Source organism: Macrotis lagotis, chromosome 3, assembly GCF_037893015.1.
Source record: "Macrotis lagotis isolate mMagLag1 chromosome 3, bilby.v1.9.chrom.fasta, whole genome shotgun sequence".
NCBI classification, from domain to species: domain Eukaryota; kingdom Metazoa; phylum Chordata; class Mammalia; order Peramelemorphia; family Peramelidae; genus Macrotis; species Macrotis lagotis.
Genome location: NC_133660.1, coordinates 165985491 through 166129669, shown reverse-complemented (window position 1 = coordinate 166129669; position 144179 = coordinate 165985491). Strand labels below are relative to the sequence as shown.

Genomic DNA, 144179 nt, shown 5'->3' with positions numbered 1-144179 from the left:
AGTGTCTTATCTTAACAAAATCTCTGGATACTAGGTGGAAAACAACTTAATTCCGTCAAAATGTCAAAACTGAATCCCCAAAATGCTTAATTGAAATGTTTCTAAAGCAAAATTAGATGCCACTAAAGTTTCTTTTGGATGGAAAACTCAGTCACCTTAGGTCCTCTATGAAAGCAGTTTGAACTTTAAGTCAAAAGCATTTTCAAGTAGAATCAATAAAAATGTGTTAAAATACAGACAAATCTAACTGCATATCAGTTAATTTCATGATACAAAGGGCCTAGATAATGTAAGGAATCCTTTTATTTCTTTTTAACTGTTAAGTACTGTCCATTTTGTAGAGAGTATACAATTTTGACTAGGAATTGAGTGAGAAACAGACAAGTCTGGGACCTCTAGTTTTGTTCCTTTTCCCCTTTGTTGACTTAAGAGAAAGGTAACCATCTGCTGGAAATCTTGTTTTCTGACACACTGCCAGGAGAAGGTCAAAACTGGCTACCAAGGAATCTAATGAGAGTAAGTTTAGATCACCAGTAGATTAGGATAAAAAAGAAAAAGTAAGGGAAGGGGTTAAGGGAGAAATAAGGAGAGCTCTTTAGTTTTGTCATCTCCCCTTATACAGAGAAGATAAAATCAATCTAAAGAGAATTCTGGAGGATTTTTATCTTTAGGAAGTTGTATGGAAAATATGAAGACTGGATGATATGGTTTCTACCTGAAACCATCAACAAGCATTATATACAATGGGGATAAGCTAGAGGCATTCCCAATAAGATCAGGGGTGAAACAAGGATGCCCATTATCACCACTATTATTCAATATTATGTTAGAAATGTTAGTTTCAGCAATAAGAAGAGAGAGAGAAATTGAAAGAATTATAACTGGGAAGGAAGAAACAAAATGCTCACTCTTTGAATATTACATGATGTTATACCTAGAGAATCTTAAAAAATCATCTAAAAAACTGCTAGAAACAATTAGCAACTTAAGCAAAGTCGCAGGATATAAAATGAACCCTCATAAATCCTCAGCTTTTCTATATATTAGTAGCAAGATACAACAGCAAGAGCTAGAAAGAGAAATCCCATTCAAAATAACTTCAGACAATATAAAATACCTAGAAGTTTCCCTGCCAAAGCAGACTCAGAAACTCTATGAAAACAACTACAGAACACTTCTCTCACAAATAAAATCAGATTTAAAAAACTGGGCAAATATCAACTACTCATGGATAGACTGAGCTAATATAATAAAAATTACAATTTGATCTAAATTAAACTATTTATTTAGTGCCCTACCAATCAAAAATCCCCAAAACTTTAATGAGTTAGAAAAAATTATAAGTAAATTCATATGGAGAAATAAAAAGTCAAGAATTTCCAGGGATTTAATGAAAAAAAGTGCAAAAGAAGGTGGCCTAGCCCTACCAGATCTAAAATAAGCATCAGTCATCTAAACTGTCTGGTATTGGCTAAAAAATAGAGTGATGGATCAGTAGAATAGATTAGGTGCAAAAGCAGGAAATGATTATAGTAATCTGCTGTTTGAGAAACCCAGAGAGTCCACTTTTGGGGATAAAAACTCTCTCTTTGATAAAAACTGTGGGGAAAATTAGAAGTTAGTATGGCAGAAATTCAGATTAGACCAACACCTCACACCTTATACATATCTTGTATATAAGATCAGAATGGATACAGGATTTAGACATAAAAGACACTATTATAATTGTCAGGGAATAGTTTTACCTATCAGATCTAAAGAAGGGGAAGCAGTTTATGACCAAGGAAGAGATGGAGAATCATTAAAAACAAACTAGATAATTTTGATTACATTAAATTAAAAATCTTTTACACAGACAAAACCACTGTAACCAAGATGAAAAGAAATGTAGTAAATTGGGAAACAATTTTTACAACTAGCATTTCTGACAAAGGACTCATTTCTAAAATATATAGAAAACTGAGCCAAATTATTAAAAAAAAAGCCATTCTCCAATTGACAAATGGTCAAAGGATATGTGGAAGTAATTTACAGATGAGAAAATCAAAACTATCAATAGTTATTCGAAAAATTGCTCTAAATTATTACTTATTAGAGAAATGCAAATTAAAGTATCTATGAGGTACCTTCTCATATTTCTCAGACTGGCCAATGTGACCAGAAAGGGCAATGATCAATGTTGGAATGGATGTGGGAAATCTGGGACACTAATACATTGGTGGTGGACTATGAACTCATCCAACATTTCTAGAGAGCAGTTTGGAATTATGCCCAAAGGGCAAAAAAAAATGTGCATACCCTTTGTTCCAGAAAAACCACAACTGGGTCTAGACCCTGAAGAAATCATGAAAAAGGGTAAAAAACATCACTTGAACAAAAATATTCATAGCAGCTCTATTTGTGGTAGCAAAAAATTGGAAATTGAGTGAATGTCCATCAATTGGGGAACAGCTGAACAAATTGTGGTATATGTACATTATGGAATATTATTGTTCTATTAGAAACCAGTAGGGATGGGAATTCAGAGAAGCCTGGAAGGATCTGCATGAATTGGTACTAAGCGAGATGAGAAGAACCAGAAGAAAATTGTGAACCATAGCAGCAACATGGGGTTGATAATCAACCTTAACAGACTTGCTCATTTCATAAGTGCAACAATCAAGGACAATTTTGGGGTATCTATGATGGAGAATACCATCTGTATCCAATGAAAGAATTGTGGAGTTTGAACAAAAACCAAAGCCTATTGCCTTTAACTTAAAAAAAAAAACCCACTGTTATCTTATTATGTAATCTTCTATGTCTTTTATTTTTTTTTCTTAAGGATATAATTTCTCTTTCAACACATTCAGTTTAGAACAATGTATAGCATGGAAACAATGTAAAGACTAACAGACTGCCTTCTGTGGGGGGTGGGGAGGGAAGTGAGATTTTGGGGAAAATTGTAAAATTCAAAAATAAATAAATTTAAAAAAAAAAGAAAATATGGAGTCTGGGAAAGTAATGCTATAAATTAGTGAGGAATTTAAAAAACCCTTTCAATTCTCTGCAAGGTGGTTGTTCCCCAATAGGAAGCTCTAACCCCAGTGGCATTTTATGGCTCCAAATAGTATAAATCAATTCAGTTTCAACTTCATATGAATCTTATCCCATGCTACTACGCTTTATATCGCATCAGGAGACAGCAATTGGTCTGGGAACTTCCCGGGAAAGAAAAAAGGAAGATTATAAACTACATGCATAAACTACAGTTAATTGGAAGAATTCTGTGTTGGTTTAAGACATATATTGTCCAAAAAAGACATATATTGTTGCTGACAAACTGATTTCGTGTCACATAAATAACTGTAAATGTTGCAATGTAAAAGTGATACAGTAATTGAACTGCCTAAGTTATCTTTTCCCCTTCCCTACATGCAGATAACTTCTTCCCTCCCATACAATGCAGTAAAAGATTGTATCCCAAATATATACTTCATATTTCTCCTTATAAATATGATCCAAGAAAAATAGATCCAAGCTAACTTCTTTTTTTCCTCCTGATTACGAGAAATCTGGTTTATTGAAAGGGGGGACCAATATATATCTTGGCTTGAGTCAGATTTTGAAATCTGCTCCATGTGAGATTCATAAGATAGTAAAATATCATTTGACACATATCAGTGTTATCTCTAAATCTGTTTTTAAAAAAAAGCTTCCCAGCAAATCTCATTTAATTCATTGGATTAACAATTATTGACTTTTCTTTCTCTTTCTTTCCTGAATACACAAAAGACTAGGTGGTAACAAGGTAGAAGGTGGGAGACAAGGGAGAGAAACACTATGTTGAATGAAGTCCCCTTGGATTTAGGCCATATACTATTTTGGGGTGAGTGCATGCACCAGCTGATTTAGAAGATGATTTTGAATAATTTTTGTACATGGTGTTCCTAGCAAAGTCATGAATGTCCTAGTGAAGTGAATAACTGGTGTATCAGTTATTGATTCTTCATAGTTCCTCTATTTGAGTGCTATGCAAATGGTTTCCAATTAATAATGAAATCATCCTTTGAGGAAATCCCTCTCCTGAATGCCCCAGTTACTGTCTATAATTACAGTGACTTCACCACTCATGCCCCATTCACCATCATATCCTATACTACTAGAAATATAGTTGCCATCCCTAGATTATATCAGTGAAAATGATGAAGCCTAATGCCACACAATACAACATAGACAGTGAGGTTACAGACAAGCAAGAGTTCATAGACTCTTTTGACAATCCAGTGAAACCTATTGATCCTTTTTCAGAATAATGTTTTTAAGTTAAGGAAATATTACATTTAAGTTAGAGGTTAGACGAGATGTAATTTTTTTCCTCATTCAAGTTCAAGGACCCACTGAAACCGATCCATAGACCCCAGCTTGGGACTGCAGATGAACCAAAGTTAAGAACTCCTGATTTAAAATCACATCATTGTAGAAGCAAATACTCTCATGTTGTTTTTAGATTTTTTGTTTGCTCACATACAAGTGCAAATGTAAAATGAGGAAGTTGCATAGCCAGGCAGAGATGATAGACTTAGCAGCAGAATGAACTATATTTTTTGGACCTAGACAATGTAGGAATTTGTTTTGTTTAACAATGCATATCTGATTCAAGAATTTTGTTTTTCTCCACTGTTGGGGGTGGGGTGGGATAAGAGAGAGAGCAAGAATATTTTTTATTCGTTAAAAATTTAAATTTAAAAATAAAATGGGGGACTTGATACCCTTTAAGGCTATTTACAGCTCTAAATCTATATTGCTATGAGTCTCTGATTAAACAGTATTGGGAAAAAATGGAAGTCTGAATGCTGATTCCAAGAACTAGTTCTTATATTTACTAGCTATGTAATCTTGAGCAAATAACCTGTCTGAAATTCATCTGTAAAATGGTGATAAATTATATAAACTATTTCACAGGGTGAGAGGAAGTGCTTTATCAACTTGAAGCATTATCATTTTCAATGGAATATGATTTTGTGATACTCAAAGATATAAAAATAGTAGCTTCATCTTAATGACTGCTCACTAAATCAACATTCTCATCATTTAAATTTTTTTAAAGTTGCACATCAAAATAAAAAAATAGCAGCTATAGTGAAAGAAGGCAAGATTTTACAGGCTGTTAGGTATACACATAACAATGGATTATTCCAAAACACTAAGCTGTATTATGCTTAGGAGGAAATGAAGTCAGATGGTAGGAGGATTACAGTTCAAAGCAATACAACTCCTGTTTCAACAAGTTTAAAGGTACTGGAACAGCAGAACAGTTCCCCTTCCCCCAATCCTCAACATTAATTCATGATAAAGAATGATGTTTCTATTGTTTCAAACAATGGTGGTTTTGTCTTTTTTTTTTTTAAAACTATGTCCTTTTAAAGGCATAACCACAATTCTTGGGCTGCTTTTGCTTTCCTCTAGAATTTGGAATGCCTGGATAGGTAGGCAATTACCCTGACTGAACATGCCTGAAGGTTTGTGGACAAGAAGCAACATTAGCTTCATAGGATACAGTTGATTAACGTTGGTAGTGAATTCTTAAGTATGTTGTTACTTCAGTGTATTTGAGTAAACAGTAGGGAGGGCCAAATTCTTAAATGAGGAAGAACATCTGAAGGCAGGAACCTAGCATGTTCAATTAGAAAGACTTGTCCCCTGACATTTTATGCTTAGTGTTTCCTGCACTGAGAACTTCACCTCTAAGTTCATTCCCAGTCATTACTCTCCTAAACCAACCTTCTCTCCAGTCTCCCAGTTTTTCACCTCTTTCCCCTCAAGTCCTTTCCCAAAGCCACTGCCAAAATCAACTACCGGTCCATTCTGACAGTCACTTCCTTCCTTAAATCTCCCTTAATGACCTTTATTGGACTTTCCTTGAAATTCGATTTTTTTCTCTTACCCTTTTTACTCTGCACTTTGCTCTTACCTATGTTTCAGTTTTTACTTCCTTATCATTCTTTATATTGTTCCCCATGTTAATTGTTTAGGCTAATTACCTGCCTATTTCTTGAATACTGTGCTTTCATTTTTTGCTCATAGTTTTCAATATTGCTCTAAAAAGATACTGTCCCACACTACCTTTCAAACTCTGTTAAATTCTTCCTGACATGTATGCCTTAGAAAATCAAAAGTTATCATTCATACTGAAATCTTCAATCCAATAAAAATCAAATTTTAAACATTATATTAAAACATTTCTAAAAGAATAAATAGCATTATATTGAAGAAATTTCTGCTGGGAATCAATGGTTTTTCTGGAAATCCCAGAGGAAAAAGATCTAAGCCTTTTTTTTTCAAAACAACCTCAAGAGTAAATATTCCAGAGTAACATAAAGTCCCCTTGCCTGTTCCAAAGCAACATAAAGTCTCCTTGTCCAGATATCTATATCTGTAAAAAAAAATTCTGCAATGCAGCACAGGCTCACCCCCTCATAGGTACCCTTGGTTGAATCTCCCAGATAGTGTCCAAAAGGTTTGTAAGCAATTTTAAGGTAGATTCCTTTTAAAGGAATTCATTCCATTTTAAGGAATCAAACTTACAAGTATATTTTTTGATCTGTGTATCTAATTATAATCACAAAATATGGGGGCGGCTAGGTGGTGCAGTAGATAGAGCACTGGCCTTGTAGTCAGGAGTACCTGGGTTCAAATTCGACCTCAGACACTTAATAATTACCTAGCCATCTGGCCTTGGGCAAGCCACTTAACCCTATTGCCTTGAAAAATCTTAAAAAAAAAATAATCACAAAATATGATGTATTAACTTGTCCTTTGCGTTCTTCAGTGATAATCATATTTTTAAATAATATTACTAACAAAAATAATAACAAAGTGCTCTTGAAAGCAACTCCAGGTTCAAGGCTCACTTTGGGTCAGTATTCATTCAAAAAAAACAGCAGCTGAAGAACTCCCACTGATATTACTTTTACCCAATCAACCAAAATACACATTACTTTAGTATGTCAGTCCACACACATTTATTAATTGCTTATTATTTACCAGACACTGTGCTTAGCACTGGGGAAATAAAGACAAAAACACTATTCCTCACCCTTCTAATGGGTGAGACAAAATGTTATAGATGAATCCATTTAAGATATATGGAGGAAAGGAAGAGGAATAAACTTTTATTTATTGGCAGACATTGTGCTGAGCTTTTTTTAATAAACAAATATTTTTTCATTTGATTCCAGCAGCAATCCTTTTAGATAGAGGCTATCATTATCCTTTTTTGGAGTTGAGGAAACTGAGACAGAGATTAAATGACTTACCTAGGTTCATATATCTCTTTGGTAGCTGATAAAAGATGAACTGAACTGGAAATAAATTAGTAGGCTATTGTAACAGTTCAGGTGAGGGGGTGATGAATGAGGGGCTTATCCTAGGATAGTGGCTCTGTGAGTGGAGAAACATATATGAAAGATGTTATGAAAGTAAGATAATTAAATCCACAGAGCAAAATTAATGATTAGGAAGATTGTGATTCCTCTCCACTCCACATCTCATAGGAATACAGTCACCCACACAATATCACATCAACAAGAAAAAAAAGAAGCATATAGGGAAACACACATGGCCAAAGAAGATATATGGTAGTAGGGATATGTGGAGAGAATATGGATAGAACACATATGTATGGCCAGAGCAACTCTTATTTACAGAGTGTCCTCCCCTTTGGCTGTTATGCAGCTTATTACCATAACAAAGATCAAGAAGACTACAAGTGGTTTGGAGATATTTCTGAGGCTGAAAGTTAGTCATCTTCTGCGGCTCTCTAGTGATCCTCCACCTCACTGTCCTCTGCTAATGTTTCAGTTGGGTTGTGCTCTACAAATCTTCTGCTGTCCTCTGTTACTTCCTGTTGGTTTTCTATTCAATTGTAGCTACTCTGCAGCTTCTTCCCCACATATAAAGGGAAGGTTCTATCAGCTCTATCAGATCAAAGTTCCAGGAATTATTTAAATTTATTTGTAATTAATATTCAGCCAGCCAGCCAGTCAGACCAAGAAGGTCCTAAGAATTGTCTGTATCCACTGCTTCTACTTGCCACTCCCTTGAGGTTAAAAAAAATTCCTTTCAACTCCGAACATGCCCTTTCTGGCTCATCAGAATCACTCAGGTAGTTTCACCCAGAAAAACTATAAGTCAAATTAAGTCTGGTGACCTTTATTCTACTTTCCTGCAAACAATGAAGTCCCTATGTTTCCTGAATAGTCTACAAAAAGTATTTTTGCACATATTATCTCATTTGTTCTTCACAAAATCATGTAGGATAAATAGGGTAGACATTATTGTCTGTATTTTAAAAATGAGGGAACTGAAGCTGAAAGAGATTAAGGTCACATAAATCAAATGATGGAATTGGGACACAAATCTAACTTTTGTGTTCCCCAAGTCCAATGCTATTTCTATTATACCACATTTGTTACAAAATAAGTGAGATCCATCATCCATATTATTACAACTAGTGCTACTATTACTTAAAATTTTGCCAGTTCCTACCCCTTCCTGGAGAGGTATTTTTATTTTGTAACTCAATTATTGTTCTGGAGTCTTTAATTTGATGAATTATAATGATCAACATTATTTTAAAAGTACACAGTAGACTTTGTGCAAATGAAAGCAATACTGTAGGGTTTCATAATCCAAAAGATCAAAGTTACTGGTGTATTTGACAAAAACCATTGGGAAAACTGGACAGCAGTATGGCAGAAATTAAGCATAGATCAAGTTCCCACACTTTATAGCAAAATGAATTCTACATGGATACATGACTTTGAAATAAAAGCTTGCATCAAAAGTAAATTGAAAGAGCAAGGAAAACATTATATTTATATTGTATGTATAAGTTGTATGGAAAAGTTCATGATCAAACAAGGGATAGACCAGATGACAGACACTAAAATGAACAATTTTCATTATATTGATTTAAAAAGGTTTTATACAAACAAAACCAATGCAGTTAAAATAAGAAGTCAGGTAAGTGGAGAGAGAAGGGGAATGTTTGTCACAAATTTCCCTGAAAAAAGTCTTGTATCCAAATCACTAAAAATCAGAGAAATGCGAATTAAAACAAATGATATTCTATCTCATACTGATCATATTGGTGATTTTTACCATAAAAGGAAAATAACAAATACTAGAGGGACTAGTGGAAAAAAGGTCCACTGGTACATTACTGGTGGACTATGAATTAGTTCAGTCATTATGGAAAGCAGTTTGGAACAATTATACTCAGAAAATACCAAACTGTGAATAACATTTGGCCCATCACTACTAGGCTTAAAACCCAAAGAGATGAAAGAGAGAGAAAAAAGATTCATGCATATGAAATTAATTAGAGAGGCTCTTTTTTTTTGCACTGGCAAAGAACTGAAAGTTAAGAAAGTGTCCATTTTAACTTTGAAAGAATTGAACAACTTATGGTATATGAATGTAGTGGAATGCTAAGTATGGAATACTAAGAAAAAGTGAAACGGATGATTTCGGAGAAACATGATAAAGCTTATATGACCTGATTCAAAGAAACATGTACAAAGTCAAACTAATAATTTATGTAACAACAAGAGCCATTTATATAACAAGAGCATAAAAAAGAATTTTTATAAATTTAAGAACTTTGATCAATATAACAAGTAGTCATCATTCCAAAGTACCAATGAAGTACTCATTTTCTGAAAGAGTGGTGACAGGGACATTAATACAATGTTTGTGGAACTGTGAACTGATTCAGCCATTCTAGACAACAATCTGTAATTATGCCAAAGAATTATAAAACTGTAGATACTCTTTGACCCAACAATTCCAGTATTATATCAGTTTCCCAAATTAAGAAAAAGGGGGAAAGAACCTAAATGTTTTAAAATATTGACAACAATTCTCCTTGTGGTAACAAAGAATTGGAAATTGAGGAAATGTCTATCAATTGGGGAATGACTAAACAAATTTTGGTATATGATAACGATGGAATACTATGCATTGTAAGAAATGAACTGGTTAGTTTTAAAAAACATGGAAAGATTTGTATAAAATAATAAGTGAAGTGAATAGAACCAAGAGAAAATTGTATATAATAATAGTAATATTGTACAAAGGATAATTGTAGACAACCAAGTTATTCTGAGTACTATAAATACTCAAATCAACTATAATGGATCTAAGAAGGAAAATGCTCTCTACAGAGAAAGAACTGATAAATAGATGTACACATAATATGGCATTATATATATATATATATACATATATTTATAAAACTGCATCAAATAATGACTTTAGGGCAGAGTGGTAATGGATGAAGGGGGACAGTTTAGAATTTAAAATGTCACAAAAATAATTAAAGAGAAAAAAGTGAAAAAAGAGAGAGAAGTGATGATCTCTGGGTACAGAATGAAGTAGCCATTTTTTTGGATATGGCTAACTTAGGAATTTGTTTTGCTTAATTATATACATTTGGTTTTTTAATTGTTTTAAATTTTTTTCAAGTAAAAATATTTTAAATCCCCCCCACTACCATTGAGCCAATTTTAAAATAATCTTTTGTTGCAATTTTTATTAATTTCTTTAACTTTAAGAATTTCTACTTTTATATTAAGCATGAATTTTTTATTTGTTGTTGTTCAACTTTTAAAAATCTTCATGTCCAGTTCATTGATTTGTTTTTTCTTTTGTTGATGAAAAACTTTAGAAATGCAAATTTTCTTTTCAGAACTATTTCAGTTGTACTCCATAAGTTTTAGCATATTTAATTATTATTATTATTGTTATTATCCATAATTAAATTTTCTACTCTTTCTATAATTTGATCTGCTAGATTGTTAGGATTGTGTTATTTAGTTCCCAATTTCTTTTTTATTTTATTTTACTTTTTCCCCTGGTTACACATAAAAACAAGTTTCAACATTCACTTCCAAACACTTTGAGTTCCTAACTCTCTCCCTTCTTCCTATCCTCTTCCCCCAAAACTTTACTGCAATAGAAATCTTGTAAAAGTAAACATAACCCACTTAAAAAAAGAGAGAAACCAACGAAAAGTAAAGGTAAAGGGGAGGAAAAAGTATGTTTCAATCTGTATTCAATCACCATCAGTTCCATCTTTAGGATTAGTAGTATTCTTTATCATTAAGTCCTTCAGGGTTCTCATGAGTTACAGCTTTGCTGAGAAAAGGTGGGTCATTCACAGCTGATCATCATGCAATATTGTTGTTACTTTGTATAGTGTACATTTCCTATTGCCTCTGCTCATGTTTTTTACTGAGAGCATCCTGTTTATCATTTCCCATAACAGAATAGCATTTCATCTCAATCCCTAACTAATGGGCATCCCCTCAATCTCCAACTCCCCACCACCAGGCAAGAGCTGCTATAAATATCCATACACATACAAGCTATTTTCTTCCCATGTTTCATCTCTTCTGGAATATAGATAGATCTAGCTGCGGCATGGTGAGGCCAAAGGGTAGGCATGGTTTTATAGCCCTTTGGGCATAGTTCCAAATTGCTCTACAGAATTATTGAATCATTTTACACCTCTGCCAATGCATAAATGTCTCACTTTTCCAAATCCCTTATAACATTTGTCATTTCTCCTTCTATCCGATTAGACAATCCAATAGGTATAAGGCAGTATTTCAGAATTGACCCAAACCCTCATTTCTCCTATCAGTAGTGAATTAGGACACTGTACAGTATTTTTGAAATATATAAACATGAAACTCTCTCTACAAAAGTCTTATTCTGATGCCTCAACATCGTGTTAAAGAGATCCTAGGTTCTTTAAGATTATGTTAATGGAGCAAAAGCTCTAGCAGGTTCTACAGCACTGGAAAGATTTTGAGTCTAGACTTAGAAACAGACTATTTCTATTTTTAGATGGTTGGCCTAGGTAAGTTAGGAGAGGTTTATTTCTAATCAATAGGATGGTCACAGGTCCATTCATTCCCTGGGGAAAATGGGATCTGTACACAATTAAGTAAATAATATTACTAATGGAATTAAATTATTGACCTTCTTGATATAAATTAAACCAGAAGATATAAAGAATTGGCTTTATCATAAATCCAAAGGAAAGTAAATGTATCATTTATTGAGACATAGAACTAAGAACTTCTAAGTTCTTCTAAGAACTGTTTTGGAGTGAAATAGGAAAAATTAGAGCAATTTAAATGAAAAATACAATAATGAAAAGGAAAACAATATAAATTATTTTAAAACTCTTGATATAGTGACAGATTATAACTTTAGAGGGATAAAGGTGTAACTACATGAAAGGTGGTAGATTCTATAGGTGGCAGACATGGTCAATGTGTTATTTGTTTTGTTTCTTTATTCTAAGGAAAATTCTATGCATGAGTATGGGGAGGGAGAATTCATCACAAGTGAACAAGATTTCATGAAGGAGGATGGTGGGAAAAGATTAGCAGTATTGCCTCATTAACAAGAAAAAAATTAAAAGTAAAAAAATAAACAGTTTAGAGAAAGATTGACTTGAGATTTAGTTAAGTCAAGTCTTTACAAAACTAAAAATGGAATTAAAATGAAGACAACAAACAGGTGGAAAATATGAAATATTTCTTCAAAATTTATAGAACAAACTTTTTTTCCATCAAGGAATTCTCAGAGTCCTGCAAGAGGATATAGAATTATCACTAAAAAATCCAAATTGGAAAGAGAAGTTGAACTACACCAAATATAAATAGAGAATAAGTCTATGTTGGAGATGATATAATTTTGAGAGCCTCAAAGGGTTTATTCTTAAGATTTCTGAAACAGGGAAAACAACTATTAGAAAAAACTTATAGCTGCTATTGCTACCATAAAAAAGAGATTGAGAACAAGCCAATAAAATCATATATATATATGTATATATATATATATATATATATATGAAGAGAGAAAAAGACATCAGGAGTAGGAAGAGGGAGAGAGCAGAGGGGGAGAGCAGAGAAAAGGGAGGAGGGGGGGGAGAGAGAGAGAGAGAGAGAGAGAGAGGCAGGCAGACAGTGCTAGGTGGCACAATGTACAGAGCACTATACCATATCTTTGCCCCAAAAAACCCAAATTGGGTCACAGAATCAAAAACCAACTGAAAAAAAGACTAAATAACAAATACACACACATATAATTGTATACTACAAAAAATGACTTTTTTATCAGAGGGAAATGTCAATTTTTTATCATACTTTTTTGATATTCTAATGATACTTATTTTTTTACTTCACTGTAACTTCCTGATAAACTGTCTTTCCATTCCCATCAATAAAGTCCTCCTTTGTAATAAAAAGGGGCAGGTAAGCAAGGCAAACTGACACAATGACTGTGCCAGATAGCATATACTTCATTATGCATCTGTAGTCTCTACCAAAAGGATGATGTATCTACTTTCTCATCACTATAAAATATTTATGAGAATAATTTATGCATGTATCAAGTATATCCATGATAAAAGTATGAGGGAAAAATGGGCGGGTTTTCACAAATTATAGGTAGACCACATCTTACAGCTGTCTGAAGTGTGTAGAAAGTAAAAGCATGCCTGTTGTTTGTGGAATATAAAAAGAAAACCAAAAAATTTTGTGCAATAGACTAAAATACTATTTTAAAGTCTCCTCCCCAATGATGTATTTAAGTGTGTTTATCAAAATATAAAATTCTTTTGTCAGGTTCAACAATAGATAACTTTAACATTCCTCTGAGGATTGCCAAAATAGGCAAAAATTAACATTCATGTTTGCCAAAGTTATCTGCCTCTTTCATGAAGGATAACCAGTACAGAGTGTAGACAGAAGGGGGATTCCCTACATAGAGGGAAGTCCTCCAGGTTCTCCTTTCTGTAGATTTCATTTTACTAATTAAATCAACCCATGGAACATTTCAGACTCTCCTAAATGAAAGCAATCATCAGCCATTCCAACAAACAGGCTATTTATCCACACAGGAAAGGCCTAGGGAATGAAGAATACCTTTTTTCAAGATTCTGGAAGGATGGACCAAAGAACTGGTCCATAAGTATATACACCTAGGAAAGTTACTGCAGATAGACAAGAAACTGGGTCAAGAATTGAATAGGAAGAGGAAGACATATTAGACTGCAGTTAGGATATTTCATAACATTTCTTCCTTTAAAAAAATTCTTTTTTTAACACCACTGTACTTCTGATGATGCTCTGTATTGAAAATTATGGCAAATGATAATCTCTAAGAAATCAAAATTCCCAGTCATTCATTAATGTACTATTGGTGAAAATTGTGAACTGATTCAACTATTCTGGAGATCAATTTGGAACTATATTCAAAGAGAAATCAAACTGTGCATACTCTTTGATCCAGCAATACCACTCACTGCTGTGTCTATATCCCAAAGACATCAAAAAAGGGAGAAAAGACCTATTTGGGTTTTGGTTTTTTGCAAGGCAAATGGGATTAAGTGGCTTGCCCAAGGCCACACAGCTAGGTAATTATTAAGTGTCTGAGACAGAAAGTCTGAGACTGGATTTGAACCCAGGTACTCCTGACTCCAAGGCCGGTGCTTTATCCACTACACCACCTAGCCACCCCGGAAGAGACCTATTTGGACAAAAATATTTATAGCCACTCTTTTTTGTGGTGGCTAAGAATTGGAAATAGAAGGGATGTCCATAAATTGGGGAATGGCTAAACAAACTGTGGTATATGATTATAAAGGAATCTTATTGTGCTGTAAGAAATGATAAGCAGGATAAGTCCAGAAAAATCTGGAAAGACTTACATGAACTGATGCAAAGTGAAATGAATAGAGTACATTATACACAGCAATTTTGTTCAATGCAGAATGGCAAATGACTGCTATTCTTGGCATGATCCAAGAAATTCCCATAGGACTAATGATAAGCATACTATAAACCTTCAAAGAAAGAACTGATAATTGAATATAGCCTGAAGAAAGCTATTTTTCATTTTCTTTCTTTCATTCTTTTTTCTTTTATTCAAGTCTTTCTATACAAAATTACTAATATGGAAATGTTTTTCATAACTGCACATGTATAATTTATGTCTGATTGCTTAATGTCTTAGGGAAGAGGAGGAGAGAAAGGAAGACAGGAATAGAATTTGGAACTCAAAACTTTTAAAAATAAGTTTTAAAATTATTTTAACATGTAATTGGGAAAAATAACATATGTTTTTAATTCCCAGTTATTCAAAGCATGATGTAGAGACTCATGAGTAGCACATATATAAGAGAAGCATTGTTCAAAAGAAGTTACATAAAAGATGTGTGGCACATTAGCAAGTGAAGAATAACTAGTGGACAGCTTTGGTGGTTCACCAGTTCCTATAAAATAACAAGAGACTTCAAGGAAGACTGCTGACTCATTGAAAGATCAGAAATAAGATTCACATGGGGTGAGGTGTGCTTGAGTTGTGAAGAAGTACTACATAAATAAGAGAAAAGATCCATCAAAATGCTGAAGTATAAAAGCTAAATAGGCACTGACAACATTTGAGGTCAGTTTAAAAAAATGTGCCTTTGTAAATGTGTGAAACTATTCATTTCCCCCAGAGTGACTCAGGGACATATTTGTTGTTTTGCCAATTTGAGGTCAATGGGGGGATATTGGCTTAGAGCCATAAGTAATTCGCATTGTTCTATTAATACAGGTTTCTAAACTTCTTTTGCAGACAACAAAACTCGTTTCTGCATCAGACAAAACACAACTGATATGATTTTCCTTATTTTTACATTGTTATGAGAAGGGAAGGGTCAAAATTCTAAACAGACATTTATAAAAAATGATGCTAATTTTTGAAGCCTTATGGATTGAAAAATCATGTCCATATTTGTATTGTTTTGTTCCCAAAGGGGAGGGAAAACTTGGTTAAGACCATAACAGTCATTCCAAGGATTCATTTTTTATTTTAAGGACTTGGACCTGAAAAAGCATGGGTTGTTGACATATAGGACAAAATTTCTAAAAACAGCTACACTTCAATTCCCATAATCCATTCTACCAACTTAAGTAGGTTTTGTAACTGATACTAGAAAAGGCACAGCTGATAGACAACATCTCATTTGATATCTAGAGGGGAGCAGATGGTTCTCTGGTTGACTGGCAGTAGGGGGGATTGGGAAACTAAAACAAGAGTCACCCCTTGTGGAATTATTTTTCGCCTCTGTTCTGAAAATTAAACTGATAGAAGGGGGAAAAGGCAGGAATTATTCAGAAATTCTCCCCATAAAATGTTCAGCGAAAGAGTTCTCAGGAAAATGAGGAAATCACCTAGAAATGAGGAAGAGATCATTCTGTACCTCTAAATCAAAGCAAGCATTTGGTTATGTTGTTCTGGAAGTAACCAAATTGATCCTAGACTGATTTAACAATCCACCATTTGGGAAGAGGAAATGGAGCGATTTTTCATGACACTTTTTAAAAAAATTACATAACTAAATTCATTAAGTACCAAATGGCAGGATTTATAACTAAATTTTTTATTCCCTGGAAATTCCCTAGAAATTCCTTAAAGAAGTCCCTTGGAAAGTAACCATTAAACTTCAGTTCTGAATGTTAACTAGGAATCTGGACAAGCTATTTGTTATGTGTGGCCAACACTAGTTCTAAATTGAAATTCCTGACCACATTATCTGCATGGCTACCTCTCCTTTTTTTCAAAGCTTTCCTCGGATGTCATTACCTCCAACAAGCTCCCCTAATTATAAATAGGGAAACCTCTTGAGCTAGTTCTCAAATTCATATAAATCCCAAACTGTGAGTTCCTTATTGTTTGGGAAGCTTCTCCTTAGAAAAAGAAAACAAACAAGTAAATATTGATCAACAAAAGTGAACCTGGAACTAAACCAACTCCTAAGGATGTGGTACTGGACAGATTCCTGCCAACTCATTTCTGAGTATTCCAACATTTTTACAACTCCCAGATCTTTATTGTGTGGCACTCTTATCCTTCTCTGTGTCATAGATCTTTTTGGCAGTATGGTGAATCCTATGAATCTCTTTTAAGAGAAAATTTTTTTTAAAATATATACAATAAAATACATTGGGCTACAATGAAAATTCATTATATTAAAATGTAGCCATCAAAATATTTTTCTCAAAGTAATTTATAGAACTCAAGTAAAGAACCCTTGTTGTGGGGAAATAACTGCAGAGGTTATATGAACAGCAGAGAAATGTGAGTTAGTGTTGGCTACAGGGCAGAGAGTAGTTTAGGGTTCCCCCTGCAAACATACATAATCTTCTTCTAGTTCCATATATTAAATATATATATATATATGTATACAGTATGAAGGACATTTGTATAATATCTAATAACACCATACTCTACTACATATGTAACCCTCCTTTGACCTCATTCCCTCAATTGGCCCTCACATTCATATATTGTTATCTCCAGAGGATTGTTTGACTATTCTTCATTTCAATGCTCTTTTTTTTTAAGTTTTTGCAAGGCAAATGGGGTTAAGTGGCTTGCCCAAGGGCACACGGCTAGGTAATTATTAAGTGTCTGAGACCGGATTTGAACCCAGGTACTCCTGACTCCAAGGCCTGTGCTTTATCCACTACGCCACCTAGCCACCCCCCATTTCAATGTTCTAAAGGTAATACAGAAGGACTTATCATGTGTCCTTAACCCATTAGCCTGCTCTCCATTAATAAACAATCAGATGAATTCCACTGATTTTTAGAAAAGGGATTAACTGAGAAGGCATAGCAAGGTAGAGGAGGAACCTAGGACTGGTAGTTAATACAGTGTATAGAGTGCCAGACCTGGAATCAGGAAGACTCATGTGACCCTGGGCAAGTTACTTATCCTTTTGTGCTTCAGTTTCTTCATCTGGAAAAGGAAATGGCAGACCAGTATCTTTCTCAAGAAAATCTCAAAGAGCATCACAAAGAGTCAGACACAACTGAAACAACTAAATAACAATTTAGTAAGAACAGTTGGTACAAAATTGGGGGTAAAACTTTCCTCTTGCATGCATAAGAGAGAATAGACACAAACTAAAATACAATGGTAGAGAGGCACATGCATAGAGAACCTATGTGACAAAAGGGCATCTCCTGACTCCTGGCCTTTTCTCCCCATTGAAGAGTCCTTATAAAGTATGTATTAGATATAGCTTTCTCCTGGGGTCCAAGAATTGATTTAGAGTTCATGTTCAGAATTTTTTCTTAAAAGGTCATGCTTCCTGAAGCAACCATCCTTAGGTGGCTAAATTTCCTCCTCTTTCTGCAGATACTTCCCTTGTTGTTTTCCATTTTCATTTCTGTGTAATATCTAATAAGACCATACTCTACTACACATGTAACTCTCCTTTGGCCCCATTCCCCCAATTGGCACTCATATTCACATAAGGATTAATTGGCTGTCACTTCTGATTAGCAGTGGGTAGGCATATGATTTCTGAATCTTCTCAATTCACCAAAATACCTATCTTGGAATAGTCATTTTTAAGCCTGAGAAAGAATGAACATGAGAAAAACAGAAACACTATGAGCTCACAGACATATGGTAGCCAGAAAAGGGAATACAATTGTTGCTATGTTATTTGATCACACCAAACATTTTTCCTAATTCAAATCATCAATGAAGAAGACTGAGAGACCGGTTGGACCCTCTTCTCTAGGTACATGTTGCCTAAGGCTCTCCTGAGCCACCAGTTCTTCCACAGGCTGGTGCTACATTGTGTCTGAGGACCATCTCGGCTGAGTTCATAGAATTTTTTTTTTTTTGAGTTCATAGAATTTAAGTATCAGGAGACTGGTTAAGAGGAAATGGTTTTTTGTTTTGTTTTTTTACTTACTAAAGAAACATTTAATCATTAGAAACAATAATCATTAGTGGACAACAATGACAACAATGTAAAGCTTGAGTGCTACACTGTGGAAAGAAGACCTACACAGATGAAATCACATATCCTTGAATTATGCTGGAAATCAGACTTGCAGAGAGCTTGCCAAAATTAAAATAGTTGGCACAGAACAGAAGCTAGGACTGAATAGGTTACAAGAAGGCTTACCCAAAATTAATTATGACATGGTAACATCAGAAGAAATTTTTTTAAATGGCTCCTCAGATGATAGTATTATGGTAAAATAAAACTGGTATGTAAAACTCTTCATGAACCATGTAGAACTTAGCTGGGATAATCTTTTTTTTTAAGGTTTTTGCAAGGCAAACGGGGTTAAGTGGCTTGCCCAAGGCCACACAGCTAGGTAATTATTAAGTGTCTGAGACCGGATTTGAACCCAGGTACTCCTGACTCCAGGGCTGATGCTTTATCCACTATGCCACCTAGCCGACCCCCTGGGATAATCTTTTGACACATTCTAGATCAATAAGTCAATGTTCAGGTTTAAGCCATTTAATGGAAACTTTCAAAGCGATAGCTTGAGAGAAACTAGATTATATTGTTTGCTTTTGACTAGTTTTATTTATCAATACTATTATTCTATGTGTTGAAAGATCAATGTGTGTCCTTTGGGATCTGACAGTCTTGACACCCTTATTGTAAAAAAAAAGCAGAAGGCAAAAGCAGTTAAATAAAAGGAAGGCTCATAGGTTTTTCCTTATAGTGGCAAAAGAAGAAGAAGTTGGGATAATTGGTTTATTTATGCTTTCAAGGATAACAATAAGAAAAAATTTCATGGGACATATTAGGTATTTTGTATTTCAATGTATTCCAATTTTGTATTTCAATGGGGAGAAGTAGGGGTAGGTGGGGATCAGTTTTCATAGAGGGAGAGCAGGTGGTTTCCTGTTACTTTACTCTCAAGAGATCTGAAGTCATGTTGCTTTGAACTCCTTTCTAATTGATTGGACAGTTCAGAATCATGAATGAATGACTGCCTTGGTTGGTCTATATAGCCATGGATATAATCTATTGAAGTTCATCAGGCATTTGATTAAAGGGATTGTTATATTTAAGAGCTATCACTATCTAAAAACCCTTTCAAAAGTGATGGTTAAATAAAAGTTTATAAAGGCTATTTTGTACTTACATTTGTAAAAGGTCACCATGAAAGTGTGGCTTATTTATTTTTTCAGCATCTGTTATAGGGAAGGAGAAGCTAGGAAAAATTCTATGAAGACTCAGTAAGATCCTCCAAATTAAATCTGAGTTCAGTTCAAAGATGGACAAAGAAAAGAATGATACATATATTAATAAGTGTTTGTTCTTTCTTGGAGAAAGAATAACAATAAGGAGATATGATGTATGAGTAAAAAAAATTCCAATCTGATATATTTAAACAAAATATTGAAACTGAAAATAAATGGAAATTGAATTTAAAAAATGTAGAGAACTGTGCCAATCACTAGGGGAGATATAAATATGAAAAAGACATGGTCCTTGCTTTCAATCATTTTACAATCAAACAGGCAAGATTAGAAATGTACAAAATAATTATAATATAAACTAAGCCCTTAAGAAGAGTACAAAGCATTTTAAGAACTCAGAAAGACTTCTGTAGTTTGGGAATGAAGCAGTTTCCTTGGGGAAAGACAGCATTTAAACAGTCTTTCAAGAAGAGATAAAATAATTTCAATGGGCAGAGATAATAATAGTAATAATAACATCAATAATAATGATGATAACAATAACTAGCATTTATTTGGCTCTTTAATGTTCACAAAGTGCTTTGCAAATAGTTGATCATTTTATCCTCATAACAGCCCTAGGAGGTAAGTACTATTTTGTAGCCATTTTACAGATGAGGAAACTGAAGTAGACAGAGGTTAAATTACTTGACCACAGTCATACAATAAGTAGGCACATAATAGTAATACTTTGAATTTGAGTCTTCCTGACTTCAGAGTCTCCCCTTGACTCTACTAATTGTGCCACTTGGTTATTTATAGACATATAAGAACTTTTCAAATGTAGGAAATGACATTAGCAAAAAGATAGAAAGCATAGTATATGTTATTGTCTGCCAAGAAATCCAGTTTATCTGAGTATATAGAATGTGAGGGGGAGGATTGTGAGATGTGACTAAAAATGCAGATGGAACAGACTAAGGAGTTTGGACTTTATTTTCTGGGTAATGATGTATCGCTCAGTGATATGATTTTAGTGGTGATAGGATATTGTTGTAGAGCCTGTCATACTGTATCTATTGTTTGACTTATGATTTCTATGATTCCACTTTACATATCTAAGTTTATGGTTTTACTTTTAATTATTTTGGAACAAGTGATTATCCTGATTCTGAGTTATGTAAATGAAGCAATTTTGCTTGCTAGAGTATATACACATGCATACACACATTTCAACATAATTATATTGATAAAGAGGGCAAATCTAAACCATAATGTTATATAAGCATTTGGGGATTGAAGTATGTTTGAATTAATTGGGGAATTAATTGAATTCAGCTGGGAAAATTGGAGGAATCATGGTTTTTTAAATGAGTGGTGGGGGCAGCTAGGTGGTGCAGTGGATAGAGCACCAGCTCTGGAGTCGGGAGTACCTGAGTTCAGATACGACCTCAGACATGTAATAATTAGCTGTGTGGCCTTGGGCAAGCCATTTAACCCCATTGCCTTGCAAAGAAAAAACAACAACAAAACAAAACCTAATAAGTGATGACTCACTGAGAATCAGCCAGTGTTCAAACCACTGAACACAGCTACAGTGGAAGGGGAAGAGGAACCTAAGATGAATACAATAAGGGGACTGCAAAGATTCTCTGTAGAAGCCCTGGCAGTTAGAAGTTGTCAGCTGAAGGAAGGATTCAACCATATTATTCCTGAATGGTTGGAGAGTAAATTGATTTCACTGGCCAATAGCTCCAAAGGCATCTATTGCCCTTCAGGGAGTCAGACTTGGGGAAAAGTGAGGCTTTTCATAAATTTTTCCCCTGGTTTAAAAATAAAAGGGAAAAGTACAAGGTGGGGAGAAGTAGGGGTTGGGGGGGTCAGTCTTAGAGGGAGAGCAGGTGGTTTCCTGTTACTTTACTCTCAAGTGTTCTGAAGTCATGTTGCTTTGGACTCCTCTCTAATTGATCAGACAGTTCAGAATCATGAACGAATGACTGCCTGGGTTGGTCTGTATAGCCATGGATATAATCCATTTCAGGAGATTCATCAGACACTTGCTTAAAGGGATTGTTATACTTAAGAGCTATCACTATCTAAAAACCCTTTGAAAAGTGATGGTTAAATAAAAGTTTATAAAGGTTATGTATGAGTATAGAAGAGAAAAGGATTTTCTCTTGTAGAATGACAAGGATCAACAATCAAACAGTGAATAGATAAGTCAGTTGGTGTGTAGATCAATATAACCCACAGTATAGAGTTATGAGTTTTATCTAAAACACATAAGTTTTCCTTCCTTATGTGTTTCCCTGCCAGGGTCCTATAAACTGTGTGACCACTCTTCAACACTGGGATCACAGGTAGAATACAATCTGGGTTTACATTTTATATTGGAATGTATTTTATCATTTATATATTTATATTAATACCTATAATAGCATTATGTCTTTTGTTTTATTAAATGATTATTTTTAAATCTAAAAGTATTGTAAGTATGAGTAGCTGATTGTACAGATAAAGAATATTGGATAAGGACTCAAGAACTAGATAGAGGAAGCATATTTCACATTAATTGGGTTGTCCCTAGGGCTCAAAAAAGGTGAAAGAAAACATGAGAGAATACTCAGTCTTTGAGAATTTAGACAGGATAGAATGTAATCAGGTTAGAGTGAATGACACAAACTCAGATAGAATGGGGCTGTCTTACATACCTAGGTGAGAGGTGAGAGGCTCTTTTACAATGTGGGGGTTTTGGTTTTGGAATTATATTTTTTTTCTATACTTCACTGAAGTGAGTAGACCCCATCTGTAGATCAAAGTTCTGGTGTTACAAAGAGAGAGTATGAAAATAGATTTGATAAAATTTGAGAGTCAGCATGGCACAGTGGAAAGGTTCTGGTGTTGGACTGAGAATAGACTAGAACCCTGGCCTCCTACTTGTGTTACTGTAGACAAGATATTTAGTGTCTCTGAGCCTCAGTTTCCTAATTGGCAGAACATGGATAAAATACCTTTAATATATAACTCACAAGCTTGTTGAAATGATTATATGAGATGATGCGCACAAAAATAGTGAAACTTTTTCACTATTCGAACCCTAGCTCATCACCTGTACCCACACTGCATTAATAGGGTTGCAATAGACCTTAATAGATCTTCTTAGTATTATGCAACAGTCAAAATAGTTAACGAGATATTTGAGATTTAAGTCTGAGATTAGAGGTGATAGCTTAAATATATTTTGCCTTTGTAAAATATATCTAAAATTCTGTGTACAATTCCGGCTAATACCCTTTAGGATTAATAAACTGGAAAGCATCTAGAGAGGAGGAGACTGGGGGCAGTACTATGAAGGAATCAGATGAAGAACTATGGGAGTAATCAAACAACTAAAGAAAAGACTAAGGAGTGAGTTGTGGGAGGGTACAGAATTATGTTGTAGCTAATTCAAATATCTTAAAAAGTTGAATGAAAAAAAAGAAGTTGGACTGTCTCAAGATTTGTTGAGTTCCTACCTGACTGTACTATGTAGCTACTGAAGTAGGTCCCTTACACTCCCAAATTCTATGATTCTGTGAAACATTTGAAAATGTAATGGGAATCTGGTGCATGTTCAGGACACCTGGACATATTCTTTCCATGAAATAAGAAGATGCTTCAAAGAGACTGAAAACTGGAGCATATGTCAATGTTCTGTAATGGAAATATGGTAGGGAATATTCATATTTCCATTGGCTACAGAGCCAAAATTGTTGATATTTTTAAAAAATGGCCTGCCTTCACACAGCTTCTGCTGTATTCCCTTTTTAGGGGAGAATTTACTCTTTCATTCATACCCCCCCACCTCATGGTTAAATGTCTTTGGTCATTTGTTGTTCTTCCATTCTAAGACAGGAAGTAAAATCTCCAATATGGTCCAAGATCTCTATTCCCATGGATCTCAGAGTCAAAGAATCTAAGCTAGATGCTACATCTAGCCTTGTCGTGAAGAGCAACACAGCTCTGGGACTCCAACCCAGCAGAAGTTGGTGATACCAGCTTTGGACATGAACTTGGCAGGGCCAGTACTTCTACCTTCTTCCCTTCAAGACCAGTGTAATTTAGGAGGGGATTATGTCACCCTCAAAAAACTCATGTCTATTAAATGTGTGATTCCAACTCCAACATAGTTTTCTGTCCCCTTCAAATCTACATTGTGTTTATCCAACTTTTAATAATTACATCTTTCTCCTTTCAGTTTGCTTTCCTTTCTTTGCAATCTCCCTGTTTACATATTAATAAATTGAATTGTCATAGCTGTCTGGTTTTAATACAGTTTTAAACACACAATAGGGAAACCCAAAAATATCCCATAAAGAGATTACAAGCCTAACAGTCTGCAGCTGGCAAGGGATTTCCTCTTCCATTCCTCCCATCCCCCATTCTCTATTAGGATAAGCAAAAGGCAAGAAGTAGATGAAGGGAGCGGCTATGTGGCGCAGTGGATAAAGCACCGGCCTTGGAGTCAGGAGTACCTGAGTTCAAATCCAGCTTTGTTCAAATCCAGCTTCAGACACTTAATAATTACTTAGCTGTGTGGCCTTGGGCAAGCCACTTAACCTCATTGCCTAGCAAAAACCTGAAAAAAAAAAGTAGATGGAGGCAGAAGGTTTCTGAGATAGTTCTACACTGCTGCCATTAACTGTTGTCTCCAGGTCAGTTCTTTCCTCTGGAAGGAGTCAAGGGGAGAAACTTTCATTTCTAAAAACCAGATGCCCCAGATGAAAGGGTTACTGGGATATCACACTCAGAAGAACTTCATAACAGCTGTCCAAAAGTGGAACAGGTTTCCTCAAGAGGTAATGGGTTCCTCTAACTCAAAGATTCTCAACTGAAGGTCCATGGATGGATTTCAGGATATCTATGAACATAAATGGAAAAAAATTTTTACAATTTTATTTCTACTAACCACTAAAAAAAATTAGAAATTCCTTAATTTCTTTTTATTTTATTTGTTTTTGTTATACAAATGATGTTTTGTACATTACTAAAATATCCTTGTTTAAGAGAAAACATAATACTCCCTCCCCCAAAAAATATAGACCCCCATGAGCAATAAAGTAAACAGAAAAAAATTAAAATTAAAAAATAATAATAGAGGCAGCTAGGTAGTGCAGTGAACAGAGCACCGGCCTTGGAGTCAGGAGCACCTGAGTTCAAATGCAGCCTCAGATACCCAACAATCACCCAACTGTGTGACCCTGGGCAAGCCACCCCAACCCCATTGCCCTGCAAAAATCAAAAAATAAATAAATAAAATATAATATAATAATAATAATAATAATAATAATAATAATAATAATAATAACAATAATAATAGGGGTGGCCAGGTGGCACAGCAGACAGAGCACCAGCCCTGGAGTCAGGAGCACCCAGGTTTAAATCCAGCCTCAGACACCCAACAATCACCGAGATGTGTGGCCCTGGGCAAGACACCCAACCCCATTTGCCCCACAAAAACCCATAAGAAATATTAATATAATAATAATAATAATAATAATAATAATAATAATAAATGTGATTCAGTATGTGTTCCAATACCACCAGCTCTGTCGCGGATGGATCACGTTCTTTATAAGTCCATCACAAAAGCTACTTCCATATTTTTCTACTGTTGTCATTGCTGATCGCAACTCCATTCATGAGGCACTAGCAATAGCTCATTGTAATTAAAAAAAATCTTATATGAAATATCTTAGCCTATTGACTCCATTTTTACAATAAAATTCAGCTCTCTCCTGTGCTTCATCTATAAAAGCTTCTTCTACTTGCTCTATTAAATGAAAAGTTTCTTATGAGTATTATCAGTGTCATTTTTCTATGCAGGAATGCATGCAGTTCATCATCATTAAGTCCCTCATATTTTACCCTTCTCCTTCACTCTCTATGCTTCACCTGAGTCCTGTATTTGAAGATCAAACTTTCTGTTCAGCTCTGGCCATTTTAACAGGAACATTTGAAATTCCCCTGGTTCATTGAAAGTCTATCTTTTTTCCTGGAAGAGGACATTCAGTTTTGCTGGGTAGCTGATTCTCAGTTACATTCCAAACCCTTCTGCCTTCTAGACTATTATATTCCAAACCCTATGATCCTTTAATGCAGTTGTTGCTAAGTCCTGTGTGTTCCTGACTGCAGCTCTGCAATATTTGAATTGTGTCCTTCTGGCTGCTTGTAATATTTTCTCTTTGACTTTGGAGTTCTGGATCTTGGCTATAATATTTCTGGGGGTTGTTTTTTTTCTTTTGGATCTCTTTCCATGGGGAGATTGGTGGATTCTCTCAATTTCTATTTTGCCCTCTGCTATCTGGGCAATTTTCCTGTAGGAATTCTTTAAAAATGATGTCAAGGCTCTTTTCCTGATCATGACTTTCAGGTATCCCAATAATTTTTAAATTATCTTTCCTAAATATGTTTTCCAGATCAGTTGTTTTTTCAATGAGATGTTTCACATTTTCTTCTAATTTTTCATTCTTTTGGTGCTGAAGTATTGTGTCTTGACTTCTTGTAAAGTCAGCAGCGTCCTTTAGCTCCATTCTACATCTTAAGGATTTGTTTTCCTCAGAGAGCTTTCTTATCTCTTTTTCCATCTGGCCAATTCTGCTTTTTAAAGCATTCATCCCTTTAATTACTTTTTGAACTGTTTTATCCATTTGACCTATGATGGTTTTTAACACGTTTTCTTCAGCATTTTTTGAATCTCCTTGACTAAGCTGCTGACTTCTTTTTCATGTTTTTCTTGCATCTGTCTCATTTCTTTTCCCGATTTTTCTTCTATCTCCCTCACGTGATTTTTCAAAATCTTTTTTGGGGGTGGCTAGATGACACAGTAGATAGAGCACCAGCCCTGGAGTCAGGAGTACCTGAATTCAAATCTGACCTCAGACACTTAATAATTAATTACCTAACTGTGTGGACTTGGGCAAGCCACTTAACTCCATTTGCCTTGCAAAACCCTAAAATAAATAAATAAAATGATTTAGTCCAATGTCTTTTTTGAGCTCTGTCATAGCCTGAGCCCAATTTCTGTTTTTCTTGCAGTCTTTAGATGCAGGAGCTTGTACTTCCTCATCTTCACATTGAGTATTTTGATCCTTCTTGGGATCATAGACAATGTATTTCTCAATGGTGTTCCTCTTTTTTTTCTCTGTTTACTCATTTCCCCAGCCTATGGCTGGTTTTGGGGTGTTACCTGGGCTTTTGAGTATTATTGGGAACCCCCCAAAAGGATCTGTGTGAGGCTCTGTCTTCCCTCCTGGTCTGTGAATGACCACAAGTGCACCCCTCTGCCACGGGGTTGAGGTGGGGGGGGCCCTGCTGCGCTATGGGGGGGGCTAAACTGCGATCAGGATCTCAATGTGGTCAGAGCCCCAGAGTCCTGTTCCAGGTACAGGGGACAGACCTCGGAAGTCTCTCTCTCTACTCCCCTACCTTTGGTAGGCTGAGCACTCAAGGCTTAGTTGTCAGGGGGCTCCTGCTTACCTGCATTCATACTTTCCAATGCTGTCTTTTCAGTTAGAATGTAAGCTCAGGTATGGGATTGCCTTTCTTTTTGCTTTTGTGTCTCCAGGGCTTAGCAATGTGTCTGATCCATAGAAAGCACTTATTAAATTTTTGCTGAATTGACTTGGAATTGTGAATTGGTTAGTCTTTCTGGAAAACAATCTGGAACTATACCCCCCAAACCACCAAACTATATACCTTTTGATCCAACTATACTAAGCAATACTTAGCAAAAGATATTAAAGAAATAGGAAGAGGATTCATTTGTACAAAAATACTTATAGCAGCTTTGTTTGTATCAACATTGGAAAGTATGAATGCATCAATCAACTAGGGAGTGACTGAACATATTGTAAAGTATGAATATAATGGAAATATTATTCCATCATAAGAAATTACAAAAGGAATCTCTTTTCAGCTATTTATAGGATTTATATTTTTGTGGGTTTTCTGGTTGTTTTTGTTTTTTGTTTTTTTCTTTTTGGTTTTGGTTTTTTGCAAGGCAGTGGGGTTAAGTGACTTGCCCAAGGTCACACAGCGAAGTAATTATTAAGTGTCTGAAGTCATATTTGAACTCAGGTCCTCCTAACTCTAGGGCAGGTCCTCTATCCACTATGCCACCTAGCTGCCCCTGATAGTATTTATATGAATGGATTCTTAGGAAAGTAGACATCAATAAGAACAATTTGTACAATGACAACAGCACTGTAAGGACAATTTTGAAAGACTCAAATATTTTGATGACTGCAATGCCAAACCACAATTCCAAAGGACAGATGCTGAAGCATACCCTCCATTTAAGATGAAAAAAAGACATATTTTTAGATATAGTCAATGTGGGAACTTTTAAAAATTATACAATTTTGTTCCCCCCCCCAATTTTTTCTTATTCTTCAATTTAGTGTGAAAGGGGTAAGGTAGGAAGGAGAGACCAAGGGATAGAGTTCCATTTATACCCTCACCCTCCCCCCCCACCCAAAAAAGAGAGAAGGGAACAAAAGGAAGACTATAGAAAAGTAGGACGGTTTTGAAAGTTACTAGGTTCATTTGTAAAATGAGCTGGGAAAGGAAATAGCAAGCTACTCTGTCAAGAAAACCCCAAATGGGGCAAAAGAGTAGGACACAGCTGAAAACAACAACTGAAAAGCAAACAAACTCTACATAATAGAGATTTAAAGTTGCATGTGGAGTCTTCTCCTACTCTACATTGATTATGGAAATGCCCATTGTATTTGTTATTTTTTAAGTTAAGAACAAACTAAAAATAAAAAAAATAAAAGAAAGCAAGCAACACTTCAGATAAAATTACTTATGGAGAAACAGACAGTTCTGAGAGGACTGGAGAGAAAGCAATCTTTAGGGGAAAGTACTTACTAAAGATAAATATGGCCAAAGTGTCTTATTTCTTAGAAACCAGTTTATATGTCACTATTAATGTAGATTTTGAACTTTAAAGTTGGAAAACTCTAATAACTAGAACTTTTTGGTAACTATGGGACAACCATATATTATATATTTGTAGTAGACCAATAGAGATGTGAACCTTAGTTTCTCACCATAAGGTAGAAATGACTTCATACAAGGAGTACCTGCTGTAAGGCAGGGCAGACAAAAGAAATCCAAGAGACTGAAGTAACTGAGTGAAGACAGAAGCAGAAGCAGAAGCAGAAGCAGAAGCAGAAGCAGGAGAGGATAGGAACAGAACTGAAACTGTCCCATGTCTGAATGAAAAGAGAGAGTAGCTCAGGTAAATCTAGTTGAGAAAAGTGATCAAAACTAAGACTACTCTGCTTCTAGAAAGGAGTCCAGTCAAACATAGCATTATATTCATATACCAAGAGCAGAGAGAAGAACTTTGAGACTGCATTGCCCTTCTACTGAACTAACTGGATGAAGATTTAGAACTTGTCCCTAAGAGAGGAATTGACTGGCAGAAAATGATTGATGCTAGCAGCTTAATAGAGAAAGAATTCTTTGCAGCTTATCCAGGGATGAGTGAGTAAATGATCAGCAATCTTCTCTAAAGAACATTATGCAAGATATATTTTTAAGCTTAATTTGCATTATAAACATTTTCTTAATCATCTTATTAATTCTAGACAATCAACAAGAAAATGAATCTAGTCCTGATTTCTAGGGTTTGCCATTTTTTCCAAGGTATCCTGAAAATTGAACAATCAGCTTTCACAAGCCAGTACCTGGTGCCAGGACATTCTTGTATTTCTAGCCAATGGGGAAAGATGAAGCTTGCCTACCTTGCCCTTTACTAACACCTGTGGCATGAGAAGAAGGAAACCCCCCTTCCCTCCCCCAGCCCAGCCAAAAATGCAGACCTGAATACTTGTAGAAATGCCAGGCTTATAGGAAATGATCCTAATAAAAAGAGTATAATGATGCCTTAGAGACCAGCCTTGGATCAGCGGGAAGCAGACCTGTTTAGCTAGTGCCTCACAGTGCAGACTATTTCCTAAGGAGCCAACAACATCAATTCCCGTAGTTCTCAGTTGTCCTTGCCACATGTTTCCTTACTAATGGACCTCTCAAATTCTGTTTAGTTTGTGCCCTTTATCTCCATGGAAACTACATGCATTAGTGTAGATGTTACTTGAATTTACAGATGGATGGCTATGTTATGGTTAATATTACTTGGTATTCTGCATTCTAATTGTTTCATGATTCAAGTTAGTACTATCATCTTGCCTTAGCTTAAATGGAGAGTACACTGGTGGGAACTCAGGAGGAAGGCATGTGAATACCTTGCCCCCACAAGAATTACCCCTAAGACTCTGAGACTGAGAAATGTGACAGTGTAGCTCCCCTTATTCTTGAATCCCTTGACTTGCCAGGGCAAGAGCCAGACAGATCAGATTGAGAAAAACAAAAGAGTTGCTTGTTTTCTTCAATTGTGCTGACTCTTTTTTTAGCCTATTTGGGGTTTCTTGGAAGAGATGCTGGAATGGTTTGCCATTTCCTTCTCCAGCTCATTTTACAAAGGAGGAAACTAAGGCCAACAAGGTTAAGAGACTTGCTCAGTGTCACACAACTAAGTGTCTGAGACTGGATTTGAACTCAGAGATGAGTTTTGCTTACTTTAGGCATGGTGCTCTCTATCTACCACACCACCTAGTTGCCCCACCACATTATATCAATATTATACTTCATAAATCCCCAATGGTATGCTAACCATCATCTAAAAAAAGTTTTAGAAAAGATATTTGATATGTTTATGATGTAAAACATTTCCCTTCTGATGGCATCACTATCTACTAGGGATCTCCCCTCTTTCCTCAATGTGGGTAAGACTAGTTTTTCCCTTAAAGATTTTAAAAGAAAGTTGTTAATGGGATCAAAGTTCTTGGTAACCCCTGCCAATTGATAGATTCCCGGTTACCTAAGGGTATAAAAGGCTCACCTACCCTGGAGTTAGGTTCCTTCAGATTTGGCAGATGTCCATAGACCATAGACCACACCCATCACTACCATCCTGTCCTGGTTACCAAATGCCTTTTCATATAAAGATAAGGGTGGCTATATCTACTCAAGCTAACTACTACAATATCCTTATTGAATATTCAGCTCTCTATGCTCTAGCTAAGTAAACCTCTTTTTGATAATTATAGACTGACCTTTGATTATCTCATTTCATTTCCTAGACTGCTCCTAACACCACCCTATAAATCCAGGGGGAGAGCAGGCTCATATTTAAAGTGCAAGATTAGTGAGGCATATGTGTAGAAAACAAAAAGGGCAAAAGGGTTCTTCTTATTCCTGAGCCAAGTAGTCCTTTTTTTTTCCTTTTAAGGGCTATGAAATTGTGAAATCCCCTTTAGGTGTAACTCTCTGCTGGGCTCCAAGAATGTATGTCTTTCTAGAGTCCACAACATCTAACCTTCTCTTCTGGTGCAAGGTTCATGTTATTTAAGGTGGCTGCCTTGCCACTTCAGAAGCTGTTGGCCTCCATTCGGCTATTACTGCCTACAAGTATTATGATGGAACCCCTGGATATCACAGAGATCAAAAGGTTGCATCCCAGGTAACACATGTCCACATGGTCACCATAGACTTGGGTAGAAGACTCATCAGCTTCTCCCTACTCAGCTTTCAGGAGGCAACTCAACAAAATCCTTCTGCTTCAAAACAAAAAAGGAGAGACAGTGAGAAAGAATGAAAGAAAGAAGAGAGAAAAAGAAAGAGAGATGGAAATATATGGGAAAGAAAGAAGAGAGGGAGAGACACACAGAGAGATATCAATCAATAAACATTAAATGCCTACTATATATCAGCCCCTGCCCTCAAGGAGTTCATAATCTAATGGGATGATAACATGCAAACAGATATATACAAAGCAAAATATAAAGAACAAATAGAAATAATTAACAGAGAGAAGGCACTTGAATTAAAAGGGATTAGGGAAGGCTTCCTATGGGAGATGGGATTTTAGTTGGGACTTTTAGGAAGTCAGAGAGATCAGTAGTCAGACTGAGAGCATTCCAGGGATGAGGGGACTTGGTGGGGGGTTGAGATAAGAGAGAGGAGTTCAAGATCTTTGCTAAGTTGCAAACCTAACAGAAACACAGAGAAAGAGAGACAAACAAACAGAGATAAGGAGAGAGACACAAAGACAGACAGATGGTCAGTTTTCCCTTTTGTATGCATACTCAGCATAAACTTCTGTAATCAATTCTTCCATCTTCAGACCACTTGGAGAATCTTTCCTTATTATATAGTACAAGCCTACCCTGACCTGAAGGAGTCTTATCCCAAGTTTCTACTTGGTCTTGGATTGGAAATTTCAACATATGCTCTAAGAAATGCCTCCCCTCTCCCCCCAACTTGAATATTTGCCCCACCCCCCACCCCATAGAAAAAAACAAATATTCTTTCCCAGTTCCAGGTTCCACATGACAGTCTGGAGAAAGCACCTAAAACTATCCAGTTGCAGGTAGATCCCAATGGGATCTGATCAATCCAGTATCCAGTATCCAATATCCCTCAGTATGATTCAACCAGACTCTACCCCCATAGCAGGTGGAAGTTTATGGATTTTCCAGGGCTAGAGATCTGGAACAGAAATAGTAGAATCAGAACTGGAGAGAGGGGTCCAGCAATTCCAGGACTTATCCTATGTCATTTAGAATAAAGGAAATAACTTCTAGAAGGAAGCCCAAATGAATAGTTTTGCATACAAAACAGATTATTTAGGATGTTAAAACAGCTAGAAATTCACCAAACTGAAAAAGGAAACTACAGCAAATCAAAGGGAAAGGGAAACTAATTCAACAAGGACACATCCACAGAAAAGAAACTGGTACAGAGATTGTGACATGGCCTGACTGAAGTCTGATAGATTTTCATAAAATTATTGAAGAGAATGATTATTTGATGCGTCAGGTCTTTTTGAGGGTTCAGAGTTGGTGAGAGTTTGGGATAGGAGAGATCCTTTGTCTTTAGCATCTGACTTCAAGAGAGGACACACACATGGAACACTACTGTTCTATTAGAAACCAGGAAGGATGGGAATTCAGGGAAACCTGGAGGAATTTGCATGAACTGATGCTGAACAAGATGAGCAGAACCAGAAAAACACTGTACATCCTAACAACAGCATGGCAGCCATGATCAGCCTTGATGGACTCACTCATTACATTTGGGGCTGTGTGCAATAGAGAATACCATCTGTATCCAGAGAAAGAACTGTGGAGTTTGAACAAAGACCAAGGACAAAAACCCTGATATTGTCTGATCTTGCTATCTCTTGTACTTTGTTTCTTCCTTAAGGATATGGTTTCTCTCTCATCACATTCAATTTGGATGGATGTATACCATGGAAACAATGTAAAGACTGGCAAATTGCCTTCATTGGGGGATGGGGGAAGGGAAGTGAGATTAGGGGGAAAATTGTAAAACTCAAAATAAAATCTTTAAAAAAAAAAAAAGAGAGGACACATACCATTCCAGGTTCTGTTCAGGGTAAGGCCCCCTAAAGGGAAAAGGTCAATATATAGAAAAGCCAATAACTCAACATATTTGTTGATTCCCAGCATCACCCAGGAGAGGCTTTGGTTTGTATTTCCTCTTGGGTGATATTGGAGACTCTTTTAGTTGAGCTAAGGTCTCTTGCTTCCAGTGGAAGAGCTCACTCATTCTGTTTTTTGTATGGTATAGTCTAATCTGTAAAATTTCTGTTTTATATTTCCTGTTGCCTTGGATAATTGTGTTTTATTCACATTTTGTTATAAATTTTTTGAAAACTATCTTCTGGTGAGAAAAGTTAAGCCTTTAGATAAAACTTAGAGAACTTGTCCTTGAACCTCCAAACTAGCAAAACTTGGGGGGGGGGATCAGATAGATACAATTTGAGTCTGTTATGATCTCTCCAATAGAACAAGAGACCTTGGTGGCTCCAATCTCCTGCTTCCCTCCATGTAGGAATCATAGTCTAGTTTGGAGAAAGTTGGGAGATATTTCAGAGAAATGTACTTTTTCTTCCTGGTAAACTATATATATATATATATGACAGTATAGGTTAGGTGGGTTGTGAAGATTGTGAGGAAATAAAGGTAGTAAAATTAATACAATGAAAAATGTCATGGAGCAATAATCTCAGGATTTCTTCCTTTTTTAAAATAAATTTATTTTCCCAACTACACACAAAGATAGCTTTCAACAGTCATTTTTTGGTAAGCTTTTGAATTCTACATTTTCCCCCCTCCCCTCTCTCACATAGTTAATAATCTAAGTTATACATATATATATAGCTATACTATATATATTAATCATGTTGTGAAAGAAAAATCAGAACAAAAAAGGGGGAAAAACCATAAAACAAATTAAAAAATTGAGGGGCAGCTAGGTGGTGCCGTAGATAGAGCACTGGTCCTGGAGTCAGGAGTCCCTGAGTTGAAATTTGACCTCAGACACTTAATAATTACCTAGCTGTGTGGCCTTGGGCAAGCCACTTAACCCATTTGCTTTGCAAAAAAAAAAAAAAATTAAAAAAAACAAACTTTGGTCTGCATTCAGACTCCATAGTTCCTTCTGCGGAAGTAGATGGTATTTTCCATCCCAAGTTCAAGACTTAAGTCTTCATCTGAGAGGGTGATGCAAGGTCCATGCTTTAGCTTCCCAGGGGATTATTTGATTTTTGTTTCTACAATAGTAGGGACTTCAATGCCCACTGAATGAAGAGGTGAACCTTATCATATAATTAAGAATTAAGGGGGGGGCAGCTAGGTGGCACAGTGGACAGAGCACTGGCCCTGGAGTCAGGAGGACCTGAGTTCAGATCCAGTCTCAGACACTTAATAATTACTTAGCTGTGTGGCCTTGGGCAAGCCGCTTAACCCCACTTACCTTGAAAAACTCTAAAAAAAAAAATAAGGGCAGCTAGGTGATGCAGTGGATAGCACACCTGCCCTGGAGCCAGGAAGAATAGAGTTCAAATCCAACCTCAGATACTTAATAATTGGCTAGTTGTGTGACCTTGGGCAAATCAGTTAACCCATTGCCTCGGGGGAAAAAAGCCAAAAAGAATTAGAAAAGACCATGAAGATCCCAGGGGTCGAATCCTAGAACTTAGGGCTAAGATATCTGACTCCCCAAAGCTGGTGACTGGCCTGATGTCATCGGATGCTTGGGAGCTTCGGAGTTCATGACCCCGACCCCAAATCCTATGTGTCGCTAGGGTCTATGGTGGTGAATGCAAAGGACCTACTGCTGAATAGAAGCTGGATTAGAGAGAAAAGGTAGGGATTTTAATATATACATATATATATATATATATACATGTTATATATATATATGTAAAAGGCAACAAAGGGATTCCTCTTAAGAGTCCCTTTTCTTCCTCCTCACCCTTTGAATTCGGTTGGTCCCCAGGTGACCCCACCGCAAGGTCACCGGGTGCAAATTGCTCAGAATACATCCGCTTTGCCAGCTCAGCCAGGTTTAAGAAAAGGCGGGTCACAGAGGGCACAAGGACGGTTCCAAAAGCTCCCTCGCCAACGCTTCGTCGTGCACATGCGCAATGAGGGGAGCTGGGGGTGGGGAGCCAAAGGTCAAAGAGGCGGGACTAAACCAGATTCCCAACCAAAGCCGGCCTGTGCTTGAGCGTTAAGCGGCAGAGGGCGGCGGCGGTTGGCGGAGAAGTCTTGAGGTCATTTCCGACCCCTGATCCCGTTAGCTTCCGGGTCATCGTCGCTCCCTTCCCCTGCGGCCCCGCCTCCCGCGTAGCGCCGGCCGCGCCCCCTCCCCCCTCCCTCCCGTACATTCGCGGGGCCGCCGCCGCCGGGAGGTGGGTGAAGGGCACCTCTGCCCCGGAGGGGTGGGCACAGCACTGCGGGGCCGCGCAGCCTCCCACTCCGCCCCTTATTCACCCGCCGGCCTGGGCCCTGTTTTCTGCCTGGGCGGGGTGTGGGGGTCCAGGGATGGGGGGGGGGGGGGGGCGGGGCGGGCCTCCCGCGTGGGTTTCCTCTTTGTGTTTTGGGAGGCGCCAGGTACCGGTTCACCTTCGTGGCCCCCCGCGTTTTAAGGATGAATGGTCGGCCCGGCTCGCTACGAATTGTCTTCCTTTTGTGGGGGGGAGAGGAGGGGGCCCTCGAGGCCCTTCACCTGATAACAAAACAAACCCCCCCAAATGCACCCAGACAGCGGGTTATCCCCCGACCCAGCCAGGGCTGCACCTTCGCTTCACCTCGGCTCCTACACGCTGATTATGGCGGGACTTGAAGTTAGGGCTTGGGGTTTTTTGTTTCTGGCTCCCAGGCCGGTCTTCTGTTTTCTATGCCATCTTGTTGCTAAATCCTTTTTTAATTTAATTTAAAAAAAAAAATTAGGTAATGGAAGAGGAGTCCTTCAACAACTTCCTCCTGAAAAGCAAGGCATTGGAGTTGAATTTGACGTTGCATTTTACCAGGATGATTTTTTTTTTGCCAAGAAGACTAGTATTTTATGATCACACCTGCTTTTTTTTTTTTGGTAGAGGAAAGAAAATAGATTTGGAAATAGAAGCCCTGGGAGTTGAGTCTAGGTCCTACCCATTAAATTTTAAGTAATATATCTTTTTTAAAATTTTTTTTTTGTTTTAGTTTTTGCAAGGCAATGGGCCCAAGGCCACGCGCCTAGGTAATTATTAAGTGTCTGAGGTCGGATTTGAACTCAGGTACCCCTGACTCCAGGGCTAGTGCTCTATCCACTGCACCACTCTAAGCAATATATCTTGGCATAACTTTAATAGAAGTCCCGTTTATCACACAATATTTAGTATTAAAAGTGATACTATATTTGCAAATTGATACTATATATGCAAAGCTTTTTTTTTTTGAAAAATTGATATCAGGTGTAAAATAATCTAGACCTAGACTCCTTTGCGTTTTTTTTTTCAGAAATGTCCTTTAGTTTATCAAATACTACTATTTTGGATAACTTCTGGCTCTTGATTATATAATTTATTCCATTTTTCTAATTGTTAACCAGTACTAAGTACTTTTGGTTATTACTTTATATTATTTTGCTTTTATATTACACATAATTTTTTCCTTTTTCCTTTGACTGTCTTTGAACAAGTTCCTTTGCACCTCCACCTCAATTTTTTCATCTGTAAAATGAAGGGGTTAGAGTACATGATGTCTAAGATTTCTTGTGACTCATCTTTGCCTTCTCTTCCATAATCCCTGGAAATAACTACAATACTGTCCAGGTTTGTTTGTTCTTTTTTTGGACAAAGATATGGAATGGTACACCAGAGATTAAATGATTCACCCAAGTGAATTAACACAGATAATTATCTGAGGATTTGAATTCTGGTTTTCTAGCTCTAGATTCAGCACTTTTTATCTACTGAGCCATCTAGCTGCCAATATTTTGTGAGTAGGGATAAAATTGAATTTTCTATTTTCTTGTCTCCTTCCATTAAAGAACTGATTTAGTCCTACTAGTTTAATAGTTTTTTTTTTTGCAAGGCAAATGGGGTTAAGTGGCTTGCTCAAGGCCATACAACTAGGTAATTATGAAGTGTCTGAGACTGGATTTGAACCCAGGTACTCCTGACTGCAGGGCCAGGTGTTCTATCCACTGTGCCACCTAGCCACCCCCTGCACTACTTTAATAAAAAAAATTAAATTGTGTGAAATAAATCAACTTTAGTAAGATAAACATTCTCTTTAATTTTTAAGAGATGGCATGGAACAGAAGACATGTATTTATTCATTTCTAAGACTTCATCCTTGGTGCCATTTTATAGCCATGGTATTTTAATAAAGAAAAAACTTCAGTCTATTCAGCAAAACTATAATTTTTTACCCATCCTGATAGTTGTTTTTGTGATATCCTATGTTCAAGAATCAATAATCATCTATTTTTAAATAGTTTTTATGATTTTCTTTATCTTTCACAACAGGAAAGATGGATGGAAGGACTGATTTTGGAACTGAGCAGAATGCAGAAGTCTCACCACCACTCCCTAGTAAATATTTATTAAACATTTGTAAATGCTGAAACCTTACATAGTTAACTTTTCTTTTGTCTTGAATAATACTAAGATCAAAATGAATGTTTATCTAAAGTTGAAGTAGTTCTTTGTACATTTCTATATTTTCATTTCATTGAAGAATGAATATTGTTAAAATTTAGAGCATTTTTCTTGTAGGTTTTTTTTGATGATTGCTTTTTTTTAAACTTTGATAAATAGACATAGGAATGGATTACATTCCAACAGAAGAGGAAAGAAGAGTCTTCACTGAATGTAATCAAGAGAGCTTCTGGTACAGATGTAAGTCAAATCATTTATTTCATTTTAAGTTTTTATAGTGACTGAAAAGATCACAGTATTTGTGCAGTTCTTGCTGAGAACTAGTGAAGAGGTAAATATTTTATAGTTTAGCATAATAATTTCCTGGTAATATTTCAGGATTTACTAATTTTGACTGTTATATTGATAAATGTAATAAAATTAATTATCTTAGACTTATACCATGCTAATAATAAATCTTTATAATTTTACAAGTTATTTTTCATTTAATAGGTAATATTTTAAATGATAGTGATGTTTATATGTGAAAACTTTTTTGGAGGGGAGGATGGGATTGCTACAGAGGTCCAACTTAATCTAAATCAAATTTTTGACCCACTATGTCCTGTTTTGGTTGTTATTTTTCCAGGAATAGAGTCTTTATTCATTTGTATCTTGGTTTATCACATACTATCCTACTATATTTGATGGTTTCTGAGCCTTGCTTATTTGGTTAGTTCTTTGATTATCTTATCTATTTAACCAGTCCCAAATAATTTTTTATCATAACTTTATATTACAGTTTAAGTACTCTTTCATTTTTCTTTTTCCAAATATTTATGTTGAAATTTTTGACCTTTTTGTTCTTCCAGAAAATTTCATTATTTTATCTAGATCTACAAGGTAGCTAGGTAGCACCTGGGATAGAAAGCTAGACCTGAAATCTGGAGGAAAGATTTCAGATTTGACCTCAGATAGTATTTGCATCAGTTTTCTCATCTGTAAAATGGGGATAATAATATCATCTGCCTTACAAGATTGTTTTGGGGATCAGATGAGATAATTTGGTAAAGTACTTTGCAAGCTTTAAAATACAATATAAATGCTAATTATTATTAGGCAGAGAATAAACATTAATATTGTCTTTTTTTGTTTGTTTTTTGTTTTATTTTTTTCAAGGCAGTGGGGTTAAGTGGCATGCCCAAGGTCACATAACTAGGTTTTTATTATCTGAAGCCAGATTTGAACTCAGGTCCTCCTGACTCCAGTAACTGTGCTCTGTCTGCTTCACCACCTAACTGTCCCAATAGTATCTTTATAATTGTTAAATCTTTATTTTTGTTGGATTTTTGGATAGTTCTATTCATATAAGTCCTGACTGTGTCCAGTTAAGACTCAGAACTGTTATAAAGGAATCTGGATACAGAGAGGGATAAAGTACTGGAAAGTGACAGCTGGGGGGAGCAAGCCAATACAAAAATCTCAAATTAAGAGGAAAAAAAATAAAAGGAAACATTTCAGAAGGAGAACCAGCAAATTTGTTACTAACCTGAATTCAAATGTGGCCTCAGACACTTACTTATTACCTAGCTGTGTGGCCTTAGGCAAGCCACTTAACCCCATTTGCCTTGCAAAACCTAAAAAGAAAAAAAATCTATGTGTTAGAAACTGCCAAACTCTTGGGATACAGTTATCAAAAAATACCAACCAACAAGATAGTCCCTGCCTTCAAGGAGCTTCACTTCTAAATAGGAACGACAACCTAAAGATAAAGTTGGAAGTGGAGGGGAGGTAAGAAAAAACAATGATAGTATCACAAAAAAAAAAATGACCAGACTAGACTGGCTAGCACAGAGACTATGCTGTGAGAATAATAGGAATGTTATTGCTCTGGAAATTAAGTAACCCTGGCAACAGACTTTCTGCTTTTGAAGGACTAGCATACCTAAACATAGAACCACTTAGAGATTGGTTGAAAAAAATGATAAAGAAAATAGTCTTCAGTCTTCTGTGTTTGCAAAATCTTGTTTGTACACTTTTAAGAAACTAATTAATAAATTTTATTGTGCATTTTGAGAAGTCTAATAGCATTTGCAAAAAAAAAAAATGATAGCTCCAGGATAGTACTAGATAGCACACCTGGGTCCTTGTATTATTCAGTTCCCAAGTTTTTCAAAGGAATATTATTTTTGTAGCTCAGTCTGTATTCAGACATCATCAGCTCTATATTTGGGATGGATAACATTCTTTATCATAAATCTGTCAGAGAAATTGCTTCAATATTTTTTCCCACAGTTGTTTGCTAGCTGTATTTCCCTCCATCCTATTCCCCCCACCCACATTTTTTCTATTCTCTCTTCTTTCACCTCGTCCCTCCTCAAAAGTGTGTTGTATCTGACCACCCTTACCCATGATTTTCCCTCTCTTTTATCACACCCTCCTCTACCCTGTCCCCCATCCCTTTCCTCTCCTATTTTCGTTTAGAATAAGATAGATTTCTAAACTCATTTGAATGTATGTTTTATTTCCTCTCTGAGTCACTTCCGATGAGAGTAAAGATTCACTCATTCATACCCCCTTACCTTCCTCCTCTTCCATTCCATTGCAAAAGCTTTTCCTTGCCTTTTTTATGTGAAATAACTTAGCCTATTCTACTTCTCCTTTCCCTATTTCCTAGTACATTCTTTTCTGACCCATTAACTCCATTTTTCAAATATATTATGCCTTTAAATTCAACTTCCTTCCCTGCCTTGTCTATATATATATATATATATATATGTGTATATATATATATATGTATATTATATATACTTCTTCTAACTGCTCTAATAAATAAGAAGGTTCATATGACAGTTCAACATCATTAAATCCCTCACCTCTTGTTAAATCCATCCACCCTCTTTATGCTTCGCCAGAGTTCTGTATTTGAAGATCAGATTTTCTTTTCAGCTTTGGTCCTTTCATCAGGAAAGATTGAAAGTCTCCTATTTCATTGAATGTTCATCTTTTCCCCTGAATGAGTATGTTCAGTTTTGCTGGATAGTTGATTTTCAGTTGTAAGAGCTCTTCAAACTCTTTTGCCTTCTGGAATATCAAATTCCAAACCCTACAAACCCTTAATGTAGAAGATGCTAAATCTTGAGTTATCCTGACTGTAGCTCCACAATATTCGAGTTTTTTTTTTCTGGCTGCTTGTAATATTTTTCTCATTGGCTGAGGAGTTCTGGAATATGACTATATCATTCCTGGGAGTTTTCATATTGTAATCGCTTTCAGGAGGTGATCAGTGGATTCCCTCAATTTCCCTTTACTTCTAGGATATCAGGGCAATTTTCCTAGATTATTTCTTGGAAAATGAAATCTAGGTTCTTTTCCTGGTCATGACTTTTAGGTAGTCTAATAATTTTTAAATTATCTCTTCTAGATCTGTTTTTCAGGTCTGTTGTCTTTCCGATGAGACATTTCACATTTTCTTCTAGTTTTTCATTCTTTTGGTTTTGTTTTGTTGTTTCTTGATTTTTCACGAAGTCATCAGCTTCCCTTAGCTCCATTTCACATTTGAAGGAATTATTTTCTTTAGAGTGTTTTTGTATCTCCTTCTGACCAATTCTGCTTTTTTTTTTAAGGCATTTTTCTACTCATTGGCCTTTTGACCTTCTTTTTCCATCTGACCTAAGCTGATTTTTAAGCTATTTTCTTCATTATTTTTTGGTAATTCCTTCATCAACTTGCTGACTTAGTTTTCATGATTTTTCCATATCACTCCCCATTTCTCTTCCCAATTTTTCCTCTGCTTCCTTTACCTGATTTTCAAAATCTTTTTTTGAGCTCTTCCATAACTTGAGACTAATTCATATTTTTCTTGGAGGCTTTGGATACAGAAGTTTGACTTTGTTATCTTTTGACTGTATTTTGATCCATAGAACCAAAGTAATTGTCTGTGGTTTTTTCCTTCTGATATTTGCTCATTTCCCCAGACTATGACTTGATTTTAACTCTTTGTTAAGGTGGGACTCTTCTTCCAGGGTGGAGGATGTACTGTCCCAAACTTTTGAGGCTTTTTTGGCAGCTGTTTTCAAGGATTGCTTCCCTCCCCCCAACTCTTCCAAGGTCTTATGAGAGCTCTAACTGCTCTCCTGGCCTGTGTTCTGGTCTGCACATGACCACAAGCTCCTTTCTGTCCTGGAGCTGTGAGGAGGGTCCCTGCTTCATTTTGGCAGTAAAGCTCCTTTTTCTGAGACTGGGCTTCAGACTGCTACCTGGATCTGAGTTTGGGCAAAGCCACAGAGTCCTGCCTCAGGGAAGGATAGGAAGGAGACCTCTGCAATCTTCCCTGACCTCTTTATTGTCTGTTCAAGAAAAATGGGAAAGGTGATATAAGATTGATGGAAACAAATGTCCTACTTTTCAAAAAAAGAAAAATTGTAGAACAAAAGTTGTTGACCTTGAATTTGATCTGTTATTAAAGAGTATTGATGAATATGTAGGAAGCTATAGATGATTATTAAAAGCCAACATGGCTTTATCAGAAATTGATCATTGCAGACTAACCTCATTTCTTTTTTTTTGACAGGACTACTAAATATATGCGAATTCAATTGATACTGAATCTAATAAGGCTTCTGATACAGTATGTCATACTGTTCTTGTGGAGAAGATAAAAGTTTCAAGTTAGAGAATTAGATGAACTGATTGAATGACTAGACTTAGAGTCGTTGTTAATGTTTTAATGTCAATGTGGCAAGAGGGTTTCAGTGGTATAGCCCAAGGATTTATGCTTACTTTTGAACTGTTTAACATTTTGATCAGTGATGTGGAGAAATGCACAGATGAAGACAGATTTCATTTAGAGACAGCAAGCAAAAAAAAGACGAGTTCAAATTTAGCCTCAAGCACTGAGTAACTTTGTGATTCTGGCTAAGTCACTTATCCTCTATCTTGCCTCAGTTTCCTCAAATGTAAAATGAGAATAATAATAGCATCTACCTTCCAGGGTTGTTGTGAGGATCAAGATGTGTTATGTGTAAATGTTTATCATAGGGCATGGCACATAATAAGCATTCTATAAATGCTTGCTATTATATTCACTGAATTTTCAGTTAACAAAAACTTTGAAAAATAACCAATACATTGCATCACAGAGTCAGTAACCAATAGGATCTTGACATACCAGAACATTAGACTGGATTTGACAAGATGAAATTCAGTAGAAATAAATGTGAAGTCTTCTACTTCAGTAGAAGAAAATGATCTTCCCTATTATAAACTGAGGAAAGAATGGTCAGACAGCAGTTTTAAAAAAGTTCTTGGACTTGAGTGCATTATAAGTTCAGTATGAGGCAACTAGAACAGTTAAAGAAATATTGGATTACATTAAGAGAACTTGAAGGTATGAAGAGATAGTTGTTTATACAGATAGATATGGAGATATTTGAAGGATTATTGTGTAGAAAAGAGGTTTGACTTGTTCTGTTCAGGCCCAGTAGGCTTAAAACCATATTGACAAATTTAGTTTGGAAAGCTACTTAAGCTGTCCAAAGAGGAATGGACTTACCTTAAAAGTATTATAGTTCACCTTTCTCTTATATATAGATTGCATTAAGTGGCCAGTGACATTACTTCCAGATCTTAAATTCTATGATTCTTTGACAGTGGAACCAACACCACATTTGTTTTTTTAACCTCACAAACCTGGAAGTGCTACTAGGGAAATTGGAGATAGCATTGGAGAAAACAAAGGTAAGAAAAGTAACTGGCTTGCATCAGATATACATGAGAAATCCATACTGGAGGCAGTATAGTTTTGTGTGGGTGTTACTAGGTGATTCTTAAATTTTCTGAGGAAGGGGAAAGATTCTAAAAGTGTAGAAATAATTTTGGACTTAATTATTTTAAAATAGAAATAGAAAATAACTACTGATCATATATTTATTTTACTAGCTAAAAATTTGTATTCATTTTGAATTTAAAAAGAACTAAAAGGGGCTGCTAGGTGGCGCAGTGGATAGAGTACCAGCCCTGGAGTCAGGAGTACCTGGGTTCAGATGTGACCTCAAACACTTCATAATTACCTAGCTGTGTGGCCTTGGGCAAGCCACTTAACCCCATTGCCTTGCAAAAAACAAAAAAAACCAAAAAAACCCTAAAAAAAAAACAGAAAAAAGGAACTTTTCCATACACACAGCACAACATAAAAAGAGGACTCAATATATAATCATGAATTTCCATTTTACACTGTTTACTTTTTTAAATTATATAGCAAATACTACACACATCATTTTTTTCTTTTTTTAGGTTTTTGCAAGGCAAATGGGGTTAAGTGGCTTGCCCAGGGCCACACAGCTAGGTAATTATGAAGTGTTTGAGACTGGATTTGAACCCAGGTACTCCTGACTCCAGGGCCAGTGCTTTATCCACTGTGCCACCTAGCCGCCCTTCACATCATTTTCAAAAATGATTTTTTTTTATTTTCTGTGCTTCCAAATTTTCTCTGCTGTGTACTTTTTTTCTCCCTCCCCACCCTGTCCTAGAGAAGAATACTATTTGAGGGCAGCTAGGTGGCGCAGTGGATAGAGCACTGGCCTTGGAGTCAGGAGTACCTGGGTTCAAATCCGACCTCAGACACTTACCTAGCCTTGTGGCCTTGGGCAAGCCACTTAACCCCATTGCCTTGAAAAATCTTAAAAAAAAAACTATTTGAACAAAAAGATATATATGTATTGAAGGAGAAATATTAGGGAAATATTTGTCTAGCATTTCCTGTAATATTAAAGAAAACATATCTATGCTTGTCTGGCATTTCTGTGGGCTGCTGACTTCCTCCCTATTGTTCAGCCTAACTCTCTTCGGAAATGTAAATTCACTGAGATAATAGAAGCAACCTCAACTCCTTTCACCTAGCCCTCCTTCACCCATATAACCTGCCAGCAAGTATGCCTGGCTCTAATCATAGCTAGGTGAGTCACTCCTCCAGCCCTCCCCTGGCTCCTCTCAGTATATGAGGAGGGCCAGTCTCAGCCTCTCCTCCACACTGGTCTTAGCCCAGCCACTGTCTTATGGTTGTTCCTATCTTTTCTTCTTCTGTCCTCCCCTTCCTCCTTTTTTTTCCTGTTTTCTTAAAAAATCTGTTTCTTTACTTAACTGCCTCTCTAATGTGAATTAACTTGTAACTTTTTGTAGTAACCTGTAAATTAAAATTTATGGCTTTTCATACCTTTGAATCAGAAAGCCCTGTGTTGTGTTCACTGACCCTTCCCTTGAGTAATACATTCCACCCCTGTGTCATATGTAAGACCGAACTACATATGCTTCTATTTGTTGTGTCTTTCTTTGGATTTGAGTCATATTTTCTTTCAAATGGTAATTTTGTACTTGATTTGAGTATTTCTGATACTATTCAAATGACTTAGTTCAGAGTTGATCTTAGAAGAGTATTGCTGTTACTGTGTGCATTGTTCTCTTGGTTCTGCTCATTTCACTCTTCATTATTTCATACATGTCTTTTCCATCTTTTTCTAAAATCAATCAACTCATCAGTCTTGAAACTTCATCACATTTCAAAAGTGTTTTTAAAAGCATAAAATAAAATGCATAGAATTATGAAAGAAACCTCTTATGAAGTGCTATCATCACAATATTTTAAAAGAACCAAAACAAATTCATAGACCCAAGGTCAGAACTCCTGCTTTTAAGAACATAATGTAATTATCCATACAGCAAAAGCCAAATGGATAAAGAATGCCTGACATCCTCATGCATTTGGATCTCATCTTGAACTCATCTAAAAATGCTGGGTAATGGGATGAACTGCTAGGTGGTGCAGTGGATAGAGCATCAACACTGGAATCCGGTAGACCTGAGTTCACATCCAGCCTTAGATACTTAACACTTACTGAATGACCCCAGGCAAGTCACTTAACCCAGATTCCTCAAATTCAGAGCCATCTCCAGCCTTCCTATTTTCATATCTGACCAGTGAACCCAGATGGCTATGGAGGAGAAAGCGAGACTGGTGACTTAGCACAGCACCCCCTCACTCAAATCCAGTTCACTTGCTTGACATCACCTTCCTGATGTATGGTCTTTGAGAATGAAGGGTGAACATCACCTTTTCCTTACCTCTCTCCTCCCTGCCTCACTACTCTTGATACATCTGATAATTCACTTTTGATAAGTAGACACAAAGAATGCCACTATCAAAGAATCCTATCCCTTTACTGAGGAGCTCGATTGATCCCATGATCATTTAAATAAGATGGATGTCAACTCATTGAGATGAACCACTAGGCTTTGCTAATTGCCCTCCCACTGTTTCCTAAGATTCTCCAGGCCTTCCCTTTCCTCCAACCTCTCTTTCTCATTGTTGTGTTAGTTACTTAAGTAAACTAAAGTCCTCTGATCCTTGCCATCAGCCCTTTCCATAGAACTCAGCTGAAATTTCTTTTACATATTACTTTTCTGTTTTTTTCATAGCTTATTTTCACCAATTAGAATATAACTCCTTGGGATCAGGGATTATTCAATATTTTTTATTTGTATCAACATCACAAGAGCTGCTTGGTACATAATAAGTGCTTAAAAATTTCTTTTTTTCTATCCAGTATGTTTATTTTGGATAAACAGTGCAAATGGACACTGAGTTTGGTTTGTTCAGAATTGGACAGAATGAGAACAGTGACTTGGATTATTTCTAGAAATTTGCCAAATTCGTTTAATGATCTTTCTTCTCCCTAAAACAAGAGTCCATCTTTTTATTTTTTAAAAATCATTGATAATTGCTTGTTTTTTTGACCTTTTCTTTACTATTGTATTTATTGCAAATTCATTTTCCAATACATACCTTTTTTTAAATCTGGTTTTCATTTTTTCTGCTTTTTGCTTATCTGCATCAGTTCATGTATTTTCATTTTTCTGTATTTTTTATATTCACTGTATCTTACATAACAAAATTTTTCATTATGTTTATATACCATGGTTTTTTTAGATGTTGCCCTGTATCTGGAACTTTTTTTTTTAATTATTGGTCCTTAGAGGTAAAGACCTAACTAGCAATGGGATCCTGCATTATATGGAATGGACATTTTTGTCACTTTTTCCACAAAACATACCAAATTTTTTTCTTGAATGGTTAGACCAGTTCATAATTCTGCCAGCAGTGTGTAAAATGCCCCATTTTCTCACAACACTCCCAATACTATTCCCATCTTTTATCATCTTTGCCAAATTGCTTATTATGAGATAAAAATCTGAAATATATTTTGATTTACATTTCACCTATTAGTGCTTTAGAGAATTTTTTTCATAGAGTTATGAATTTTTTGTTTTTAAATTTACTAGCAATTCTTTTGGGAATTGTTTGGTCATATCTTCTGACTTCTTTTCAGTTGGGGAGAATGTTAAATATTTGTGTTATTCCCTTTATAACTTGGCTTATAGATCTTAATCAGAGGTACTGAGAGAAGAGATTTTCTGCCCCCCCATTCTTCCTTTCTTTTATACTAGTTGGTATTCTTTTATATCTGCAAAAGATTTTCAGTTTTGTTAAAACTATCTGTTTCTCTTTTGATGATCTTTGTCTTTTGTTTGGTTATCTAGATATTCCTTTAACTATAGCTGTAAAAAATCTGATCTAGTTCTATGACTTTTTTTCTACATGTACTCTTTTTAATATTCAGGTCTTTGTCCATTTTGAGTTTATGATGATATATATGTATAAAATCTTGATCTAATCCTGATTTCTGCCAAATTGCTTTCCAGTTTTTCCAGGAAGTCTTGTCAAATAGGGAATTCTTCCACAGGTAATTTACATTCTTGGACTCTGAACACAGTCACTAATGTTTCATTGTTTCTGTCTTGTCTAATCTCTTTTGCTAATCTAATTTGGTTTTGGAATTTTTTTAAGCAGTAAAGTACTTTTAAAGTTAAAAAACCAAGGAGTTTTGATTATAACTTTCTTTAATTTGAGCTAGATATGCTATTCTCTGTTCATTTCTACAACTTTTCCCTTCATAATTTCTCTTTAAGTTATAGATCTTCTGACTTTCTAGTAAAATTTGCTGTTTTATCTAGCTTAATGAAATATCCCCTTGATAGTTTGGTATAGCCCTTAATCTATAATCTAATTTATGTAGAATCATATTTATTGGAATATTCTTTTTTGTAATTTATCATCCTTTATTATTCAGACAATAATTTATAGTACTATGTATATTGATCTTGACAGTGCCTTGGTGGATTAACTCTTAGATATTTTATGCATTTTTTATTTATTTTGACTGAAACTTCCCTTTTTCAGTATTATTTCCTCCTGTATTTTGTTACTGTTATATAGAAATGTTGATTTGGGGGGGGGGGGGAAGACTTATTTTTGTATCCTATTGCATTACTGAAGCTATTGAAAACTTTCCATTAGTTTCTTTGTTTCTCTTGGATTTTCTAAGTAATCTTTCATGTCAGCAAATAAAAATAGTTTTGTATCCTTTCTACCCATCTTGCCTTAGTTTTTCTCTTCCATGCCTAGCTTATTTCTTGAACTATGTCAGATAGTTTAGCATCTAAAAGGTAGACCTTCCTTTACTATTGTATTGATTGCAAATTCTTTTAGTGTTCCCCCATTGTATTTAGTAGTAGTTTTTTATTGTAGATACATAAATCATATTTTAAAATATCCTTTTACTAAAAGCCCATTTTTAAAATCCCGAGTCATGGAACAAAATCTCAGAATTTAAATTGTGGATCAGTCTCAATGGAGAGTGATAGGAGAAGGCTATATCATTTTACAAACAAGGACCATAAGGAGAAGTGGTATAAAGCATATCATCAAAGTAATGTAAGGGGAAATCATTTCTTTATAATTTATACCCTGCCTACTTTTCCAGTCATTTTACACATTATTGCATTCTGTGCCCTGTGCATTCTGACTTATTTGGTCTTCCGCCCATGCTCCTCCATGCCTCTAAATTAGTCTCCCCCATTCCTAGAATGCATCCCCTTACCTATGTCTCAAAATCCCCAGTTTCCTTCAAGATTGAACACCACCAACTTCTTCATGAAACTTTGCTGATAAAAAAAAGAAACTTGGCTGATGTCTCCATTTCTTTTTATACCTCCTTCCTTGTATACACCCCTAAATGATAATACATCCTCTCTTCATTATGTATACTGTGTTATGTGTATAGATTTACATGTCCTCTTTTCTGAAGAGAAGTTTCTTGAGAGCAGGGACTCTCACTTTTGTCTTTGTATCCTCAATGCCTAATAGTAAGTGCTTAATAAATGCTTGATTGATAAAGCATTATTGATAACTTGCACATTAGATGGTAATAGTGGGTCTTTTTTTTTTAGGTTTTTACAAGGCAAATGGGGTTAAGTGGCTTGCCCAAGGCCACACAGCTAGGTAATTATTAAATGTCTGAGACCGGATTTGAACCCAGGTACTCCTTACTCCAGGGCCAGTGCTTTATCCACTGCACCACCTAGCTGCCCCATAGTGGGTCATTTTTAACATTTAAAAAGAGCCTTATGCATAAAGATTGAGAAGGGGGCTCCCAATTATACATTAACCTACATGTCTTAGCTAGTAGAATCTTGATATAAGGATAAGGATCATTTATGTATACATATAGAAATAGGAGTTGTTTATGTGAGAGAGTGTGTGTGTATGCACATATGCACATATATATATACATATATACATATATATATATATATAATTTATTTTGAAGGCATAGACTTGTTATTTCACAGATGTGAGGAACTTTGAGAAACCTCCCTTAAATAATGCAGATCATCTACTGCTTTGCAACTTGAATTCTACAATTGCTTGAGGGCAAAGTATGTCAGAAATGGAATTTGAACCCAGGTCTTGTCTATGAGGCCAACTCACTGTCCATCATGAGGCACTTCTACCTCTGCACAGGTATATCCTAACCCTCCTTATCTGTATAATGGTGTGGGAGGAACCAGACATCCTCTAGGGTTCTTTCTAATTATGAATCTGTAATCACACACATATAAACACACACACACACACACACACACACACACACACACACACACACGGTGTGTATATACTAACTTTAAGATCTATACTGGGGAAATTACAGTTTAAATCCATAAAATGATTTTTTTTGGAGAATGTAAACAAAGTAAAGTAAGCCAAGAGAAATATTTAAATATAAAAAAATACATATATAGTATTACTGAATTATAAAAATTTTCCTCAAGCTGAAAATCAGTAAGGAACTGAGGCTATTTAGCATAGAGAACACAAGATATGCCATCGTAAAGTAGTTATGGATTATCATGTGGAAGTTATTAGACTTATTTCTGCCTGATTCCAAAGTATTTCTCTGGCCACCAGATAGTTACTATAGAGGATTAAGTTTTTGCTTTGTATAGTGAAAAACTAATTTAAAATTGGGGATGTCCTCAACTCCAGTGAGTATCCCAGAAGTTAATGCATTCAGTCATGATTCTAGAGGATTAATGATGACAGAAACAAGATCTCGACCAACATCTCACACTGTATACCAAAATAGGATCCAAATGGGGACATGGTTTAATCATAAAAGGATGATACCAAATGCCAATTAAGAGAGCAAGGCAGTAAGAACCTGTCAGATCTATGAAGATGGGAAGAATTTATGACTAAATGAGATAGAGAACAATATGAAATACAAAAAAGGATAATTTTGATTATATTAAATTAGTTTTTATTTTTGGAGACAAAACTAGTACAACCAAGATTTAGAAGCAAAATGGAAAACTGGAAAACAATTTTATAACCAGTATTTCTGATAAAGGCCACATTTCTCAAATATATTGAGAATCAAATTTATAAGAATGCAAGTCATTCCCCAATTGATAAAGGGTCAAAAAATGAACAGGTAGTTTTCAGATGAAGAAATTGAATCTATCTGTAATCAGATGTAAAAATGTTCTAAGTCATTTTTAAGACAAAAATTTATGAATAATTTATATTGAAGATTTTAATCACCTTTGAACATAAAAGAAAATGCTGATGTATAGTGACTCAGTGGGGGTATGTCAGAGGTGGGATTATCACAAAGGTACTGTCTTTTCTCCTTTTAGTAAAGAATTTCCTTTTCCTATTTGTATGTATTTTAAAATCAGCCTATCTTTATACTTTATACAGCATGTTCTGCTTGTGAGATTTCAATTTTATTGTCAGTTATAAATAGTGATTACTTTTGCCTATTGTAATATTAGTTTGCAGTGAGACTTTGAGCCCAGAATTAAAGAATCACATATTTAGGAATGTGTACATTGTATGCATTTATTGGACAGAATTAAATATGCTGTATCAGTTCCTAAAAGTTTGGGATATCTAAATCACTATTGATTAGAAAAATGCAAAGTAATACAAATTTGAGGTACAACTTCATATCTATCAGATTGGAATAAAAATACATTGTTGATGAAGTAGTGAACTATCCAACCATCCTGGTAAGCAATTTGGAACTTACCAAAAAAGGACTACAAAACTGCTTACCTTTTGATCTAGCAATACCACTGCTTAGGTCTATATCCTAAAGAGATCATAAAAAAAGGAAGAACACCCGCATATACAAAAATAATTATAGCTACTCTTGTGTTGGTGACAAAGAATTGGAAATTGAGGGGGGGGATGCCCATTAATTGAGGAATGGCTTAACAAGTTGTGGTATAGGGATGTAATGTATTACTAATGGGCTATAAGAAATAATAAGCAGGGGCGACTAGGTGCACTGGCCCTGGAGTCAGAAGTACCTGAATTCAAATCCGGCCTCAGACACTTAATAATTACCTAGCCGTGTGGCCTTGGGCAAGCCACTTAACCCCAGTTGCCTTGCAAAAACTAAAAAGAAAAAAAAAGAAATAATAAGCAGGCAGATTTTAGAAAAATTGGACAGATGTACATGAACTGATACTGAGTGAAGTCAGTAGAACCAGGAGAGAACATTATATTCTCAGTAACAACAACATTGGGTGATGATAATAGATTTACTCTTCTCAGCAATACAAAGGTCCATAACAATTCCAAAAGACACATGATGGAAAATGCTATCTGTAAACAGAGAAAGAACTGTGGAGTCTGAATGCAGATTATAGCATATATTTTCAATTTTCTTTTTTTCTTTCTCATCATTTTTCCATTTTGTTTTGATTCTTTCACAACATGACTGATGTGGTTAAAAAAAAACATGACTAATGTGGAAATATATTTAACATGATTGTACATATTTAACCTATAGCAAATTGCTTGCTGTCTTGAGGAGAGAAGGAAAAGGTGAGGAGAGTAAAATTCAGAACTCAAAACCTATAAAAATGAATGTTGCAATGTAGAAAAAATATGGTCCTACTATGGGGGATGTTTGTAAAGTCTTTTATAATTTTGTCTTTATTTTGTTGTTATTGAATTCTATTTCTGTTCACTTCATTCTTTTCAAAAAGGTTCAAAAATTAATCATTTTAACTCTTAATAATGTTTTAAACTAACCTTGCTAAGATTAAAAACTTTTGCAATTTCTTTTTCTTTGACAAATTATTCTTTCCTCCTACAGCTGTTCCCTTTTCTGCAACAAGTATGTTGGTTACCCAGGGATTAATTACAAAAGGTAAATATTGAATAGTTGAATTTATTCCTAATTTTATTTTTTTCATTTTTTTATTTTTTTTAGGTTTTTGCAAGGCAAATGGGGTTAAGTGGCTTGCCCAAGGCCACACAGCTAGGAAATTATTAAGTGTCTGAGACTGGATTTGAACCCAAGTACTCCTGACTCCAGGGCCGGTGCTTTATCCACTGCACCACCTAGCCTTCCCTATTCCTAATTTTAAAAAAAATGTATTGATGCCTTTCTGTATCATTCATTTCTGTAAATATCTTTCTTCCCCTTTCCCTTCCTTTTATTAGTTTGAACATTCAATACAGCTTTAATTTATTTCTATTAAAATTAATGTAAGTCAATACTAAGATGATTTTAATTTTAAATTATATATTATTTGCCTTCTCACCCCACCAGAAATGAATGTAATTTACTAGAAGCCACTTTTCTTTTTTAGGAATTCTTTCCAGTCACCCCAAATATGGTTCTGTCCCTAAACTTATATGTAAGTATAAAATTGTCTTTGATAGTAATTTTGTTCAGGTTTCATTCTCTAGGAATAATCAATATTTTCTTTTTATTGAAATTTTAAACATTGTCAAATTTGTTATTTAATTCATAAAAAATTCTCTTCATTAAATGTTCTTTTAGGTGAAAATTTGGTCCACTTAAATAGCTTGAACCAAAACTATTCGATTAGTACTAAATCTTTTTTTTTTTTTAAGATTTTTTGCAAGGCAGTGGGTTAAGTGGCTTGCCCAAGGCCACATGGCTAGGTAATTTTTAAGTGTCTGAGGCTGGATTTGAACTCAGGTACTCCTGACTCCAGGGCCGGTAACTCTTATCTACTGCGCTACCTAGCCGCCCCAGTACTAAATCTTAAAATGTAATAAATAGAAAAACAATATGTACATAAGGCAATATGTGACTCTTTGGTAATTACTTATATTTATTAATCTAATTACTCTTGAAAAGAGACTCAAGTAGTTTAAATATACTTAAAAAGATTTTGTAATAATAAAAATGTGGAAAGAATATAAACAATTTGCCTTCATATAGTATTTCACAGTTTTGTTTTTCTTAAACTTCTTTTACATATCTTATCCTCACAATAACATTTGAGATAGTCAGGTTCAGTGTCATCATCATCATCATCTTTGTTCCCATTTTGCATAAATGAGATTCATAAAATGAGATGATGACTCAATAAATAGTAGAACTAAGACCAAAACCCTTGTCTTCAGACTTTTTTTCAGTGTTTTTCCACTGTATCTTTTTTCCTAGAATTTTCATAAAATCAGAATTGTTTAATTTTACTTTAATGAAGTTAGACTTTTATTAATTTTAAGTAGCAACTGTTTAAAAAATTCAATTTTGTTTATTTTCTTTGCTTACATTTTTGCATCTGAGATTAAAAAAGCAGGTCAAGCTTATTCATTGCAATGACTGCAAGTTATTTTTTTTCTTTTACTTTTTTCTAATTACATGTAAAGATTGCTTTCAACATTATTTGCAAGATTTTTGAGTTCCATATTTTTTATGTCCTCTCCTTCCTTCCCCCCTCCCCATGACAGCAAATAATCTGATATAGGTTATATATGTACAATTATGTCAAACATATTTGCATATTAGTCTTGTGAAACAAAGAATCAGAACAAAAGGGAAAATCATGTGAATAAAAAAATAAATTTTTAAAAGTGAAAATAGTGTGCTTTAGTTTTTTCTTTAGATGTAGATGGCATGCATTATTATTTCTTGGAACTTCTTATCCTACTCTGAACTGAAGGCATAATTAGAACTACAGTCTATTTTAAAAATGGTGTATTCTTTTGAAAAAAGTTTTTGGCTAACAGGCACACTGTGAGTTGAATTTGTTTCTTTCTAATTAAGTTGCTTGTGTAATGGGATACTTTGCTGGAAAAATTTCTTATGTGAAAACCTGCCAAGACAAGTTTAAACGTCTTGAAAATTCTCCTCTTGGAGAAGCTCTGCGACTGGGACAGGGACGTCGACTTGCATCACCTGGGTAAGGAAGATTCTGATTCTTTTGAATAACTTCTTAAAAATGTTAAATTCTTATCTTAAAAATTGTAGGAAGTCAGCTAAATATTGCCATTATTCAAGGGCATGACAACTCGCCAAGGACTGCATTGACAACTTTCTACTTGTAGAAACCCTGCATCTAATTTTGCATAAAGTGGAACAAGTCTTAGTTACCCTCACCTTAAAATATAGACATGTATCCTACAGGGATTGCATGACCCAGAATATATTTTATCTTGATATGAGTTGCCGAACTCAATTAGTTCCTTCATTTTATGTTTCAAATTGCTTTCAATTCAGTGAAATACAAGCCTCTGGTGAGAATTCTAATTTCTCTCTCGTTATCTTAAGAGTTAAAAAGAAAAAAAAACACACTAACTGAAACTTTTTGATCCAATGGAGCAAGAATTCTTTCTGTTTACTTATGCCTCAAAGGCAATTGTATCAGTCATTTTATTTTTATTTTTTTAAATCAATATTTTCTGTTTCTTACATTGTCACAGTTATCACAAGTATCCTTTTCTTCCCCCTCCCAGAGAGCCATCCCATATAACTAATCAGGACTTTGGAAAAGGCTGAAAACATCTGCAATATATAACTCTTGTGGGAGTGGGGAGACTGAAGTGGAGAAATAGCGTTTGGAATTGTCCTCTCTATATCTTCATTAGAGTTCTGCTTTATAATTTTGCTAAAATTATTTTTGATTTTTTTTTAGTGTGTAGTTGTTTCCATTTACATTGTTGTAGTTACGTTGTATATTGTTTCCTTGATTCTACTCAGTTCACATGCATCAGTTCATGAAGATCTTTTCCAAACTTCTGTTTTCATACATTCATTATTCCTCATAGCACAGTAATATTCCATTACATTTATGTTCCACAGTTTGTGTAGCCATTTCCCAGTTGAGGAGCATTGACTTTATTTCTAATTCTTAGCTATCACAAGAACATTACTATCTATATTTTGGGATAAATGAAGACTTTCTTCTTATCCAGGGCTTTTTTTTTGGAGTCCAGGAATAAAATTTCTGGCTCAAGGGATTTAGACACTTTAGTCACTTTGTGTGATTCCAAATTGCTTTCCAAAATGGTTGTACAGTTTCACTGCTCTACTAGTTGTTTAATAACCATTTTTAAAGAGCCTATTATGTGCCAGTACTGGGGAGTATAAAAAGTGGCAAAAGACTGCCTCAGGGTGCTTAGAATCCAACTACAGGGACAATATGCAAATGAGCTAAAAACTAGCTATGTATAGGACAAATAAGAAATAATTAATAAATGGAAGGCACTGGAATTAAGAGGAATTGTGAAGGCTTCCAGAAAAGGTGGAATTTTAGTTGGGACTTTAGTTGGGAAACCAGAGAGGACAGGTGTTCCACAGCTGGGGGACAGCCAATGAGAATGTTTGGTGCCAAGGGAGGGAGTGTGTCCTGTTCAAGGAGCAGCCAGGGAGCCACTATCACTGATTTGAAGAGGGGGTCAGGAAGTGAGGAGCCCACCAACAATGTCTTAGTGTCTCTTTTTTCTGCTACTGTTATTGACTATTAACATTTTTTGCCAATTTATAGGATAAGGAGTGAACCCTCAGGATTGCTTTAATTTGCAGTTGTCATCAGTAGATTTGGGACTTTTTTTATGAGTTTTTTAAAACTTGTAAATTCTTCTTTTGATAGTTATTTGTTCATATCCTTTGACCACTTATCTATTGGAAATTGGCTATTACTCTCATATATTCTGGAAAAACTTGATACAAAGATTTTTTTTTCCTATTCAGCCACTTCCCCCTTTTATCCTAAGTATATTAATTTTGTCTCTGCAGAAACTTTTCAGTTTTAGGTAATCAAAATTATCTTTGTTTTCTATTTTATCAAACATTGGGTTATTGAATTCTATTATTTCTGCTTCTCCCTTGTCTACTGTGTTCCATTGTTCTGTATTTTTATTTTATAACTAATACCAGATGGTTTTGATGATTGATGCTTTTTAAAATCTGATTTGAGATGTGAAAGTGCAACCCCATTTCATATAGTTGGGAAAGTAGGGAAATATAATTCATTCATCCCCATTCTTTTCATCATTTCTCTTGGCATTCTGGGTCTTTGGTTTTTTGAAATGAATTTTGCAATTACTTTATCAGGTTCCATAAAAGTATCCTCTTGGTCATTTAGTGTGCTTTGGGCAGGTTGATACCCAGATATTTTATGCATTTCTTAGATATTTGGAATTGGATTTTCCTTGTTATTGTTTCTTACTATTATTTTATAGAAATACTGCTGATTTTGGATTTTGTTGTCTTCAGCTTTTCTGAAGGTATTGTTTCAATATCTTTATAGATTTTCTAGAATTTTCCAAGTGTTATATTGTCATATATTATCAGCAAATCAGGGTAGTGTAATCTCCTCTTTAACAATTTTTTTGTCTTTTAATTTGTTTATCTTGTTTTATTGCTGTTGCTAGCAATTCCAGAACTATATCAAATAATTGTGAGGCGAGCAGGCATTCTTGCTTCACTGTCTTATATTTTTTGAAAAATTATTGTGTATCCCCATTGCATGTGATACGTATTTTTGGTTTTAGATGCTTTTTATGATATTTATGATATTTTATGATATTTTTTAGAAAGTCCACCTATCCTACTTTGTAGGATTTTTAGCATAAAAGAGTGTTGCATTTTGTCAAAAGCTTTTTCTGCATCTATTAAGATGATCGTATGGTTTTGGATATTTTGGTTTTTAACAGGATTAATAATATTAATTGTTTTCTCAATGTTAAACCATTCTTGTATCCTTGGTATAAATCCCACTTGGTCAAAATTTTTGTAGCATTGTTCATTGATATTGGCCTTTGGTTTTCTTTCTGTGTTTTTACCTTCCCTTATTTATTTATTTATTTGTTTGTTTGTTTGCCTTTGGTTTTCTTTCTGTGTTTTTACCTTTCCTTATTTATTTATTTGTTTGTTTGTTTGTTTGTTATCCTTATAAAAGAATTTTTATGAAATATTTCATGAGATTAATATTTAGTTTGTCCTACAAAAGGATTCTTACAGGGTGTTTTTTTAGCCTCAGCTTTTGAGACTAATTTGTAAACTATGAGTTACCATTAGAAGTTTGATGCAATTTTCCTGTGAATCCATCAGAACCAGAAGGTTTTTTTTTTCCTTTGGTAGTTTCTTTATAGTTAGATCTATTTCTTTTTCTAAGGTTAGGTTATATAACATATTTATCTGGTCTTCTAAATAATTTAGTGTTCTAAATATATTTTTGAAAGTATTCTATTTTTGTTCTCTTAATTTGTTAGCATATATGCATGATATGTTCTGATTATTCTGATTTTGTTATGCTGTCATTTTGCTCATTTACTATTTTGTTGATTTTTCTTCTCTCTTTGGTGAGATTAAGTTAGGAGTATATTAATTTTATTTTAACCTTTTCAAAGAGCCAGCCTTTAGTTTTCTTAATTACTTCTATTTTTTTTTGTTTTAATTTATCTATATTCCCTCTAATTTTTAATAACTCCTCATGAGTACTTATTATGGCTTTATTTTGTTGACTTCCTAATTTTTTAAAATACATATTCAGTTCATAAATCCTCTCTCATTTCTGTTTTGTTAATATATTATGTAAGGATGTGATCTTTTTCCTCTGAAATAGTGTTTTAACTGCATCCCAGAAATTTTTATATGTGTTTTCTTTATTGTCGTTTTCTTTTTCTTAACTCTTAATTGTTTCTATGATTTGTTCTTTAACCTACTCATTGTGGAGTATTTCATTGGCAAATATTCATTTGGGTACAATTTTTTGTGATCACTGAATTATTGTTTTTTATTATGTTATCATCTATAAAGGATATAGTCATTATTTCTGCTTTTTCATTTTTCTTTGCCCTAGTTACATGGTCAGTTTTTGTAAAGCTCCGTATAGTGCTGAGAAATCTGCATATTCTCTTTTTACTTTTCTTTTTATTTCTATGGTCTCTGGTTCTTAGAAGAAGCTGCCAGGTCTTATTTGATTCTGATTATAGTTCTTTGGTAGTTGAACTGTTTTTTTTCTGTCATAGTAAATATTTGGGAACTCTATTATTAGCTATGGCATTCCTGAAGCTTTTCCTTTGGAGACTGTTCTCAGAAGGGATAGATGAATTCTTTTTATTGTTGCCTTCTGGATCTGGGCAATTCTCCTGTATGATTTCTTGAAATATAATATTTAAGCTCTTCATTTTTAAAATCATTGTTTTTCTAGATCTACTTTTTTAAATGTCATCTATCTTCCTCTTTTTTCAATTTTTTTTTGTTGTAATTCTGTTTCATGGAGTCATTGATTTCTTTTGGTCTATTCTAATTTTTTTCTGAAGAGCTTTTTTGTTTTTTTCAATTTTTTTCTCACTATTTTTTTGGTAATTATGTGGAAATTCTAGATATTTATGTGGAAGATCTGATTTTTTCCTTTTAGTCTGCTTATAATTGTTATGGAATTAGATTTACAATATTTTGATAATGGCTGGTGTTTTCTTTAATTTTCTCATCTCCAGCTTTAGTTCCTGAATTTAAAGTGTTGTACCCAGGCCAACCTTTGCTGTACTTTGTATTCAATGTTCCTGTGGTTATTCTTTCCCTGGTTTCACAATGTTTCTTGTGATGACCTTTACCTCTCAGGGTTATTAGGCCTCCCTAGATCTTTGAATTTTAAAGTTTTGTCTCTTGTAGAACCTTTTGTGATCTCTCTAGACTGAATGCTATTTGCTGAGTCCCTATCCATTCCCCGCATGTGTTCCATCTCTGATTTCCCTGGCATTCCACTAAAAGTGCCCCCTTGCCTTTTTTTTCCAGCTGACCTCTGGTGGTGGACCTCTTGTGGTGGAAGAAATCAATTAGTTTTTCAAGAGATTCATTTGAATTCAAACTAATTTGATTTTCACCTGTTTGATTATTGTTCAGTTTGGTGTAAACTTTAGGGTTTGCTGGAGCAGCTATGTGAGAGTTAGACGACCTGCTTCCTATTCAAGCAGCCATCCTTAGGGAATGCGTATAAATGATTCTTCAAAATATTTTTGAAATATGATTCTTCAAAAGTTTCATATAGTTGGGAAAGTAGGAACAGTTGAAGTTTTTACTTGTTGATGTTTTTTGGTTGCTTTTTTGGGATTGTTTCAAAATTTTTTCCCCATAATTTGTTATCTTTTCCTTTTGAAATAATTTGTGTGTTAGGCTGTCAATATCTTCACAATTGTGTTACAGTCACAATGAATCTCCTTTACTTGGTGTAACTAATCCAACTGCTGTTTCTTTCTTCAATTTTTTTTTGAATGACTTTTCTTCCTTCTATGTAAGATTGAAATCCAAATATGGTGACTTGATAATGAAAAAGGTTTTTTTTTTTTAATAAAGATCTTTGCAAATCTTTCCATTTTTCTTATATTTGTTGTCTTCCCCATTTTCATTTCTAAGTGTCCTCAGAATGTCTATGCTTAGTTGAGTTTCTGGCTAAGTTTTTTTAAAAAACTGGGTGTATCCTCTAGAAGTTTGCTGTTTTGACATGATCCTGTTTATAATCTTTCAGAGTTTATATTCTAAACTAGTGGTGTCTTGGGCTATCTTGACCAAAGGGTGACTTGACCAAAATGCATGACTAATACAATTGTTGAGTCTTTCTGTGATACCAGTTGTTTTGCATCAATCAACCAGCTAGTATTTATTAAGTGCTTACAGGTTATGGGGATAGGAAGAAAGGTGCAATCCTCACCTTCAAAGAACTTAACATTTTATTGGGCAAAGCCGCACTGTATAAACATACATAATGAATATATCCAAATAAAGAGAAGTTAGGTAATAAATAGGTAGTTAGGAAAGGGAAAGTGTGGAAGGGTGACTGATGAGATAAGAACATACTATATGAAGGTGGTGCTTGATCTATTGTAGAGGAAGAGAGCATTCTGTGTGGTTGAGATGAGAAAGGAATGCCTTGTAGGCATGAGGAAAAACCACTGCCAAAGCTTGGAGACAGGAGATGGAGGACTCGAGCACAGCATCCTTTCATCACTTGGTGAAGCCTTTCCAAAACCTTCAGGTAGTAAAAGTCCATGAATTTGTCAATCTGATTGTTGTCAAACATGTGCTTCTGAATACAGAGAAAGAATTAACAGAGGACTTCTGCTTCTTAGCTGGAGCTAATTTAACTGGAGTGTAAAGTGGGAGAAGAGATTAGTAATGACCTAATGAGATTAGAAAGACAAGTTGGGACCCGGTACTTTAAACAGTTTAAAAAGCCAAACAGATCCTATTAAGCAGTAGGGAGCCACTGGAATTTACTGAATAAAAGTGTTACATTCAGACTTTTTACTATTGGTAGCTCTATGGAGGATGAATTGGAAGGAAGGGAGACTTAAGTCAAGAAGATCAGTAAGAAGCTTGTTTCAGTAGTCCAAAGTGAGAAGTGGTGAGGCCCAAAATAAGGTGTGCATAAAGAGGGGTTCAGATTTTGTAGAAGTAGAAATAGCAAGATTTAGTACTAATTGGAGATATTGCATAAGAGAGAAGTTAAGAGTCTAGGATTTCCATATGAAGTCTTTATGGTTTGCATTCTTCTGTTGAGAACTCATTTCTCATTATGCATAATTTATTGGAATAGGTCAAGATTTTTTTTTAGGTTTTTTTTTTTGCAAGGCAAATGGGGTTAATTGGCTTGCCCAAGGCCACACACAGCTAGGTAATTATTAAGTGTCTGAGGTCGGATTTGAACTCAGGTACTCCTGACTCTAGTGCTCTATTCACTGTGCCACCTAGCTGCACCAGAATAGGTCAAGATTGAGTTGTTTCACTATCTCTTTGCATTTTTATTCTTTTAGGTTTTTATTAATTTTCATCTTTGTTTTAATAAGTCTGGATATATTTGGTGCTTTCAAGAGTTGCTTTAATAATTAGTTTTTTTCCTGTCTGTTAAAATATAATCAATTGCATTTATGTTATTTGATATCCTTTCCCTGCTGGACCTTTTCTTCAGTAAATTATCAGTAACATGTAAGCATGAGACTTTTGTAGTTGATTTATCTTTTGCCCTTCTCATTCCTTTTTCCTGAACTATATTTTCCAGTGTATTTCACTTATCTTTACATTTTCCTACCTTTGCATTGAAGTTATTAAATATCAAAATGTGTGTTGATATAACTGGAGCTGGGGGATTATCAAATTCATGCTAGAATTCTCTACTTCTTTCACTCTAGCAGATCTTGGTGCTTTATCTGCAATTGTTTTTGTGGATGTCTTTTTTGTAAGACAATACAAAATATGTTCCTTCTTAAGGTGTCTTATTACCTTTGGGCAATCAAATGAGATAATGTTTGTAGACACTTAATAAATGCTTATTCTCTCCCTCCTTCCCTTTGGGAATCTGATAAAACTCTTAGTTCCTTTATTTGCTTCTCAAAGAAGACCTCAGGAGCCTTCCTTTTAGTTTAGTATCTTCTAGTTTTGTTTATATTGGAAATATCAAGATTAAGATAACTCATTTCTTCTGTGCTGTGTCTACTCTTTGGTGATTGAAAGAGAATTTCACATTTATAGTACTAACAGCCAAATTAGTTTTTAGAGACTCTAAATACTGAGATTCTTATCACTTTATTCTTTTCCATGGCATTGTAACTATCATTGCATAAATAATAAGGAACTGCAAAGGAAGGAGCACCATTTATATTTTTCTTTGTTTTATGAATTAGCATGACTAAATAATTCAGCACTGAATAACCTACTAGTGATGAACCCCTTACATATTTAACTAAGCTCAGAAAGCTTTCTCACATCCTCAGAAAGTAGATGGAATCTATTGCCAGGATTTTTTCCAACTTGTGTTGAATTAGCATAGTCATTAAGAAACCTGAGCAAGAACCTTCATGTCTTCAAAAAATATCAGAGTAGGAACTTTTTGGTGGATATCCTTAGTGAATTGGTATTTTGTATCTCACAATAACATTACATTTGAAAACTTATATATTTATTTTTAAGTAATCTTTATTCATTTCATAGAAATTATGTTGGCTTTTGTGTAGAAAAAAAATTAAAACACTGTGACAACAGCTTGAGTTCAAGACCTTTTACCATCTGACTTCCATAACTTTCTGGCTTTATTTCACATTTGTGTAATGTTTTAGGGTTTCAAAACAACAACCTCACAAAATCCTTATCTCAACAGTCCTAATATTTACACTGTTCTAAATAACATATAAATATTATCACCATTTTATAGATTAAAAAACCTTATTTTAAGTTAAGTGCTTAAGATCAACTCATTCCATGCTTTCCCTCCCCTGCACTATTGCCTATACTTGTAACTCTATCTCACATGTCTTTTTTTCCTGTATCTCCTTATTGACTACTTATTCATCTTTCAAGTTCAGCTCAAATGTTACTTCTTTTGGGAAGTATCACATTAAGATGTTTCTCCCTTGTGTTCTTATGACATCTTATGACATTTTTATCAATTTTCTGTGTTTATAGTAATTCTGATTTATGTTATCTTTGACTCTGTATATGCCCTTTCTCCTATAAAACTGAATGCTCTTTAAGCCTGAGAGCCAGGTCAGTATCTCCTCCGGACTCAGGATAGTAATTACTCATAGTAGGCATTTATCAGTGACTGGTTCACCATGTAAAGGGCTATATGTGTGGATAACATGCTCTTTTTCTCTCTAGCCTGAGCTCCTTGGTTCCCTGTCAGTTCCAATGCCTTACCAGCCCTTTATCCCCAGACCAGAAGGCATTTATTTCTCCTTGCCTTTCAGCCCAAATAAATAAATACATGAACAATGTAAATTGATGTAGATCAGTGAATGCACTTATTTTTGTGCTTTTGTTTGTACTTACTAAGTGCTTCTCCTGGGTCAGGCACGGGAAGAGACAGAAAGGCAAAAGCTATTGCATTTGATCAAATATGTTGAATGGTATGAAGAATGTTCAGTATTATACTACACACATTATAATGGACTTCATTAAAAGAATATTATCATCTTCAGTTCTACCCTGCTTATATAGTGCAGCACCCTCTCTGATGAGGGCATGCCATGCTGGGTGGTCCTTTAAGTGGCAGAGCTGTATTTGAACCCAAACCTTCAAATGCCAAATTCAGTACTTTTGATACTATACTACCATAGGCTAAAGGCTACATGAGTGATAGTGACAAGTGTCATAGAGGCTTAGAGGAGCCCTTGAGGGTTGGAAGTGGTGTTATCTATGGAAGCCATCTGTCTGGATTTGATTTAGTCACATTAGTTGAATGTATGTGCTGATAGTATTGTTATATAGAATTGAACCTAATTTCTTCCCAAAGTTCTTTAAAACACTTTACCACTGGCTCATATATTCAAATAATTAATAGATTAGCCTTTGATCTCTGTTATGTTTCCCATTTAAAGTGTAAAAATTTGAGGAGTGATAAGTTAGTGGTACCATTTGTTTTTATATTTTAGAACTAAAGACAGATCTGATTATATTTAAAATTACTATATTAACTATATTGTTTTGGAACACTTACCATATACCTTTATTTTTGCATTGTGGTTTCTTTTTTCAGCTATTTTTCACAAAAGCCAGGATTTGAATCAAAAATGCCTGCACATCCATCTATCGAATCATCTCCCACATCTGAAAGCAGTGCAAAAGAAGGTTCTTTTCCTCCTTATGAACCAGTTCCCTTCAGTGCTTCCATGAATGAATCAGCTCCTACTGGTATTACTGATTATAATGTCCAAGGTACAATTTATGTTGAAATGAATTTCATTGTTTTATAGATTAATTTGTAATAATCTTTAGTTGATAAAAATAATGCATTTATACATGATTTTTAATTATGAAGTGTTTTGTATCCATTTTCTCACTTGATCCATGGAGGTAGGGAGCATAAGTATTATTTCTATTTGACAGAAGTCTTCAGCTTGATAACCACAAGAACATTGTACACTCTAACAGCAACATGGGGGTGATAGCACCCTTAATGGACCTGCTCATTCCATCAGTGCATTAATCAGGGACAATTTTAGGGGTTCTGGGACAGAGAATACCTTCTGTATACAGAGAAAGAACTGTGGAGTTTAAACAAAGACTAAAAATTATTACCTTCAATTTTTAAAAAGTTATCTTATGTACTACATAATTTTGCTATCTGTAATATTTTATTTCTTCCTCAAGGATATATTCTTTCTCTCAACACATTTAATTTTGATCATTGTATAGCATGGAAAAAATATAAAGATTATCAGATTGCCTTCTGTGGGGCAATCTGTATATGGGAGGGAAGGGAAGATGGGAAAAATGTAAAATTCAAAACCTTACCAAAAAATAATAGGTAGAAACTACTATTGTATATAATTGAAAAACAAATAAAATATTTATATAGTAATCAAAAAAGAAGCCTGCAGTTTGATTTTAATGGTAACAGGAAATTACAGCAGAAATATTCTAATTCTCTATATTTTTAACTGTCATAATTATTAAGCTTCCAAAAATTTAATGGCATGCATTTAGAATGGTTTTAGAATTTTATTAGACAGTCTTTCTTAAGATTTCAGTGCTGCTGAAAATTACTTCTATCTTTTTCATGTACTGGATTTGTATTACTAGGTTTTGTTTTTATATAACCTATATTTATCATGGTTTTTTTTTTTCTCTGACATTGTTAGTGTTTTATAAATTTTGAATCTTCTATTTTTCTCTATACACTCCTCTTTTATAATTTCATCAGCATTTTGGGTTCAGTAATCATGTCTGTACTGATGACTCCTAGATCTATATCTAGATCTATATAATCTTTCTTGAATTGAGAGAGCCTGCTAGAGATCTTCACATTTTATAGCTTCTAAACACTTGAGACAGTATATTATATGCAAATATATTAACCTTTGAAGAACATTTTATAAGTAGACAAAACATTTTCCAAAACTATTTTTGAGAAAATCTTGTGTGCCATACAGTATAAATAGCAATATGGTGAGTGGGCAGAAATGTGAGGTTTTGTTTCAGAAGATCTTGTTTTGAATCCCCTCTTTACCTTCACCATATATGTGGAAAATTCACTAAACCTCTCTGGGTCTTAGTTTCTCTATCTGTAAAATGAGGAAGTTAGATTATATGACTTCAAAGAACAAATGCAATCTTAGGTTCTATGATCTCCTGATTCTGTCTAAAATGGAACAAATTATCATTTTTCCCCTATACCCTTCTTTCCTTCAGATTTCCTGTTTCTCTTGAGAGCACTATTATCCTCTAGTAATCTCACTTTTATATATATATATATATATATAAATATGTATGTGTCCTTCACATATACCTGCATATGAGATTACATACATATCTATGTACGTATGTATGTTTGTATTCAAAATAATATCAATCCCAACAATAGATCTTCAAGAATCTGAAGAAAGTTGCTTAAATTTACATAGCTAATTGGTGGAAGAACAAGAATTATTAGAGCTCAGAGCTCCTTCTTTCTTTTGATTAACTGGCCTCCCCATCCTTGATTTTGACCAATAGAGACCAATGCACATCCTTGATCTGGCCTAGCCTGGGAGCCTTCTACCTCCATTGAGCTTTACTGCATTGGGATGCCTTTTGAGAAATGACTTATGGAGACATTAGGATAGGATTTTAGTGAGGAAATAGTAACATAATAAGAATAAGAGAAAACATTTACCAATTTTTCAATACTTCTACTATGTACAAAACATTGAACTAAGGGAAAGAAAAAAGACTGTAGTGTCTTGTGTATTTTTATGGATTTTATAATCCTATTTTCATCTTGAAAAATGTTTAATTACACTTTGCTTCTTCTGAACTCCTAAATAGAATCATCATTTATGAAGTATGCCTATTTTCAGTTACTTTAATTTTTTCAGTTATATTCAAAATAAATTATACCATTTTTTTGTCTTCAAGTCAAAGCAACTTTGAAAAATACTTTAGGAAGTACATAAAATCATTCAAGTTATTTGCAATGTGTAATTTGAGAAACAAAAATTTTCTTTAAAATTGTGTTTTTATAGACTTTTTTCCTTGTTTTTTGATGAACAATTTTGATTTTGCCCTGAAGCCATATCTCAGAGGTGATGTGCTTATTCTTTCTTATTTTGCTCTGTCAGTAAATACCAATTGTAACCACTACTACTTATCTTGGGATAATGTATAGTACCAGTGTTTTCAGAACTGGCTTTTACCTCTTGGGGGAGGTAAAAAAAAAAAAAGACTGTTATTCAAACCATTTTGCATTTTTCCTGTTAAAAATAAGTTTTGATGACAGCTCTCTATGATTCTTTATCATCTTTGTTATATGTTTTGGAGTGAAGTAAATAGGAAAAAATTTTTCTCAAAGACCCATTGTTGGGATTGACATTATTTTGAATACAAACATACATGCATTCATACATATGTATGTAATCACATATGCAGGTATATGTGAAGGATACATATATATATATAAATATATTGCTTATTAGACTTAACTGTGGTCTAGAAATTCTAAAATTTTGAATTCTCATTTAACTTTGAAAAGCAAACCTAATTATTCTCAGGTATAAAATTTTTCATTTTTATAAGTTATACATTATATTCCCTATATATAACCAGCAAGTACTAGTTGAATATACAAAACTGTAAGCAATTTATCTCTGAGAAATATTATGGAATTATTAAAAGCAATCAAAAATATTTTACTCAGGTTCTTAATGTTACTTTTTTGTTTATTATAATGTAAGAAAGTGCTAAATTGCAGTTAGAAATAAGAAAATAAAGATGTATTTTTTTCCCAATTCTTTTCACAGACACCCTGAAAACTTTCCATAGGTGGATCTGTGAACATTAAAAACCTCTGTATTAAATATATGGAAATACTAAGTAGTAATAAAAGTCAATACCTAGTTGTATATAAATGCAAAGTTACTATAATTTTCTTTCATTCATATCTTTTCATACCAGGCCTCCTATGATCATTTATCTCCTTTCTTATTTTAGGACCTGATACAACTGTAGAAGAAAGTCCTAAGAGAAAAATTGTTACATATGAAGAATTAAGGAATAAGAACCGAGAAACATATGAAGTAACCTTGTCACAAAAAGGTGACACCCCAATCAGGTCTTTTCAGGAAAGAACACCAAAAAAACAAGGTAAAATAATTTATTATGTAGTCAGTTTTCTTACTGGCATTGTCAGTTGCAACAGTAGTTCCATTATGTATTGATTTCTTAGTAATTAAGTTTTATAAATTCCAATTAAATTAAAATTTTAAAATCTATGAATATTACGTTTTCTTTTCTTTTCTTTTTGTTTTTATTTTTTTTTAGGTTTTTGCAAGGCAATGAGGTTAAGTGGCTTGCCCAAGGCCACACAGCTAGGTAATTATTAAGTGTCTGAGGCCGGAATTGAACTCAGGGACTCATGACTCCAGGGTGGGTGTTCTATCCACTGCACCGCCTAGCTGCCCTGCCCCTCTTTTTTTTTTTAGAAAGATTTTATTTATTGTAAATTTTACAGTTTCCCCCCAATCTTGCTTCCCTACCCCCCACTCCCCACAGAAGGCAGTCTGTCAGTCTTTACATTGTTTCCATGGTATACATTGATCAAGGTGAATGTGATGAGAGAGAGATCATATCCTTAAGGAAGAAACATAAAGTATAAGAGATAGTAAAATTACATAATAAGAAAACATTTTTTTAATTTAAAGGTAATAGTCTTTGGTCTTTGTTCAAACTCCACAGTTCTCTGGATACAGCTGGCATTCTCCATCGCAGATACCCCAAAATTGTGCCTAATTATTGCACTGTTGGAATAAGCAAGTACATTAAGGTTGACTGTCATCCCCATCTTGCTTTTAGGGTGTACAATGTTCTTCTGGTTCTCATCTCGCTCAGCATCAGTTCATGCAAATCCTAGGCTTCCCTGAATTCCCATCCCTCCTGGTTTTTAATGGAACAATAGTGTTCCATCACATACATACACCACAGTTTGCTAAGCCATTCCCCAACTGAAGGACATTCACTTTACTTCCAATTCTTTGCCACCACAAACAGGGCTGCTATGAATATTTTTGTACAAGTGCTATTTTTACCCTTTTTCATAATCTCTTCAGGGTATAGACATAGTAGTTGTATTGCTGGATCAAAGGGTATACAAATTTTTCTTGCCTTTTGGGCATAATTCCAAATTTCTCTCCAGGAAGTTCACAACTCCACCAACAATGTTGATTGAATATTACATTTTCAATTAGAATTTGATTGTGTTATAATTTAATAGTTTTTGAAGTATCCCAAACTTCACTGTATTTTAGCTTCAATTACTTATGAAAATAGATTTTGACTTAAAAAGAAATGGATTTTCTAACAATCATGCCAGAATTTTGAGCAGAAAGTCTGGCACAAGCAGATAGATCTCCCCTAGGACTTAGGCTGACCATTGACAAGTCCCTGACCTCTCAGTATTCTAGGTTACTCTTGTATTACAGATGAGCTGCTGGTTTGAACTATCAGAGGAAATTTTCACAAAGGGAACTTCCATAACTATAGTAATTGTGTCTATACCATACCAGAACTTAGAAATATGAGTGACAATTATCTCCCTTTGTGTAGTCACCTTAGGATTCTACATGCTTATTTCAGCAAACAGTTGCTTGTTTTGCTTAGTATGTGCCAGGGCAATGGGGATACAGAGAAAAGCAAAAACAATTCCTGTCCTCAAAAAGCTCCCATTCTAATGGGAATATATAACAACTCTTGTCCAGATAGATAGACACAGGATTAGTTAGAGCTATCTGAGAGGAAAGTGGGAAGAGGATTAAGGGGGATTAGGAAAGGTTTGCAGAAAGTGGGATTTTAGCTGAGGTTTGAAGGAAGTCAGGAGGCAAAGATGGAGGAGGGAGAGAATTCCAGGGGTGGAGGACAGACAACCAGTGAAAATATTGGGTGATAGAGTCTCTTATAGCAGAAGAAATAGGTTTATGTCACTGGATTGTAGAGTATGTGGTGAGGTTTAAAGTGGAAGGAGATTAGAAAGGTAGGAATAGTCCAGTTTATGGAAGGCTTTAAAAGCCAAAAATAGGATTTTAGTGGATGACATCTGTAGACCTACTTGTACTTTAGGAAGATTATTTTGATAACCAAGTAGAGGATGAACTGAAGTGGGAGAGATTTAAGGCAGGAAGGCTAACCAGATGACTGTTGTAATAATCTAGGTATGACATAATGGGGCTTGTCACCAGGGTAGAGAGACAGTGTCAGTGGAAAGAAGGAGGCATACATAAGAGATGTCATAATGATAAAATCAAGAAGCCTTGGTAACAAATTGGATGGGGGGGGTGAGTGAAAATTTAAGAATGACACCTAGCTTGTAACCTCCTCCGCCCCTCTGATGGGTGAAGAGGAGCTTTGTGTGTGTGTGTGTGTGTGTGTGTGTGTGTGTGTGTGTGTTGGGGGAGAGATCAGAGGATGGTGGTACCCTTGACAGTAATAAAAAAGTTTAAAAAGATAAGAGGATTTTGTTGGAGGGGAGGGGTAGGAGATAATACTTTTTAGTTTTGGACATCTTGAATTTAATAACAAGTGACAAATCTGAGAAGGCTGGTGAGAGAAGTTGAGGCTATAAAAAAGATCCAAGAATCACCTGAAAAAAGAAGATAATTGAATCCATGGGAGCCGATGAGATTGTCAATTAAAATAGTACAGAAGGGGAAGAAAAGGGGGCCCAGGATAGTACCCTATTAGATTAGATACCTATGGTTAACAGGTATGACTTGGATGAAGATTCAGCAAATGAGACAGAGGAGGAATGATTAAAGAGAAGAACCAGGAAAGGATAGTCTCCTAAAAACCTAGAAAAGAGGAGAGTGATCCATACTGACAAAGGCCAACAAGGATAAGGATAAAGAAAATGCCATTAGGGGAGGCTAGGTGGCACAGTGGCTAGAGCACCGGCCCTGGAGTCAGGAGTACCTGAGTTCAAGTCTGGCCTCAGATACTTAATAATTACCTAGCTGTGTGGCCTTGGGCAAGGCACTTTAATCCCATTGCCTTGCGGAAAAAAAAAAAAAACCCTAAAAAAAATGCCATTAGATCTGGTAATTAAGAGATTATTAGTAACTTTGGAGACTACTAGCAATTTCTATTGAAGATGAAGTTAGAAGCCAAATTATAAAGAATTATTAAAGAGAAAGAAGAAAGAAAGAGGAGGTACTTATTTTTTTTTAAACAAGTTTAGTTTCAAGAGTGATAAAGGATATCTGGGGTGGATAGATCAAAGGAAGGTTTTTTTTTAAGGATGGGGAGACAAGGGCATATTCATTGAGTTAGGGTTAGGGTTAGAGTAGGGAGATAATCAGATGTTTTGAACAATGGTAGTGACATGGAATAAATATGGTTTCCTATGATGATTTAAAAAGGACAGGTTTTCTGAATATGTTCTTTCTCATATAGATTTTTCTCATAAAGATCATAGTTTTAGACACAATTGGACAAACTTTGTTTTCAGTTCTTTTAGTCTTTAGTTCTTCCTCTAGCATCTGCTGAAAGTACATGAAACAATCAAACTTTCTTGTGAAAACAGGTTAGTCCTTATTTGGGGCATATTTTAAATAGCATTGTTTTCTCAAAATAGAATGACATTGCCATTTTCTTGAGTTGTTTTCACAGTGTAGAATTTAGTGGGGTTTTTTTTAAGTTGTGGAATTTAAAAGGATATGTCATTGTTTTCAGAAGTTCAGTATTCTGTTTTATAAATTAAAGAAAGGAAGGAAGAGGTCCTTGGCACAGAACTTAAGAGTCATTTCTGGATGGGCAAACAAAACTTCATAATAGAGAATTCCAAACAATTATAAAACATCAGCACTGTTGTTTTCCATTAGGTCTTTAAATATGCCATCACAGACTTGCCCCCCAGTTTAAGATTGTTCTGTTATTCAATTCAAGTCTTTTTTATTTATGTACAAGGCACTATTCAGATTTATAAAACAGTTAAATTAGAGTGGTACTTCACATTACAAAGTATTCCTTTCTATGAGGATTAAGTTATTTTAGATAGTAAGGTCTCTAATGCATTTCAAATATAAATAATTTCTAAAAGTGTTGTTTTCATGCAGCTTCTCAGTGATATGTCTATTATGTCAATTTTGTGGTATAAAATGAAAAATATCTCTTTAAAAAAGAGAATTTGCTTTCACTTACTAATATAGCCATATATATGGATATGAATGTGTAAATAAATGTATGTATATGTGCTCATATAGCAATTTTGACTTTCTTCATAATACAGAAGATAGTTGTGGTTTTGTAATATATATTGCTATAAAATAGTTTTGGTTGGAGATGTAAGACATTGACTAATATAAGCATTGCTACAATGGTTATATATGCCAGCTAGCTATTTCAATAACTAGATCATCTTTTTTTTTCATTATTTCCTTGTCTCTCTATACTTTTTCCTAGCCTTATTTAAACTTTTTTTTGAGAATCATTAAAAATGTATACTTTTTATTTCTTCAGTATTGCTTGATAATGAATACATCTTTTTACCCTCTTCCCTAAGTTCTTACCTCACCTATCCCACTTGGTAGAAATGATTGCCACAGAAATTGAAGGGACACTGTTTCATTGTGCCTCATTTCTCTGCTCTCCCAGTCAACCTTGAGACCCTCTGCAGTAGAACCTGCTATTGCCTAATAGGGCCCTATAATCTGATTAGTGAGGGAATATGATTAATACTATAGTTTAGAATCATCACTAAATGGATCATAGATTTAGAGGAAAGAAGTTTGGAGGTCAATGAATCCAGTCCTTTCCTTTTTTCAGATGAGGAAACTGAGGCTCAGAGGTTAAATGACCTGACCAGGGTCACAGAACTCCTGTTTAAGGCAGGATTTGACTTCCTGATTTCCCAAGTCAGGTCCCATATTAACTAAAACCATTTAGTTACCTACATCAACAAGAAATGTTTAAGCATCTGCTTATTTGCTAACAACTGGTTTAGATTCTAGGAATACAGGAACAAAAAGAAAATAATCTTTGTTTTCTAGGAGCTTGAAGTTCATTTTAGGAGAGATCCTGTGAACCCATATACAAATATAAAGACCCAAAAAAGATGAAAAACATAAAGGAAAAAGACTTATATGTGCAAGGATATTTTTATGTAGCTCTTTTCTGGTGGCAAAGAATTGAAAATTGAGGAGATATCTATCATTTGGGGAATGACTATAGAAATTGTGATATATGATTATGATGGAATGCTGTTTTGCTACAGGAAATGAGATGAGCAGGTTACTCTCAGAAAAACCCGAAAGGACTTACATGAGCTGATGCAAAGTGAAATCTACTGTTTGCAGAATAACAGCAATACTGTAGGATGATCAGCTGGAAATGACTTAGGTTTTTTTTCAGCAGTATTGTGACCCAAGACAACGCTGAAGGACTTATGATTAAGAATGCTGTCCATCCCCAGAGAAAGAACTGATGAGATCTGAACACAAATTGAAGCATAGGGTTTTTTTTTAATTTTATTTTTCTTGAGGTTTCTTGAGGGGTAGGGGGGGGGAATCCCCCCCCCCGATCTATGTTTTCTTTTATGACATGATTATTAGGGAAATGTTTTGCATAACTAGACATTTATAACCTATATCAAATTGCTTGCTTTCTTGGAGGGGGGATTTGGGGAGAATTTGGAACTCAGACAAGTTTTTAATTGTAACTAGAGAAAAATAAAATACAAAATTTTTAAAAAGAGTTTATAACATAGATACAGCTGAGGTGAACTTCCAGATCATCCTTTCCAACCTCCTTATTTCACTTATGGAAGAAACTGGACATAGAGATAATGAGTGATTTGCTCAAAGAGTTAGGATTTTGGCCTAGTTCCTCTGACTCCAGATCCAGTGTTTTTTTTCCCCATTCTGCTATGTTGCGTATGTTATAGGTTATTCAGACTTTTATGAACTGAAAATCTGACCTTGACTTTATGGCATTATTTCTGTGTAAAAATAGATTTTTTTTTTGAGTTTCAAATAAGTAACTTAAGAATAAAATTTTGGAATGCAGCTCATTGATTAGTTAAGACTTAAAACATTTCATGTTAATATTAGATGTTTTCCTGTGCCTAGAAGACAAAAGAGAAAAAATACATATGACTTTGTTAACAAATCTTAAAAATGGTACTATTCAATTATAATTCTTTATTTAGAAGTCTCAATTGTGTGCTTAATTTCCTAGGGAAAATAAATCAATATGGAGATACTTGGGATGAGTGAAAAACTTTGTCATCTATTGAAGAGAATTTGTGTTGACTCTACTGAAGACAATTTCAGCTAACCAGCATCAATCATCTAGGTGGTCATGAGCATCTACAGGAAAGTGCAGAAGCAGCCTCTACAAGCATATTTAAAAGAAGAAACTTGGATATTAGGAGTGTGGCTTAGCAGAAGGTCTAAAATTAATTATGTACTTTAATGTTAATATTGTATCAGTACATACACTGCTTGGGAAACTAGATGAGTGAAAGTACTGGACAATGATTTTATAGTTTATAAAATCATTTACAAAAATTGGTTAAACTACTCTTAAAGTATCATCAAAAGACTGATGCACTGGAATGGACATAGATGGATCAAGTACTTTGTGTGTGTCCATGCACATAAGGGCAAAGTAAACAAAATGTTAAGTATTAAAAACTCTATGTGAAAATTTTGCTTTTTTTTTCCCCTAAAATTTTGTCATGTCTTCATGTATATCTTGTCAATTAAAGTTGAGAACAATATGCAAACACTTTTGTATTAATTGAATTTGTGGTTCTGTCTTTCTAGCATATAGTAAACTTGTGAGCATATTTACAAGCAGATAAAGTTGCATCAAGTTAGGAAACGGAAATTCTGGTTATCTGTTATAGTAGAATACTGAATTTGAGATCAACTTGAGTTACACCAGCTGAAGCACTTATATGACCTTGGGAAAGTCATATCCTCTTTAAAGGCCTTGATTTCCTTATCTTTAAAATGACAGGGCTTGAGTAGATGATCTCTAAGCTACCTCCCTTAACCTTAGAACATTTTTAATAATTTCAAGAATAAATGTGACTCATCACCAAATGACTGTTCTGACAAATCTATATTGAGTGTATTGGAAGGAAATGAATAAAAGAAAAGACAAACATATTTCAAAAATAAAACCCTCTGTGTTGTACAGGTCCTTTGAGACCAGTAATTAGGCACATTCTTATTCTTCCCTGTAAAACTCAATTTGTGATTCTGCTTCAGGACAGATAAAAATGTCCTTATGATTTTGTCATTTACTGTTATTGATCATGTATAACTGTCACATATAGCAGGGTATAAGTTTTGATTTTTGCATAAATATTCCAGAAGAAATGATAATAAAGAAGCTGATTTGACCTGTACTGTATTAGAAAGGGGTATTAATCCCAAAACTCTGATGACAGGAGAAAATATACAAGTAGCTTGAGATGTACATCCAGGTAATCTGAGATCTATGGAAATTCACTTCCTCATCCATGTGCTGCCTATGTTTGGGGAGGTTTTCTTGTGGTAAAGAATGAGCATCTGATGGTATTCCCTTATTCTTTATCTTTGTCACAAGTCTTTCTCCACAAATTCCAGGCTCAATGAATCTTATATTTAAATATCATATTTAAAATGAATTTAAAATTTTTTCACTGTGTACCTCAAAGACTCAATTGGTACCCATTGCAACTTTTCTTATAGAATCTATGTAAAAACAAAGTAAAAGTGAAAAACAAAGGAGGTAGTCTTCTTTTTTCCAGCATTACTAACAATTTATTGAAAGTGCTTAAACTCATTCCTGCCATCTCAGGGATTGAGTGTGATGTTTGGTTATCTACAGTTAGAATTCTGAATGCCTTTCTCATAGTAGATTGTATTTTATGGCCTAAATCAAGACAACAAATAGTTTTAGACATTTGATCAACATAATCTATCAGGCATTGGGGGTATAAGGATGTAGTAAGACATATACTATATCTTCAATTTAGGGGGCGAAAGGGGAAGGGAAAGAATTCATCCATTTTCTTCTGATTTTCAGTCAGGCTCAGACAATATCTTAGACTAGTTTGACTCCTTATCCCATTATCCATATGGACTGTTCCAAACTTCCTTCCTGAAACTCCTGACTTACCCCCCCCCCCCTCAAGTGATGATCTTTACTGAGAAGTTTAAAACTATCTTCTACTCCATTTTTCTTTCTCTATATTTTAAAAACCTCCATCTCCATCCTGTCTTTCCCTCTGATGACTTTTCTTGTCAAAACTATCCCTTCCACTTTCATCTTTGAGTCTCATATCTCCACAGGACCTTTTAATAATTTCAAGAATAAATGTGACTCATCAACAAATGACTGTTCTGACAAATCTATATAGAGTGTATTGGAAGGAAATGGATAAAAGAAAAGACCAAACAAACATTTCAAAAATAAAGCTCTCTGTGTTGTACAGGTCCTTTGGAACCATTGGAACCAGTAATTTGGCACATTCTTATTCTTCCCTATATTCCCTTTATTCTTCCTTGGTTTGTGGAGCATCCCCCCCCCCCCCATCTCTCTACTATTTCTTTTCCCCTAACTCAAAATTATTTTTTAAAGATTTTATTTATTTTGAGATTTACAGTTTTTCCCCTAATCTTACTTCCCTCCACAGAAGCTAATTTACCAGTCTTTACATTGTTTCCATGGTATATATTGATCCAAATTGAAAGTGATGAGAGAGAAATCATATCCTTAAGGAAGAAACATAAAAGTATAAGAGATAGCAAGATCAGACAATAAGATATCAGGGTTTTTTTCCCCCTAAATTTAAGGGAATAGTCCTTGGTCTTTGTTCAAACTCCACAGTTCTTTCTCTGGATACAGATGGTATTCTCCATTGCAGACAGCCCCAAATTGTCCCTGATTGTTGCACTGATGGAATGAGCAAGTCCATCAAGGTTGATCATCACCCCCATGTTGCTGTTAGGGTGTACAATGTTTTTCTGGTTCTGCTCATCTCATTCAGCATCAGTTCATGCAAATCCCTCCAGGCTTCCCTGAAATCCTGTCCCTCCTGGTTTCTAATAGAACAATAGTGTTCCATGACATACATATATACACCACAGTTTTCTAAGCCATTTCCCAATTGAAGGACATTTACTTGATTTCCAATTGTTTGCCACCACAAACAGGGCTGCTATGAATATTTTTGAACAAATGATGTTTTTACCTCTTTTCTTCATCTCTTCATGGTATAGACCCAGTAGTGGTATTGCTTGGATCAAAGAGCAGGCACATTTTTGTTGCCTTTTGGACATAGTTCCAAATTGCTCTCCAGAAGGGTTGGATGCAAACTCCAAAATTCTAACATTTTAGAATTAGATTGGATTTTGGAGACATAGCATTGTATTTGGAAGTAGAAAGAACTTTAAGAGTTATCTACCTTAACCATCTTATTTTATAGATGAGAAAACTCAGGTCTGTAGCAGTGGATTGACTTGACTAAGGTTTCATAAATGTTACAAAGCAGAATACATTTCAGCATTATACCACTGGAAATTTAGTCCAAAACCTTCATTTTGTTTTATTGATTTTTTTAATCTATTAAACATTACCCTAATTTCTGAATATATTTCTTCTTTCCCCCTGCCTTCTAACAAAAAAAATTAAAGGAAGAAAAGTTAGCTAAGTAGAACTATTTTTACTTCCAAATTCAGTCCTCTTTTAAAGCATTTCAAACTTCTCTTACAATCTGTTTTACCTTCTGTTCAACTGGAACTACTCCCGAGGTTCTGATGACCTCTTACTTTTCAAATCAAGTTTCCATTTTTGTTCATCCGCAACCTTGTTGAAATATTTGCACAACTCTGTCACCTCTCTCTTCCCCACAACCATCTTTACATTCCTCTCTAATGATCCTGAATTGGTTCTAGTGAGTCTACTTATATCTATCTGCTCAGGCTTCTTCGCTGACTTATTTTCTTTTTCCCATGAAGACACCTAAAATGGACTTCCCTCAAACATCTGCTTGCTAAAACCTCTTCATTTTAAAATTAAAAATTAAAAATATAAAAGGTTTTTGGGGGGTGGCTAGGTGGCACAGTGGATAGAGCACCAGCCCTAGAGTCAGGAGGACCTGAGTTCAAATGTGACCTCGGACACTTAATAATTACCTAGCTGTGTGGCCTTGGGCAAGCCATTTAAACCCATTGCCTTGCAAAAAAAAAAAAAAAGGTTTTTTTTGAAGTTCATCTATCAGTCTCCATGTTGAAAGCTTAAAAATCATTGTTTTCCTCCTACAAACCCAAACCTTTCCTAATCAATAGCATTGACTTCAAAGATTTACTGCAAAACCTCAATTAATAGAGATTCAAAGATTAAAAAATGACACAGTTTCCCATTCAAAAAGTTTAAAATCTAATAAGGACTAAGGGTGTATTCAACAAGGAGCACATTGAATGGTAGGCAAACATTTGAACTTTAAGGAAATATGATAGCTGTGTTCAAGGGTTTGAAAAGCTTTCTTTTGGAAAAAGTAGCTTTGTTCCATTATCCTGAGAGGGGTAGTGAACTAAATAAAGGCAAATTTAAATGTAATCTTAGAAAAAACTTCCTAATAATTTAGTATGGTCCAAAAATGGAATAGACTTGCTCCAAAAGTGATAAGCCACCTCCTGCGCCTTGAAGCTCCCTGTCAGGAGATGACCTTACTGGTATATAATAGTAGAAATTCTTTTGAATATGAGTTGAGCTAGAGCACAACTGATAGTCCTAACTCACAAATTCTGATTCTGTGTCAGGTCATACTGAGCTACCAGAGCCTTAAATATAGCACCCCAGTTTAGAAGGTGCTAATCAGGATTATGTAGTTCTTTAGTTTCATAGAAGCCACTATAGTATTTCCTCCCTCCTATGTAACTGAAATTGCTTTAAGTTTTATATTAAAATCATGAATTCCAAGTAGATAGCAGGGTACATTTGTTACTACTTTTCTCAGGTACCAAAATAGTGATGATGGGTCTGGGAGCCCCTAAGGATTAAGAAGCAGAGTAATAAAATGACTAGATTTATGATTAAGGAGAATTAGTCTGCATGAAAGTTATACAGCACTGTATCAGGGAGAGGGTTCTTTAGAGGAAGATGTGTTAGGAGATTAGTATTTTAGGGAAATGGTAATGAGGATTTGTCCTAAGGGTAGTAACAGTGGAATTTAGGTTATGAGAAACATTCACCAAGTTACTTTCAAAATTATGTTTGTGCTTCTGAACTTTCTTCATTTTTCTTCTGTGTACTTTAAAAAAAAAGTGTCAAACTCCGTTCTTTTGGTGACACCTGCTGCTAGCTCTTCCCTCTCAGATTTTCCTCATTTCCTCTCCCCATGATCAAAACAAAACAAACAAAAAAACAATTCTTGGAACAAATCTCTCTAACCCGGGAAGATGCTGGCAGGCTAGGATGTAGACTAAGGATCCAAGATTCTCTCAAAAATCTTGACTAGAGTTTAGAAATGCAAGTTGATTAAAAAAAATAAAAATTACTTGATTATGGGTAGACTCCCATCCAACCCAGGAATCTAGGACCCCCAAAATCCTGTGGAAACTAGTAGAGGTAGGTGAAAAGCCAGTGCAGGCAGCAGCAAGCACAGAAATCAGAGGAAGTCACTAGGCAAGGCCAATCTAGGAAATTCCCAGTCAGGAATCCAATGGGGAGGAGTAGCTCCTGAGCCTAGCTGCATCGGGGAAGGAACCTAAGAGAAAGTCCCTTGGAGGAGGTAAGTCTTAACCACAATATTCTACAAGGCCAGGGAGATCCTGCCCTCAACATTAATGACTGAACTTTACCCAAAGCACAGCCCTCACTCCTACCCCCTCCAATAAAATACTGAGATTGAAGAAATGAGCCTAACAAAGAAAACTCAATGATTGAAGGATATGCCCTCTGGATATTATTATCCATCAGAGACTGTGGCTCTTCACATAAAATTTGGTTCTGCCATTTGCTTACTGTGAGGCCTTTTAATCTAATTCTTCAAACATTTATTAAACATCCATAAATGCCAGGTGATACCTGAAAACTAAAAAAAGGAAAAAAGAAATGAGGGCAAGGGTGGGGAGGAAGAACACAATGTACACAGATACAGAAGCACAAAATATGTTCAAAGCAATTTCAAGAGGTGGGGCACTGAAACTGGGAGATCTGAAAGAGTCACTTAGCAGGAGATGGCACTTGAGCTGAGAGCCTTGAATGAAACTTTCCCAGAAGGAAAGCACAAATCACATCTCCGAGCCTCAGTTTTATACTTTGTAAAATGAAGAAAATAACCTGCCCTGCCCACCTCACTCACATGGCTTTTATTTCTAAGTAGGGTGTGAAGCAAAGTTTCTGGTTAAGAAATTATGGAAAGGGGATGTGGAAGAGGGTTGAAGGAAAAACAAGTTTATTTATTAATAGAAATAATAATAAAAAGATATGAATAAAATGTATAGATCTAAATGAGTGGGTCAATGAACAAATCTTTGAAAAATGCATAATCGGGGCAGCTAGGTGGCGCAGTGGATAAAGCACTGGTCCTGGAGTCAGAAGTACCTGGGTTCAAATCCAGTCTCAGACACTTAATAATTACCTAGCCATTTGGCCTTGGGCAAGCCACTTAACCCCATTTGCCTTGCAAAAAAAAAACCCTAAAAAAATACATAATCGTATTAAAAAAGAATAACAGTGAGATAATATACCAAAATATGAACTAACCTAAAGCAATTCTTAGGGAAATAAATTATCCCTGAGAACATATGTTAACAAAAAAGAAAGGAAAAGAGCAAGTATGCAAATAAAATTAGAAAATCATCAAATTAACAATATTAAAACAAACTCAAAAGAAGAAAATTTGAAAATCAAAGTAGAAATAAAATTGAAAGAAAAGATTAACAGCTAAAAAAAATTGCTCTGGGATTTTTAAAAAGATTAAACCATGAACTAATTTGATTTTTTTAAAAGAGAGGGGAAACAAAATTGTAAAATAAACAGTGAAAAAGGGGAATCCATAAAAAAATATTTATCAGAAACTACAATAATATAAATTACATATCTGAGATACTGAGAATTTAAAGGAAATAGATTAAAATTACATACCTGAGATATTGAGAATTCAAACAAAAATAAATATGCCTATAAAAGCACACAATAGCCAAATTAGAGATCCTAAATAACTTAGACTACTATAGTCTGAACTATGCCAAATTCTGTGCTAAGGATTCAAGAACAAAAATGGAAAATAAAAATCCTGACTTCAAGAAGTTTACTTTCTACTGTCTGAGATCAAATGTACATAGAAGTAAATTATATGAAGTAAATTCAAGGTGGTTTTTTTTTTTTTAGCGGGGAGGAAGGGAGGTTCTAGCAGGTGGGAAAATCAGAAAAAACCTTCATGTAGAACAGGGCTGAGGAAGGTCAGATGGATGGTAGAAGACCCTTGATCTGGCACTTCTACAGCAACCATAGATAGGAGTTGAAGTTCATTAAATCTGGGGGTGATTAAATGTTTCACCAGATATAGCAGAGGAATGATGTTATAAATATCCAAGGACTGTTGGCAGAAACAAAATTCCCTACCCCTTAAGTAGAAGGTAATGCTTGAGTTTCAGAGGAGACTAAGAATTGTAAGAATGAAAGGGGAGGAGAAAGTTTAAAACAGGCATAGAACATAGAGACAAAGAATATAGGATCATAATCAAGAAACAGTAAAAAGACCAGAGAAAAGATAGTAACGGTAGGACAAATCCCTCATATCCAATGCATTCCAAAGATGATCTGAGTGGTAGTAACTGGAATGGAAAAGATGAAAACTATTGGAAATGCCAAGAACATGGAGTTCATAGGACTTGGCAAGGTGATTGGCCATTTACTTTCTCAAAATGACCTTTAATGATATTGTTTCAAATGTCAATTACAAAGCATCTGCTTGTAAAAATACTTCAGAATTTTTGAAACTCCTCACATTTACTACTATTTGAACAACATGTTTCCTGGCAGTGAACATTAACTGCCTGAAGAAGTACAGTAACAATCCCTTGGGTCATAGTTTCAAGCATGAGTAACATTCTTGTTTATCTAAAGTCTGGTTCAACTAGTCTCAATCTCAGTTATGTATGCAAATAGAATGGATGAAATAAACCATGTCCCAAGAGAATACTTTAATATCCACTAAACTGTTTGCTATCAATGCAGCAAAAAGGGTTATAAAAAGTAAAATTAAGCACACCAAACTGTTTGTAATCACATATTAACATCAATAATAAATTAAATGTCCTTTCTCCAAATAACTTTTCTAAAGATATACTTAAAATCTACTGTTTCTTACTCCTACATCTTTATATATTCAAACCAAAAATAACATTATAGAATTATAGATATCACTACTTTTTAGGGGGGGTGTAAAAATGTTTGCTACAGTTATCACCTGATAAGTTAAATAAATGATACCTCCTACTATACAATAAAAAGTTACTGAGTCCTAAAATAATAAAGATTAAAAAGAAACTAGTTATGTGGTTCATCTAATTCTTCACTAATGGTACATGAGTCAGAGTTCATGATGAGAAACAAATGCTATGGAGTCATCATTTGGTACAGTGAACCTTCAAATGGACCTAATTATAATATTTGAAATAATTAAAAACATAATAATAAAATACAATCCAAAAACATTGACAAGTTTTCTGGGAGATTAAATTTTTTTTGGAATACAAATAGCAGTACACATATATGTCATTTTCCATTTCAGTTTCCAATTTCCTTATTGGGCTGGGAAGAAAGAGAATTTTATTTCCAAAACTGGAACATTCTCAGTAATGAACTGTGATTTGTTATAAGTTACATCACAATTAAAGAATGTACAATTTATTGATGCTGTACATTCATTTAAAGGAAGCATTTTATAACAACTACCCAACAACCCTTCAAACCCATAAAACTCAGTTTTGATTCATTTCATTTATTAAAAATTTTACTTGTACATAGTCTCTGTTATTTGTCCATTATGTAATTTCATCAATTTGGTTGGGGGTTAGGATTGGGGTTCCATTTATGCTTCAATTTATTTCTCTTGACATCTTTGAACTCCTCACTTTGACACCTCAGATCAGAAATCATATCCTGGAGCCCTTAACCCTTTCACCCTGCCTTTGGCCACCTCTGCCCTTTCCAGTGCTGAAATGATGACCAAACCAATATTAACATCATTCTTGGAAAAGGACAGGTTAATTTATGCCTCTATGACTCCACTTAACAACTATAAAACTTACTAAATAAAGTGGTGACCTTCCTGGCCACCACTCCCTATTATCTACCCAAATTAAAATGTAAATTGCTTGAGGGTATTGTCTGTCTTTGCTTGGGTATCTGTATTTTCTGCACTTAGCACTGTGACTGGCATATAATAAATACTTAATAATGCTTTTTTTAAATTCAGTCATTCAGTCAGTCATGTGGAAAAATCATTGATCTGGGGAATCATTGGTCCAATTCTTCCTATGACCTGCCCATAGCTACAGTAAAACACAAGGTCTAGATATTCATCTAGAGCAAGACATGCTTTGGGTCTTTTTTCAGTCTTTTTAGCAGAGTTATTCTCTTGTTTTATTCAGAGAAGTGGTGATATTTTAATCACAATCTTCTACTTAGTAGTTAGGACCTGACTCATAAACTCCAGGTCTACAAATATATACCTCTCTGGAATTATTTGGTTTGCCTTCCTTTCAATGATCTTCTCATTTACATCATTATATTAATAGTATATATTCTTCTAATTCTATATATTTTAGTTTGGATAAGTCATATACACCATTCCACATTAATCTTCCACAAAATCATGGTTTCTTACTGTACAATAACATATGCCTCAGTTTGTTCAATGATTCTCTAATTGATGGGCACCCACTTTGTTTTCAGGCCTTTGTAACCACAAAAAATGATACTATGATTATTTTGGACTATTTTGGTACTTTTCCCCCTACCTTTGATCTTCTTAGACATCCAGTAGTGAGATTGTATGGGTTAAAAAGTTTGAACAGTTGTCACTTTTCTTAAGTAATTCTAAAGTTCTATCTAGAACATTTGTACCAATTCATACCACCAACGGTGAATGTGTGCCTGTCTTCCAGGAGTTTTCCAACATAGACTTTTCCCATATTTTCCATCTTTGTCATAGGGTGAGGTATGAACTAAAACCTCAGAATTATTGTAATTTGGAACATGCTTTCACATGGTAGATGATAATTTGTAATCCTTCTTTTGAAAACTCTTCATAGCCATTGACCACCTGGCTGCTGAGGAAGGGGGAATGGCTCTTTTGTCTTATATATTTATATCATTCTTTTATTTATCTAGGATGTCAAACTTTTATCAAGTGATATTTTATGGAAATATTTTCCCCATTAGATAATTTTTCTTAGCCAATCTGCACTGATTTGGTTTGTCTAAAATTACAATTTTATGTAATTGAAATTATGCTTTTCAATCAGGGACAATTTTGGAGTATCTGCAATGGAGAATACCATCTATATCCAGAGAAAAAGTTGTGGAGTTTGAACAAAGACCAAAGACAATTAGCTCCAATTTAGGGGGGGAAAGTCCATTATCTTATTATGTAATTTTGCTATCTCTTATACTTTATTTTTCTTCCATAAGGACATGATTTCTCTCTTGTCACATTCAACTTAGATCAATGTACACCATGGAAACAATGTAAAGACTAACAGACTGCCTTCTGTGGGAATGGGGGGAAAGCAAGAATAGGGGAAAAATTGTAAAACTCAAAACAAATAAAATCTCTTTTTTAAAAAAAGAAATTATGTTTTCTTTATTAAATCTATTACTTTGTTCTACTTTTCCATTATGTTAACAACCAGAGGCATAATAGGAGTTGAAAGTTGACTTGCCTCAAACTAAGTATCAATTGGGCCTGAGTGATTTCCCTTGAGAGTGAAGCAAAGTCAGGAAAAAGGTCAGATTTGAACTAAGGGACTCTTGCTATGAAAGGTAAGTATGACTCACAGATGATTATAGTGTACCTTCAGATTATGGGCTAACTTCCAAGAGCAGTTATACACCACTGTGGCATAGAGGCTGCCTAGTAGTTGTAATTTAGCAGAATATATTATCAGCTCTGTGGGGGGAAGAAGCAAGAGGCAGATTTGGAAAAAAATATTCTAACTAGGAAAAAATTCCAAGATCACATAAGCTTCCTTTCTCTCTGTTGATATGGGGAGCATTTGTGAGAGACTGCCCCAGTGGCTATGGTGGAGCAGGAATAGAGAAAGAGAAAGTAATTTTTTTTCTTACTTTGCTATTCTGTCTAAGTAACTTTGCTTTCCATTAAATGTGACCTCTAGTTGGTCTTTAAAAGAAAAGGAAACACTGGATAGAGTTGCCCATGACCTATGATTTTGAATAGACACCGACCAAAGAGGACGCTGAATCAATGACTTCAATGAATCCTCCAAGAAACCAACTAGATCCATTTCTCTCACCACTTCCTTTAGATTTTCCTTTCCTTCTTATAGGTATTATTTACAGCATTAGTTTGCTTTTCTTTGCCTAGCTTTTGTTTTCATTTTCTTTAGCATGAAGCTTCTACTTTACCAGGCCCATGGCCAGTTTTCAGGCAAGTGCATGCATTTCCAGATGCTGAGATGCTTGACTCTTAACATCTTACATATAATTTAAAGTTTAAAGTATGTGTGTGTGTCTCCACACAATTGTCATGAATACCTATACATTGGTTGCCTTTTATGAAGAAAGATGTTATGCATAACATACTACCTTTCCAAAGAAAATTATGGCTACTTCCTCTTTAGACTCTCATATTTGAGAGAGAGCATTCTTAGTCTTTTTTTGTGCCATGGACCCCATTGGTAATCTGGAGAAACCTATGGACTTCTTGGAATAACTGAGAAATAAGCTAAATTTAAATAATTAATAAAGTTGCTAAGTTTCCATTAGAAGTTAGTAAAAATAAAGATGTAATTTTTTTCCTCATCCAATTGCACAGATCCCCTGAAATCTACCAGGATTTCTGGGGAGTTTGCAGATCCCACATTAAGAATCCCTATTCTAGAATAAATCATTATTCCATATTCACTTTAATTCCATGACTACGTAGGGACAGAGGGAAATTCAAAAATAGAATTGAATTTGATTGAGAGGAGCTTTTAAGATGTCACATTTCTGTAACTAGGGACACTCTTTCCAACTGTCTCATCTGCGTGGTGCCCCACATGCCCCTATTCCAATTTTAGCCCCATGACTTGGAGGTGCTATTTGACAGTGTTAAATACTTCTGGCACCTGTGTACTTATTTTCTCTGGAGCAGGAGACAAAATATGCTCAGTTCTACACTGTGTTCTACACTCTGTGGTGTGCCAACAGCCCAGAGATAGAGTTGTCAGTTGCCATTGACTCACTATGCATGTTATGAGTGCCAAGTCCTAAATGGCATCCAAGAAGCAAGAAAGAAAGAGATTGGCTCCATGTTCTGATTTAGAGAACTTTATTTACTGAAAAGCAGGTTACAATCTAAAGATGCTTGGTGTTGTTTTTTTAAATATCTGTTCAACATTTTCCCCTCTGGTCTAAAATGCCCTATTAAATAGATCATTAAAGTTGAATAAAGTTTTTCTGTATTTGTGGTCAAAATATCAACATGCATTATTACATGGAAACATGCTAACATAGATATGAACATGAAAGACTTCAATCTTTCATTACAAATCATAGCCAAGAGACCCTGGTCTAAGTTAAAATACTTCCCAGAAACCAGTTTATTCTATATGTATTAAGACCCCCAGCAGTGGAGTTTAAAGATGCTTGGAGGAAGGAAGTGATTCTTTCAGTATTTCTCCCAGGATTTAAACTACTTCCTTAGAAATAAGTTAAATGTTTTGGAATTATTTTTAACTCAGTCCATTAACAGTATAGTGAAATAATAATTTACTAAGATAGATAGCTGCTCAAATGTCATATAGGACATAAAATCATTAAGCAGGCTACCCAAAGAGAAAAAAATCTTCAAAAGTTCAAGTCAGAAAGGACAGAAAGTTACTTATCAAATACTACCCTAATCTTGCTATAAAATTATCTAGAGTCCAGAGTACAATATACTCATACTATAATTTTCCTAACAGAGTACATGCATTGGTTTAAATAAACAGTTCAGATCCTCAAATTTTATAAGGTACCTTTCACCTTTTTTTTTTAGCTTCCTTATTACCACTCTAACCCCAAATACATTCCTTTACAAAGTTATATTCCATCTTCTTTCCCATTTCATCAGAGTGCTTGAGCACTGGAGTAATATAGAACAGACAGAAGTCAGTTAAGATTATTCAAGAAAGACTTGAGAAGATTATTATCTCAGTAAATTCTGATCCAACATGATTTTAAATAGCAGAAAAATCACAACACTCAGATGAAAAATTTTATAATTAAATTAAGAATCTCACTATATTAAGATTTAATATCATGGTTAAATGTATAAGACATGAGTATTGACAAGAACAGAGTAGCATTTATTTCATTTCAGTCTGGTATACACCTCTTGATGAGAAGGTGCAAAGGAAAAATGACATACATACAAATTCAAAGGCCTGGAAAGGCTTTAAAGGCACAGGAACCAGTTTAGGAAGCAGAGGCTGGTGAACCACTCTTCTGACTCAATTCATGCTTTATTTTACAGTCTTCACAGGTGTAAAGGCAGTGTCTAATATCATGAAGCACAAAGAGAGAGATTGGTCAGCTTTTTCTCACGAATCTTTGCTTTTGACAAATCATTAAGGGACATGCTCTGAATTTTCATCTTTTTTAAAAAAAGAATACATGGGGGCAGCTAGGTGATGCATTGGATGGGGCACTCTGGAGTCAGGAATACCTGAGTTCAAATCTGGCCTCAGACACTTAATAATTACCTAGCTGTGTGGTGTTGGGCAAGCCACTTAATCCCATTTCCTTCCTCCCCCAAAAAAAACCTAAAAAAAAAAGAATGCATGATAAAACTAATAAATATGTCCTAAATAAAGCTAGTATTTTCCTATTTATATTTAATTAACTTTTAAAATACAACGAAAATTGATCCAAACTAAAAAAAACACAACTCACTTCTAATGCTGTTTTTGTCCAATCATTTTAATAAAATTGCAATCATGTCTACATTATATAGCATATATGTAGCTTATACGTATGTGTAATATGTATACATGCATATATACATCTATATTTATATATATGTAATTTATATATGTGTTCATTTATTCAGTTGTTTCAGTCATTCTGACTCTTCATGTCCCCATTTGGGGTTTTTTGGGGCAAAGAGATTGGAGTGATTTGTCATTTCCTTCTCTGGCTCATTTTAAAGAGGAGGAAAATAAGGGGTGGCTAGGTAGTGCAGTGGATAAAGCACTGGCTATGGAGTCAGGAATACCTGGGTTCAAATCTGGCCTCAGATACTTAATAATTACCTAGCTGTGTGGCCTTGGGCAAGCCACTTAACCCCATTGCCTAGCAAAAAACCTAAAAAAATAAATAAATAAAGAGGAGGAAATTGAAGCAAATAGGGCTAAGTGACTTGCTCAGGGTCACATAACTAGTAAGCGTCTCAGGCCAAATTTGAACTCAAGATGAGTCTTCCTGATTTTAGACCTGGTGTCCTAGCCACATGCTACCTACCTACTGTGTGTGTGTGTGTGTGTGTGCGTGTGTGTGTGTGTGTAACATTGAGACATTGAGGATGTTATGCCTTACAAAATGCTATGACTTACACCAAAAAAAAAATGCTTCTTATTTAATATCTAATTCTTCTAAGAGAAAAATGTCAGTTCAAAAGTTGGAGTTAAGGGAGATCTGTGTATATGTATGTGGGTATAATATGTTACTCTCAAAAGTTGTCCATAGTTCTTATATTTTTTTATTTTGTGACAGAATAGAACTCCCAACTGGGTATCTGGGTGATTTCCTGGTCTAGCCCTCTTCTTCTGTTGCTAGCTTCCCCTTCTCCAAGGCAACTTGGGTTTGCCTACATGCATGCTTTGTATATACTTATATGTCTACTTTGTATATGCTTCAATATTTATTTTGCATATGCCTTTCAAATCTCTCTCTCTCTCTCTCTCTCTCTCTCTCTCTCTCTCTCTCTTTTTTGGCAAGGCAATGGGGTTAAGTGGCTTGCCCAAGGCCACACAGTTTAGGCAATTATTAAGTATCTGAGCTGGATTGAACTCAGGTCTTCCTGACTCCAGGGCCTGTGCTCTATCCACTGCGCAACCTAGCTGCCCCATGAATATATCTCTTGATAGAATGTATGCTACTTGAGAACAAGGACAGTAGCAAAGAAGGTTGGAACACACCTATTATCCCTACTCTGGGGAAGGTTGAGGCTGATGCATTATAGGAGTTCAGGAATGCCAAACTTTGTTGGGCCACCTCTATCAGGGTGAGTGCCCAGGAACAGAGGACCACCAGGCAGTTAGCTGCAAGGGGAAACCAGCCCAGGCTGCAAAAACAAGTTCTTCAAAGCTCCAGTGTTAAACAGTGTGGGAATCAGCCCATGTATGGCAACTAAGCTTCCAGTCTGGGTGAGATAGGGAGATTCAACTCAAAAACAGAGCTAAAAGGGAAAAACCCTTACTGTGCTAGAAGTCAGAATTTCTGTGCTTTAGTTTGTTTCAGTGACCACTGAAAAATGACAGTTCCTTTGCTTCATTTTCCTCAACTGTAAAAGGGGAATAATGCTATTGTCTGTCTACCTCATAGGGTTGATATAAAGAAATAAATGTATATTCAAGTAGTAGGAAATGTATTATTAGAGGCTCTCAATTTTCAAGCAGTCAGGGAACTATTAAGAGGAAAGTGGAGACTAGAAGTCTTATAGAAAATGTAGGCTAGATCAATCTAGACTTAGCCAGACCTTTGGTGGTCTGCATTTGAGAAACTGCAAGATAAGTGAATTTTCACTTAATTCTTGCCACCCTAATTACTTCTCTCTTCCAGTACTTATCCTCATTAGGATAGACTACTTACCTATTATGGCCTGGACCAAAACCTGCCCCACGGAGTTCGAAATCTATGGTGTGAAATTTATTCTGGCATGCTCCTATGTATGACACCTTTCCCAAGCCAAATCCTAAGATACCAGCAACTGTAAAAGCAGATTATAAAATGTCAGCCTTTGTTAAAAATTGACAACATTGAGACTTCTCATCCAATGATTACCTATATACAGCTTTAAATCAGAGGCAATTATCATTTCTTTAAGAAACTGATTTACAAAGCCTCCTACAAATGCATTTATTATCAAAGTTTATTTAGATACAGAAAAAAACAAGAAATTGAATTTTCTTGAGAGTTTGAATGGTAGTAGTAATAGCTGAGGGGGTCAGAGAAGGGTGGTAAAGAGATGGCTTGTTCCAGCTACAGCTCTGGGCCAGCTGAGGTGAGAGTATCACTTCCAGAACAGTACTTTCTTCTGGGAGAGGAAGTATTACTTTGCTTTTGGTCATCTATGATCTCCACTCAAGTGTAGCCTCCACATCACTGGGTGCCTAATAATCCTGAGAAAAGAGGAAGGCCTTTTTCATGAATTTAAAAGGGTGAGGATGGTTTTTGCTTACACTAGCTGAAGGGAAGTCACAGCAACATAGGGGAAAGGGAGCCCATTTCCCAATATAAATGAAGAAAAGAAAAAGCAGGTATTAATATGCCAGACAGTATGCTAAGTTCTGGAGATATAAATGCAAATAAATAAAACAGACCTTGCTCTTAACCTTATGGAAAGACAGCATATAAAAGGGAGCTAGTATTGGAAAGTAGAGCAAGGATACTACAGGAGATGGAGGTCTGGTTTTAGGAAAGGTATGGTGTATATCCAAAAGAAAAAATGTAGAGTCTGAATGCAGACAAAAGCCTACTATTTTTACTTTTTAAAACTTGCTTTATTTTTTCTTTCTCATGTTTTTTCCCTTTATTTCTGATTATATCACAATATGACTAATATGGAAATATGTTAAACATGGTTATACATGTACAGCCTATATCAGATTACAGGGGGGAGGGAAGGAAAGAAGTAGAAAAATGTAGAAATCAAACCTTACAAACAGATGAATTTTGAATGTTGAAAATTATCTTTGTATGTATTTGGAAAAAAATAAAATAGCATTAAAAAATAAAGGTAACAACTCATCTCTCAGAACCTGGATCCCAGTGGGACAAAATCCAAATTCTAGTGGGAGGAGGGGGAAGACTAGAACACAGCCAACATGGTTTGGAAATGAATTTTTCCCCTATTTTCCCTGTATTATTTCTACTTCTGATATTTAGGTTTGATTACAGAGTATTATTGAAATTATTTTTGTTAGAGATCATTGTTTCTAGAGTTAGGGATTCATACACAATCTGTATTAAATATATCCCAATTAGTCCCCACATTCATATATACTACATTCCTAGAGATTACATGTAGTTGGATTGCCATAACCAGATAGCTTGGTGTTGTAGTATACAGATCACTGGTTCTGGAATCAGGAAGACCTGAGTTCAAATACAACCTTAGACACTTACTAGTTATGTGACCCTGGGCATGTCACTTAACTTCAAATTGCCTCAGTTTCTTTATCAATAAAGCAGGGTTGCTAAAACAGCCACCCCACAGGATTGGGATCCAATGAGATAACATTTGTAAAATTTAAGCTCTTCTTACTATTGGGATGCTATTAAAACTCCTAAACACATGGGTAAAGGCAACAAGAAAAGAAATTCACACTTTTAGTAGACAGTATCCAGAAATTTTTAGTTTTAATTTGACAATAACTAGAAAAGCAGAAAGCCCTCAGAACCTGAGGACTGCCTGTGATATATTTTTGCTGAATTTTTCTGTTTTGAATGGCTACCAAACTGTCCTTCCTCTGACACTCATATATAAGTTCCTTGAGGGCAGAACTACCTTGCTTGTTTGTATTGTATCCCCAGAACCTAGTGTCTGTCATGTTGAATGAATGTTTTTTTCTTCATCCTCATCCCCCATAGCTTCAATGCATTCCTTTCTTACTTCCTTCAAGACATGGCACAAGAAAATACCTTCTTTCCCAGTTCCACCAATTACTAGTTCTCTCTCTCTCTCTCTCTCTCTCTCTCTCTCTCTCTCTCTCTCTCTCTCTGTCTGTCTCTCTCCCCCAACACTATTCTATTTACTTTTCCTTTATTCTATAGACTCTATAGATGTGGAACAGCTAGGTGGTACTGTGGATAGAGCACCAGCCCTGGAGTCAAGAGTACTTGAGTTCAAATCCAACGCCAGACACTTGACTCTTATTAGCTGTGAGACCTTTGAGAAGTCATTTAATCCAGATTGCTTTGCATTCAGGATTATCCCCAGTCCTGTTCATATCTGGCCATGGAGGAAATGGCTCTGAAGAAGAAAGTGAGATTGGTGACTTAGCAGAGCACCCCTTCACTCGAATCTAATTCACTTGTTTGTCATGGCATCATCTCAATGATATCATAGTCTTTTTCAAGAACAAAGGTCAAACTTCAACATCACTTATAGATATATTTGATGCCTCCCCCAATAGAATGTAAATATTCCTCTAGATCTGATTAGGTCATCCCCCTATTCCTACTCAATAATCTGCAGTTGCACCCAGCATAAAATATAAAATTTTCTCTTTGACACTTAAAGTTCTTCAAAACCTTGCCCCTTCCTATCTTTCTAGCCTTCTTGAACTTTCCTCCTACACATGCTCCTATTCAACTACATCAGTCTGATTTGTTGTGCCTCATCTAACGATACTCTATTCTCTAACTTTGGATCTTTCCCTAGGAATGAAATATTCTCCCTCCTCACCTCCATCTCCTAGCTCCTTCAAGAGTCAACTCAAACCCCACCTAAACAACTGGGAAATGCTTCCTAAAGATGGTGGAAGAACAGAAGTCACTGCTAAAAGGCTACTTCCTTCTGAGATGACTAACATTTGCATCCTAGAATATAAGCTTCTCGAAGTCACAAATCATGTTTTTGACTATCTTTGTATCTCTAGTGCTTAGCATGTCCTGGCATTTAATAAATGCTTATTGATGGTATAATCACCCCCTTAACTTGATTCTTTTTTCAATTAGCTTTTAAGACTTACGTGCTACTTTTGGCAATGATCCAAATCTTGGGTTTGATGCTAAATAACCTAAGGAATAATTGAATATAGAATGATAAATTATTTCAGTCTGTAAGTAATCTAGATTCACAAAATCAAGAAAATTTGAACATTAATTTAGTTCATTTACAATTCCATGAAAAAATACCTCTGATATGATTCATTGAGATGAATATACTGATAAAGCTACCTCAAAATTTGCTACTCAGACACCCAAGTTGAAATGAGTATCAACTTTGTAGTTAGATCTAACAGATAACTCAGAACCTTATCTAAGGTCAGTAAAAAAAAATCAAATTTGGACACAGTTCAAAAATATATAGTTCCCAGGTAAGCAACCTGACCATTCTGAGTTTTCACAACATATTCAGCCTGCATCATTTCGGAATGCTAAGTTCTTAATCCAGAGCTCATGGACCCCTGCAAAAGGTCCATGAATAGATTTCAGGGCCTTTATTGGATGGAGGAAATTACATTTTTATTTCAATTTAATAGATTTCTTTTAGAATTTTATATATTTTATGTATAAAAGAGACCCGGAACACCAAAAAGATTAAGAACTTCTGAATAGAGAGTTTATTTGTGTCATATGATGCCCAGAGCCCCAGGGTATCAGAACCACATAGATTTGGCTCCAAATCCTGTCTCTGACATAGTATGACCCTGAACAAATCATTCAGCTGCTTTTGTGCTCTAGATAGCTTTTTAAGACTATATGTTGTTAACCTGTATCAACAGAGGGAGTTCCCTATATTAATGAAATCACAAGTATGTAGCCTTCATCTCTACCCAGCCTGACTAGGTCTGATTCATTCATAGCAAGCATTCTGTATCTTGATTTAAACTGGACTTGGAACAAGACCTCAGAATACCTAATTGTTATCACAAAGACCTTACAGGACTCAAAGTAGCTTAGTCAGCTCTTTGGGTTTTACTTGGCCTCTTGCAGATATTATAATATGCTGCCATCATTCCCAATGGGTGTCTTAAAAAAATGCACTAAGACATTTTCTCACTGTAGGAGGTAGTGGCCAATTTTGTGTAATGAAATTTAATAAAATGAATTAAAACAGGGCTCAGCAGTTCTTCTATCCTTAATTGCCACCTATGGAGGTAAATGCCTAAGGTGAAGAAGAAAATAGATGTCAAGTGAAAAACCAGAAGAAGAGGTGGAGTGAGAGGTAAATGGAGAGTAGTAATAACTGTTTCAGGAACCAGAAAGGCGCACTTACTCCAGAGGGGCACCATATATATGGCAGAAGCAAAACTTTCATAAATGGAGCTACAGTGTTTAGGAATATCTTTCAAATTCAAAGGAGAATAAATTAGCTGTAGTCACAGAGATTTAGAATTTTTTTAAAAGCCTGTTCAAAGTTTATTAGTTTCAAATAAGTACAACGTGGACCAAGTTACTAAGGCTGTTGGAAGATGCATGGGTGACTTGCTTAGTTTATCATCTTTGTTGTTCTTACACTTACACTTACACTTAAGCAACCTGTCTATTTAAGGGTCCATTTGGGAAGGAGAAGAGGAAGGAAAGGAAAGTAGAGATAGTGGGCTCTGACTTTTAGAACACTTCAGAAATACAGCCTACAGGGAGGGTGTTGTCACTCATGCAGAAGACCCAGAGTGGAATATTTAGAATGAAGCAGGAAAAGGGACAGAACCTGGACCTATAATTTCATTGATTCAAGGAGCTTCCTATGAGCAAATTTCTCTGTCATTTCTGGTTGATAACATCTCTACCACTTAAGAATACAGCAGCCCTAGAGCACCTGAGGTTAAGTTCAGGGTCATAGAGACAGTATGTTTCAAAGAAGGGATTTGAATCCAGATATTCCTGTTCAAGAAATCAGTTTTCAATTTGCAAAACCCAATATTGCCACTCCAGAATTAAATAACCAAATAAAATAAATACCTTTATGGACAAGTCCTTGAGTAACGAGCATTCCTACCAAGGACAAAGGAAGAGCTGCAAAAACAGAGATACTTCTGAATATTAGTATTTAAATTCTCTAAAATAAAAGTCTCCCAAATAACATTCAATTGAATATTTCAATGTTAATTTTGACAAATTAATTCAATTAAATTTATTCACATTAAAATTTTGAATTTAAATAAAATATTTAATAACATTTAATAAGTAAGCATTATTTAAAGTGTCCCAAATAAAATTTAAACAACTCTCTTCCCAGAAAGTCTAATTCTGAAGACCTTGCCTAGAAGAAACTAATAAGAATTGCTCTGAGCTTATTCTCTTTTAACATTAATATTACAAAGAATGTGCCTGGCTCTCCTGTCTGGTTCTCTTTTACATTCAGCATATCAAGGCTTAAGTATAGCTTCTAGTTGTACATAGTTCATTAGTTTCTGGACCAGGGAGCAGTGCAGTTGCTGATTACATGTATTATTTATGTACTGGATGTTATTTAGCATACAGACATGCACATACTCAATCAATAAAGTTGGTTCTATTTTTCAGTTCACAACTTCACCAATAGTGCATGAAAAAATATAGAAGGGAAAAAACTTCAAGTAACCTATCTAAAAATTACTGTGACCAAGTTGGATTTATATCAGAGATTCAAAGATAGCTCCACATCTTAGGGTTTTTGAAATAGGTAATTCTGTCTGGCATGAAATTCTATTTCTATTTAAGTGTCAAAGTGACCTCTTACATACAGCAGAACATGGTGTTAAGTGCAATTCTTCCTAGCAAACTTGAAAACAAAATCCAACAGCAACATTTTTTTTCATTTAGTACTTAAATGGCTTACTGATAACCAATGAATGGATTATACTCCAGTATTAACCTACTACTGTTGTTTCAGTCATATCTGACTCTTTGGGACCCTATTTGACATCATCTGGACAAAGATACTGGAGTGTTTGCCATTTCCTTCTCCAATTAGCCTTCTAGGACCCACAAATTATTTTTTTAATCCAGTTTCTTGGGAAACAATTGGGTGTCAGCTTCAAGGAGCACAATGAATAGTTATGCTGGAGCAAAATAAAGAGAACTACTAGATTAATTTTCAGATAGTTGACTTTGAAAACCAAGGGATCTAGTCAAGTATGCCAAAATTGGCAAGCATTATGCAAGTCAGATTAAATTAACAAGCATTTATCAAGAGCTTATTATGTAGGGTGGCTAGGTGGCACAGGAGTCAGGAGTACCTGAGTTCAAATATGACCTCAATCACTTAATAATTACCCAGCTGTGTGGCCTTGGGCAAGCCACTTAACCTCATTGCCTTGCAAAAATCTTTAAAAAAAAAAGAGCTTATTATGTGCCAGGCAAGCACTGGGGAATTATAAAAAGATAAAAGCACCATTCCTAATTAAAAGAGGAAAGCAGCATGCAAAAAAACTCTATACCAACAAGATATATACAGGATAAATTGGATGTGATTTCCAAGGGAAAAGATCAGGCTAGCAGAATGTAAGTATCAAGTGGAGTTGGCCATTTTTAAATCAAGTTCTCTTCAACTGGTGCAAAATTAGAGCTGAATGGCATCTGGTCCAATATCCTTTTGGCTGCCAAGTGGCATAGTTGTAACATGCCAGACTTCAAGGACTGGAGAAAAGATCAAATGAGATTACATCTATTTAAAGTATTATGCAAACCTTATCTATTTTAAAAATGAGTAAACTAAAGTCCAAAGAGGTTAGTGATTTTTTGAATGCATGTATAAGATTAAAATTTTAGTAGTACAAAATAAATAAGTCCCCATTTTATAGAGATACTACCATGGTATAACTCTTCTCTAATAAGCATTCTTCCAGGCTGAACTTATCTGTGAAATAAGACTAGTTTAGAAATTTATACATTCTATGGTTGTGTGTCCATTCTTTTCCAAGAAAGACTTTACTTGTGAAAAAAAAGAACTGTTTATGTTTGGATGTTCCCAGTACTCTATACAACGTCTAATAAGCTTTTCTTGAATTGAAAGTGCTTAGGGAAGCATTGAGTAAGGGATATCATAAGTAATGAAAGCATCCTGTTAAACAGCTGCTATTCTATTCTGAAGGAATTTAGATCTTATATTTTAGGCAGCCTTAAAACACTGAAAATCACAAGTGTTGTTTGTCATTTTTTTAAAATATGTTTGCTATGAAAAATCAAAAAAGTTATCAAATATCCAAATTTTCAGGCTATAAAAAAATTTTGGATAGCGGTCAGTAATATATTTAACAGACATGGCTTAAACAGAGGATTTAAAAACTTCTGGAAATACCTCTCTTCCAGAAACTCTCTTCTTTACACTCACGGATGATCTTTGAGATCTCTCCTCGGTGGATGTGAACCTTCGATTTGGGACAAAACAACAGGCTCTGCAAAAAAAGTTGTGTGTTTAGTTTACTGAAATCATTAGAAAAGTACTCCACATGGTTTCTTTGGAGGAGACATTAAAGAATCATCATATCAAACTATTTTGGTACTTGATCCCAGCAGTCACTGGAGAGGGAGTCTCTCATTTTTTGAAAATGACAAAAAAAAAAGTGAGAACTAAACATTCAATTTACTGATTTGAAAAGAAGGGAAGAAGCATTTATTAATCATCTACTAAGTGCCAAACACTTTTCAAATATTATTCTAATTTGATCCTCAACATTTCTGGGAGATAAGTTCTATAATGATTCTCATTTATAGCTGAAGAAACTGAGATAGGATTAAGAGACTTGTCAGGAGTAGTACAGCTGTTAAGTGTCTGAGACCGGATTTGAAGTCAATTCCTCCTGACTCCAGGGCCAATGTTTTTAGCCCCTGCACTACCTAGCTGTCTGAATGAAAAAAAAATTGAAGGGGAAAAAACTTCAAGTAACCTATCTAAAAATTATTGTGACCAAGTTGGATTTATATCAGAGATGCAAAGATAGCTCAACATTCAGGAGACAATTCACATAATTAATCTTATAAATAGAGAGGCAGCCTGGTTTTGCTGACTTGGAAGCTGAGAAAACTTGAATTCAAGTTTGTCTATATGATCCTAGGCAAATCATTTAACCTCTCAGTGTACCCACCAACTCTCTAAACACTACTTTCAGAGCAGGTGCTGATCCTCAATTGATGGATATCCCTTCGATTTCCAATTATTTGCCATCACAAAAAGAACTGCCCCCAAAATTTTTGTACAAAAAGTTCTTTTCCCTTTTCTTTGATCTCTTTGGCATACAGAACTAAGTAGAGGCAATGCTGAGTCAAAAGGTATGTAGTTTTATAACCCTTTGAGTAGATTTTCCAATTGTTCTCCAGAATAACTAGATCAGTTCACAACTTCACCAATAGTGCATGAGTATCTCTGTTTTTTTCACATCCTCTCCAACATTTATCATTTTTCTTTTAATCAATCTGATAGATATGAAGTGGTACCTCAGAATTATTTTAATTTACATTTCTCTTATCAGTAGTGATTTGGAGCATTTGTAATATGACTATTGATAGCTTTGATGTCTTACTCTGGAAACTACCTGTTAATATCTTTTGATCACTTATCAATTAGAGAATGGTTCTTATTTTTTATAAATTTGGCACATTTCCCTATGTAGTTGAGAAATAAATTCTATATCAGAGAAATTCACTATAATTTTTCTCCCAGTTTCCTGTTTTCCTTCAAATTTTAGCTATATTAGTTTTGCTTGTACAAACCCTTTTTAATTTAATGTAATCAAAATTATCCATTTTCTGTTGGGGAGGAATTCTTAACCAAATTAAAGATAGTGAAGCTTACAAAAGGATTATAGATCATTTCAATTATATGAAATTTTGAATAAATGTGAAAAAATTTTGCATGAAAAAAAGACAGAAGTAGTTCGTATTGAAGGAACTCTGAGAAGATAGGCATACCAACTGGTGAAGCTCTGAATTGGGTTGGAATCATGAGAGAAAAAGTGACTAACATCTATAGCCCTTGATTCAGATTCCATTATAAGGCTTGTTGCACTATGGAGGTAAAGGACAGAAATTCCTATACATATGTCAAAGTTCAGAGTGTTTCAAAAATCTTCAACAGTTTCACATTATACTGAGACTTAAGATGCCCTATATTCACAGCAGCACTTCTAGTAGCAACAAATTAGAATCAAGGTGAGGATCCATTGATTGGGGAAATGACTAAATAAAGTGTGGTCCAGTGAAATATTATTGTTATTTAAGAAACAATAGCTAGGGAAACAATTTTCACAGCCAGGGGTTCAGATAAAGGTCTCATTTCTAAAATAGATAGAAATTGCATCAAATTTATGAGATTATAAATTGTTCTCCAATTGATAAATGGTTAAAGGATATGAACAGATAATTTTCAAATGAAGAAATTAAAGTTATATATAATCATATAAAAATGCTTCAAATCATTACTGATTAGAGAAATGCAAATTAAAACAACTATTTAAGGTATCACCTCACATCTATTAGAATGACTAAGATGACAAAAAGGGAAAATGATCAATGTTGGAGAGGATGTGGGAGGATTGGACATTAATTGCTGGTGGAGTTGTGAACTGATCCAACCATTCTGCAGAACAATATGGAACTATGCCAAAGAGCAATAAAAGTAACCTTTGACCTAGAAATTCCAATACTAAGCCTATATCCAGAAGAAAACATAAAAAATGGGAAAAGTCCCACATGTTCTAAAATATTCATAGAAGTTCTTTTTGTAGTAGCAGAGAATTGGAAATTGATGGGATGTCCATCAGTTGGGAAATGACTGAACAAGTTATGATAAATTAATATTATGGAATACTATTGTTCTATAAGAAATCATAAATGGTTGAACTCTAGAGAAGCATGGAATAAATTACAGGAACTGAGGCTGAGCAAAGGGAGCAGAACCAAAAGAACATTGTACACATTAACAATATTGTGAGTTGATCAATCTTGATGGATGTAGCTCCTTTCATTTCAGAGAGCTAGGACAACCATAGGAGACTGGCTCTAGACAATGCTGTTCCCATCCCCAAGAAAAACAAAACAAAACAAAACAAAATAAACAAAAAAAATCCCTTCGGAATCTGAAAAAAACTTTTCTCTTATGTATTTCTTTCCTATCTCATGGCTTTCTTTATCCCTAAACCCTCATAACAAAATGACTAATATGTAAACATGTTAAATACAAATTGCCACTGAGGGGAGGGGAGTGGAGTGGGAAGGGAAGGTGGAAAGAAATTATGTAGCTTATAAATATACATATGTATGTGGATGAATGTTGAAAAATTTTTATAACATGTAATTGGAAAATAAAATAAGATATCCATTGAAAAAAATTAAAAAGGATGAATGTTGAAAATTGAAAAAAAAGAAACAATAGCTAAATGGCTCAGTGAATAGCTCACTGGACTTGTAGTCAGGAAGAACTTAGTTCAAATGTCACCTCAGAAATGTACTAGCTGTGTGATCCTGTGTGAGTCACCTAGCCTCTGTTTGCCTTAGTTCATTGTAGAAAGAAATGACAAATTAGGGGCAGTTAAGTGGCACAGTGGATAGAGCACCAGTTCAAATCCAAACTCAGACAATAATTACCTAGCTGTTTGAACTTGGGCAAGTCACTTAACCATACAAAACATCTTAAAAAATAGAAAAAAATATGCAAACTACTCCAATATCTTTGCAAGAAAGCCCCATTAACAATATGATCCATGGGATCATGGAGAGTCAGATGTGACTAAATGAACAGCAAATGAAATATTTAAGGGAAAGGAATAAGATATTCAGGAAGCATGGGAAAACTTGTGAAAACTGACACACTTGAAGTACATAGGATCAGGAAAAGAATATGTACAGCAGCTATAACTTCAAGGACCAATAAATTGAAACTATCTTTATAATGAGCAAGCATGGCACCAGAAAAGAGATGAATAAATGTATTTCCCTCCTTTCAGTATGGAAGTGAGGGGACTATAAGAGTAAAATGTTATAAATGTGTCAGTTTTTTATTTAATCCTTTTTCTATTACCAGTTCACAAGGAAGGTAAGGAAGATATATTAGAAAATGATTAATATAAAAACAAAGAGACATAGGAAGAAACCCCAAAATTGGGGTATTTATTAAAAATTCAGATGTCTATGCATCTTTTTTTGTATCACACTTGTGATTTCATTGCAGTATGGACAATTTGCTTATTGTAAGAGAAGGCATAAGTAGGAAATTCAGGTGAGGAAATTCCAAGATCTGCATCTATTCTGAGTAAGAATAGACCTGGGGCACTCAGAGGTTAAGTGACTTGTTTGGGATTACATAGTTAGCATGTGTCAGACCTTGGGCATGAACCCAGGTCTTCCTGGCTCAGAGGCTGGCCCATTCTATCTTCTGTCTCTCCTGCCAAAGATTTTTTATCGACAATTAGCACTGAGGTTTGTTTTCTGTCACCTTAGAACTTTGTGCCTTAGGAATGCTATGGCTCTGCCAATGACAGTTGATGAAATAAGTCTGAAAGCATAAGGAAAATGAAGTTCTATGTACAAGCAGTTGGACATCAGAAAGTCAGCAGGCAGGTGGGTTGAAGAAATACTGACTCTCCAAGAGAGAAGACAGCCTGCTTTTGAACCCTGAGGTTTTAGAGTTATAGAAATATGCTTAACTAAGAAGTCTGTGAGGATAAGAGTTGAATCAATGGGATGAGAAGCCCCACAAGGATTCAGATGGAAATGGTTTGATTCTTATATCTATGAGAAACAAATTCGAGGTGACAAATTACATTGTAAATGTAGTTACAGTTTTTATAAGATGTGTGTTAAGTAGGATGTTTAAGGTGATGCTATGGCCTTAGGGTAAAAAGAAGTACAGCCAGTTGTACTGGGACTTGTTGGTCTGAAGGGAAGCAAAATGTCACGCTGCTTGTAGGCAAGGGTCAGGATACTGAAATAAATTATAATGTCTACATACAGGAATATGCGGGAGTCAGACTGAGTCAGTTCAGAGCCTACTGTTAAATTCAGCTTGCTTCATATCTTGAAAAACAGCAAATACTAAATAAACATCAGGGCTTGACTTGTCGTTGTATTATTTTCTAGGTTTTAGAAAGTGATTGAAAAATGTTAATAATGCAAATTAATTAAAAGGGGACAGTTAGGTAGTACAATGGATAGACTACCACCAGCTCTGGAGTTAGGAGGACGTGAGTACAAATCTTGTTTCAGGCACTTAATTAGCTGTGTAACTCTGGGCAAGTTGCTTAAACCTGATTGCCTCCTGCTGCCAAAAAAAAAGTGAGTATAAGGTAAAATTGGGGCAAGTCCTTCTAGAGAATCCTTAGGGTGAGGATAGGGAGAATTACCACTGCTGTGCAGATCAAGGGCTTTGCTCAGAGTGAACTATGGGTCCAGCAACAGATAGGTTTTTTTCCCCTTGGAGAATGTCTTTCCCATTCTACTTTGGAGTCAGGAAGATCTGGATTCAAGTCCAAGCTCTAATAAATACCTTGTGACCACTAGAAATGTCACTTTACTTTAGTATCTTGAAGCAACTAAGATAGTACCCCCAAGCACCTAAGACTGTTCATTAAAGAAGGCCCTGTGGAGTTGTTCTATACTGATTTTTAAAAAAAGTTCCAATCAGCTCACCACATCTAAACTTAAAAACAGAAAATGTCACTGGGGCCAAGATCCTGTATCCTGGCCCTCATCAGTCTCTATTCCAAGAAGTCTGAGAGAAAGGTAGATAACCTTGTTACTATTTCCTTCTCTGGACCAATGTCCCAACTTTGCTAAATATAGTAAGTCCTTTTTCCCTTGGATTTCACTTCATTCAAATGATCCAGCTCAGACTGAGTGGTGGAGCTGTTAGGTTTAGACCAGAGAGAGATTGATCAACAAACAAATATTCATGAAGTTCCTATTGAAGTGGAAGAACTATGGGTACAGAGAAATGTCATCTTTTTGAATTGGAAACTTTTCTGGGCTGTGGGAGGCATTCTCCATTCTGTTTTGGCTCTGTGAACCCCACTTCCCAAGTCATTTTGGACTTTAACAGGAAAGTTGATCTTGGTCGCGCCCTTTGGGGCAGGAGCATGCTTAGTACTAATGAATACTGCTCATGCTCAGTGAGTGCTGACTTAGCCACTGTTTGGGGACTCCACCTGTGGCATGCACTTTGGAGAATACCTGGAGCCAGGTGCTAAGCTACTCTTCAAACACCACCACAGAATGGTATATGAGCAAGGTTCTGCCCTGACTTGACCTCTTTTCCTACTTGTCCTAGTCAGGCTGCTTTAGTTTCTTCTCTCTTTCCTTCTTTCCTTTTTTCTTTTTTAACTCAACTATCCCTTTTGCTATTCTCTCGCAGCCATCTCTTTCTGCTTCACTTTATTACTCACCTCCTTTCCCAGCTTGGAACTATCTCTTTAAAATGACTATCCCCTTTGCTATTCTCTCTCAACTGGCTCTTTTTGCTTCGCTTTACCTTCTTAGTAACTATTACTTTCTTAGAAACTACTATCTCCTTTAAGAAACTCACCATCTAGCTGCTTCTCCAAAGGATCCAACTTGTGACCTTTTGCAGTAGTTTATGGACTTTTTGTGGTAAATTATAAACTGCTTGTGCAACCTTTGAATTAAAGTTTAAGCCTTTCTTACCTCCCTGAGTCAGAGTGGAGATTTTATCACCTTCAATGAACCACAGTTGTCCTAACTCTCCAGTATCACTATTATAAGGACATACATACGGATAATGAAGACAAAAATGAATTGAATGCTGCCCTCAGATGAGGACCACTCTACTACACTTCAAGACTACCCTAGGATTCTTTATCTCAAGCTGGTCCTTTCATCTATCCCAAGTGCTCCTCTTTATCCAGAGTTGGATCATCTGGGGATGAAGACAGAAGGAGAAGGGTGGTTGCAATGGGAGAAGCAAGAGAGTTTTTGACCTCAGATTCCCTTGGCTCTTTCACAAAAATACTAATCCCTCAGCATGATAGAAATATGTAATCACAGGCCAGCTCTTGCTGCTACATGTAACAAGGTAAAGGGAGTTTTCTGACAGGTCTCCTTGAACATCCTGCAGGGGCTCTGGATTAGTAGGAGTGCTGCTGTTAGGATTAGTACCCCTGCAAATTCTCCTGGGAGGACTAAAAGTGCTTCTTTTCTTTCTAACCATTAATGCTTTATAATTCTCAGTTTCACAGTGGCAGCTTATCTACTAAAGTCTTCACATTTTATTTCCACATGTGCATTGATTGGCCTCTTGCCTGGAACTGCCTCTCAACTTCTCTCCTCTAGACCTTGTCCCTTACATTCTTAAATTTCACTGAAACTTTTCCAGACAGAGAAGAAGTCAACACCTTGAATGTCTTTGCCCAGTTACCTCTCTGAGCTATTAGCTTGGCCACTTGAGGTCAGGTACTGGTTTTATTTGTGCCATGTATTTGTATCCTCCAGATTGAATACATATTTGTGGTACCTCTGTTAACACTTGTTTTCAACCAAATGGTTTAGTTATTTCCCTGAAGGAAGACCTTGCAATTCTAACCTTCCAAAAATGAAATACAAACATAATTTATCAACGGACGACAAGTATTGTTCTCCCCACCTCTGCTATGAAATTAGATCCCTGAAGGCAAGGACTATTTCATTTTTAATGTGAATTCTCAGAGGCCAGCACATAGAAGGTACTTATTAAACATAAACTTAGTTGGACAACAACAGCTGATCTTTACAGAGCAAATAAAAAATGAATTTCAAAAAAATTTTTAGAGGATTTTCTTCTGAAGACTTTTTCTGTTTTATTTTCCTTGTAATAATTTTTTAAAGGTGCCAAATCTACAAGTAAAAAGAAGTATGGAACTTTGTAAATTTGTCTCTAATGGAAACTATTCTTTTAAATGACTTTCTTTAGTAAAAGCCTTACCTGTTTATCTAGTGGTAAGTGTGGCGTTTTAGCATGTTTTTCCTGAGGAGGTGCTGAAGCCATGTTAGTAATGTTCAGGCTTGTCTCTAGATTCTTCTCTTATTTGGCTGCATAAGAAAATGAAAAGGCATCACTATTATCACCTGATCAGTATTCACTTAAACATCAGCAACACCCCTTTGGAAAAGTTCTGTGTGGTATTTGATCTCATCCAGCAATCATTCACAACATTTTTTTCTTTTGTTTCCCCCTTAAATCAATTTATTTTTTTTACAAAGTTTTTTTTTTGTAAATAGTATTTTGTTTTTTCCAATTACATGTAAAGATGATTTTCAACTTTAATTTTTTTTAATATTTCTTGAGTTGTCTTTTTCTGGTAAGATTTGGAGTTCCACATTTTCCTCCTTCCCTCTTGCCACAGACAGAGAGCAATCTAATATAGATTATACATGTTTAACTATGCTATATTAATCATATTTTGAAAGAAAAATCAGAAAAAGGAAAAAAACATGAGAGAAGAAGACATAAAACAAATTTTAAAAATTAAAAAAATATGCTTTGATCTGTATTCAGACTCCATAGTTCCTTCTCTGGATATGGATAGTATTTTTCCATCACAAGTCCTTTAGAATTGTCTTTGATTATTGAACTGCTGAGAAAAGAAGTACATCATAGTTGATTATCATTCAATTAAACCTTCATTTTTTATAAGATTTTGAATTCCAGAATTTTCTCCCTTCCTCCCCAAAACAGCACTTAATATGATACATGTTATGCTTGTGCAATTATGCTAAACACATTTTGGCATTAGTCATGCACATTTTTTCAAAAGAATTTTTGATAGCAATTTTAAAAATAATTAACTTCTTAATGGAAAACTGCCAACACTAAAGAATACAGGGAAGAACTGCTCCAATACTTATGCTTGCTATATATAATGTATTCCTATATCAATAGATTTCTGTTGATTTCACAGAATGGTGGCTTTAGAGATAGAAGGGTCCTTAGAGATCACTCATTCTAACCCTTTCAAAACAAAGACCCAAACATTGTAGACCTCTAGTCTTGAATTTCCAATTGCTTATTGGGCATCTGGAACTAGGTGTCCCATGGATGTGTTCAATCTGTTGCTAAGGCCTATTAGTTTTTCCTTTGTAATATCTCTTGCCTATGTCCCCTTTTCTCCTCTGTTACTGCTACTACCTTGGTACAGACCCTCATCCCTTTATTGCCTAGACTATTGCAATAGTTTGCTGGATGATCTCCCTGCCCCAAACCTTTCCTTCCCCCTCAGTTCATCCTCTATTCAGTTGGCAAAGTGATACTCTTAGGGCACTTACAGGTTTGAATATGTCAACCACCCACCTCACATAATAAATTCCAGTGGCTCCCAATCATCTTGAGGATTAAATATAAAATCCTGTTTGGCATTCAAAGCCCTTCATGATCCAGGGCCTATCTTTTCAGTTTTCTTATATCTAATCCCTTGACAACATACTCTGAAATCCAGGGATATTGGTCTTCTTGCTATGCTACGACTCAGACACTCCATCTTCCAATCTTGATATTTTTACTGTCTATTCCCCAGCCTAGAATGCTCTCCCTGCCTCCTAGCTTCCCTATATTCTTTCAGTCCCATTTAAAATCCCACTTTTCCCACCTCACTCCACTTAATCCTATTGCATTCCCTCTGCTTATCATTTCTAATTTACCTTGTATATAAGTTGTTTATATACATAATTATTTGCATATTCTTTCCCCCATTAGACTGTGAGCTCCCTGAGACAGGAACTGTCTTTTGTCTTTCTTTGTTTCCCTAGTACTTAGCACTGTGGTTGGACTAGCACAGAGGTTATACCTAGAAGCTTAATAAATATTGATTACTGATAAAACTCAGAAAAGTAGTTACTAAGTATGGTCCTCTCCGCTATTCAAATCTAAGACCTCTGACTCCAAATTCAATTTTCTTTCCACTGTATCATGTTACCTTAAAGAAAAGAGGTGAAAAGAACCTGTTAAGAGGCTGTTGCACTAGTCTAGCTTGGTAGTCATGGAGTCCCTGATACTGGAGTGGTAGTAGTGGAAATAGAGAAGGAATATGTTTAGAAATATTGACTCTGGGAGAATAGACAGAATTTGATAACTAAATGATTATGTGGAATATAAGTTCCTTGGGGACAAGGATTTTCATTTTTGTCATTGTTTCTCCAGCACATAGAATCTATTTTTGTTTGTTTGTTTTGGATTTTTGCAAGACAGTGTTTTAAGTATCTGAGTCTGGATTTGAACTCTGGTCCTCCTGACTCCAGGGTCAGTGCTCTGTCCACTGCAACACCTAGCTGCACCCCCCCCATAGAATCTTTAAAAAAAATCTGCTTGAGATTTCATTTGTGTGGGGAGTTGTTACTGGTGAACTTCTATCAATGTAATAGGTTATAACTTGTATATTATTAGAAAGTTGTTCCAGAGAAAATGAGAGGTTAAGTACTCAAGATCCCCAGGGCAGGTAGGTGATTCATTGGATAGAGCACCAGACCTATATTCAAATTCGCTTGCTAGTTGTGTGATCAGGTAAGTCACTTAACCCCTATTTACCTCAGGTTCTCCTCTGTAAAATAGTTATAGATGAACACAGCTATAAAACACTTTTCACACCCCAAAATAGAAAAATCTAAACAACTAAAAAATGTTAATTGCTCATGGATAGGCAAAGTTAATATAATTAAAATGACAACTCTACCTAAATTAATCTACTTGTGCAGTGCTATAACAATCAAACTACCAAAAAGAATTGATTAGCGCTAGAAAAATGACAACAAAATTCATCTGGTAGAACAAAAGCTCAAGGATATCAAGGGAATCAATAATAAAAAAGTCATACCAGATCTCAAACTATATTATAAAGCAGTGATTATCAGAACAATCTGGTATTGGCTAAGAAACAGAGTGGTGGACCAATGGAATAGATTAGGTACAAACAACTTATAGCAAATGACTATAATAATCTAATAAATGATAACCACAAAGATCCAAACTTTAAGAACAAAAGCTTTTGTCATTATATGACAAAATCTGCTGGGGAAATTGGAAAACTGTATGGAAGCAACTAGGTATAGATCAACATTCATACCATATACCATGATAAGGTCAAAATGGGTAAATGATTTACACATAAAAGGTAATATAAGCAAATTGAGAGTACAGAATAGTTTATTTGTCAGATTTATGGATAAGGGAAGAATTTAAAACCTAAGAAGATGAGAGAGAAAATGGAAAATAGATCATTTTGATTATCTAAATTTTAAAAGTTTTGCATAAACAAAACCAATGCAACCAAAATAAGAAGGAAAACAGAAAATTGGGGGAAAATTTACAGAAAGTATCTCTAATAAAGGTCTCATTTCTCAAATAGTAGAGAACTGAGCCAAACTTATAAGACTACAAGTCATTACCCAAATGATAAATGACCAAAGGATATGAACAAAAAGAGTTTTCAGACAAAGAAATAAAAGCTATCTATAATCAAATGAAACAATGCTCTAAGTCATTACTGATGGGAGAAATGCAAATGAAAACAATTCTGAGGTACCACTTCTGATTGGCTAAAATGACAAAAAAGGAAAATATTGGATGTTGAAAGGGATGTGAGAAACCTCAGGCACTAATGCATCATTGGTGGAGTTGTGAACTAATCTAACCACTCTGGAGAGCAATTAGGAACAATGCTCCAAGGGCTATAAAACTGGGCATACCCTTGGATCCAGCAATACCATTGCTAGGTCTACATCCTAAAGACATTCCCCCCAAAAAAGAGAAAGAGAAAAGGAAGTCACTTCCTGAAGAAGGTCATCTCCATCTTGGCTGATGACTGGACTCTATATATAGAATCCCCCTGGGGCAGAGATACTCATGCTACATGCCAAGTGAATCCGGATCCGATAAAGCCAACTCTGTGGTGAAGAGCAGTATCTACTAAAAAACTTTGCCATGACCCACTGGCAAAGGGAGAAAAGGCAGCCTTTCACTGAATCTTAGACCAAGTTCAACCCTCTTGTTGGAGACATACCCTCACACCCTCAAGTTGTAGATGGTTTCATTTTAGTGCTGTGCCATAGAATGTCTAACTCTCTAGAGGACAATGAAGCCTAAGAATTAGTTTAAAAGGAACAGCCACAAGGGTTTTTATTTCCAAAATAATTGATTCAACATAGAACAGTTTCCTGTCTCAGTCTAGAGTAGTAGATAACTTAAGGACATCTGCAGAAGGTGTGTAAACAAATCAGCTTAGGCTGGACCAAAACACTGAAATCCTGAATTTGAAGTCAGGGAATTTTTTTGTCTTATAGGCCATCTAATATGCTAATCTGCTTTATTGTTCTGTCTCAATGCTTTAGTCTTGCTTCTGGTGGCAAACATTTCACCTCAAAAGTAATTTTGTCTGAGTTAGAACTAGAGCAAATAACTTAGGAGACAAACCAAAGCTGCTGTCTTTCCTGATCTGCCAAGAAAAGGACAAAGGAACCCACCCAGACTTCTAAATGTGAATAAAAAGCTACTCTGTCTGTCTTCTTTCCAGTCTTCACCCTGTCACTCAACCAAGTGAAAGTTCACAGTTTTCCACTGGAAATAATCTTCTGGGGTACAGGAATTATTTTAAAATGTAAATTTAATAACTTTGTCTATTCACCTCTCAACCCAGGAATCCTATGGAAAGAGTAAAAAATCAGAGCCCCCCTGATTTTTTACTTTTTTCAAGAAAACTTAAACTAAGCCTACACATATTTTAAAAGGGGGTAAATGGGGGGAAGGGCCTATTTGGACAAAAATATTAATAGCAGCTCCTTTTGTAGTTGCTAAGAATTGGAAATCGAAAGGATGTCCAACAATTTGAAGGATGCTAAACAAGTTGTGGTAATATAGTTATAATGGAATTATGCTGTGCTATAAAGAAATGACAAACAGAATGATTTCAGAAAATCCTGTAAAGGCTTACATTAACTGATGCATAGTGAAATTAAAAAGAACCAGGAGAATTTGTACACAGTAATAGCAATTTTGCTTGATGAAGATCAATGAATAATTTGGCTACACTCAGCAGTTCAATGATCTGAGACAATCCCAAGGGACTAAGGAAGCATACTATACTACTTCCGAAGAAAGAACTGATATTGTTTCAAAGCCAACTGAGGCATGCTATTTTTCTCCCTCTTTCATTTCTCTTTTTGTTTTATTCAAATCTTCTTAAACAAAATGACTAGAATGGAAATGTTTTACATAACTGCACCTGTATGACCTATATCTGATTCTTACTGTGTCAGGGAAGGGAAAGGAAGAGGGAGAATTTGGAACTCAAAACTTGAAATAAAAATTGTTTTATTTTAAAAACAAACAACTGGCTTCAAAGTCAGACATTGGACCTTTACTACTAAGTGCCTTAGCCCTTCTGTGTCACAGTTTCCTTATTTGCAAAGCGAAGGGTATGGATTAGGTGATCTCTAATGCCCCTTCCAGTTCTTAATCTAAAACCCTATGACCTTGGGGCGGCTAGGTGGCGCAGTGGATAAAGCACCGGCCCTGGAGTTCAAATCCGGCCTCAGACACTTAATAATTCCCTAGCTGTGTGGCCTTGGGCAAGCTTAACCCCATTGCCCTGCCAAAAAAACAAACAAAACCCAAAACAACAAAATAAAACCCTGTGACCTCAGCGGACCCTCCTGCCCTAAGTTGATAGCAAAGATCGCGCTCCCCCATTGCCAAGTGCCGTTGTCTAGAATGGAGCCAAGCTGCCTCTCTTCCCTCTGACGCACGGATGCCTCCACTCAAACGCAACACCCCTGCTTCTACCACCTCCCTCCTGGGACGCTTGTGCGCTCTCTGAGGCGGGGGGCTCGGAAGGCAGCGCCGAGCCCCAGTATCTAGCCCCCGCCATCCCGCGCCACCAGTCACCTTCCCCGGGGCTGGTTCTGACAGTATGACCGGTGCGCTGGGGGACAGCAGGGTGGGCAAAGGATCCAAGACTCCCGCCAGCTTGAGGGGAAGATGGGAAGGTGGGTAGCGGCTCTGCTCCACTCAGCTCACCTCTGGGGAGGAGGTCGCCTGCAGCTTCTAATCCCCTTTGCAGAACCGCCGCTCTCTGGGACGCGCAAGCTAAGCAAGATGCGCCCTCCCCCACCCACAGGAGCTCGGGCCCGCCCCCTGTGCGCTCCCCAACCCTGGCTGGGTTGGGGTGGGGTGGAGAGGGGAAGGGCGGAGACTAGGGCTTAGCTGCCCGGGGCGCCCCTGAGCAGGTCGGGGCGCTGGAACCTCCGAGCGCCCCCGGGCCAAGCTCTGTCCTGTGCCCCGGAGGTGCTGAAGCCAAGTCCGCCCCGCGGCACTAGAGAACGGGGCGCCTAGGAACTGGCCGGGGGGGCACCCAGGCGGGAGGACGTGTCTGAACCCCGGCTTAGGTAGTTGACCACTGCCGGCTGCGCCTTGGCACCCCAGGCTGCCCATCGCCCTGATGGGTGTCCTCCTCTCACCTCCATTTAGGGGACCCCGGCTGGGGAAGAGGCAGCATTAGTCACGGGAATCCGTGAGTCAAAGTCAACCAATGCCTCTGCGTAGAATGATGATGGCAAATCACGCAAAGCCAGAGAGATCTGCTCTTTCCTGGCTGCGCACCGCCGCCAGGCCTTTATTCCTTGTGCCACTGGGCATCTGAGCCAACATACTAAGCTTCAGGCGCACTTGGAAAACGTTTCTCATACCAACAGTTTCCCAGAAAAAACAGGCAAGACAAAACCTGATGTTCTCCAAAACAATCGAATGGCTCGACAGGGCCCTCCCTCTAAATGAAAACAGCCGTGCCTTTGGCCTTGGGGTACCTGATCCAGTGTTTAGCTTTTTGCTCTCAGGAGGCGTAAGATTAAATCAAAACGCTGAGGGAGAGGGATGGGCAGGGAGGGGGGAGGGAGATTATGTAATTTATAAATATGCTTGTGATGAATGTTGAAAAGCTTTAATAATATGTAATTGGAAAAATAAAATAAGAATCAATTTTAAAAGATTAAATCAAAACTTGTAGGATTAGGGCTTTTGGGGGGGGTGTTGTTTAACAGACAGTCTCAGAGTCGGCAAAACTTGAGTCCAAGTCCCTGCCCAGACACACTGATTGATTTTAGTGACTGAGTAAATCATTTAACGTCTTGGTCCTCTCGGCAATTCCCTCAGTCTATAAACTGCAGAGGTATGGATCTGCCTTAGTAGTTGCAGGTTGTCTCCCGCTTAGTTGGCAGCTCCTTGAGGGCTGGCACTATTGCTGGGGTTTTTTTTTTGTTTCCAAGTTATTTTGGCACAAGGCCTCAAACAGGGCCTTAATTTATGTTGTTGACCAGAATTTCCATATTAAGAATTTAATGCCGGGGCAGCTAGGTGGCGCAGTGGATAGAGCACCGGCCTTGCAGTCAGGAATACCTGAGTTCCAATCCAGCCTCAGACACTTAATTACCTAGCTGTGTGGCCTTGGGCAAGCCACTTAACCCCATTTGCCTTGCGAAAACCTAAAAAAAAGTAATTGTAACAAAATTACAAAGATTAAGTTCAACTCAAAAGAAGAAGACACTCCCAATCCACCCTGTTGTGGAGGTGAAAAGTCCACAGATGTTACACATTGCACATTTTTCAGACTTTTTAATGTGTTTTGTGAAGATTTTTTTCCCCTCTAAAAATACTGTCATATTTGTTGACTCTCTAGGAAGGGGAGAGGAAGGGATACTTGGATAATTACAATGAGAAACAAAAAAAGTATTTAAGAAGGAAGAAAAGGAGAGTCACACTGGTTTATTGTGCTGGCTGGGGTAAATATGCAAAGTCAGGGCCTTAGGATAACATCGAACAGGCTAAAATTAGCAACGTTCTTGATAAGAAATAGAGAATAGGCTATAAAAAATATATAGTTGTAGGTTGGTTTGAAAGGAAAACCAAACAGGTTCTATCCCCAAACCATGGATACTTCCACCATGAGAAGAAATGATCTTCTAAGGGCCCATATAATGCTAATAAAGAATCTCAGAGTCAAGGGGATCTTGACTCATCTATTTCAAGAACTGGAATTCCTCAGTGATATACCTAAAAAAGTGGTCAGTAGCCTTCATAGAAAGAAATCGGGGGGGGGGGAGGGGAATCTACTTCCTGAGATAGCCATTTTCATTTTTGGACAGTCTTGTTTCCTTATGTCAGTTTGGCTCTGCTACTTCCAACCCCTAGACTCCACTTCTACCTTCAGGGACAAGGAGAACAGTCTACTCCCTCATGCATATGACATCACTTCAAATAATACCAGTCCTTTGCTTTTCCAATACAATTTCAAAAAGCTATGCAATAGCAAGAAAGATGTTTAGTAAACATCTGAAACTATTTACATCATGGAAATTCCCATCTACTGGGGACAAGTAATCTAGTATACTTTGAATGCAAGAATAATGTTGTGTACTGTTACTAGGGAGAGAGAGAGAGAGAGAGAGGGAGAAAGAATTGATGCTGATGATTTTTGCTGGTCTGCTTCCTTTGGTTGACTTGATCTGGGAATTGGATAGGTACCTCTCCTGAAGAGATCTCTAAAGACTGAGAATACAGTCATCATTGGCAGTAGCATCCACTTAATTCTGGACAGGTTAGACACAAATGAGCTCAGGGATTTCGGATGGAAAGAATTATGAGCAAAAGTTATGTAACTATTTAAAAATGGTTTTGTAATTATAAAAAAAATTAGCACCTTGTCCCCTCTTGTCTCATGACCTTGAGATCCACAAAAGAACTAAAGTATCAAAAGAAGTAGTAATCGCAGATAGCTCAGAAGATGGGAGCTATTCTAATTCCTAGGTAGCAAAAAAAAAATATTTTTTAGCAAATTTTGTCCTTCTCCCAGTCTTTTCACTTTTTTTTGGTTTTAGCTTGACCTCATGGAGACTGCTAGGACTAAGACTAAAAACCAATATTGTCTACTATGCTATAATATTGATAGTTGTATCTTCTGTCCTCAGAGGTTTGTCTGCTTCTCATCAGCTAGCAAAATTTTCATGTTAATTCCCTCTATACTTCAACTTATTATTCCTTGGACACAACATGGTTTTTTCTCTCTTTGCCTATTGAATTCCTTTCATATCCTTAAGTCCATCTCAAAATCCATTTCTTCTAGGAAACCTTCTCTAAACCCTGCTCCCTAATTAACAATTTTTAAACTTGAGCACCTTACATAATACTGTTCAATGCCTTTATTGTACATTATAGTTGTGCCTTATCTCCCTGGGACCTCCAGTAGGACTGTATTTTATCCAAATATTGCATCTCAGTGCCTAGAGGAGTGTTCTTTAACTCTTCAGGATCAGGACCTTGAATTCTTTACTTAAAGGTTGTGGTATTTATATGATCTCAGTGTGAGTACTTCCTGCAGCCAGAAAAATCTTTATCATCAACTTTCTACTCATCATATTGTTCAACTCTTGTCCATATTCTTCCCCAAGTCCTCCATATAGAACCTAGTCACTATCCTAGAGGACTTCTAAATCTCTTGATAATATATGTGCACATATTCATCACTTGGGCTGTTCAATCTCCTTCCATGTTTCCCACTTTCTTTTATGTTCATATAAGTCATCATAGGTCATATGCTACAACCTGCTTAATCCTATTATGTATCTCTCCTTTGGATTACCCATAATTTTAGCTTTTTGGAGATTGTTATGTGCCATGCTCCACAGTCTATGAAATCTTATTTATTAATTTATGAAATAATAATAAATTCAAAAAGAATTAAATCTGTAATTACTAAATGAACTTTTAATTTTTAATTTTAAAAATAAAATTTTTAATGTCTTTAATCTAACAAAGTAATTTTAGATCTAGAAAATTTGCTAACAGCAAAACAAAACAAAATAATGGACTTCCATTTCTCCCAAAATTTAAACCTTACCCTAAAGTAAAAGTAAATTCTCATGTTTCAAATGCATGTTGCCATGCATTTAATATTTTTTAATAATTAAGTTAGTCAGTGGGGTATGAACATGTAGAAAGAATTTTAAAGGCTTGTACTCTCACTATGTATACTGATGTTCCAGAAATAGGTACCTAAAAATACCCTAGAACCTTGGCTATTCCATAATTATCTTGAACAGAATACTGGAGTTTTTCAAAGGAAAAATGCTACTGTGAGCTAAAGGTATTTATATGAGTTATTAATAATGATGATATCTCCTTAGTATCTGAACAAGCATGAATCAGCAAAAGGCATTAACACATAGATAATGTGTCCTAGCAACCTGAGTAACCTTTTCCTTTTGTTACTCTCACTCTATTTATCATATTCTTGAGAGCAAATAAAAATATACAGTAGGTCAAAGGGATTCTATATTTACTAAAATGTAATAATAAGCTATTCTGAGGTAAACTCTTAACAAGTATGTTTATTAAATTAAAGGGACTGTTTCCTCTTTATTATGCAATCTCAAAAGTTTCATGTTCTACTAAAAAAGAAAATGTTTCATCACTATCTTTTTTAAGCCAAGTATTTCCATTCTTAATTACCCATAATGATATAGTTTAGAGGATTCTTTTCTTCACAGGTATGATATACCATCCCTCATCCAATGAACTTCTTGTAATGAAGGAAAATGGCTTAGTAAAACCAATCAACTCAACAATTGCCAATAGAAGCAGTTTCTTCTGGGAGTCTTATGCCATTAAAATCATAGGTCCAATTCTTATATTATATCAAAGAAATTTTATATTGGGAAAAAATTTCCAAAATGCAATACCACTTTTTGCAGGCTCCTAGATTATTTAACTGAAAATCATTTAAGAGTTAGAAACAGTAACTTCACAAGACAGGGAAAATAAATGTATAAGGAATTTTTATTGGTGTAGGTAGGTAGGTTGGCATTTATGAGCAACCCAAAATTAGTTAATTTCAAGTTGCCTTCAGTTTAAAGGACCCCTTTCTCTATGTGGATGACTATGTAAAATGATAACCGAATTTGGATTACCTACTTTGAGGAAGAAGCAGCTGTTATACCTGTGGAGGAGAGAAATTTTCATGAATGTAAAACAGTAGGATGCAAATTTTTGTTGTGTGGAAGCAGAGGTAGAGCCTTCCCTTGGTAGAGTCCCTGGGGGTAATCACCAAGGTTCTTTGTTACTAATTATGGACAAATATTCATGAAGGGAGAATATGGAGAACAGGCATCTATTATTTAGAGCTGAAAGTCATCATTAGAGATGAAAGTGATTTCAAAGTCTATTTAATCTATTCCCTCATCTAGGTTGTCTTACTTGATAGTACATAGGAATGAGGCTACACAATTTTTGAAATGTATAAACATTCTCATCAATAGCGAAGTAAAGAAAGTGGGATCATTCCCTTCACCTTGCTTCATTTCCCATGTATCCAGCTTGCCTTTTTAAGACTCCTCACCCCATCCTACCCTAACTTCAAGGCTGTCATTGATATTCATTTTCATATTCAGCTGAATTTACTTGGATAAACATAGTGAAGGTGGGAGCAAAGGGCATGGTGTGATTTACACAAGACTTGGAACTCTCCTAGGAAATGTCTAGAGCTAAGGATCACCATTGTTTCATATAATAGAAATGTATTTTTGGTTCTGAATTTTCTATTCCTGCTGCTTATAAACAGATGCCTGTGTCATTGGCTTCTCTCTATCCTGATTATGTCACATTGAGATTATTCTTTATGACAGTACTTTACACAAAAATATCTTCCTGAATCCAAAACCTGACTCTATTATACTTTTTTTACATTTAATTACATTTAATTTTCCCTCAATTATATATAAGCAAAATTTTTAAACATTTATTTGAAAATATTTTTGAGTTCCAAATAATCTCCTTCATTCCCTCATTCCCTCTTTACACCCACCCTCCTTGAGAAGGAAAACAATGTGATATAGATTATATAGGTACAGTCATGCAAAACATTTCCATTTTAGCCATATTTTACAGAAAATGCAGAACAAAAAAATAAGAATAATAAAGTTTAAAAAGCATGCTTCAGGGGTGACTAGTTGGCACAGTGAATAGAGTACAACCCTGGAGTCAGGTGTACCTGAGTTCAAATCTGACCTCAGACACTTAATAGTTACCTAGCTGTGTGGCCTTGGGCAAGACACTTAACCCTATTTGCCTTGCAAAAACCTAAAAAAAGCATTCTTCAATCTGCATTCAATTGGTTCAAGCAGTTCAATCTGCACCATCAGTTCTTTCCCTGGAGATGGACAGCATTTTTCATCATCTTTTGAAATTGCTCTGGATCATTGTATTGCTGAGACTAGCTAAGTCATTCATAGTTGAACAGTATAACATTGCTATTAGTGTATATAATGTTCTACTTCTGCTAACTTCACTTTAAGTTTTCCCAGATTTTTCTGAAAGCATCCTGCTTGTCATTTCTTATACCAAGATAATATTTCATCACAATAATATACCACAACCTGTTTAACCATTCCCCAATTATTGAGCATTTCCTCAATTTCCAATTCTTTGCTATTACAAAAATTATCTTGTTTAACTTCATTCATTTTCTAGATGAGAGAACTAGAGAGGGCTAGAGATTTTGAATGTTTTGTCCAACGTCATACAGGAAGGATTTGCATTTAGGAGACTTTTGGTAATTCAAAGTGATTTCCCTTATAACAATTTAAGAACAGAATTAAAAAATGTCTTCTGAATCTACTCTGAAGTCATCCCTTGTTATTATTAGTTGAGACTAGATTGGGAGAATGTTTGTATAATATGTCCCGCCCCGCCCCATCATGTACAGCTACAATTTCATTTTATTGAGAGGGAACTCTGGGGGCAAGTTTTTGGTTAGATTTGACTTATCTACTGAGTGTCTTTTAATTGGCTACTGTGACTAAAAGACTGAGTCTGATGTCTCAATGTCACACTTTATAGAGGCTGTGGTGATTTTGGGCTTATATCCCCTCTAGATGGATAATGTTCCCTTTATCTGACACTCAAACAACATGGTGGGAGAGAGTGCCTAAACAAGGGCAGGAGTTAGTTTATACCAAAGGACAAGTCAATTTTAGAGAAAGGCAACTAGAAACATCAAGCTTGGTTCTTTGGTTAGAAAATGCCAATGGAGGTTAATGTAACATGGCTAATTAGCAATCTTGCAAAAATAATTTTTTATGTCCCAACAAAGCTTGAATCCAATCTTCCAGTTGATTGTTCGAGTAATTAGTTATCACTGAATTCTATTCTAATCACTCTGTAATGCATACTATGATTCTTTTATGATTGGCATTCCTTTCTTTTGTGTGGAAGTAAATAACCTTTTCCATACCTGATTCATATTTGTATGTTAGAGACCAGAATTTTTTACTTTGTTCATTTCTGGGTATGCTTTCCAAGTGCACTGTTCTTGATTTATGTGAAATGTTTGATTGTTTATTAGACAACACAGTGAAAACAAATTTCATTGTCAAGACCTTGAATGACAGTTTTGCTAAAAAACGTGTTCAAAGAATACACAAATTATTAAATAAATAGAAGGCTACTCCATACCTAGATATGGAGAGACTGAGCAACTTGCCTGTTTACACGATAAACCTCAGAGACTTTTGGAAACCTTGCAAAGACAATCCTCTGAAACTACTTACATAGATGATTTAGTTGGAATCCCTGATGAACAGCCATAAACTGATAGACAATTGCCTCATGGACTCTTGGTAAAAGAGATCACTTCCAAATCGTTCAAATACTGTCTGAATCAGACTGATTTAGAATAGAAACTGTAAGTGGAGAAGACTTGAAAATCTGTAACACAATTTGAATGGGGGAAAGGACTCAGCCTAGAGAAGGCATGTTGCCTACCTAGAATTTCAGGCAGTGGGCTTAAGTGGCTTGCCCAAGGCCACACAGCTAAATTATTAAGTGTCTGAGGTTGGATTTGAACTCAGGCACTCCTGACTCCAGGGCCAGGGCTCTATCCACTTCGCCACCTAGCCGCCCCCTGGGTTTTTATTCGAACTCAGGCCTTTCTGATTTCAAGTGTGGTGACTAAAATCGTCCCACCTACAATAAAAGAGACTGAGGCAGAGGACTGAGAAAATGGCATTTTATTAAAAGGTCCATAGTTTTCTCTACTGAAGTGGACCTCAGATCTTCCACACAAGCTGAGATGCCCTCTCCTTCCAGGGCCCTATTTTTATAGGCCCTCTTATTTCAAACACAGAATAATTTCAAAGGTTGACATGTAGATAGGTGGTACAGTGGATAGAGCACTGGCCTGGGAGCTGGAAGGATTGAAGTTCGAATCCTTGCTACTTATTAGCTGTGTGACCTTGGGCAAGTCACTTAATCCTAATTGCCTCCTTGTATCCAGGGCCATTTCCAGTCATTCTGTTCCATATCTGGTTACTGGACCCAGATGGCTCTGGAGGAGAAAGTGAGGCTGGTGACTTAGCACAGCACGCCTCCCCCCGACTCAAATCCAATTCATGGCATCACCTCCCCTGATATCATTGTCTTCTGTGAGAACAAAGGACAAACAATAAAATGACCCATATGTTAGCATTAGCTAGATTAATAAAAGCAATATATCAACAGAGGCATGGATTGAACAAGGTAAAAATATCTTCTCTGACTAGGTGACCATAAGATGGACGGACTCAGGTTAGGCAGGAGGAGATGATACAGGCTATTCATATTAACTAGATCTTCATAAGATGGTCACTTGCTTATGTTGTAGAAAAGAGAATGATCCAGTGGTACAAAAATAAAATGGAGGACTTTTCAAGTAGTTGAATCACCTCTGGGATTTCATATACAGAGCTTTAATCACTACTCCTATGGAAACTTATCAAATTGATTGTTGCTGATTGGAATAGAGGGGAAACAAATGAATTAATTCTCTTGTAAGTCTAACCATCAAACCACTGTGACCTGCTTCATTCAGGAGTAGGATTCACTTATAGACCTCTGATTTCCTTATTACTTTGTCTAATGCTATCTCACTGCCCTCCAACATCTAGGAAGGACATTAGAAGATTATCTGGAGGATTTGGGGGCTTTGAGAACTTGAGTATATCAAATTAGAAAGCAGAAAAAGAAGCTATCAAGATAAATTCTGGTCTGGGACAAAAGTTAGTTTACCCTACTTATCTGAATTCAAAGCAGCAACACTAATCATTTTGAATTGTTATAGATGTTTCTAGGCATTAGAGCAGGTCCATAGTTGGACACACATACTGATTTAGAACTATAAATTACCATGGTGCTTTCTATAATGCTCTAGATACAACTGCATAATTAATGGTGTTGACTAATTGGAGAAGTAATCCAACTTTGAATTCATCCCTACTAATATTTCATTTAGATAGAAAGTAAAGCCTGCCTTTTCTGTTTTGTCTCTTCTTTCTCTTTTGTGACCTTATATTTTTTCCCTGAAATCAGCAATAATGTTAGACATCTTTTTAAAAATGTTATTATACTTTATCAATGCTATTTTCTATTCTCATATATAACCCAATTTCTTCATTCTCTCAAATCTAGCCCTTGGTATTTATTTTCTTGTGAGAAAACCAAGTCTGGCAAAATTCAGCTCATAAATCATACAGTATCTCTGGATTCTGAATCATTTTGGCTAACATAAAGCATTCTTTATTTTCATAATAACAGAGGCTTAAAATTGTTCTGGATATCACAAATGTGATATCCCACTTTTTCAATTCCTACTTTTCTTCTCAGTAATGAATAGCTAGATAAGTATGCTCCTCAGTCTTCCCATTAATAATCACTGAGTTTTAAGTTCTTGTCTTTCAAAATAAGTAACTATCAGGAAAAATGATCTTAATGTTTTCCAGCTTTTTTACATTTCACAGTGCAAATATACTACACAGGAGACTCTCATTCTGAGTAAAAACCGACCCAGTTTAGCATCACAAACTGCTAGAACTGACAGAAATTTCAAAGTACATTTTATGTGGGGAATGTACCCATGACACATCTTTAAGTTTTAATATGCATTATTAATATTTCCTCCATCACTTTCTTAAGTCTAGAGATCAACAAAAATAATATATGAAGCTCTAATGTATAGTGCTTGTTGGTTTCTGAGTTAGTCACAGTGTAAATTTACCAACAGTCTTCATTAGAGTGGGCAATAGCACATCCCTGAATTCATCTCATTCTCTTGTCCCTATCCTTAATAGACATAAAAAGGGTTTCACCAAAGAACTAGAAAGACTCTAATGGATAAAATAATAGGATCATAGGATTATATAGAACTGGAAAGTCTAAAGGTAATTTTTAAAACTTGTGGTCAGTCAAATGAGTTTATCTAATTTAACAATTCTTTACTTAAGAGACTTGGGCTTGGAGTCAGAAAAATCTCTTTTCAGCTCTACCCTTCCTCACCTTTGTCCAATGGGCAAGTCCCTTCACTTCTCTGTACATCATTTTCCTCATCTGTAAATTATATGATGAAAGCAACCCCAAGTGATCTGCTCTCAGAATATTCATGGGCTGGAGGTTTTAAAGTTGAAATGGAACTTAGTACTAAACCTCCTCCATTTACAGATAAGGAAACTGAGGTCCAAAGAGAGATGTGGCAAAGCCTGAATGCAGACTTTGATTCCTAGATTTCTAATTCAGCATCCTTTCTGCTACAGGGCTTTTATTATAGTGCCTTTTAATCTCACTGAGGGAAGGCTCTAGGGCAAAAACAAAAGACCAGGAAACAGGTGTGTAAGGACAGGGACAATGAGAAGAGGTTTTATGGTAAAGAATGCAACTGGTTGGCAGGAGGAGTCATTTAACTGAGCTTCAGGTGGACTGGATTGCAGGAGGCAGCAATGGTTCTCAGGGGAGATTGCCCTCAAAGTCAGCATACTCAGGTTCCCCTGAGCTCCCCACCTCTCTTTTTTCTTAATGTGTTGGGACCTGGAACAAGAAAACTTGAGTTCATATCCTCAAGCACTTATTATGTGTTACTTTGTGATCTTGGGCAAGTTTCTTAACCTCTGTCTGCTTCAGTTTCCTCATAGATAATAATACCTTCCTCCCAAAGTGGTTGTGGAGGATTGAAATAATATTTGTCAAGTTGTTGGTACATAGTATGCCTTAATAAATTCTTGTTTCCTTCCTTCCTATGTAGTGGGACCAATCATCCCTCCTCAGTGGCCACAGTTTTTTATAAAAATGAAAAACCAATCCTAGTTTTCTCTTTGATTCAGGTATTTATTACAGGTGGAAAACTAGGTAAAGGCCTGGAAATATCCAGTTCCTATTTCTGACTTCCTAATCATTGGAAATTTCCAGTGAGTCAGTACAGTAGCTGACAGGAATGACTTCCATAAGAGCATGGCTTGTGAAAACTTCACTTAAATGTCTCATGGCCAAGGAAATAGGTAGGGGTACCACTGCCTGGGAAGCAGTATGGTGTGGTAGAAAGTGTTTGGATGCATATTCAGAAGACTTGTATATAAATCTTAACTCTAGGGTGGCTAGGTGGCATAGTGGACAAAGCACCTGCCTTGGAGTCAGGAGTACCTGGGTTCAAATCCTGTCTCAGACACTTAATTACCTAGCTGTGTGGCCTTGGGCAAGCCACTTAACCCCATTTGCCTTGGGGAAAAAAAAAGAAAATGTAAAAAAAAAATCTTAACTCTGTTGTTTATTGCCCATGTGACTTTGGACAAGTCACTTACCCTTTGTAAAACTCAGTTTCCTCATCTGTAAAATGGAAGTTTGGACTCGATGTCCTCTTAGGTCCTTGATTTCCAAAACATTCTGACACTAGATAATGTGTGGCTTCCTCCCCTTTCGGTTTATAGTTGAGGGAAATGAGGTTCAGAAAAGGGAAGGGATTTGCCCATACTACAAAGGTGATGAAAGGCGGAGCTAGAAACCAGGTCTTGTGACTCCAAGCCCAGGACTTTTCTTCCCTAGAGAATTACTAAATTAGGCCTTAAATTTTTTTGACTCATCACAATTTTTCAGCTCATTTGTCTAGGGAACTTGGTTTCAGCGATTCTAAAGTAGTTCTAATTTTAATTAGTCAATAGAAGAATAAGATTTACTTTCCTGACATAATTATAGCTACTTTTACTTAAATCTAGCTATTAGATATCTTGTACACAGGATAAAAATGACTAGAGATCAAGATCTTTTTCCTTTTCTAATACATTACAATTGAGCATATATACATATTCATATATATTTATATTTGCACATAAATGCATATGCATAAAATATACGCACATCTGTAATTATACAATAGATGCATATATTTATGCAAATATAACTGTGTATATGCATGTTATATGCACATGTGTGGATATATACATGAATATAATGAAAATTCCACAGGTAAGGAAACTTATGAGTTGCAGGGGGACTGGGAGTGTGGTGAGGGCTGACCTTGTGTGTCTCAGAGGGAGGCAGATTAGACATCTCTAGACTCTTTTTCCCTCACTCTTCTCCTAGGAGACTTTAATTCCTGCCAGACAGGAAGTCTCTCAGAGAGAAGCGATGCCAGGCTAGAAGTAAATCTGACTACTCTCTTAAATGTTATTTGTCTAGAGACCTAATTGGATTCCATCTAACTTTTGGTCACTTTGTAATATGGGAGGCAAGGGAGACATCAAGCCCCAAAGCCAAGGCTTGAATCCTTTCCCACAAAATAGTAGTTCCACAAAAGACAAAGAAACCCATTTATCAGATATCATTTTCTACAGACTGAAGGAGTTCTACTTTTGGTAGTACGATAACAGGCTCAACCAAGAGAAATTGTCCTTGATCTCACCTAAGGGGAAACTCCCTGAGGTTTCTAATGGAGCAAGCTGAGGATATGGAGGACATGTGGAGACTGCCAGCTCTCCTCATGCCCTCCCAGTATCTTTTTCCTTCAGCATCCTGAAGTGGGCTTGACCTCTTCTATATAACTTCCCTCTCAAAGTTAGCACCCAAAACAATTCAACTATTCCATGCTTGAAGAGTTTGGAAGAGGATTCAAAATTTGATGAGTTCAAGGGATGGGAAAGGATGAGAGGGGAACTGGTCCAGAAGTAAACTCTCTTGAACTCTTGTCAATTCTCACACAGGGCAGGGCATTCATCTCCATCATTAAGAAGACCTGTCCCATACCAATGAACTTTAGGATGAGGGTACCATTGAAATACATATAAACTCAATATATGCATACATATATATACATATAATATACTCTATGTATCTATCTATGTATTGACTCTGTGTGTGTGTGTGTGTATGTGTGTGTGTGTGTGTGTGTGTGTTCTCTAGGATCTGAAAAAGTTTCATGGACATTTATAAAATATTAGGGTTTGTACTCCAGGCAACATTGATATGTTGGAAAACTACCATTTTGAGTTACCATATTAATGCAGTATGACTCCCCATGATAGAGGTGACATTCCTTTCATATAGGAGTAGGTTATTTTTATGAAGCTGAAAAAAAAATTCATTCCCTTGTGACCACCCTTCCAGCAATGAATCATTCTGGAGCTAACTTGGCTGGTCCTTGTTTGTGGCTAAAATTGCTGAAGTGCTTAAAATCTTTAATTTTAAGAGATTTAAATTCTCTCTCTCTCTCTCTCTCTCTCTCTCTCTCTACACACACACACACACACACACACACACACACACACACACATACATCCCTACACACCCACTCATTTGTATGTATACACATAAATATAGCAAAATTATAGATTTTAGGATATTTCTATCTGTTCATGGATCTATATCTATCTATGAATCTATCTGTCTGATTATCTATTTATCTATCTAGCTATATGTGTTTGTGTGTGTATGTGTGTGTGTGAGACAGACAGAGAGAGAGAGAGAGAGAGAGAGAGAGAGAGAGAGAGAGAGAGAGAGAGAGAGAAAGCTAGATTTTCTTGGAGATTTGTAAGTCCTTTTATTGGCTTCAAGCTTATTCCTGAAACAAACATTTTAAAAATGCTGATGTTTTCTCTTCATTGTTATGTGGCAACAAGTACTCCATTGATATCTTTGATATATGAATGAGATAGTGTGGAAGGTCTCAGCATATTGGATGGACTCCTATGGTAAACTTATGGGAAGACTTGAACAAGAAGGACACAAAATAGGCAGGTGTGAATGGATAGTGACATGCCTTTTGTGGTAGAGGGGATATCCACATTAATGTAATCATTGATCCATCTGAGTGTTTGAGTAACACAATCCCAGTGTGAAATCCTGGATACAGTAACAACTTTGTAAATTTAGGATTGTTAGTTTTGAAGAGGACAAGATACAAATAAATTTGGTTCAAAGTTTTTTGTAAATTATTTTCATTGAAAACCATTATTTTATTTTTCATATCACCAGAATTTCTCCCAGTATACCTTTCTCTGCCTTCTCCCAGAGTAACATTTAATATGAAAAATTTAAAAAAGGAAGAGAAAACATCAGCAAAACTAATCAATGCATTTTAAAAGTCTGAAAATAAATAAATAGCCATGGACTTCCCATTGCTGCATAGGCATGGGTTGGAGATGTCTTCTATGATTTCTTCTTTGGGGTAAAGTTTATTCTTTGCCACACTTTGAAGTAACACTCACTTTTGAGTGATTTTGTTTCCATTTAAATTGTAATTATCATATTATTGTTTTCTTGGATCTACTTTCTTCAGGTTGCATCTGATCCTGTAAGTCTTTCTCCATATTTTAATGTATTCATCATACTTATCATTTCTCACTGCACAATACTAATGTATTGCCATTTGTTTAGTCATTCCTCAATATATGAACATCTACTTTCTTTTCAGTTCTTTGCTAATCACAAAAAGTGCTGCTATAGATAATGGCGACTTCTTCCCTATCAATGTTTTCCTAAAGGTATATATAGCTAACAGTGGAATCTCTGAGTCAAAGGATATAAACATTTTAGCAACTTGAATAGCTTCAAATTGCTTTTGAGGATGATTATTATACTGATTCATAGCTCCAGGAACTATGCACTAGAATACACTTCTCTTCCCATAATCCCTCCCATTATTAGGAATACCCATCTTTTGTTATTTGCTTGGTGTGAGTAGAAACCTCTGTTCATATTCTTAATGAGTACATGTTCATTCTTCTATGTACCAGCAATAATTCTTTGGGCATTAATAAAAGTTTTAAGATCCATTAGAGAAAAAGCAAATGAGTATAAGGTAATAGATTTAGAGTTAGAAGGTATATTAGAGGTCATCAAGTCCAAATCCCATATGACTTACCCACAGCTTACATAGCCAGTAAGTGTCTGAAGGGGATTTGAAATCACTCCTTAACTATTCCAGAAATGGGACTTCAATCAGCAAAATTTACTGCATATGATTTTTCCCTTCCAATTTTAACTTCATTGATTTTTATTTCTGTGAAAAATCTTTTAAATTCCATGTAATAATCATTGTCTATCTTATTTTCTACACTCTTCTCTATCCATTTTTTTGGTTATGGACTTTTCCCCTATAAATAGAAGTATTCATAGATTGTTTGAGCTTACAATTTGTTTGTGACATAATGTTTTAAATCTAAGCTATGTATCTATTTGGAGCTTATCTTGCCATATGGTGTGAAAGGCTGGCCTATACCTTATTTTTACCATATTGCTTTCCAATTTTCTCAGCAGTTTTTAATCAATTAGTGAGTTCTTTTCCCAGTAGCAAGGGTCATTGACTAATTCCATATGTTGTACTTACTGACCTCTCTGATGTTTTTTTTAACCAATACTAAGTCATCTTGGTGACTACTGCTCTAAATTTTTACTGCTAAGCTTCCCTTTCCCTTGAGATTCCCTTTGTTTTTCCAGATGAGTTTTGCCATCTTTTTCTAGCTCTATAAAATAATAATTTAGTAGTTTAATTGGTATAGCACTGAACAAGTAAACTAATTTGGAAGTATTGACATTTTAATTATGTTGGCTACTCCTTTCAGTCTACCTCCAAGCAATTATATTTCTCCAATTTAAAGTATGTCTTTATTTCTGTAAAGACAATATGTTGTACTCAAATAATTCCTGAGTATGTCTTGGTTAAGTGGATTCCCAAGCATTTTATATATTACATAGTTTTTTTAAATGAAATTTCTCTTGCTCTCTATACTTGCTATGTTTTTTGATAATAGAAAGAGATGTTGATGATTTATATATAACCTTTCATTTATACTGAGGTGAGAATGCTTATTCTGTGGTCAGGAAGAGCTGAATTCATATTTGACCTCAGAAACTTCCTATCTGTGTAACCATGGGCAAGTTGCTTAACTTCTGTTTACCACAATTTCCTCAACGGTAACATGGAGATAATAATAGCAACGACCTACCAGGGTTGTTTTGAGGATCAAATAAGATAATATTCATATAAAGTGCCTCAGCACATAGTAAACTCTATATAAATAGATATTTCCTTCCCTTCCCTTTTCTTAGCATAGAGGTCAATAGTTTCCTACTGATGGATACTCAAAGCTCCAGTCCAACCTAAAGAAATCACAGTTGCCTTTGAATGCCTATGAATAAGGAAGAAAATTCTAAACTCCATAGAGTTCCTTTGAATTCAAGGCCTGCACTCATGAATATTCATCAACCTGTCTACCTTTATCTTTATGCATCTTCTCCTCTGAGTAAAAGACCCAATCTAATTAGACTATATCAAGATGAAACAAAGGTAACTGTATATTTTGGAATACTTTTAATTTGATCTTCTTTTTTAAAAAAAAAAATTCCCCAATAAAGATAGTTTTCAACATTCATTTTGCTAAGATTTTGAGTTCCACATTTTTCTACTTTCCTCTATTCCCTATCCCCTCCCATATCAGCAGGTAATTCAATATAGGATATATATGTACAATTATGTTAGACCTATTTCCATATTAGTCATATTGTGAAAGAAGAATCAGAACAAAAGGGGGGAAGATAATTTTTTGAGAAAGAAAGAGAAAGAGAAAAACTTAAAACAAATTTAAAAAGTGAAGCTAGTATGCTTTGGTCTGTATTCAGACTCCATAGTATTTATTTATTCTTATTTTTGTACAAATGATGTTTTTTTATACATTACTAAAATATTCTTGTTTAAGAGTAAAAATAATACCCCCTCCCCCCAAAAAATATAGACCCGCATGAGCGATAAAGTAAAGGAAAGAGAAAAAAATCAAAATTAAAAATAAAAAAATAATGATAATGATAATAGGTGCAGCCAGGTGGCACAGTGGATGGAGTGCTAGTCCTGGAGCCAGTAGCACCAGAGCCCAAATCTGACCCCAGACACCCAACAATCACCCAGCTGTGTGACCCCGGGCAAACCATTCCAACCCCATTGTCCTGCAATCCCCCCCAAAAATACCCAAAATAATAATAATAATAATAATAATAATAATAATAATAATAATAATAATAGTGGGGCAGCCAGGTGATGCAGCGGACAGAGCACTGGCCCTGGAGCCAGGAGCACCTGCATCCAAATCTGGCCTCAGAAACCCAACAATCACCCAGCTGTGTGACCCTGGGCAAGCTACCCAGCCCCATTTGCCCTGCAACCCCCCAAAATACTACTACTACTACTACTACTACTACTACTACTACTACTACTAATAATAATAATAATAATAATGATAATAAACGTGCTACAGTCTGTGTTCTAACACCTCCAGCTCTGTCATGGGTGGATTACGTTCTTTATGATAAGTCCATCACAAATGCTACTTCTATATTTTTTCCACTGTTGCCATTGCTGATCGCAACTCCCTCCATTCATACTTCCCCACTACCATATACTATATTTTCTCTCTCCTTTCACTCTGTCCCTCTTCTTAAATGTGCTTTAGGGTATCTGAGTGGAGCAGCAGACAGATCCCCGGGCCCTGGGTCCAAAAGGCCCTGAACCCACATACCACCCTTTAGGCCCAGCATCCACCCAGCCCTATGGTCCCGGAGAGGCCATCCAATCCCAGCCCCTTGCAAGAAGTAAAAAAGAAAATGTGTTATATCTGACCACTCTCCCCCCATGGTCCATCCTCTTCTCCATCACTCACATCCCCCCCTTCCCCCGCCCCCCTTCTCTCCTTCTTACTCTACATGTCTATACCCCATATATATGCTGTTTCCTCTCCTAGCCACCTCTGATAAGAGTGAAGATTCCCTCATTCTCCCTTGCCTTCTCCCCTTCCATATCATTGCAATAGCTCATTGTAATAAAAAAAAATCTTATATGAAATATCTTAGCCGATTCTACCTCTCCTTTTCTTTCTCCCATAACTTGGGAGTTCTGTAATATAGCTATAATATTCCCGGGTGTTGTTTTTTTTGGATCTCTTAGGGAGATTGGTGGATTCTCTCAATTTTTATTTTGCCCTCTACTTCTAGGATATCAGGGCAATTTTAAAATGATCTTTCCTGAATCTGTTTTCCATATCAGTTGTTTTTTCAATGAGATGTTTCACATTTTCTTCTAATTTTTCATTCTTTTGGTTTTGAAGTATTGTGTCCTGATTCCTCATAAAATCAGCAGCCTCCCTCAGTTTCATTCTACATCTGAAGGATTTGTTTTCCTCAGAGTTTTTTTTATCTCTTTTTCCACCTGGCCAGTTCTGCTTTTTAAAGCATTCTTCTCCTCAATAACTTTTTGAACTGTTTTATCCATTTCACCTATGCTGGTTTTTAACGTTATTTCCTTCAGCATTTTTTTTGGATCTCCTTGACTAAGCTGCTGACTTCTTTTTCATATTTTTTCCTGCATCTCTCTCATTTCTTTTCCCAATTTTTCTTCTATCTCCCTCACTTGATTTTCAAAGTTTTTGGGCTGTGTTATAGCCTTAGCCCAATTTCTGTTTTGCTTGGAGTCTTTAGATACAGGAGCTTTGACTTCCTCATCTTCAGATTGAGTATTTTAGTACTTTTTGGGATTTTAGGCAAAGTATTTCTCAACGATGTTCCTCTTTTTTCTCTGTTTACTCATGTTCCCAGCCTGTGCCTGGTCTTGGGGTGCTTCCTGAGCTTTTGAGTATTATTGGGATATCCCTCCCCACAAGGATCCCCATGTGTGAGTCTTTGTCTTCCCTCCTGGTCTGTGAATGACCACAAGGGCACCCCTCTGCCATGGGGCTGAGGTGGGGGCCCCCTGCTCTTCTATGGGGGGGGGCTAGATTGCAATCAGGATCTGAATGTGGTCAGAGCCCCAGAGTCATGTTCCAGCAACAGAGGACAGACCTCAGAAGTCTCTTTCCACTCCCCTCCCTAGGCTTAGCACTCATGGCTTGGGCTGGGCTTCACATGCTCGCTCTGGCAGAGGCACCCCCCACCCATCTTCCAAGTTGTGTCCAGTGCTCCTCAGGGTGTAGGTCAGGAAACTTCCCTTGCTGCTGTGAACCACAACTCCCAGTGCTCTGGGGCTGCCTCTTGGAGGCTGAAGTTCCTTTTCTCTGGTGGCTGCCCCTCTAACCCTGTGGAGTGGAGTCTTTTCACTCTTTTCCAGGTTACCTTGGGTTAGAGAATTGCCTCACTGGATCCCTCTGTGGATTCTGTCTCTCAAAAATTTAGTTAGAGTCCTTAGTTTATAAGTTTGGAAATATCAGACAGAGAGCACCTAAGAGATGATCCTCTCCTGTCACCATCTTGGCTCTGCTCCCCCAGACTCCATAGTTTTTAATTTGGATATGGATGGCATTTTCCAGCACAAGTCTTTTAGAATTGTCTTTGCTTATTGAACTGCTGAGTCTATCATAATTGCTGTTAATATGTACAATGTTCTCCTGGTTCTACTCACCTCACTCAACATCAGTTCATGTGAGTCGTTCCAGGCTATTCTGAAATCCACCTGCTCATGATTTCTTACATAATAATAGTACTCCATCGCATTCATATACCACAATTTGTCCAGTCATTCTCCAATTGAGAATGGCTTTTTTGTAGTGTTGAAGAACTGGAAATTCTATGATGATGATGATGATGATGATGATGTTTGTCCTTCATCCTCAAAGAAGACTTTGACATCAGGGAGGTGTTACCATGACAAGCACATGAATTGAATTTGATTGGGGGGGTGGTTCTGCGCTGTTATCAGCCTCACTTTCCCCTCCAAAGCCATCTGGGTCCAGTGGTCAGATATGAATCAAGACGACTGGAGATGGCCCTGGATGTGAGGCAGAGTTAAGTGACTTGCCCAAGATCACACAGCTAATAAATGCAAGGGTCTGAGGTTAGATTCAATCTCCCATCCTCCTGACTCCAAGGCCAGGGCTCAATGTTGAATCAAAGGGTTTTTACAGTTTTCTTGCCTTTCGGGCATGGTTTCAAATTGATCTCCAAAATGATTAGATCAATTCCCAACAGTGAATTAGTGTCCAATATTGATCATTTTCCTTTTTTTGTCATTTTAGCCAATCTGATAGGTGTGAGGTTGTATCTCAGAGTTGTTTTAATTTGCATTTCTCTGATCAATAAAGATTTAGGGCACTTTATGCATATTTTTGATGCCTGAAAATTTCACTTATTATGGCAGATAATTCCTTATTTTGTGATAAAATCAAATCACATAACATAATGAAAGTTCAAAATCTCCACTTGAAAGGAAACCACAGGCAACCCAACTTCCAAATATAAAATAGTTCAGACATGATTTTTGATCATTGTTTGGGGGTACACATGTCTCTTCCTGGATCTAAGCAAAAGTGAGAAGTCCTTAAAAGTTTTCCACATCCTCCAGAAATTAGAAAAAGCATGTTTTTCAGTTTTGTGTCCCTAGCTGGGCATCCTTCCTAGGTAACTGGGGTTTTAATTTTGTTATGTAGGGTCAGATATATATGGTCCTTAGGTCAAATCTGCTATCCATTTAAATTAGGTCCTCTGATGTAGCCTAGTTCCAGAGCAGTACAGGGCTCAACTCCAGATCTTCATGTTTATACCAGAGGCAAAGGAGACACAATGGCAGACCTGACTTTCTTCCCCAGAGAATCAGTAGACCAGGCCACACAAGGTCAACACAGACCACCAAGCCAGGCCACTGCAAGCTTGTTTGAGACTCATTTAGTTGTTTCCTGTTACTTGTTTATATACATTTGTCTTCTGAACCATGGGTTGATCTGACAATTGTCTGCAAGTGCTGACTGTGGTATAATCTCATTTTAGAGACCTCTCCTGCTCAGCACAGGGACAGAATATTTTTCTAATTATAATTTTGCTGTTTCTTAGTGTCCTGAATTAAATACCACCAGAGTTGATGCTAAAAACTCTATCTCAGTATCATTTAAACTTGTATATATATTTTATTAGCTCAGATAAAAGGCGTGAATCTTGCTGTTTCTTACATAATTCTTTTTTGTTTGTGTGAAGCAAGAGCTTCTGGTCTAAAATGAAAGTAGTATGCTTGCTAAGCAAAATATATAGATTTAGTATAGTGAATTTCATTTAAAATGGCAAAATGAGCAGAAAACAAGAAACTTTAGTAATTGGTATTCACTACTCTAATGATGCAAATTTCAAATAGAAACAGGGACCATTAAATTATATAAATTTATATATATATATATATATATATATATATATATATATATATGTTTGCTTACAGATCACCTATTGCCTTAGAAAACATACATTTATTATTTTTAATACTATACCAACACATTAAAATCTGTTAGGAACCACACTTTAATTTGCTTTGGGACTCACTCCAAAGAGTTCAGACTACATGGAGGTCATAAGCTTATTAACACTACTATAGTACATTATGCTGCCTCTACTATGAAGAATCGGGTTCAAATGCTGACTCAGTTAATTATAACCTAGAAGACACCTCTGCCCTAATATATGTATAATACAGGGTGGCAGCTAAACAGTATGGTGGATAATGCTGGACTTGTTATATAGACTTGGACTCAGGATAGCTTAGCTCAAATCCCACCTCAGATACTTAGAGGCTGTGAGACCATGGACAAGTCTCTTAACCTATTTGAGCTTCAATCTCTTCATCTGTAAAATGGGGTGAATAATAGGACTTTTTCCTATACAGAATCAAATGAGGTAACATATGTAAATCATTTTGCATATTTTAAAGATAAAATAGATTTTTATCTAAATACATGTTGGCTATTTTTATTATGATGATTGTTCCTGGACCTGACTTTATAAATTTATCTTGAGATACTGCCAGAGTGACTAGTCTGAGTATCTGCATAGGTATAACAGGAGAAGATTGAAGAAGTTAGGAATGGTTGGTATGTCCCTAGTCACCTGAGGGGCAGCTAGATGATACAGTAGTTAGAATGCAAGCCTGGAGTCAGAAAAATTCATTTTCATGAGTTGAAATAAGATACTTACCAGCTGTGTAACCTTGGGCAAGTCACTTTACTCTGCTTGCCTCAGTTTCCTCATCTATAAAATGAGCAGGAGAAGGAAATGGCAAACCATTCCAGTATCTTTTCCAGGAACCCCCATCTCCCCATGAGGTCACAAAGGGTCAGATACAATTGAAATGGCTGAACAACAAACAACAACAAAGCAACTTGAACTCGAATGCTATTGGGAGGGAGAATTGCAGCCGCTTAGGTGGCTGTACCCAGTGGATATATTTGAGTAGTTACCTTGAGCCCAAGGAGAGAGTATTTTTAGTTAAAGTCCTGTGCCTACTTCAGCAAAAGAAAACTAAACAGGTGATGATACTTCTTGGCATTACCCAAGTTTGCTTTCTTTGGCAATTCTCTGGAGACTTCTGAGCAGTGCCCTGAGAAAATGATGGAGCTCAGTTGTGGCCATTATAGGAGTCATGTTGTGGTGGCATATGTGAAACCCTTGGGCATTGGAAAGTTGAGGTTTGATGGAGAGACTACTGGGATGTCAGAAGATTTACCCAGAAGAATGGAATGAGGAGGTCATGCCCACAGCTCAGAGGAGCTGTTAGCATTCAAGAGGCTTCACTTCAGCTAATATTAATTTTATTCCACAAATACTTATTAAGGACATGGCAAATATAAAGATGAATAAAGATACCCCCCCCTCCCCATACCCTGGTTCATGCCTAGAATAACTCTTGTAATAGTTTCCTCTTTGGTCTTCCTACCACTAGTCTATTCCCTCTCCAATTCACCTTCTATCCCTTCAGAAGGAGCCCCTTCATAGGCATTTGGGCTAAGGAACCTCCTTCCTTGAGGAGGTCACATCTAGTCCCCCTATGAGAAGAAGGTCAGAACCTTGAACCTTGAGGGAGGAAGAATAAATTAAAAAAATGCAATGTCAGAGAGTGGTAGAAGAATATGGAACTCATAAACTAGCAAATGGATGAATGTTGAAAACTACCTTTGCATGTAATTGGAAAAATAAAATAATAAAGAAAAATTACAACTTCTACCAAAGATATTAAGCTATAATTACCTATTAGATGACTTGGTATTTCAGAACTCAAGTAGGGGAACCAGAGATGGAAATTCCATATGTTAATTTAGGTCTTTGATTTCTAGTGCGGAAGGTGGACTAGAGAAAGAGGATTGCATTTGAAATACTAATCTTGGATGATTCATGAAGTAGGGAATATTTTGCAAAATTATTTTAAGCCTCATTTTTACAGAATTTTGTTCCTTTGCTGAATATATTTCCTAATCCATCAATTATATGAAATCCCACTTCTTTCAATAACCAAGCAAGTAGAAGAGAGACAGTTGGTGGCACATTAGATAGAGAGTTGGGCTTGAAACCAGGAAGAACTAAATCCAAATCTGACCCTGGACACATCCTAGCTGGTGTGACCCTGGGCAAGTCACTTAACCTCTGTTTTCCTCAGTTCTCTCATCTGTAAAATGAGGATAATAATAGCACCGACCTCACAGGATTGTTGTAAAAATAAAATGAGATAATGTTAGCACAGTACCTAGCACATAAGTAAAATGCTCCTACTTGAACCATGAACAAAAGGCAAGCTGCTGGAAAACTGCACAAAATGGAATATTCTTGACTCTCTGGGGAAGGACAGCTGGGGCTGAGTCAGAAAGATTCATCTCCCTGGATTCATATTTGATCTCAGAACTTACCAGATGTATGATCCTGGCTAAATCACTTAACCCTTTTTTGCCTCAGTTTCCTCTTCTCAGTTGGAGAAGGAAATGACAAGCCACTCCAGTAACCTTACCAAAAAATACCCAAAAAGAGAATCAAAAAGAATTGGACATGACTGAAAGGACTGAACAGCAACATCATCAACAACAAATCTGGGGAAGGGGGTTTTAGGTCCTGATGATTGCAGTGTCAGGAACCAGTCTTGTCATTGTCATTGGTGAGCTAAAGGATGGACAAGAGAGGCTGAAGGATGTCTAAGTTAGGCACTTCCAGTCTGCTGCCTCAAGTACATTTTCTCTATTAGCGGTTCCATCTTAGTGTTGTCTGCTGAGAAGGAGATGGAGGTGAGAGACAGGAACGATGCAATCTCCAGCCATTTTAGAGGAGGCAGATCAAGTGCTCTGGCCCTAAAAGTAACCTGTTTAATGAGACAGCGTGAAACTTCAAGAAGGTTTCTAGGTCTGCCCTGAACATAAAACATCACTCTGTAAAAATTATTATTAGAGAACATATCGTTCACAACTATGAATAAGGGAGGGATAATATCATGAAAGCAAATAGATAGTTTTGACTACTGCAAATGCTGCTCTGAATATTTTGCTATTGGAGTTTTCTTCCTTTGACCTTGTTGGGATATCTGCCCAGTAATGGGATCATTAGGTCAAATGTTATGAGCAATTTTGCCATTTTCCTCTTATAATTATACATTGTTTCTCAGAAAAATTTTGTCAGTTCACTTCCCCATAGAATATTAGTGTGTCTATCTTTCCATAGCTCCATTAGTATTGACTATTTTTTTAACAGTTGCTAATGATGTGTTTTTTCCCTTTTTGTTCTTATTCTTTTTCACAATAAATTAATATGGAAATATGTTTAACATAGCTATACATGTATAAACTATATTAGGTTGCTCTCTGTCAAGGGGGAGAGGCAGGGAAGAAAGGGAAGGAAGAAAAATCAAAACTTTATGAAAAAATAATTGTTGAAAAGAGTTGCTATGGTGGTTGGGTTTTAAGAAGGAACAATGCCTTTTGATAGCCTGATAGGCTGAAGGGTATATCCTCTGTAAAATGTCAGCCTAGGCCACTATTAGATATAATTTCTGTGTTTAAAGCTATCCCCTGCCCATCAATTGGGGAATGGTTGAGCAAATTATGGTATATAGATGTTTTGGAATACTATTATTCTATAAGAAATCATGAATGATCAGACTCTAGAGAAGTATGGAAAGAGTTACAGGAACTGATGCTGAGTGAAGGGAGAAGAACCAAGAGAACACTGTACACATTAATAACAACATTGTGAGTTGATCAACGATGAGGGATGCAGCTCCTCTCAGCAGTTCAGAAATCGAGGGCAACCCTGGGACAGTCTTTATAAATACTATGTTCACTTTTTAAAAAAAATTCTCTTCTATTTTCCTTCCTATCTTGTGGTTTTCTTTCTTTTTCCTTAGTCCTAATTCCTCATACACAAAATGATTAATATGTAAAATGTTAAACACAAATGTACATACACAACGTTTACTAGACTGTTCACTGTTGAGAGGAAGGGAGAACTGAAGAAAATTATGTAACATAAATATGCAAGTAGTTGGATATTGAAAAACTTTCATAACATGTAATTGGAAAAATAAAATATCATTAAAAAACTAATCCCTTATTTCCTTCATCTACTAGATGTAAATATGGAAATAATTTTGTGTTTTCAGGCACCAACTTTGGTTTAAAAACAGGGATTCTTTGTTTTTTTTTTTAATAAGTCTTTATTGATACTAATTGTTTTTTAAATATTACTAAAATTTCCTCCAGTATCTCTCCTTCTCCACTTCCCCAAACCAGAGAACAATCACATAAAAAAATAATATTTTTGAAGACCAAAAAGGAAAGAAAAAGGAGAGGAAAAATAAGGAAAAACTGAATCAATACATGAAAAAAAACCTGAAATGAAGTGCAATTTGCCACACTCCTTGACCTCCCTCCTTTGAAAAGGGATGGGAACACCTCTGTCTTCTCTCATAGCTCTTTTTTCCAAGTCATGGTTATTCTTTGTAATTCTTCAATATTAATTTTTGATTTTGTGTGTGTGTGTGTGTGTATATATATATATATATATATATATATATATATATATATATATATGTATTTGTGGTTATTCTTTCCACTTATTGAAGACATTGTACATATGTTTTTCTGGACTCTGCTTACTTCTTCCTAAAGCAAGAGTTCTTAATCTGGGGTCCATAAATTTATATTGAAAAAACATATTTTGATAACTAATTTCATATGATTAGTTTCTTTTATAATTCTATATATTTTATTTGTATGCATTTCAAATAATTTTAAATGTTAAATAATTTTAAAAAATTATTCTGATAAAGAATCCCTAGGCTTCCTCAGTCTGATAAAAGTATACATGATACCAAAATTAAGAATCCCCACTAGAGAACAGAGCAATAGCTCTTATCCAAGTAGAATCTATGCAGATAAAATTTCCTCAGATATTCCAGAATAATTCAGTTCTTAGTTTGTTTCAGCCTTCTTCTTTCCTTTCTTTGACCTTGTTCTCTGTTTTTTTTTAAAGAAAATATTTTTTAAAAAAGTTTCTAACCTATTGTGATGTCATCTGCATCTGCTGACCTACCATATGGAAACCTATCTTTTCTGGGAGGTCAGATGGTGGCATTTCTCCTTTGGACATTACTTGCTATTCAAAGGACATTCCTTTTTATAGTGGATAATAGAATTAACTGAAGCTAGCAAATATTCTAAAATGACCTTGACATGCACTTGGCTCCTTAGCTATTGTTTCAATTAACTACTCAAATGTTTGTTGGTACCCTTGACATTTCAAATGATTACCAAGTTTGCATTTTAATTAATGTTTTATGGGGTGTAACATTCTATTTCCGACATATATAATATTATCAGAAAGGAGGGTAATTAAACCTCATTAATCTGACACTGGCTGATTCAATAGCAGTACTCATTGTTCCCTCTCTGACTGGCTCATTATTGTTCTTTAATATGACTATTGGGCAAAGCTGAACATGGATAATTCAAAAATCCAATTTCTCTAGGTTCTTCTTTATCAAAATTACAAGATTGTATTGTAATAGGTAAGCAAGTTATGTAACCCAGAAAAAAGAAAATTGCAAAACTTCAAAAGTATCTCTTTATAAGTTATATAATGTAATCACTATTCAAAGGGTAAGAATAAGAGTTCTAAGCTCTCAATTACAATAGATTTCCTTGGAGCAACTTCCTCTTACCCAACCTGAATATGGTGAAGAAAAAGTGAGACTAAGACCTGATAGGAGGAAGGTGAATAAACAAAACTGCTTTTTCTTCTGTACTTGGAGGATGGTGATTTGTTTTAAATGGGAAGAATCTAGCAGATAAAGTCATAGTGGATTTGAGTTCATTCAAGACAGCAGATTTTTATTAAGCAATTCTTGCATGCAGATCCCTGTACAGCATACAACATTTCAATATGACATGGTCCTTGCTCTCATGAAGCTTACAGCTTAGATTATAGACTATAGAAATAATATGTACAGGAAAAAGATGTTCTATCTAAAATAGGATTTTAAAGTTTGCAAGGTACTAGTACCTACCTTTCAGAGTTGTCGTGAGGATCAAATGAGATAATATTTGTACTTAGCATAGTGTCTGATTTGTCCTTGTTGTTCATTTAACACTCAAAATGACCCTTTGAGCTAGGGTGTTATTATTATCCTCATTTTGCAAGTGAGGAAATGGAAACCCAGAGTGATTAGGTGTTCTGTATAGGGTGGCAACACCTGAGACAGGATATGAACCCAGATCTTCCCACCTAAGAACTCCAGCCTCTATGCATTTCTCCATATTGCCTCTCAAAAACAAATATAATAAATGATAAATTCTTGAGAAGTTTAAGCAAAGTGTAAGTGAAGTCTGAAGAGGAAAATATCAATTACCAAGGAGGAAAATATCTGTTCCTGTAGAGATCAGGATAGATTTAATTTAATCAGGATAGATTAATTTGATTGATTCTTTAATTTAATTGAAGGCATTATCTGAGTCAAGCTCCAATTAAACTGTAACTTTATTAGTAACACTGCTAGTGTCCCAAAAGTCTTAGTGCAGTTTTTAAGCTCTAATAATAAAGTTCTAATAAATAAGAGATTTTTTCTTATTGATATTTCATTTTATTTTTCCAGTTGCATGTTATAAAAGCTCTTCAACATTCATCCACAGTCACGTTTATAAGTTACACAATTTTCTTCCACTCTCCCTTCCAGAACCTCCCCCTCAGCTGCAGTCTAGTGAACAGTGTATATTTATATTTGTGTTTAACATGTTTACATATTAGTCATTGAAAGGAAAAACATAAGAGAAATTTTAAAAAAGTAAACATAGTGTTCTGTAGGGTTTTTGGTTTTGTTTTGTTTTCCTTAGGATGTAGATGGTATTGTCCATAACAGGTTTCCCAGGGTTGTCCTCGCTCTCTGAACTGCTGAGAAGAGATGTATCCATCAAAGTTGATCAACTCACAATGTTGTTGTTAATGTGTACAATGTTCTCTAGATTCTTCTCCCTTCACTCAGCATTAGTTTCTGTAATTCTTTCCATGCATCTCTAGGGTCTAACCATTCATGGTTTCTTTTATTTTTTTAGGTGTTTTTTTTTTTGCAAGGCAAACGGGGTTAAGTGGCTTGCCCAAGGCCACACAGCTAGGTAATTATTAAGTGTCTGAGACCGGATTTGAACCCAGGTACTCCTGACTCCAGGGCCAGTGCTTTATCAACTACGCCACCTAGCCGCCCACATTCATGGTTTCTTAAAGTACTCACTCAATAGTACACACGAGAGCTTTAAGGTCTAAAAGTTTAAGACTGAAGCAAGACTTTTTGTGATACCTTGGATAGTGTTTTAGAGTTTACAAATATTTTAACATACAGCATCTCACTTGATCCTCACAATAGCCTGGAGTCATTTAATGCAAATATTATTATTTTCAACATTATCTCTGCTTTAAAAAGAGAAATGAAAGGATTTGCCTAAGATTCCATGTAAATATTAAATAATGGAGTCAGAAACTAGATTCCAGATTAAGACCTGGAAAAGACTTAAATTCAACCTCCTCTTTTTACAGTTGAAGAAACTGAGTCCCAGGGAGGTGAAACCACTTTCCCAAAGTCATAAAATGTAAATGGAAGAAGCAAGATTGAGTTCACCTTCTCTGAAATCTTTCTTTTAACTAGATTGTATACTCCTAAAGAGCATACACTTGTCTTACTTATGTTTATTTAGATAATTCCTCCCTTCCCCCACCTCAGCATGTATCTTTTCATATATTATGTGCTCATTAAATAATGAATGAGTGAATAAGTGTTACTTACTTGGCTCCTATGTCAAGGACTGTTCTATAGTGAGGTACTTTTGGTATTTCAGTGACTAAACCTAATTCGATATGTCTAAAATGAATTTGACATTCTATTGAGTTTTGATTCTTATACTCAAACTGTTCTATTATGATAAGTTGTTTTTTTTTTTGCAAGGCAAATGGGGTTAAATGGCTTGCCCAAGGCCACACAGCTAGGTAATTATTAAGTGTCTGAGACCGGATTTGAACCCAAGTACTCCTGACTCCAAGGCCGGTGCTTTATCCACTAGGCCACCTAGCCACCCCTATTATGATAAGTTTTATAGGATGTATAGATACAGTCAATATTGGTAAAGCCATTTGAAACAGACAATGAAATCAACATTTTTGACACCTGCCTGAGCGTTATGATGATTTTTATAATAATATAAAATTATTCTTAGTGAGGAAGGTAAGAACATTTCCAAATAAATCTTTTCTTTTCAAAATTTGGGACAGGTGAAATTCCTAGGAGCAAAAGCAATTACCTAAATTAAAAGAGCCTGGCAGATCCTCCAAGTAAAAAATAATTTCTAGATTATAATCTGATATAGGACAGATTCAATCTAAAGTATCATTTTCAAAATGCTGAAGCAAAATATGCATCAAATGGGCAGGTATCCATATGATGCTAATAATGGAATAGAGATAAAATGCCAGTATTTTGCTATTTACTCTAGTTGTTGGGCAGCTATGTGATACAGTGAATAGAGCACCAGTCCTGGAGTCAGGAGGACCTGAGTTCATATTCAGACCAAGATATTTGACACTATTATCTTGTGTGACCTTGTACAAGTCACTTAACCCTGATTGCCTCATCCAGGGTCATCTCCAGTCATCCTGTTTCATATCTGGCCACTGGATTCAGATGGCTCTGGAGGAGAAAGTGATGCTGGCGACTTAGCACAGCACCCCCTCACTCAAATCCAATTCACTTGCATATGATGGCATCACCTCCATGATGTCAAGGTCTTCTTCGAGAACAGATTAGTTTATTATTAGATTTGTTTCTCTAGCGGTATATGAAGTATGTAGCAAAACAACAACCTTTCATCTTGCAGCTCTACTTGTTATTCTTTCCCAGGCCCCTTTAGTACTGGTTCCATCCCCTTCAATGCTCTTTCCCTCTCAGATTATCTCTAATTTATTCTGTGTATTCATCCTGTTGTATATAGTTTTTAACATATTGTCTACCTAACTAGATTGTGAGTTCCTTGAAGGCAGGGGTTGTTTAAGCCTTTCTTTGAATTCCCATTATCATAGGGTCTGGCACATGGATGGGGCACAGTCAATCACTGTTGTCATCAGAATCAGTCATAAAGTGTCATTGTTGAATTGTCTCTTTAATTAGAATTGAATGAGCCTATTATTTATTATTATTGCGCGTCACCGCCATCTGTTGGTCATATATGGGTACTGCAGAGAAATTGGCTTAGTTATAATTTCAGAATACCATCTCTAATATTGTTCGCGTGAATCTTTCATTGTCTCAAGGCACCCCCTTTTTCTCATATTATAACAGTACCTGCATGGGCCCAATGATTCTTTATATGCCTGTGAGTTACTTGGGATACTAAGGGGTTAATTAATTAATCCACAAAGTATTTACCACCTACAATATGGCAAAAACTGTTCTGGGTGCTGGAGGTTCAAGAACAAAGAATGAAACAATCCCTACTGACTAGGACTACTTTCTAATGGGAAGACAACTCACACATATAAAAACATAAATAAATATATGCATCATAAATATAAAGTGAATTATTTTTACTGGAACCTTTGCCACAATCTATGAATTGATTTATTTTACTCACTCCCATGTACTCTGAGATCCTTTGATGATGAAGAAGATGATGATGTTTATCCTTTGTTAACAAAGAAGACCATGCCATGACAAACACATGATCTGAATTTGAGTGAGGGGATTCTATGCTAAGTTACCAACCTCACTTTCTCCTCCAGAAGTATCTGGGTCCAGTGACCAGACAGGAATCAGGATGACTGGAGATGGCTCTGGATGTGAGGAAATCAAGTTTAAGTGCCTTCTATTAAAAAAAATAGGGAGAGGAAGGAGTTCTGTCAAACTCCTTTTATGACACTAACATGGTGCTGATACCTAAACCAGGAAGAACCAAAACAGACAAAGAAAATTAAAGACTAATCTCCCTAATGAAAATTGATGCAAAAATCTTAAATAAAATTTTAGCAACAAGACTACAACAAGTTATAACCAGGATAATACACCACGATCAGGTTGGATTTATACCAGGCAGGCAGGGATGGTTCAACATTAGGAAAACACTTAGTATAATTAAACATATCAACAGTAAAACCAACAGAAATCATACGATTATCTCAATAGATGCTGAAAAAGCCTTTGATAAAATATAACATCATTCCTATTAAAAATACTAGAAAGTATAGTAATAAATGGAGTTTTCCTTAAAATAATAAGTATCCATCTAAAACCATCAACAAATATTATATTTAATGGGAATAAACTCAGAGCATTTCCAATAAATTCAAGGGTGAAACAAGGATCTCCATTATCACCATTATTATTCAATATAGTATTAGAAACACTAGCAGTAGCAATAAGAGAAGAAAAGGAAATTGAAGGAATCAGAATAGGCAATGAAGAAGTAAAACTTTTACTCTTTGCAGGTGATATGATGATATGCCTAGAGAACCTGAGAAAGCATCTAAAAAACTCCTTGAAACAATGAACAAATACAGCAAAGTAGCAGGATATAAAATAAACCACATAAATCATCAGCATTCTATATATGAACAACAAAGCTCAAGAGCAAGAGATAGAAAGAGAAATTCCATTTCAAATAGCTATAGACAATTTTAAATACTTGAGAATCTACCTCCCAACATAAATCTAGAAACTGTGAACACAATTATAAAGCACTTCACACCCAAATAAAGTCAAATTAAATAATTGGAAAAATTTCAAATGCTCATGGTTATGTTGGGCTAGGATAATAAAAATGATAATTCTATACAAATTAAATTACTTATTCAGTGTAATACCAATCAAACTACCAAATAACTACTTTACCAAGCTAGGGAAAAAAGTAACAAAATTCATCTGGAGTAACAAAAGGGCAAGAATAGCAAGGGAATTGCTGAAAAAAAATGTAAAGGAAGGTGGCCTAGCTCTACCAGATCTAAAACTATACTATAATGCAGCAGTCATCAAAACTGGCTGGTACTGGTTAAGAAACAGAGTAATGGATCAATGGATTAGGAGAGCTTCAAAAGAAACTGTAGTAAATGACTATAGCAATCTACTGTTTGACAACCCCCCCCCCCCCCATCAGCCTTTGGGATAAGAACTCACTATTTGAGAAAAAATTGTTGGGAAAACTGGAAAATAGTATGGCAAAAACTAGGCATAGATCCACATCTACATCAAATACCAAAATAAGGTCAAAATGGGTATAGGATTTAGACATAAAGAGAGATGCCAAGGATTAAATTAATAGATCAAAAAATACTCTGTCTAATCTATGGAAAAGGGATAAATTTATGACCAAACAAGAATTAGAGTAGATAATAGACTGCAAAATGAATGATTTTGACTATATCAAATTTAAAAAGTTTTGCACTAATAAAATCAATGCTGCCAAAATTAGAAGAAAAGCAGAAAGCTGGGTAGTGATCTTCACAACCAGGAGTTCTGATAAAAATCTCATTTCTAAAATATATACAGAATTGCATCCAATTTATAAGATCACAAGTCATTCCCAATTGATAAATGGTCAAAGGACATGAACAGACAGTTTTCAAATGAAGAAATTAAATCTATATATAATCATATGAAAAAATGCTCTCTATTGATTAGAGAAATGCAAATTAAAACAACAATGAGGTATCATCTCACACTCATTAGATTAGTCAAGATGAGAAAAAGGTAAGATGATCAATG

At 35.6% G+C, this 144179-nt stretch overlaps 2 protein-coding genes across 4 annotated transcripts; one reads left to right on the top strand and one right to left on the bottom strand.

Annotated features, from left to right (window-relative positions):
* Positions 1-35782: 35782 nt before the first annotated feature.
* OCIAD1 (OCIA domain containing 1) lies at positions 35783-74518 on the top strand. Its single transcript, XM_074229476.1, has 9 exons — positions 35783-35887; positions 37991-38056; positions 38282-38362; positions 52666-52719; positions 53165-53212; positions 54598-54733; positions 64307-64485; positions 67738-67890; positions 73969-74518. Exons 2-9 carry the CDS (start codon positions 37996-37998, stop codon positions 74004-74006), a joined length of 750 nt encoding a protein of 249 aa, XP_074085577.1. The 5' UTR covers positions 35783-35887; positions 37991-37995; the 3' UTR covers positions 74007-74518.
* An 11758-nt stretch (positions 74519-86276) lies between these two features.
* OCIAD2 (OCIA domain containing 2) lies at positions 86277-111405 on the bottom strand. 3 transcript variants are annotated; one of them, XM_074229475.1, is made up of 7 exons: positions 111301-111405; positions 104783-104889; positions 97175-97271; positions 94855-94908; positions 92919-92966; positions 89815-89932; positions 86277-87502 (listed from the first exon to the last, which is right to left on the bottom strand). In XM_074229475.1, the coding sequence occupies exons 2-7, from the start codon at positions 104843-104845 to the stop codon at positions 87421-87423; spliced, it is 462 nt and encodes a 153-aa protein (XP_074085576.1). In that variant the 5' UTR covers positions 104846-104889; positions 111301-111405; the 3' UTR covers positions 86277-87420. The 3 variants fall into 3 exon arrangements, with proteins under 3 accessions (XP_074085576.1, XP_074085574.1, XP_074085575.1); XM_074229473.1 differs by lacking the exon at positions 111301-111405 and adding an exon at positions 110861-110960; XM_074229474.1 differs by lacking the exon at positions 111301-111405 and adding an exon at positions 110729-110854.
* Positions 111406-144179: the final 32774 nt, after the last annotated feature.

Coding starts and splice junctions, on each gene's coding strand:
- OCIAD2 (XM_074229475.1), bottom strand. CDS start 104,845: ATGGCTTCAGCACCTCCTCAGGAAAAACATGCTAAAACGCCACACTTA. Junction 97,272..104,782: donor ACTTACCACTAGATAAACAG/GTAAGGCTTTTA, acceptor CTTTTTTTGCAG/AGCCTGTTGTTTTGTCCCAA. Junction 94,909..97,174: donor AGAGAGTTTCTGGAAGAGAG/GTATTTCCAGAA, acceptor CTGTTTTTGCAG/CTCTTCCTTTGTCCTTGGTA.
- OCIAD1 (XM_074229476.1), top strand. CDS start 37,996: ATGGATGGAAGGACTGATTTTGGAACTGAGCAGAATGCAGAAGTCTCA. Junction 38,057..38,281: donor AGTCTCACCACCACTCCCTA/GTAAATATTTAT, acceptor TTTGATAAATAG/ACATAGGAATGGATTACATT. Junction 52,720..53,164: donor CCAGGGATTAATTACAAAAG/GTAAATATTGAA, acceptor TTTCTTTTTTAG/GAATTCTTTCCAGTCACCCC.